The 143,306-nt window shown below is 36.8% G+C and overlaps 14 protein-coding genes, 1 long non-coding RNA gene and 3 pseudogenes across 20 annotated transcripts; 10 read left to right on the top strand and 8 right to left on the bottom strand.

The window, feature by feature from the left end:
• The first annotated feature begins 2,939 nt into the window (after positions 1-2,939).
• LOC103950934 (protein RICE SALT SENSITIVE 3-like) lies at positions 2,940-5,796 on the top strand. Its single transcript, XM_048585274.1, has 7 exons — positions 2,940-3,520; positions 3,649-3,699; positions 3,869-4,066; positions 4,245-4,350; positions 4,530-4,571; positions 4,680-4,736; positions 4,979-5,796. Exons 1-7 carry the CDS (start codon positions 3,384-3,386, stop codon positions 5,549-5,551), a joined length of 1,164 nt encoding a protein of 387 aa, XP_048441231.1. The 5' UTR covers positions 2,940-3,383; the 3' UTR covers positions 5,552-5,796.
• A 2,202-nt stretch (positions 5,797-7,998) lies between these two features.
• LOC125477757 (threonine--tRNA ligase, mitochondrial 1-like) lies at positions 7,999-14,049 on the bottom strand. Its single transcript, XM_048585190.1, is given in 21 exon segments — positions 7,999-8,344; positions 8,456-8,527; positions 8,750-8,821; positions 9,019-9,095; positions 9,098-9,242; positions 9,342-9,434; positions 9,788-9,880; positions 9,995-10,081; positions 10,176-10,208; positions 10,476-10,570; positions 10,859-10,943; positions 11,314-11,400; positions 11,478-11,574; positions 11,663-11,751; positions 12,030-12,119; positions 12,217-12,345; positions 12,477-12,551; positions 12,775-12,864; positions 13,342-13,401; positions 13,484-13,721; positions 13,825-14,049. Coding segments are annotated over 21 exon segments (2,028 nt in total). The 5' UTR covers positions 13,950-14,049; the 3' UTR covers positions 7,999-8,248.
• A 13,852-nt stretch (positions 14,050-27,901) lies between these two features.
• On the top strand, positions 27,902-28,605 carry LOC125477806 (transcription factor PAR1). The gene has a single exon (XM_048585281.1). The coding sequence runs from the start codon at positions 28,128-28,130 to the stop codon at positions 28,428-28,430; it is 303 nt and encodes a 100-aa protein (XP_048441238.1). The 5' UTR covers positions 27,902-28,127; the 3' UTR covers positions 28,431-28,605.
• A 4,826-nt stretch (positions 28,606-33,431) lies between these two features.
• Positions 33,432-35,253, top strand: LOC103953503 (RING-H2 finger protein ATL46). The gene has a single exon (XM_009365238.3). The coding sequence runs from the start codon at positions 34,123-34,125 to the stop codon at positions 35,161-35,163; it is 1,041 nt and encodes a 346-aa protein (XP_009363513.2). The 5' UTR covers positions 33,432-34,122; the 3' UTR covers positions 35,164-35,253.
• A 2,527-nt stretch (positions 35,254-37,780) lies between these two features.
• LOC125477629 (AP-1 complex subunit gamma-2-like) lies at positions 37,781-48,184 on the bottom strand. Its single transcript, XM_048584977.1, has 18 exons — positions 47,877-48,184; positions 45,885-46,187; positions 45,587-45,728; positions 44,483-44,656; positions 43,804-43,983; positions 43,198-43,352; positions 42,813-42,903; positions 42,501-42,664; positions 42,216-42,270; positions 41,884-42,006; positions 41,526-41,621; positions 40,870-40,997; positions 40,628-40,732; positions 40,246-40,505; positions 39,442-39,684; positions 39,174-39,349; positions 38,685-38,789; positions 37,781-38,313 (listed from the first exon to the last, which is right to left on the bottom strand). Exons 1-18 carry the CDS (start codon positions 47,906-47,908, stop codon positions 38,218-38,220), a joined length of 2,628 nt encoding a protein of 875 aa, XP_048440934.1. The 5' UTR covers positions 47,909-48,184; the 3' UTR covers positions 37,781-38,217.
• A 4,641-nt stretch (positions 48,185-52,825) lies between these two features.
• On the top strand, positions 52,826-54,830 carry LOC103953505. 3 transcript variants are annotated; one of them, XM_009365240.3, is made up of 6 exons: positions 52,826-52,986; positions 53,083-53,259; positions 53,342-53,503; positions 53,602-53,805; positions 53,892-53,989; positions 54,087-54,830. In XM_009365240.3, the coding sequence occupies exons 1-6, from the start codon at positions 52,917-52,919 to the stop codon at positions 54,606-54,608; spliced, it is 1,233 nt and encodes a 410-aa protein (XP_009363515.2). In that variant the 5' UTR covers positions 52,826-52,916; the 3' UTR covers positions 54,609-54,830. The 3 variants fall into 3 exon arrangements, with proteins under 3 accessions (XP_009363515.2, XP_048441345.1, XP_048441346.1); XM_048585388.1 differs by having other exon boundaries at positions 53,336-53,503; XM_048585389.1 differs by having other exon boundaries at positions 53,336-53,503; positions 54,083-54,325.
• Positions 54,831-55,186: 356 nt separating this feature from the next.
• On the bottom strand, positions 55,187-58,888 carry LOC125477796. 2 transcript variants are annotated; one of them, XM_048585266.1, is made up of 8 exons: positions 58,442-58,888; positions 58,120-58,200; positions 57,832-58,008; positions 57,112-57,282; positions 56,604-56,816; positions 56,427-56,515; positions 55,604-56,085; positions 55,187-55,529 (listed from the first exon to the last, which is right to left on the bottom strand). In XM_048585266.1, exons 1-8 carry the CDS (start codon positions 58,572-58,574, stop codon positions 55,505-55,507), a joined length of 1,371 nt encoding a protein of 456 aa, XP_048441223.1. In that variant the 5' UTR covers positions 58,575-58,888; the 3' UTR covers positions 55,187-55,504. The 2 variants fall into 2 exon arrangements, with proteins under 2 accessions (XP_048441223.1, XP_048441222.1); XM_048585265.1 differs by having other exon boundaries at positions 55,187-56,085.
• A 1,721-nt stretch (positions 58,889-60,609) lies between these two features.
• LOC103953507 (probable alpha,alpha-trehalose-phosphate synthase [UDP-forming] 9) lies at positions 60,610-65,463 on the bottom strand. Of its 2 annotated transcripts, XM_048584752.1 has the most exons (6): positions 65,300-65,436; positions 65,051-65,166; positions 64,894-64,967; positions 61,728-63,797; positions 61,359-61,632; positions 60,610-61,256 (listed from the first exon to the last, which is right to left on the bottom strand). In XM_048584752.1, exons 4-6 carry the CDS (start codon positions 63,710-63,712, stop codon positions 60,933-60,935), a joined length of 2,583 nt encoding a protein of 860 aa, XP_048440709.1. In that variant the 5' UTR covers positions 63,713-63,797; positions 64,894-64,967; positions 65,051-65,166; positions 65,300-65,436; the 3' UTR covers positions 60,610-60,932. The 2 variants fall into 2 exon arrangements, with proteins under 2 accessions (XP_048440709.1, XP_009363520.2); XM_009365245.3 differs by lacking the exon at positions 65,051-65,166 and having other exon boundaries at positions 65,300-65,463.
• Positions 65,464-69,473: 4,010 nt separating this feature from the next.
• On the top strand, positions 69,474-72,814 carry LOC125477792. Its single transcript, XR_007258713.1, has 2 exons — positions 69,474-71,273; positions 72,485-72,814. It is a non-coding gene; the product is annotated as an uncharacterized LOC125477792 (long non-coding RNA).
• Positions 72,815-83,270: 10,456 nt separating this feature from the next.
• Positions 83,271-88,395, bottom strand: LOC125477539 (annotated as a pseudogene).
• A 12,040-nt stretch (positions 88,396-100,435) lies between these two features.
• LOC125477538 (putative potassium transporter 12) lies at positions 100,436-105,115 on the bottom strand. The gene is made up of 9 exons (XM_048584717.1): positions 104,568-105,115; positions 103,869-104,097; positions 103,514-103,762; positions 103,159-103,209; positions 102,742-103,002; positions 102,568-102,620; positions 102,359-102,473; positions 101,976-102,230; positions 100,436-101,714 (listed from the first exon to the last, which is right to left on the bottom strand). The coding sequence occupies exons 1-9, from the start codon at positions 104,826-104,828 to the stop codon at positions 100,654-100,656; spliced, it is 2,535 nt and encodes an 844-aa protein (XP_048440674.1). The 5' UTR covers positions 104,829-105,115; the 3' UTR covers positions 100,436-100,653.
• A 663-nt stretch (positions 105,116-105,778) lies between these two features.
• Positions 105,779-106,912, top strand: LOC125477785 (annotated as a pseudogene).
• A 158-nt stretch (positions 106,913-107,070) lies between these two features.
• Positions 107,071-110,106, top strand: LOC125477784. Of its 2 annotated transcripts, none has more exons than XM_048585238.1 (2): positions 107,071-107,265; positions 107,445-110,106. In XM_048585238.1, exon 2 carries the CDS (start codon positions 108,913-108,915, stop codon positions 109,783-109,785), a length of 873 nt encoding a protein of 290 aa, XP_048441195.1. In that variant the 5' UTR covers positions 107,071-107,265; positions 107,445-108,912; the 3' UTR covers positions 109,786-110,106. The 2 variants fall into 2 exon arrangements, with proteins under 2 accessions (XP_048441195.1, XP_048441194.1); XM_048585237.1 differs by having other exon boundaries at positions 107,395-110,106.
• Positions 110,107-117,707: 7,601 nt separating this feature from the next.
• LOC103953514 lies at positions 117,708-118,886 on the top strand. The gene has a single exon (XM_009365256.2). The coding sequence runs from the start codon at positions 117,751-117,753 to the stop codon at positions 118,744-118,746; it is 996 nt and encodes a 331-aa protein (XP_009363531.2). The 5' UTR covers positions 117,708-117,750; the 3' UTR covers positions 118,747-118,886.
• A 792-nt stretch (positions 118,887-119,678) lies between these two features.
• On the top strand, positions 119,679-120,485 carry LOC125477710. The gene has a single exon (XM_048585124.1). It carries the CDS (start codon positions 119,679-119,681, stop codon positions 120,483-120,485), a length of 807 nt encoding a protein of 268 aa, XP_048441081.1.
• A 378-nt stretch (positions 120,486-120,863) lies between these two features.
• Positions 120,864-123,948, bottom strand: LOC125477567 (probable carotenoid cleavage dioxygenase 4, chloroplastic). The gene is made up of 2 exons (XM_048584799.1): positions 123,107-123,948; positions 120,864-122,053 (listed from the first exon to the last, which is right to left on the bottom strand). Exons 1-2 carry the CDS (start codon positions 123,801-123,803, stop codon positions 120,954-120,956), a joined length of 1,797 nt encoding a protein of 598 aa, XP_048440756.1. The 5' UTR covers positions 123,804-123,948; the 3' UTR covers positions 120,864-120,953.
• Positions 123,899-126,885, top strand: LOC125477568. Its single transcript, XM_048584800.1, has 2 exons — positions 123,899-124,031; positions 126,382-126,885. Exons 1-2 carry the CDS (start codon positions 123,914-123,916, stop codon positions 126,606-126,608), a joined length of 345 nt encoding a protein of 114 aa, XP_048440757.1. The 5' UTR covers positions 123,899-123,913; the 3' UTR covers positions 126,609-126,885.
• An 870-nt stretch (positions 126,886-127,755) lies between these two features.
• Positions 127,756-129,211, bottom strand: LOC125477709 (annotated as a pseudogene).
• Positions 129,212-143,306: the final 14,095 nt, after the last annotated feature.

Genomic DNA, 143,306 nt, shown 5'->3' with positions numbered 1-143,306 from the left:
TATTTTAAGACAAAATAGTCAATCTATCCAATGCAATAACCCATCATCTCTAACACAAAATACAATATCAAACATTCCAAACAATTTCAAATTACATTGACCACCCCCCGCCATGCATTCTCTGTTCCTATACCAACCTTTCACATAAAATAATCAATTTAATTATATACTAAAGTTGTGTTGTGGGAGAAGATCATATGCATGCTTTAGAGTTTGCATTACTAAGATACTGTGGATACTTTACAAATTAACAAATGCTACACATTTATATATAAATATATATATTTGTGTACAAACAACAGATTTTGTATCGATAATGTGGATATTTTCTTTGATAAGTTGTTGTCATATGCTTACTTGAGTTATCAACGTTTTATCAATATATATATATATATATATATATATATATATATCTTATATCGACAATCTATCTTTTAATAAACATATATCCTATCTAAGGAAGAAATATTTGTATGTAACAAAAATATTAAATATATCAAATGGGAGGTGTGGAAAGGATGGGAAGAGCAGAGATTCCCACTTCTTAAAATGGGAGAAAGGGATGGGGCAATTTATCTTTGACCATGAGGACTCTCACTCACTCTATCTTATTGTGCCATCCTTTGCTTCCATATCACCTCTTCTCCCCCAAATATCAATTTTTGGAAGAGAGCTATTCAAAAATTGAACAAAACAACAACATATTGTGTAGATCATAAACGAAAACTACCATCTACAAAATCCAAAGCTAATTCAATTGTTACCCCAAAACACACTTCTTTTGCTTGCATCACCACCATCAGACTTTGTCTCCAAAATTATTAATTTACTCGTAAATTCATGCATTATAAGATCCCAAAAATAACTACAATAACAGAACTCATTTATGAATTATAACACCTCTCTCTCTCATGGAGGACATTACATAGATGGGGGGTTGGCTTGGTGACAGGAATCCACAGAGAAAATTATATAGATGGCAATGTGTGTCACTATCATATGTTTGGCTGAGCAATGAAGGTGACAAATGTTTGGTTATATGCTGTAAGTAAGTAAATTACACGACATTTACTGCACGGTGTTAATGAGACGACGGTTTCTAGTAAAAAGAAAAGGACGGTCAAAGGGACAGTGTAATGTTTCTGTCAATTTTCCTTGGTGTCAGGGTGGGGAAATAAAACCACTGATAGCTCCTTTTGGTCATCATGTTCTTCACACAATACACAGTGAGAGAGATACAGAGACAGAGAGAGAGAGAGAGAGAGAGAGAGAGAGAGAGAGAGCCCAAAGCCTCAAACACTTGAACGTTGCATTGCACTTGTTCATTTAATCTAATTCTCTAACTAACTGGGGCTGTTCTGATCGAGCTACAAAGGAAAGTACACTCTACTGTTGCAATTATGCAGTGAGCACGGTGAATATAAGTCATGCAATATTTCAGTGTTATGTAGCGATTTTGATTTTATAATTTAATTAACATTGTTTACTAGAGTTTAAAAACTATAAAATTCTCAACTTGAAATGTTGAAAGCAGTAATTAAACTGAAAATGCGAAAATTGTTACCGTCAACATTTTTATGTAACATGGTTTGTCTCAACAACAGGCCAGTACTCTTCTTAAACTGGTTGCAACTTTTCCACCTTGTCTGTAAAGCTTAGTAATGGCCGGCCCTCTACTTAATTGGAAAAGTGCCATTATGAAGTAGCAGAAGGTAAGACTGTTACAAGCTGCAACTCTGTACGTGTATTATGGACTAAGGTTTCTCAAACCCTAATAGCTCTTGCACCCACACTGTTTTGACTGTGCAATATCTATACCGGGCTCTAGCAGCAATATATATGAATAGCAAACTAGCTACAAGCTAGCACGCATGTCTCAACACCATACGAAACCAAGTCACAAATTTATGTTTGTGGCAAAACTTGCTTCTAGTGAGTGTGCGAGTCTCATATCGGAAAATTAAAAGACATTGCATGTGCGTATTAAGAATTGGATCACTTCCCAACTATTGATTAATTGTAGAATCTCAACTTTTTTAATAGTAAAAAAAAGGTTAGCTCACTATTGAGCTCAACGACCTATGTGCTTTCACACCGCCTAATACATATATGTGTTGTTCATGTGTTTGATTTAAATGACTGCACACTTGAGGGCGTTGTTAAAAGTGTAAATCCCATATCGAAGAACTGAGAATCATTGCATATGCCTATAAGAAGCTGATTTACATACTAGTTATGTTACCAATTTATTCTACGATAAAACACAAACTTCCTTCAGCTTCACATTTCAAAAATAGAACCCTTTTTTTTCAGTGAAGAAGTTGAAAATGACAACTACATCTGAAAAAAAACTTTAAGGTAACTTTAATAGTAGGGATGATTAGGGTTTTGTTCTTTAAAGGACGAGGGCAATTAAGAGCACTTCCAGCGTGCCCCAATTTCCTTGGGGATTGGCTCCAATGCCCCAGCAATTGGCTCTAGCCCATTCAAATAACTTGGGCTCCACGCGAGCTCAAGCTCTCCACCAGGCATAAACCCACAGCCCAGCGCCTGAGGGATATGACACAAGGCTAACGTCATGGTGAAATCAGCCACTAATAAAAATTATAAAATACTAATATAAATTAATTAAAAATACTATAAATTATAGAAAATTAATTAGAAATACAATAAATTGTTTTATAATGAAAATAAAATTATTTTTTATTATTTTATAAAATAAAAATACTAATATTTTATTACGAATTGTCTTGGCTATTCAGTTTAGATGTGAAAATACACTTGAGCACTTACTGTTCATTAGAAATAATTACTGTTCATTTTAGGAGATTGGTTGCCTCTAACCCAGGGGAGCCTAGCAACACTGAAAGTGCTCTGAGAAAGCTTCATGCATCGTGGGACTGCAAATGATCGAGTGGTAATACGTAGTCAATAAGTGTGTCAGAAGTCAGATCGATGATAATGCATAGGGGGTTGTAGGAACTACTAAATACTACTACTCATGATGTAGTCTGATGAGAATAATAAGGTTTGGTCGTTTCTCTGATAATTCATCATAATTGGAACGAAGTAATAAGCAATACTACTCATAAGATGGGATAGTAGTTTTTGAATCAAGGGATTGAAATCAAGACTGTTGGGAACCGGGAAGACATACAAGGTGGGGCCTCAGGGAAACGTTTTGGTAAAAGTAATCAAAGAAAAATTTATTTCACTACTTCAGTCTTCCACACTAGTGAGAGAGAGAGGGAGAGAGAGACTATATTATAAAATGGGTGATAGGATGTGGGGGTTTTGCTTCTCTTGAGGATAGGTAAAGATTGGAAGGGGAGAGGAAAAGGAAGAAGAGAAGAAGGTAATTAAGGAAAACATTTGAGAGAAATATGGAAGAACATCTGAACCCCTTAGCTGTAACTCATCTGCTTCAACACACCCTGAGAAGCTTGTGCATTCATGAAAACTCTCAGTGGATTTATGCAGTCTTCTGGAGGATCCTTCCTAGAAACTACCCACCACCCAAGTAAGCAGAGGCAAAAATTGAAAAAGTTTCCAAAATAATTACAGAAAAAAGCTTTTTTTTAGTTCAGTTCCCACAAAGTTAGTCTATTGAAATTAATATTTTCATTAATAATTTTGGTTTTATAACAGATGGGAAGGTCATGGAACTTATGATAGGTCAAGAGGAAACAGAAGGAACTGGTATATATATTAATTTAATCAATGTTTTAGTTAGTTTAATCCAGTTTTCATAGTATAAAATAGATTCATAGCTAGGTTGTGTATGCATCCAATTATATATATAATACTTGTGTGTGAATAACTATATATATATATCTGTGTGTGTGTGTGTGTGTGTGTGTACATGCAGGATATTGGTTTGGGAAGATGGATTCTGCAACTTTGGTGCCTCCTCAGCAGCTCATGAGATCAACTCCAGTTCTGATCAGTGCCCTGCAGGACCTTCATCAATGTATGGCAACTCATGTGATCAATTTCAACAATACAATGGCCTGCAACCTGAGCTTTTCTTCAAGATGTCCCATGAGATCTACAACTATGGAGAAGGGTAATTAACCTAGTTATGATGAAACATATGTATCAAGTTTGATTAATTAGTTAATTAATTACCAAATTGAACTACTTTTAACTTTGTTTTTCTCTGAGTGTACTTGATCACGGAGCTCTAAAACCACTAATTAATCCGAAAGAACATTTATATGTAGTTATTGATTGTTGTTATGTAGGTTGATAGGGAAAGTGGCGGTAGATCATAGTCATAAGTGGATACACAAAGAACCAAATGATCAAGAAATCAACTTCTTATCAACATGGCACAACTCAGCAGACACGGTATATACACTAACCTTATTGGTGTAATTACTCCTGATCTATCAATGCTTCTATATATACTTAAGTTTGTTATTTCATGCAGCATAAACTAATTACAGGCACAATTATTATGTATGTACACCCTCGACCCTCGTTTTATTTCAATAATATAGTCTAAAATTTTACTTTTTTTGACTCAGCACCCTAGAACATGGGAAGCCCAGTTCCAGTCTGGCATAAAGGTACTTAATTAAGCATTATTAAACCCCAGACCACAAAAATTCCAAAAAAAAAAATCAGAAAATTTGGTTCTAATTTGATGATTTTCTTTTGTCAAATATATCTTGCAGACCATAGCCCTGATAGCAGTTAGAGAAGGTGTTATTCAGTTAGGAGCTGTTCACAAGGTGAGACTAGACTCTCTCTCTCTCTCTCTCTCTCTCTCTCTCTCTCTCAAGAACTATTGAATGTTTGCTTTTGATAGGGAACGATATTCCCTCTCTCAAAAACTAAAGTAATTGTACATCAGAGATGACGGCAAAATATACTAATGAATATTTGTCTTTTGATTCGAAACGACATCGGACAAACTTTAACTATACATCTTTGATGGCTGCAAGATACTAATGAATGTTTGTAAATCTTGCAGGTGATTGAAGACTTGAGCTATGTAGTTCTACTAAGAAAGAAGTTCGGCTACATCGAAAGCATCCCCGGAGTGCTTCTCCCACACCCATCATCTCCACCCTTCCCCTTCAAGCCTGATCCTCATCATCATCATGGCTATACATATGGTCTTACCCCAGATCACCATCATCATGCATGGCATCTTCAAGCAGGGATAAACCCTCTTGCACCACCTCCAACTCATGACTTCATGTATGATCATCACCAATATCTCAACCCTAATCAAGTGGTTCCATTGAAAAACATAACCCCCTCCATGAGCAGCCTTGAAGCCCTCCTCTCGAAGCTTCCGTCGGTCGTGCCGACGAATCACGATCATAATCCTCAGCCGCATGATCAATCCCAGTTTTTATTATCTCATGGTCATGGACATGTGGATTTTATGGCAATGACAGACCAGAAAGTGGCCAAGGAGGAGACTAGTGACAATGATGATCATGATCGTAACGAAGAATATAGGCCGTCCGATGATCAAAACAACGTCGGTGAAACCAACACTTCTATGTCTGCTTATGCCCATCAACATTATTTCTAACATTGTATAATTAGCGAGCTCTCTTATTTATAATCCTATATTAGTACCCATAATGTGAAGGGTGTTCTTGCTCTTATAAATAATGCACTTTTTTAATTACTTCGTTTGTGGACGAGTCAAGGGCTTGCAGAAAATAGGACAACTGCAAACGGCAAGAGGATGCATATTTATGATGAAAACAAAATTGGACAGTATAGCTGAGATAACTGTTTTGACTTATCTATTCTATTAAGAGGAGCCCTTGTCAACTTTTTTTCCCCATTTTTTTCAATTTTGCCCTCATTTTTGATTACATAATAAGGAAAACTAATGAAAATGGCTTGAAAACTTTGAGTTTTAACGATAAGGATAAAATAAAAGGTAAAGTGAATAGTACCAGGTTTGACTTTTTAGTGTAAAAATGTGGTTTTTCGTTAAAGTGAACAGTACCGTGGGCTTTTCGTTAAAACTCCCTACATAATATTGCCATAAGGAGGGCAAAATAGTAATTTTGTACTTATAACTCAGTTGATTAAGAATATTATGTAAGATTATGTCACGTGGGTTTGCCACATCATTTTATTTGTGTTATTAAATAAGAACTATAATTAGACATATATTAGGAAATTAAAAGAACTCTTGAAGAGTGATTTTAAATCACTCACATAGTGGATGACAGTTTCCTTAATAGGAGGAAACTGTCAACTATTGTATAAATGTATGTTTTGGTCTCTCCTCTCACTAGCTATCGTTTATACTGAAAAGTTCGTCCTATTGATAACTGAACACAAGATTGCAAAGAGTAGAAGATTGACTCTAACTTGGAATGATGAATTCCTCAAAACTGATTGTTTCCATAGAATAATTCTATATATGATTATGGTATTAATTGTAGTTACTTGTATTTAATTGGTTTAGATCCTTAATGGAGAATAGTTACACATTCACCATTGCACTCGAGGTTTAGATCCTTAATGGAGAACAATTACACATTCACCATTGCACTCGAGGTCCCATATTGTTGAACTCCCTCCATAGGTTAGATGACTTTCTTATTGTGTGTAAAAAAAAAAAAAAAAAAAATAACTAACTAGTAAAGGGCTTATATAATAGGAGGACTTATATGGAACAGATTGACCATCACTTGATATCCCTTATCCAATAATCAATTGTCATGTGCATGTTTTTGACTTATATGGAACAGATTGAGCATCACTTGATATCCCTTATCCAATAATCAATTGTCATGTGCATGTTTTTCTTCACATGACAATGTATTATTAAATCAAAACTTCAATACGGCAATGAGTCTGTTACATGTAAGTTGCTCATGTTCACATTGGGTTGAGGGCCTCCAGTGACTAATTAGACAAATTGCAACGAAGCATTTTAGAGATTGTCCCTTTGCTTCATTTCACACGAAAAATGATCATTCAGTGATCGTGATCGTTCATCGTACATCATGCGGTTAGAAATCATTTCAAAATTTAAATTTTAAAATTAAATATAAATAGTATCTAACGAAAACTGATCACACGATGTACGATAAACGGTAACGATCAGGGGATCCCTATGATCCCCAGGAAGACATTTCACACTGCTCTTATAGGTAAGGAACACGTGCTGTCGAGACAGTCAGCAACTACCTATCCCACCGTCCACGTGCAACCTGAAATGAAAATTAGAACCTTGCACAGAGCTTTTCGTATATGGGACTCCTAATTTAAAAAGAACGGATATGTAGTAAGATTGGGCGTCACGGGCTTGGCCCTTTTGGAATTGGAAGATACGTTTCTCCCAAACGGAGGATTTGGAAATGGAAAGGGAAGCGGCGCGGACATCAAGCATTCAAGCTATGCAACACCGTGTGTTTTGACCTTTTACCACTTTTTCCTTTTCCCCTTTTTCCGCCGTTTGGGAAAGTGGATTGGTTGTGTTGAACTGAATCCAGTCCAGTCCTGTCCGATCCCGATTCTATATAAGGGGTTAAAATGTTGCGCCACTTAAGTTGGGGTCTGTATGCTGGCCCATTTTCGACTTTGAGTGGTAATGAGTCGTTTTTAGGTTGTGTTATATTCGTGTCAAGTTACGGATTGATTAACATGTAAAGTGGTATTACGTAATAACTTAAAAGGTCGTTTTTTAACATTTCATCAGAAAAAATTATCATTTCTGGTAGTATAATATTGAGTAAATTACATTTTACACTCTCAAATTTAGATGCACTTGCTTCTTCATAATTAAAACTGTTAATTTGACCATTAAGTGATGATGTGACAATTTATTTGAGTGTACTTGCAATTTCATAATTAAACTGTCAATTTGACTGTTAAATGATAGTATGACAAATAGGATCTTATATTTTTGCTGACGTGACATTTGTGTATAACATGTAAGTAAATAAAATATATAAAACAAAGAATTAATTATTTAAATAAGCCAAAATGAGAGGCCACAACCCCGTTCAATTCACCAAATCCAAATGTAACTAATGATTTAATCACTTAAAATGTGTATTAATAAGTTCAAATATTTAATGAGACATTCAATGAAAATTGTACACATTAAAGTACACATCAAAGGACAGTCTAACACCAAAATTTAATTAAATTTCAATCTTTGACATCAAACGTGTGCAAGATATTATTTTTATCGAATTCATAAACACGTAAGAATGTATTCATCAGTAGAGACAGCTCCACCCTTGCCATTCCATCTCTAATGGAAAGCTTCAACTTCAGCCTTGAAGTGCTGGAGTAGATTTTCCATTGTCATTACCGTGACGTCTCCGTGGTCTCTAACTCGTAAGCTCACCTGGAACAATACGGATCAAACATTTAACTTCTCAACCAAATAATACATAAGACGGTTGAACTAGCGTGAAGTATAACATGAATGAATTAGAGAACAAGAAAAGAACAGAACCTGCCCAGTCTTGACTTCCTCCTCGCCAACAACTAAAATGTAGTTGTACTGCGCTATCTGGGCTTCTCGCACCTGCAGGACAAACACAATCAGGCAACAATGAACAATCTGTTGGACAAAAGGTATTATGGTTAAACAGAATACAAAAGAGCCTCGAATCCAATTCTGTTTTCACCAGAGTTGTCCCGGTTTATGAGATGGAACCACTAAACCCAATGGACATCTAATAATTCATAAAATAACAAACAAAATGAAACCAAAAATGTAATGCAGAGGACAACAGTGAATTCTTACCTTCTTTTGGATGGTTCTATCACTTGTGTCAACATCCACATAATAACCAGCTTCATGGATACGGTCCCGAACCTACAAAATTGCAACAACAATATCTTATACATGACTTAACAGTACAGAATAATTTAACCTATCTATCAAAGCCGGAAAGTGTGTATGCCATTAACTGCATTTATATGGATCTCATATCCAAAAAGGGGCATGACAAAAAGTTCATACAACCTCATAGTGGTCAACCAATAAAAACCAGAAAAGCACTATCATACTACCTCCTGAGCGTAAGGTTGGGATTTGTCTGAGACGGGGCAAACAATTGCTTGACGTGGACTAAGCCAGAAGGGCCATTTCCCTTGTAGTTCTCCAACAATATAGCAAACATACGCTCAACAGAACCTAAAACAGCTCTGTGTATCATAACGGGTCTCTCCAACTTGCCTTCTTCCCCCTCTGCCGAGTAATACAGCTCGAACTTCTGTGGAAGCTGAAAATCAAGCTGCAACCACAATATTTTCAATGACAGTCAGATAGTTACACAGCAACCAAAAACAAAATGAAAGAGGCATAAAACATAAAGGAACTGATCATCAGATACCTGTAGTGTTGCACACTGATATTTTCTGTTCAATGCATCAGAGACACTGATATCTATCTTTGGTCCATAAAAAGCACCATCCCCTTCATTTATCTGTGTAGCACAACTAACAAAGTAAGCATCCAGACACAAACAAGAAATTCAGGGGGCCCTAATGTACAGCTTAAGAAAACAAAGCACAGATAATGGACCAGATTGGCAACCGAACAATTACAGAAATTTGTCAGTTCAATCTATGTCAATGGTAAAACGGTGGAGTAGATAATGGTTTATGGGTCAAATCTATCCATTCAACTCAACGTGCTTTATTTAAAAAATGCTGCTCGGCTACAATGAGTTTTGAACCTATTTTGGACTGAGTTAAAAAATAAATATGACTACCCTGGCTCCACTACAATAAAAGTTGTACAAATTTTACTATCATACTGCATATAAAGTAAAAGTACCTGCCAGGGCTTGCCAAACTCATTTAATGCGTCTGCAAGGGCAGCCTCAGCTTTCTCCCATGTTGCCAAATCTCCCATGTGTTTTTCTGGCATCTGCAACGGAAATACCCATCAAATGCTGTGCAACACAACAAATATGAAATTTGCATCCTTGAGTAATGAAGTCAAGAGGTTTGAAGCTTTAACCATAGGTAGCAAGAATCTTACTGTTGATAGCTTCAGTTCAAAAGAAAAGCCAAAAATATTATAGGCATACTGGATAAAATCCAAGACACCCTTCACTTCATCTTTTACCTGACAATAGAAGCACAAAATACAAAAGGCTTAAGAACAAAACAAAACCAAAAAATTTAGACAGTTATGTACATTTCAATTAAGCTCAACTCACTTGGGACTCCCTGCAAAAGATATGGGCATCATCCTGTAGCATATTTTGGACTAAAACTTGTCAGAAGGGTATACGTGTAACCAGAAAATTAATAGAAGAACAGAATGACAAAAAATATAAATCTTCCAGTAATAAAGTGCATCATTAAGATCACTGACAAGCATATTAGAAATATGAGCTCCTAATGAACTAACAAACTGGAAGCCAGGATAATCATATGTGTTTAGTTGTTTACAAAGCAGGTTGATGACAAACATGAGACACCTAAATTAAAGCTAAACCAAGGCTGTGGAAGTATACCTGCTGGAATCTCCTTACACGTGTTAATCCAGTCAGTGCACCACTGGCCTCATTGCGATGCAAAACACCAAAATCAGCGAGTCTAAGTGGAAGTTCTGTCGTCAAGGTTTTAAAAAAATAAAAAATAAATAAATGAGTATGGCGCAAAAATGTCAAATAAAGTAACAATTCTAGTACTTTAATAGTCACGTTGCACTAAAAAAAACCCAGAAAAATGCAACACACAACTCATACCAAGAGACTGGCCTAAGAAGCCCACAAGGCCAATCCAAGAGATAAAAGACCAAGCGGACATCCATAAAATGACCTCCATATACAGAATGACTTTCCTTTCAGCAATATAAAAGAGTAAAAGGTCGAGAAAATTATGTTTAAAGGCATACCTCTATAAGAACGAACCCTGTGCTGAAACATCAAACAATGCCCTGGGCAATTCATTGGCTTCAATCCAAATTCTTGTTTCTCAATCTGCAAGAAAATGCAAAATCCAGCAGGTTAAATATATTCTTCATTTCCAAGCATAACAACTCTGTAATGGTCTCATTCTCATAGTTAAATATAGTCCTGCTCTTTTCACACAGAATAACCAAATGGAAATCTCAATCATCTGTAAGAGACCCCTTCACGGTAGCAGGTAAACAAAGTTCCTAAAAAGAATCACACACTTAGGTGGCACGGATTAGCTATCAACAGATTAATATATACATAGCCAACATTTGGTATTCACTATTCATTCATATCCAGAAAAATATAAATATGTCTTCATAAGTTTGGTTGCTATTAAGATTAGGCATAAAGATGATGTAGCTGATCCCCATAGTATCATGTCAAAACTCACCTCAAATACAAACATATTCTCTTTGTAATTTGCAGCATGACCAGATGTTTCCCAAAGTTGCATATTGTACATGTTTGGTGATATAACCTACCAAAGAAAAGCAAATTAGGTGAAAATTATTTAAGATTAGTAGAATGATGTAAAAACAGAACATTAAATGTCACCTCTTTATAGCCTCGTTCTCTGTATTGATTCTTTATGAACTCCATTAGTTTGTTATAAATCCGAGTCCCATTAGGGAGGAAGAACCAACTTCCTGGACTGAATTTGACAAGAAGAAATAATCAGATGGAAATCATGGGGAATCTTGATCGATTATACAATGAAGAAGTATTAGCTCCATACATACCTAAGTGGGTGACAAAAAAAGAGCTCCTGCTTTGTGCCCAACAGTCTGTGGTCATACTTTTTTGCTTCTTCCAGCTTCTGGATGTATATCTGCAGAAAAAGGTTGATGTGGTAAGTGAAATAATCCAAGACCAACGTCCAGTAGAAGATATTGGCATAGGTTGCAGGCTTGTTCCATCACAATTCATAACCTGAATGCTTGACAATTTTTATAAATATCATAAGCCACATTTTTTGATTATGGCATTTGTACTTCAATATAAGGTACTAGAGCCACCAAATACAATTTTAAAACATGACAGAGAAAAGATTTCAGATACTGCTAAGAAAAACCAAAACCCCATAAAAGGTAGAAAATAAAATATCACCTGCAAACTTTTCTTATCAGGATATGATATTCCATAAACTCTCTGTAAACTTTCACGATCTTTATTTCCCCTCCAGTAGGCTGAAGAAGCCTGATATTACATATTCATAAGTTAAATATACGCAGACAATACATGCATACAAGATGATATATAATCTACAGCTCTAAAATGCCAGGGGAACACATACCTTTAAACATGCAAATGCTTTGACAAAGGATGTATTTGGTATATGGGGTCCACGGCACAAGTCAACCAAGGGGCCACATCTATATACTGTGATAGTTTTGTCTGCCGGAAGATCATTTATGATTTCAACCTGATCAAAATTAGTGAAAAATAAACACATCTGAGATTGATTTTGACTCTTTGAGAGTATGGAATGCACATAAAATAAGTAGATAATAGTCATTTATTGATGAGAAAAAAAAAATGAACGTCTTCACTTACCTTGAATTGATTATCAGAAAATATCTCAAGTGCCTGTTCACGTGTTACTTCGATACGCTCAAAAGGCTGTTTAGCCTGGGGATAAAGATGCAACAAACCAGTTAAAGGAGTTTTAACAAGCAAGAGTAAAATACTGAAGCATCAATCTACAATCAGTCAAGGAATCTCAACAAGAAACACAAAAATGTTGAACCAACTTACAAATTTTGCAAACGGTGAAGGATCAAGAAATTCCTCCATACAAAAGGAATACATTTTAATATATATTTTAACTATTCTACAAGAGAATAAACCGTACCTTAACAGCCTTGTCTGCCGCTGATGCAATGTCCTTGAAGTGTTCATCATTCAATCCCAAATCGCTGTAGAAAGCATCGTAATAGAAACCCTGTCATTGAATTTCATAAGGGACCCAAATGAGTAATTGAGAAACTGAAATGAACTGTATACAAATTCATTTCAAAGACTAGCATTACAAAATTACAATATCCAAGTGATAAATTACACATGAAAAGAACAACAAAGAACTCCATCCCAACAACGCTGTCAACCAGAGAGTACATAAGAACAGACACATGTACAGACAACAGAAACCAGTTATTATATCATGGTAAGATACATTGCACATTAAAATTGAAAATAAAATGTTAATGAAATCATCTCCAAGACAATTACTTTTCACCAAAAAAGTTTACGCAGTATTTGAAGAAACTAGCATAATCCCGAACGATAACCAATTGAACAAAAGTCATACAATATCAGACAATGATCGAACAGACGTAGCAAAATTAAACGAAAACACATGACAACATAGCATAAACAAACCAATAACTGAAAAACTCAAACTCAAACGTAAATATTTGACCTCTCCTCTTGTAGTGCACGGACCAATGCAGAGCTTGCATCCATACTCAACCTCAAGTGCCTGCAACGAATCGAAAGTCAAATACACAACAAAACCCTCAAAATGTAATCCAACAAACTACAAATTCGCCAACTCCGGCTACCTGTCCAAGAATGTGAGCGCTGGAATGCCAGAAAGTATCACGTCCTTCATCGTCTTCAAATTTGAAGAGCTTGAGCTCACAGTCAAACTCCAGCGGCCTGGCCATGTCCCAAAGGTCCCCATTGACCTTCGCAATCACAGCGCTGGAAGCCAAGCTCTTGGAAATATCCTTGGCAATGTCAAATGGCGAAGTCACCCACCTCTTCCCTTCCTTCTCCTGTCCGCCCGGCAATGTAATCCTACAAAACCCCCCAGACAAGAAATGAAGATCCAAACACATGTGTACATTCCGCAGCGAAAAACACCTTAACGCGGAGTTTAGAGTTAGGGTTTAGGGCTTACTTGATGGGATCGGAGGGGAGGGACTGGCGATGGGCGAGCTGCTGCGCCTGGATGGCCTCGAAGAGCTTGATGCGCTTCGGGATTACGGCCTCGAGATACACGTCGTCTTTCGGGTGGGGCACCATGGCGGCGCTGGTTGTAGGAAGCTGAGGAGGAGGAGCGGATAGTGAGGAGAAGGGGGAGTAGGAGTTACAGAGGCACAGAAAAATCACGGCTTAACAACAGAGTGCAAACTCTATAACTAATCTCTCTCGGCTGTCTGTCTTTTCAACGATCGCCGCACCCTATCTATTTATATAGGATGGCTTTACATACCTAAAATCTGGTTACGCTTCCTAATTTCTCTCCTATTCCGGTTTTGCTTTTAGAATCGTCTTAGAGCATCTCCAAAATACATATCAAAATACTAAGTGAAATGTGTGCATGTTTGATATTAAAAATCTCTCTAATCGAAGTGTTATTTACTGACTGAATTTGAAGGCTTTGTGATTTGACGTCAAATTTGATATCAATGTCAAATTCATTTTTAGTGTAATGATCGGGAGACTAAATTTGTTGACTAAATTTTGTAAATTAAATGATATGAAAATTAATGATTTGATTAGTATTTAAGTGTTAATTAATGTCTTTATTTCTTATTGGTGACACATCATTTAGTTTGCAAATTCAATCTACAAATTAAGTTTTCCTAGCATTACTCTTACTTTTAAGTAGGGCTGGAAAAAAATCCCAAAAATCCCAAACCAAACCGAAAAAATCCCGATCCCAAACCAAAATTCCCTAAATTTTCGCTATGTCATCCCGAACCAAACCGAAATTTTCGGTACGGGATTCGGTATTGCATCTCTATTTTTTCGGTATTCCCATACCGAACCGAAATAAATATTATATATATATATTATTTTTTAATTATAAGAGAATTATTTCAACCGTTCATTGTTTTAGATTTAATCTGTGCCGTTCATTTGCTTTTAGGTCAGATCCCCCCATTTCAATTTTCACTTCCGTTCCATCAAGAGCTTGAAGCGCAGCCACTGTGCCACCAACCTTCCTTCACCAGAATCACCACCCAGCTTGGCTTATAACTATTATTTTTGCTTTTGAGTTTGTTACTTTATTTATTTTAAAACCTTGGCTTGTAACTATTATTTTTGCTTTTGGGTTTGGTACCTAATTTATTTTTATTGCATGCATGATGCATGTGTAGTGGGCAGATTGAAACTTTGTTATTATTGAAACTTTGTGCACAAATGGACAGTGGGTAGATTGAAACTTAATTTATGAAACTATGTCAAATTTGTGCAGTGAACAGTGGGCAAGTTAGTAGAAATAACAAATTGGCAGTTTGGGCCCAAAAGCATAATATGTAAAATTTTAGCCCAAAAGCATAATATGTCAAATTTTAGTCCAAAAGTCCAAAAGCATTTCGGGATTCCCGATTTGTCCCGAAATCCCGAAATTATTTCTGGATTCCCGAAAATTGGGATTCCCGAAAATTTGGTTTGGGATTGGTATTGAATTTGGGATTCCCGAAAATTTCGGTTTGGGAATCGGGACAAGGGTTTCGGTATGGGATCCTATACCGAACCACCCCTACTTTTAAGGGAGTTTTAACGAAAAGCTCACGGGACTGTTCACTTTAATGAAAAACCACATTTTTACACTAAAAAGTCAAACCTGATACTATTCACTTTACCCTTTATTTTTTCCTTATCGTTAAAACTCAAAGTTTTCAAACTATTTTCATTAGTTTTCCTTATTTTTAATTTATTGTAACGGTGGGTCCCTTATTCCACTAACATTTCAACCTATAAAAATTTTGTTTCAACATTTTTTTTATAATTACAACTATCTAAAACTTTATTTAAATAATAAAATAATATTTGACAATTCGGTTGGAGAATTATAAAATTTGACATAAGGCTTCAGATCGCTACATCAGCCATTAATTGTAATTTGAATCTTATAATTTGATATTTCCTCTGAAGATATTCTTGCACTCCTGTAATATAATGACATTTCCTATTTCTATTTGAGCCAATAAATGACGGAGTAAGATTTTCTTCCCTCCTATTACCATCATCTTCCATCACTACTCTGTAAATGACACTTTCTTGCCTATTTCAATTCTGCTTTTAGGATTCCTAATTTAATAGCACGATACTTGCTAATTCTGCGTTTAAAATTTCTAATTTAATCGTACTCTTTTCTAATTCTTTTAAAATTTCCCAAACCACGACGACGCTGATTTTAAAGCATTTCCAAACCGATATTCGGAGTCACGGCGGAGCTGCTGCTGGTGGCCAGTTGGGCTTCACGGGATTGGCCCTTTTGGAATTGGAATATATGTTTCTCCCAAACGGAGCGGAAAGGGCAGCGGCGTGGACATCAAGCAATGAGGCGTGCGTGGACATCAAGCTATGCAATGCCGCGTGTTTCGACCTTTTACCTCTTTTGTCTTTTTACTTTTTCCACTATTGGGAAAATGGATTGGATCTGTTGACCTGAGTCGGCTGAAAATGCGCGACTTAATTTGGGCTTTGTATGCTGGCCCATTTTGGATTTTGGGCCTCGTTTTTATATTGAGTTTCGTGTCACGTTACGGATTGATTAAAACGCAAAATAGTATTAAAATAAGGGTACCTATAAAATAATAATTTAATAGGTCCTTTTTATGGTATTCGTTAGAAAAATTATCATTCTAGTATAATATTAGCCACTTAATACTACGGTCTAATGACACTCCTTTTCATTTGTAAGTGAGAGATCTTAGGTTCAATTTACACCAAAGATGAATTTGAACCACATTATCGCTAGCTCATTATGAAACTAAATCCACTCATTCCCCCTCAGTATAGATAATATCGTTTATTCAAAAAAATAATTTTGTAGCTCGTTTTTAAGCTCACATAGCATTTCTTTTCCTTTCACCATTTACAATCTTTGAACTACAACAGTAACGATACATTTATAGTATGTCTTCCTGCTACTGAATCTTGGTTTATAACAAATATGACAAGTGTTTGTGTATATTGCAGTAATTAAAATGAGTGAGTATAATTTCTTCTCCGACTCCGGCATCAGGAGGTCCATGCCTACACCGAAGTTCCCCAAGCGGCACTAGTGTAGATTGTTGAAATCCTGCCAAAAGTTTCGTAGCTATATCGGCCTTTAATGAATGATGCTTTTTGCACGAGATAACTTCATTTATGGTTAGGGTTGTACTTCGTTGGCGAAACACTTGGTGGGATAACTGCGTATTATCAGGTATCTTGAAAAAGCAGGTGCTAGTACGAAAAAAGATAGAAGCAGCATTGGTGCACGATGTACATAACCTTGGATATTGAAAATGTGCTAAAAAAGATGCATCACAGAAGAAAACTAATTGTCTGTGAGGCAAACACTTTCATAAATATGTTGTAGCGATTTGAGTGCTTCTGGTCTTAACATATTTGTGTTGAAGTTGCTGAAGATGAATAATCTACTACAAAGTTTTGTAGTATAAGAGTTGACGACTCAAATAAGTAGATACTGTAGGAATGACCAATAGAAATTTGCAAATTACAACCTTTTTCTGCAAGACAAGCATATGTCAGCAGTGGCGAAGGTCTTTTAAATTCCGCCCCTTCCTCAATAATTATTGATTTCGCCACTAGCACCATGAGAAAGGTCCATTCACAATTCATGGTGATGATGACTTCCCACGTGAAAGAATTGGGAAGATTGGACTTGTGCAATCATAAGGCCAAAAGCTAAAGAACAAGGATTGTCTACCCTTCCGCTTCTGATGCATTTCCGTGTCCTTCTATTTGTATGGTTATAGTTAAACCATGTTAACATTTTATTTTACTATTTATTTTTATCTTATTATTTCTATAAAAAAAATAATATAAAATATTGACATGACTTAACTATGATCACATAAAATAAGAAGGGATGAAAGAACACCGAAAATAGAATGGCAGACAATCCTTGTCCAAACCTAAAAGGACTTGCGGAATTTGGGCAAACAAATGCGTGCTAAAATTTGAAGTGGGGCATCACACAAATTACCTGTTGGAACTCGGAACATTAATAGTAAGAAATAAAGTCATGTACTGGGATTTGACTGCACCAAATCAAAAGACCAAGTTGTCATGGCGTGGGTCTACGGGGTTTCGTCACAACGGAGTACATCAGTATAGACACATGTGCAACCATGTGCGTTCCGTTCCCACCACAAAGGCTACTCCAGCTAAGTACCAAATTGCTACGGCACCCACTATACTACCACTAGATAGCTAGCTACTTATAGCTTCACCTTTGCTGGACGAATGAGGTTCATCATTTTTGTGAGGATTTCAGGAATCCTCCAATCACATTAATTCATCGTATATCAAACGATTAATTTTCGTTAGGTATTGTTTATATTTAATTTTAAATAAAAAAATTTATAATAATTTATAACCGCACGATCTATAATTAACTAATGTGATTGAAGGATATTCGGAATCGTCACAATGAGGATCCGGAGAGGATACACATTCTTGCTGGACAGGATAAGCAGTACCCTAGTAGGGTTGGATAAGTTTAAGGACAAAAACTTCTCAGGCCTATGGCGTCAATCGTTCATTGTTTGGCAACCACGTATAAATATCATGATTGTATGAATTTTTTTTAGGAATAGTTTAGTTACTGTTCCTGATTTCTGATGGTTATAGATTCAAATCTTATGTATTTTAAGTTTCTTGTTGAAGTTCTTCTCTTTCCAAATAAATAACATAATAATAAAAAAGATGCAATAATACCAATAAAGACTCAAACCGTTATTTTGCTTTAATTTACCCTACCAATTTAATTATTGAAATTTGCTTATGGGTTTCAACAAAATAAATTGCTTATGGGTGCATTCTAGATTATAAAAAGAGTCCTTTTTTATTTTCATAAAATATGAGTACATTTGTATAATAAAATTTGCGTACATTTTACATACAAAAAATTGGTACATTCATATAAAAATGTGGGTACATTTCACATACAAAAAAAATGGGCATGTTTTATATAAATTAAGGGGGGTGGGGTTTTGATACAAATGCCTAGGTTTTAAAATTTTGAGATTAAACATCTATGCCTTTTAGAAATTTGATTAAACATTTTTCTACAATTTAGGTGCCACATGGATTAGAAGTAGCATTTTTTATAATTTAAATTACCCAACTTGCCATTATATAAATATACCTTTTAATTCCTAGATAATACATCAAAACTCCTAAAATCTTGTAGATAAATATTGTAGAATTCAATTCCAATAAAAAGTCTTTCAAAATACCCATGAATGCGACTTGCCATTATATTTAATATACTTTTAATTTTCTTAGATAATATCTCAAAACTCCTAAAATCTTGTAGTATTCAATTTTAATAAAAAGTCTTTCAAATTACACATGAAACATAGATTTCTTCTTGGTACATATTTGATGCGTTACTTAATATATCTTCTTGGTACATATTTGATATGTTTGTTTTCTTTTTTGTATGTATTTGGTACGTTTATATTTATTTAAAAAAAAACATATTTGGTACATATATTTCCTCTTGATTAAACATATATTTCTCCTTGGTACATATTTGGTACGTTACTTTATATATCTTCTTGGTACGTATATGTTACGTTTAAATATATTATCTGAACGTACCAGCCTCAAGCCTCTGAAAATAGAGAATACGTATAATTATCTCACATGATATCAATATAAAATAGTGAAAACAACCACTAATTGTGTGACAACCCGTCCCGAAATATAATATATTTTATCCTCGATAGCATGGAATGACTATTTTACCCTTGAGTGTTGGGTTGTGAATGTATTATTGGGCTAAGAAAATGGACTAATTATTTTCATTTCCTACTTCTTTGGACCCAATTGAAACTTGGGATTGTTTTGGTGGAATCTTAGCCTACAATTGGTAGCCCAATTAGGGCTTGAGGATTTTATATGGATACCCAATTCGGACACACACACGTATAAACTTCTCTCTCTCCCTCTCTCGAATCTTCCTCACCCGCACAATTCGTACGTCCAATCTCTCTACCAACTTCATCTTTCACAGATCAAGCTAATAAAGGTTGTTTTTGAACTCCTTGCAAGCCTTGGAGTCAAGCCATGTCTTTGGTTTGAGGAAAAGACTAGTAGAACTCGAGATGCCCGAGCTCTGGCAATGAGTGGAATTTTCTTCTGTGTGATCGAGAAGATATTAGCTAGATTTAAGACTTAAAAAGGTAAGAATTCGTCTTCTCTAGCATGTTAGGCTAGTTTTGGTTAAGTTTGGACGTCGAAATGAGCTTGGTTGTGGGATTGCAGGAATAGCCGATTTTCAAGGATTTTTCCAGCCATTGTCCGTTGGGTTTAGGACGTAAAAGTGGTAAGAACTAGTTCTACTCGTTTAGAGCTTCATTTTGGTACAAATTTCATGAAATTTGGTTGAGAAATGGCGAAGATATTCAAGTTTTAAATTTTTCCAGAAACCGGTGAGTGCAGCAATGGTTGGCGCCGGAATCCGACGAACCATTGGAGAAAAAGGAGAATATGCCGTCAATTTTGATGGAATATGCTAATGGCGTCAGGTAAAATTAACGGTATATGATGTTATTTAATGGAATATTCCTTAACGCCGTTAGGGAATCCATCAGTGTGCCAGGCACGTGCCTGCGTGTGGGCGGCGCGTAAGGGCGCGTGGGAACTTAGAAAATTATTCTAAAAATATGGGGATGCTCGTGGGGTTGAGTAGGCCACGATGGTATATTCAAATACCCCAATTGAGCAACGTATGATAAGTTATTACCTAATTTTGGTTATGTGCTTAAAATAACGTTAAAATAGTTGTTTCACATATAGGTGAGACGTTTTCAGAGGACAAGCACAGTCAGGTGAGGCTCGGGGGTTACGACCCTGCCACATATCAGTGAGTGGGTTTTTGGTTTTCAATATATATATATATATTCTTGGTATTTTTCCCAGAAACTCATTTAAATGAACTTATGTTTTGAAATGCTATGCCAAATATTTTATACTTAGAATATGCATTTAGTAGTTGCACATAGTTATGTTTGACACTGCAGAAGCTCAAGTAAGTGTTAGGTGAGTTTATAGATTGTGGATATGAGTTGCATGATTATGTTGAGATGTATTATAGCTCATAAACATGCACCCCGGTGTTAGTGCTCCCGCCCGTGGTCAGGGCACAGTCCTTCACGTGATGTTCACCTCCCTGCATCATACGCTTACCTTGGATCCAAGTTAGGTGCACAGTCCTGTCATACAGACCACTATAGGTGGTTCTGACTCATAGGTGAACTGCGATCATTTGCACAGTCTTCACGTGATCGTAGCACTTGAGCATATTTATTTACACCTAGTCCTGTCATACAAACCACTTTAGGTGGTTCCGACTCGTGTGCATGCATACTTGTTGAGCTATTGGCTGAGTCGTACATGTCATATTAGGTGACTCTGGCTAGATGGATGAATTATAGATTCAGCTGTACATGTCATATTAAGTGATTCCGGCTGACATATCATTTGCATTGATTTATATCACATGGCTTACATATTTTATGCTGAGATATTTGACATGGCATATATGTGGATTTTGCTATTCCAAGCATGGCTTTGATATACGTATGTATTCTATTTTATGGGAAATTATACAGGAAGATTTTACAATGAGGGGTTATTACCTTTGATAAGTGAAATGGTTTTGAAAAGCTTTGTTTTGCCCCACTCACACTTTCTGTTTTGCGCCCCTCCCTGTTTTAGGTAGGAGTGCTTGTTGGTGGCTTACGAGGAATTGATGACGATTCTGACAGATTATCACTAATGTAGGACCACCTCTAGTATTGTATAATTAGTACTTGTCTTGCTGGACTGCACTTTGGCTACTTATGCTCTGATTATTGTGTAACCACACTTAAATATCGGGATTGCACTTTTATTTGCTTAGTGTAAATTAGTTAGCTTGGTTCTTAGTTATTCACATTTCTTTATATCATTATCATTTCCGCACTGCGCACATGGCTACGTCACCCTCACGTGACGGCTAGCACGCCTTGATTTTGGTTGGGGTGTGTCAAATTCAAATGGATAAGTCCATTCAAAATTCAAAAATGAGGATCACAGAATTCTAACGTGGGAGAAGAAATCATACGTCTCAAACATGAGAGAAGAAACTGGCTTCCCAAAAAAAAGGCCACGTACAAAAATATATCAACCTAAAAGGATATATATGGAATTTAATAATTAACATTTTAAATTAAAAAAAAACACAATAATTACATGTAATCTAAATAAATATAAAAATGCTGGCATAGCTATTGTTTAGGCGTCCTAATCAAATTTTAACATAGAACAAATGTTTAATCTAAAGAGTATTAGAAAAGTGCAGGGGATTCTAATTTTTGGTACATTTTATATGAAAAATAATGGGTACATTTTATATAAAAAAAAAAAACAATAGGTACATTTTTAGATTAAAAAATAAATAGATTTTACATTAAAAAATGGGTACATTTTACATAAAAAGAATGGTACTTATAAAACAAAAAAATTGATATATTTTACATATAACAAACTGGTACAATTTTAAAGAAAAATGGGTACATTATAAATAAATTACAGGTACAAATCAAATGTTAAAAAAATTATGAGTACAAATAAAAGTTTAAATTAATATACGAGTACAAATTAAAACTGAAAAAAAAAATAAAAATTTGGTACAATTTAAAAAAGGGTTGCAAATTGAAAATGGGTACAAATAGAAATATATGATATAAAGTTTAGCTATAAATATAAATATACCAAATGTAATGTTTCTAACACTTCATGAATATATTTAGAAGTACAATTAATTGAAAAGAAATAAAATTTAATTATCTTGTCATGTAAATATTTTATTATTGAAATAATTAATGACGTGTATTAAAATTTAAGAACCTTAATTAAAAATTGAAAAGGAATAAGATTTGAATCAATGAAGTAGAAATAATTTCTCTTTTTTTTTTATAAATATAATTGTTATATAATGATAAAGACAATAAACAATATTGATTATGAAGTTTATACAATAAATGATGCCACGTTGTCAATAAAAAAGGAACGGCAAGTGTCAAGTTGTGTCTATTGATTAATACAATCTTACATATTTATACTCAAAAGCAAATATGGATTGGATAAAATATAATCTTGCACAAGTTTGATGACATACATTTTATGTAAGATAAATGGTAGTAGATTTAATCTCAATACTCCAACCTTGGAACCATAGACAGGAGACTCGATCTACCTTTCATGCAACTTTTCTTTTGGTCAAATCCTATCAACCAACTTAGAGGGACAAACTAAGCTTAGCTTAGCTATAGCTAGACCTACATGGATAGGTGGACAAAGAGACTCTTTTGAAGACCTCGACCACCACTCTATGTCTAAGCCTAGCTTGATCTGTCCACTACTACAACTACGTACCCTACTTGACTCAGTCTCATGTGGATTTGTAATTGATATTAGACGAGGTCCCCTACCCGGATCGCGCCTGTTCATGTGACTTTGTGTTTTTGGTTTTTATTCATGAGGATCAGCATCACGTGTACCTCGATCTCTCTATTTCCATAACGTTGTTTCAATGGAACGTGGTGTGTCTACAGTATGTAGTTCATTAAAGTAGGAGTCACGCGCTAGTCTTTATGTTATACCAAAGCAAGTTGAGATCGTCTCCGAATCACTATGTTCAGAGCTCAATGACTCAAAAATTCGGCCGTAGAAAAGAGAGAATGAGAGATTCGGATTTTTGATTTGTGTGAGGTGGGCTAATATAATAGACTAATGAGAACCACATGATTAAAATTCTAAAACATGAATTGATATATACATGTGAAATAATTAATTACCACAACTGCATTGGAGGAGATCAATTTGTCACCAATATTTGATGAAACACCTCATGTATTTGTATTTCTTAAAATGGGACAAGCTGATGGGCTTCGTCATGACAGTCCACCATTTTCGGGGACCAGGAAGACTCAGAAAGGCATTTCAACATCTTCCTGGTCACCATCGTGTAATTCATCAGCGTTAAGAACCAAACTCAGGACATGCCGTGTGGAATACGGGCCTGGAATTCATCTCCAGCTCCTGAGCCACCCCGTAGTAGTTGAAATACCTCATGTATTAAAAAAATCATAAAAATAAAGTTCATAAATAATTTAGCTACACAACAAACGTCTCTATTTATAAGGAGGTATTTCTATATATTATACTCATTTGGTTTTCATCTGATCAATTAATATTGACTCGATGGAATGTTTGCAACATACTCATTGCGAAAATTCTAAACCAAATATTATGATGTGAATGATCATAATTTTTAGGTTAATTTACTGTTGACAACATCTTTTTGTGGCCATACATATGGAATCAATAGTGACAACAGATCAATGAGTTGACATGCCACATGCATATATATCGAGTGCAGATTGTAAGTGGCCACCAAGTTGACCTCCAAAAAATCATGTCAAAGCTTTTGGTCGTGCGTTATATGTAAATAAAGTTGATTATATTCATTTTTTTAACTATATTGTAATAAGTGGTGCATTCCTCTAGTAAATATGACATATTTTTTTAACCTATTGCGCCAAATTAATAATATCACTTATGTAATAGATGATTATATAAATACGTAACTCTTGTATTACAAAGAGCTGATAATTTACATGATACTTTTGCATCTAAAATCTTGTGTTCAAATCTCAATGCATAAAAAGCACAAATTCTGGCTCAATTTCACTTTATTCATGCATGCAAGCATCATGCATAGTTGTCGCCTGCAGTATATTTGATCAACCGCCCTTCAAACTGACTCAGTTAATATGAATAGCCAACATCAAATGGCTATCGATAGAAAGCAACCACCACGTAGTTGACATGACGTGCCTACCCGATCCATTACTCAGTTGGTCGAGATTAAATGTCAAGTAATGTCAAAGCAATCGAAAACATCTATTTTCGAACGCTGTATTTGATATAAATCACGATTATTGCCAGCAAGCATGCACGTCAAATATTAATAGTTGGCTTCTCTCTGCGACAATGCATATGATTTCTTCAATATCCCCTCATTTTATTCATCCCCCGGCCGGCTTGTTTGCGTTAACTCAACCCACGAGCCACGTGTGTGCTTGTGTACATATATATATATATATATATATATATCTCAAAAATCTACATGTACGTGCATATATATGATCACAAATATGATACCATGAGCCACGTGTGTGCTTGTGTACATATATATATATATATATATATATATATATATATATATATATATCTCAAAAATCTACATGTACGTGCATATATATGATCACAAATATGATACCATGAGCCTGAATTTTTAATAATTAACTACATCTGCATGCATTAATGTAAGCTTAAGATTGCACATGATAGACGTTCCTCTTCAATTTCGCAAAGCGGATAGCCTTATTGGCTTGGGTCGTCCTTAATTAATTGCATCTGCATGCATTAATGTATGTGTAGAATACGGGTGTATTTACATGTGTGTGTGTGGGTGTGCTCATGTAGTGTGTGGGTGTGTATGCGTGTATATAAATATATATGTCGTCTTCATACCTTACATGCGTAGGTTCGATGTCGCTCTTAAACCCTGGAAATTTTTCCGATCGCCCTGTAGGGGACCGCTAGGTCATGCATGCTGAAATAGCTGGTGTGCTAGTTCATCTTTTCACGATATTTCTTTTTACGCAATCCATAGGCTAGCTAGAGGGGTTCACCAAAATCCGAACCTTTTTGCTAGGGTTGGCCTTGGTAGATTCTTATACACGGGGCGGCAGGCTCCCATAGCGTATTAGACCATCTGCCTTCGGGTGTAAGGATGGACGTTTCACATCTACATCGTCCTACTTTAAAAAGTTAAGATTAATCATGCATTTTGTTTTAGGGTTGTGCTATTTACATGCATGCCCCTTTTTACGCCTCACGCACCTCTCTCAAGTTATGTTATTTGAATCAAATGAATTGAAGAAGATCAATAGACAAAAATTAATAAAAGTGTGTGAATAGCACTACCCTTTGTTTTATAAAAAAAAAAGTTGTACTACAATCATCCTTATTGAGAAAACAACTTCAGAATAATGCGTCGCATCATATAATGTGATAAACGATATATGGAACTAGCTACTATGTAATGAGAGAAATTCATGAACCGACATTTATGTACACATAATGAGGTATTAAAATGTGATATACAATGGTAGTCTTTCTTCACATATTACAGGGTTAGGGTTTAGGTCATGTTGTGTATCCTACAAGCCGGCAGAGAAATTTTAATATACATAAATTCAACAAATTTTTTTCTTTCATAATTGAACATACTGCATTTTTGTATCACATTTTAATATCATGCAATTAGGCAAGTGATATATGCATATAAATAACATATATATACATACATTAAGATCTGATAAGATAATGTACAAACCACGACTTTTCAGACCATGCGATACTAAAATGTGACATGTCTTAAACATTAATTATTGTTTGCTAAAATTATTCATCATCAAGAACATTGGACAAGTTGGCAAAAATGGTGCCCATACTACCTTCCTTCCATTCATACATACAGCTGATTATAATCTTCATTTACCTGAATAAGAAAAATATGGTTGATCACATAACACATGTTCCCTCATCTACTATAATCTGTTTGGAAAAGAAGACGATGGATATATGAACTCACTGAGGAGGTAACATGCCCTATTGGGTCCAACCACGTTACAAAACCCACTTGATACAATTATCCATCCAAACTGGTTACATTTTAATTCAAATTTTGCCAGCCAACATAACACAATATGGCACAAATTAGTTAATTAATTTACTTTCCTTAAAGCAAATATTGTACAAGAATATAATTAATATATCACCAAATTAATCCAACGGTTGTAAATCTCCCAAGTTATGCGCCTATATCCTCCTAATATTTGATCACTCGTGCGTAGGTTGGATAACACACTAAGTAACAAACTCCTACAGTGGTGTCCTAGTGTGTGTGATCGATTATGAGCCGTGAGATATGAGTTTGAGGAAAGGGTGACGTGGAGAATCACATCTGCACACGTGTGAGGACGGCAACTGCCGGGATTCAGGGATTACGAGACAGATGTGGTAATACAAGTTTAATACCCTACTGGAGTGTGGTGGGAGAGAAATCCCTCGTATCACTAATTACATGCAATTATGTGACTCACGCTAACCTAAATCTTATATGTTACGGATAATGTTAAGGATATCAATTTTTTAAATTATATGACGTGGTTATTAGTGATTAAATTACTACTTAATTGTTGATTAACGTGTTTATTTCTTATTGATGACACATCACATAATTTACAAAATTTAATTTAAACTTTTGATGTACCTAACATTACTCATATGTTATATATTAACCTAACAAAAATTTTAATCTAGAGTATTAAAAACATCATACATTCTTCCTTGATGAGAACAAAAAAAGAAAGAAACACGCAAAATAATTTTTTGGAGTCTCAAGATTCACGATTCTCTTAATAAATCAATCCACTTGAGTCTTGAGTAGATAACTAATACTACATGATGTCAAAATTTTAAAAGACAAATCAACGACTCCCTACTAATCGCATTTATATTGTTCTTAACTTAACTACATTTGCAATATTGCACTAGGTTTGAGGCATCATTACAAAAAAAACCTCAGTGTATATATGTGTGAGGTTTTATAACAAACATTCTCGATGCAGTTAAAAGTAGAATATAAACCACTATAAAGATCCTTGTATATATAATTCACACGTAACGGTGTAACAATCATACTCAAAACCTAGAGAGCTGGCAAACACGTGCATGGGTCTTTTTGAAGGTGAAGGCTAAAGGGGTCCATAGGGGATGCCCCATATGGAAAGAGGACATCAAAATTGTGCTCGTGAGAGAAAATTCAAGGGTGTCCCCAGCCCATACAAGTCCAAAAAGCCAAATTACAAACACAAACATGAATGGCTCGGCTCACATGGCCCCGTCGTCCTGTTTAGTAGTTTTGCCTTCATTTATAGAGCACTGCATTAGCCTAGCCCTCCCATCATTCATCATCTCTCTCAATTTTAGAACCAAACTTTCAACAAATCATTCTTTCTCTGGTTTTTTTGGCAATTTTTGTTCTGCCTTTGCCTTTGTGTTACATTATTTGCACTAGCTAGCAAACCTTGGAAAACACCATACAATATGAATAATTATTCTTTGAATAATTTTCATGGCCTGAGAGGCTATTCTTCTTCTTCTTCTTTTTCATCTAAGATGAAGACGATGAAGATGAGGAGGAGGCAGAGGCGGAGGCAGGTGGCGAGGGGCCGCGGTGGAGGAGGCAGGTCGAGGGTGCAGGTGAAGGTGAAGAAGCTGCAAATGTTGATTCCGGGAGGGAAAGGGTTGAAGGCGGACCAGCTTTTTCTTCAAACCGCAGATTATATACTCCAGCTGAGGTTGCAGGTTAATGTTTTGCAAGCGCTTTCCAAGATTTACAAGCTATGAGATGGGTCTACTTGTGAATTGTGATGCCATGCATTTCGATCTTAATCAGTTTATTAAATTATGTATGATGGTAATTAAATGTATGTTCTTTCTCTTAATTATATTAATTTCCACCCGGCCCGCTATATATATATATATGTATGGCCTTAATCGATTGCCATTTGGTTCCATATAATTTCTTGGTTTTTTTTAAGTAGGATATTTTTCTATATAATCACCGAATTTTGTTTCTTCTCTTCCACTGCTGGCTGCAGCTCGTAATATTTCTAGGGTTTTCCTTTTTAAGAGCCTGAGACTTTATCCTAATCACCATGAACTGATCCACCTCTTCAAATTAAACATATATTTCCCTGCACGCAATGCTACTGGTTGTAAATTTAAGCCATTTCAATCAACATTTAGGACATATATAAGCTCCTAATCAAGGGAGGGACGATAATTATCTCATCTCAGCTTAATTACTATGTAATCTCTAGAAAAATCGACAAAAGCCACAGATTTCTACAGTTCACAGTACAATGCTGGCTTTTATCATCTCAACGCCATAGGTATCGTACATCTGATCCCTCGAAAGAGGAAGCCACAGATAATCTGCCGCAGTTTAATAAGTATTAGCTAATCTGCATCCACGGCGAATAAGGCTGACTGAATCCGAGTTGAATTCTTCAGTAGAATGAAACCCCACGTTAATGCGTGAAATGTGAACCTTAATCATACTGCACATTTTATAGATTTTTGACTGTTTATTTTTATCCTTTTGGTAGCATTCTGTCGTTGCAACTTTGAAGAGTTTGACCAAATTTTGAGTGGAATTCGATGGGCCTTTGAGTTTTAACTGCTTGGCCAAGTGAAAATTTAGTGCAATATATAAGATTTTATTTTATCTACTTACTGAGATTGGCTAACCTGGACAAAAAGATAGATTTTGAGGCTAATTTTTGTTCCCTAGTCAACAAGTCACTTAGAAGAGTAAACGTACCCAACATTATGTATTTATGAATCTTATGAAAGAAACTTCTAAAGCAGTTGGGAAGTTAATGTCTCTATTTTGGTTGTAATAACTGCCCCCACAATTCCTACGTTAATTCTAACTTGGTTTCTATAAAGTCAGTTACTTTTGGGGACATTAGTTGAAATGACCGAAAATTAAATCTCAATTGTTGAACTGATTAAAATTAAATATCAGCGACGTAACTATTGGACACCGACAAGGTAGTTATCAATAATTGACGATACAATGATCAAATATCCACGATATATACTAAACTCAAATCATTTCAGCAAGTGGCATGTGAAAAGTAATTGTGCTCAATTCCCATTATTTTCTATTAAAGCGCAATGTTCTAAATTAAAGAAATTTATTGGAATGGAAAATTCTAGCTTGAATACGAAGGGTCAAACACACTGCAGTACCCAGCTAGCGTGATCCGCATCTACTTTTAACTGAAGCAGATTAATTTAAAGTCTCTGAGTTTTGAAAATGCAACATTCCTAAAGTGGCCAAGATTGTCTGTAAGGAGCAATTTTCTTCTACCCAGTTTGGTGTGTATCTAATCTCTACATGTAAGAACACATGTTCTACATAAATTGTGTAACAAAAGTAACTTAACGTGATAAAAAATAAAAAAAATAAAAAAAAATAAAAAAACTAGTTACAGTTCATCACTTAAAGTACTCAGTTTCATGGTTTTTACTGGCTTAGCAAGTGTTTGGCCAAAAAGATACAAAATGCCAGACCAAAGAACGTGGTATTCCATGGCCTACCATCCTCACAAGTTTCATCATTAATTTCCAGCCATATGTGTCCTGAACTGATTCATTCATTTTCAGATATACACTAGCAAGTAGCAACGACTTCTTGTTTCAGTTAGGAACCAAAGACCATGCCACGCTCGAGCTTTACATGATTCTAATAATTGGCTGGGGTCCACATCGAGAAATTTTTCGGTGCAGTGGCCAAATCAGCACGTGATTTTACTAATGCATGAACATGTGATAATACGAGTGACTCGTTATAAGCAGAATAATACAAGTGAATTGTTAATAAGGAAAATTAATGAAAATGGTTTGAAAGTTTTAAGTTTTAACGATAAAAACAAGATAAATGGTAAAGTGAATAGTACCAGAATTGACTTTTTGTGTAAAAATATATTTTTTTATTAAAGTAAACAGTACCGATAACTTTTCGTTAAAATTCTCTTATTAATATCATATAGTGGTGTGAGTCATACTTAAAAGACTGTCATTTCATCCGTGAAGGTGCATGGAACTATTTGAGTCTCTCTATATCTCTCTACATTTAGATATGGGATATCATTAAGCACTCAAATGTATGGGTTAGGATCAAGAGACAAATGTTTTGACAAACATTTTTTACACTCCTAACTAACTCTTGGATATAATTATATCTAAAGTCCTAATTAAAAGTTAAAATAATTGTGCTCATACTATTAAATGACGTGGTAGTGACATGGAAAATAAAATAAACTCAACATAAATTATTTTAATAAATAAAATTTTCAAACTGAAAATAACCAAGACCTCTCCATCTTTCTTTTCCTTTGTCGAACACTTGATAAGCTTGTTGTCTTCAGATGAAATATGTTGCGCACATGACAACATATATCAACATTTGCTGAAGCAATCTAATGAGTGTTATCCAGAGCATTTATCGAGTGTTGTTGACGCAACCTACCGATATATACTTAGCAGAAATTACATCAAACATGTAGAGCATCTCCGCTAATTGGTGAAAAGCAAGGATAAAGGCAACAATGTTTCCCTCAAGCTCAAAAAACTTCTCAAGTAGTCCACAAAATCAAGGGCAAGTGGTGGAGAACCACTTGCTACAATTGTTTTATTTTCAAAGCATAAAAGATTAAAAAAAATATTTACTTGCCCTTGCCCTCTTCGAAAGGGTGGAGTTGCACAAAGATAAGTATTGTTTAGAGTGAATAGCAAGGACAACTTACATGCTTTTGCCCTTACCTTCTACTAATTGGCACTTAATAGGCACAAAAAAATACCCTATAAAACATTTAGAAGATTCCCAAAAGACCTTCACATGCTTATTTATAGGTCTCTGGGTGTTCCTGGAACACCTTGGTCCCAATGTGCCTAACAATATAGACGTGAATTGAAGAAGATGGAGCCTGTTGGAATATAAGAGAACCTTTGACTTACCATACCCATTTTAACAAGTGTCTGCAACAACTGGCTTCTCTGCTTGTTCTTATCCCTTCAGTTTTGGAGACATATTAATCAGCCACCATGTCCATCGCTATAGCCTCTGGTTTGATGATTCTTTTGGTTCATTTATTGTAATTGTTTTGTACAATAAGCACTGATTTGTTAGATGCATGATTTTACTTATTTGAAATTGATAAAAGTTATCAACTACTTATCTCTAGTTGATTTGATACTTGGTTGCTTAGTTACAAAATTTAATCAGTCGCCCACTGATGTCTTTTTTTTTTTACGTGTTTTAACATGCTAGGAAGTCGAAAATTAGTACGATACCAATTCTTGTATACCCGTCATAATTGAAGTATAAACTTAAATAGCAACAAATATAATTTTCGTTCTACTTTTGTGAATGACGAGCTTGACACAAATTTATTTAAATTAAATTATACATAAACCAACTTTAATGGTGTAAAAACCAAAAATATAAAAAAATTACAACAAAAAATAGAGTTTGAGTTTAGCCTTTTAGGCACGTGCATTTAATAATTGGGCTTTTGTGCCCCATTTCAACTTGCAAGATCCTCACATTGGACTACTGTCCATGGACCAAATATTTGCGGACCCACAAAGAAACGGGCACCATCCAATCACAATGGTTGGTAAAAGCCATCCCTTTCATTTTTGATAAAAGAGAAGAGCTTCACTCTTTAAAAAGAGTTCTTCAAAATACTTCGTAGTCCATTCACAAATTTTCGTATTTGTAATCAAAATTGTTTATATTATAAATTAATCTATAAAAATTATCTCTACAAAAAATCAATTAAACTTAAAATCGTTTGGTCAATCAATTATAGTAAATAGTTAGACGAATTATAATGCTTTTACTGAATCCGTCTTTTTGTTTTTATACAGTTCGGTGTCAAAATGATTCTTTTGTAGGTATTTTTTAGAAAATGTACGATATTCATTAATGATAGAAATACATACAATCAATGAGGATATGGTGCATACAGTGGGTCTCGATAATATCTTGCCAGGAATTTCAACCCGATTGAAAGGAAAAAGAGTGTCCTGCACGAAACAAATTAGGAATTACTATCCTCAAAGAGAAAATCCACAATTACATCAGGAGGTTCTTTAAACCAAGGAATATTATTATCACAACTCAGACTCATTCGTGTTAATCTGTGCGCCACTTTATTCGTCTCCATACCGCTAAAACCAACTTTTCATTAGGGCAATGCCTGAATCATCGAGCAAATATTATTTAGAATATTTCCGAACGGCGAGTAATCCTATTGACCATCCTTTTGAAGAGCTGCCATCACAAGTAACACATCCCCTTCGAAAAAGCCAACCGATCACAAGTATCATTTTGTAAGTGTTATCTTTACTTAATGATATACAACATGAACGATTTCGATTATAGTTACGATCTTTTATAAATAAGCCATGATGTGTTTTAAGGAAAGATTCCTCAATCCAGGAGTCTTGTCTTTCTCTTTCGTAAAAGCCAACCGAGAGTTGCCAAACTTGCACAGTAAAATTGCAACAAAGTCCAAATAATGTACCAGAAAACTGGCAAAAATCTAAAGATTGTGGCAAATTCACTAAAACTTGGGAAAAGGTTCCTCACTCGATTTTTTTTCTGGGGATCCAAAAGATTTTGTAATCGTGTCTAGTTTATCGTATAGTAAAGGATTTTTGTTAGGTACTATTTATATTTAATTTTAAATTTAAAATAATTTCTAACCGTATAATGTACAATAAATAGACACAATCACAGATCTTCCGGATCCCCAAGATCCTTTTCCCAAAACTTGGTCCTTCATGATGCACACGTCTGAGGTCTCCGTCCTTGCATTCCCAAATGACAAATTTACCCTCGGACTTGCTCTTTTTGTTGCAGCTAACCACACTACTTTCCAAGATAAATTAAAACCCCACCTCAAATCTCAATGAGTAACGCCAAATCATAATTATTTAGGGTTTTTTTATTTCACATCACCTGCAACACTGTCCAAGTCCAAGACAAGAAGCACATGTCGAATGGGCTCCATTAATGGCAGATTTTCCAGTTTTCAGGTAGGTTCACTGCAAACTGGACAGCTCCTGACTTCTTTTTATACATTCTTCAACTTCAACTCCAGTATTTAGTTGCATTTCTGAACTGAAAGTTGAGAAAACACCGAGGTGGTGGTGTTTCTAGAACCAGTGGCAGTTGGTAGGCTTCTGAAGTGGGTCAAAGTTTACATTTTTCTGCACATTGTTGACTAAATCTGCATTGGGTTTGTTGGGAGTACAAAAAATAATGAGCCTGTTGCTTGTTCTGTTGTTTACTGAAAAGTATGAGTTGGGTTTGATCTGAACGCAAGCAAGGAATCTGATTTTCTTGGTTTTAACAAAAAAAAAAAAAAAAGGGTTGGAACTTGAAAGTTGTAGGGTGTTTCGTTTCTGAGAAAATCCTACAATTTGATGGTGAATTTAGTTTGCCACTGCCCTTAAAATGTCTTGGAATCAAGCTCAATTCAGGCAAAGAAGTTTGCTTTCCTCTTCACCGTCATCATCCTCTGGGGGTAAAATTGCCCCATCAGTTGTATTTATCATAATTGTTCTAGCTGTTATATTTTTTGTATCCGGAATCCTCCACCTGCTTGTTAGATTTCTCACAAAGCATAGATCCTCATCCATATCTGGATCCAATAGATACCCAGAAATGTCTGGCTCTGAAGTTTTCCAGAGACAATTGCAGCAGCTCTTCCATCTCCACGATTCCGGCTTGGATCAAGCTTTCATTGATGCTCTCCCTGTGTTCCTTTACAAAGAGATTAAGGGTCTGAAAGAACCATTTGATTGTCCAGTTTGTCTGTGTGAGTTTTGTGAGAAGGATCGGCTGAGATTGCTCCCAATTTGTAGTCATGCTTTTCACATTGATTGCATTGACACATGGTTGTTGTCCAATTCGACTTGCCCTCTTTGTAGAGGGACCCTCCACACTCCAGGGATTGCTATCGAAAACCCGGTTTTCGATTTTGATGATCTGATGGAAGAAGGTGGTTCTTTGGGGAATGGAGGAAGTGGGGTTCTTGCCGGTCAAAAGTCCGCAGATAACGAGATTGCGGGTGAGAAGGTGTTTTCTGTGAGACTTGGGAAATTTAGAAGCACAAATGAGGAGGGAGTTGGTGGTGGCGGCGGCGGAGGAGAGAGAGTAGAGGGAGAAACCAGCAGAAGCAATTTGGATGCAAGGAGATGTTACTCAATGGGATCATACCAATATGTGGTGGCAGATTTAGAGTTGCAGGTGGCTTTGAGGCCCAAAAGGGCAGGTGATAGTGTGAGGCTTGTGAGAGGGAGAGTGGGACAAAGTGGGAATTCTAGTAATTACAGTGTTGGTGGCGGAGATGCTGAGGGGAAGAAAATTAACAGTGCAAGTAAAGGTGAAAGCTTTTCTGTATCCAAGATTTGGATGTGGCCTAAGAAGGGTAAATTTCCAAGTTCTGCAGAAACCCATGTGGTTAATACCTCTCTTACTGTGGATTTGCCATGAAGTGATAGATCTCAGGGTACATGATGAAATTTTACACTCTGATATGTGTTTTTCTTCTCAATATATCAATGATATCAATTTTTTTTTACATTTTTTTGTTTTTGTTTTTTCAAATAAGAAGTTTTGGCTTTTGCTTTTCTCCCAGAAATTTCCATCTCTTTCCTGCCGTGATGCTGCAGAAGCACTTTATCTTTTCAGTAAAATTCGATTCAGACGTGTGACTTTGAGAAATGCTTTTACTTTACCTTAAACTTTATGCTTGGAGAGCCAATGCTACGGTTCATTTCAGCATTTTCTGGAGATGCCTAGGAGTTCACATGTTAGGTTGGGGATTCTTGCATTCGAATGGGAATAAAATACCGTCTTCTTATAGCACACGTCACATGAGAACCAGGAATATATCCTCTCGTCATGCACATGACGAGAGGAATGCATATTCCGATGACAACCAAGTCTTTCTCGTTAGGTTGATAATGCGTTGTAAAAATGTGAAACCCTACCTTCCAACTTCCACAGCATTTGAAACAGTCCTTTCTTCGAAAGTATGAGTTCTCATCAAACCATTCGATGTCTGTATACACAGAAAAAGAAAAAGAGAAAAACATAAAAGAAACAGAAACCTTTTCACATGCATACTTGTGCGTAGGAAATAGAGGGGAGTCATGTCAAAGTGCTGCTTTTTGGCTGCTTTGGGAGTCTCTAGAATTTCTTCCTCTTTTTGGATGAAATTTCTTCCATCTTCTTTTGATCCTGCTATTGAATCCATTTCCTAGGAAGAACATGGACACAAGAGGGATTCAATATGTCGGAAATACGGTCCTGGTAAATCAAGTGTCATAATATAAGTTATTAGAATTTTTATTTCTTAATTATCAAATCACTTATATTATCATATTTGGTATACCAAACTGTGTTTTCAGCACACTGAAAAATCTTTCAGGAGAGGACTCGTGGTTTTGATGACTGATGAGGGTGTGCCTGCTGCTGGAATTGAAACGTTAACAAGAGCAAGTGGAGTGTGGGGTCATAAACTCATAATATATAAGAGCAGTCTTAGAATGAGTTCACGGTTGCTCGTGAGATAATTCTGACCGTTCTTGTTTTTTGTATTTTGTAACTATGAATACTTAGAAATGTGACTGATTTTAATAATTTTACGTGCGTTTCTATAAATGTAATAATGTGGCTGCTCTAGGAGAAGTATTGTAACACTTAAAATTTTAAAATGTACCTACGAATTAGATGAGATGAGTTTCGTTTCAAGTCTAACTTGTATTATGCAGTGTGTCTGTTCTTTCACATTTAAGTTTAGATCTATGATAAATTCGAATAATCTTGAATATATAACAGGTTGAATGCACGATATTGGATCACTTGATGTAAGAGGGACCACGAGATGTGAAGTTGGATTGGTTAGAGATGATTATTTTGTAGCCCCCGATGCCACCACCAAATGATGTACAAAGAAAAAGAATTTGAGCGATGGTCGGTGCAACTCGACAAGATAAAAATCAAAACAAAGTCAACAGAAATCAACAGTTGAACGTCGTTAGGAAAATTCTAGGAACATTAAATTTTTAGATGAGTGAGGATCATGGTCGGATTTTATTTGTGAGGATTTTGGGGATCTTCAAATCACATCCGTTCATTGTACATCATGAGGTCATAACTTATTATAATTTTTTTTATTTAAAATTGAATTTAAACATTACCTGATGAAAACTAACCGCACGATATACGATGAATGAATGTGATTGGAAGATCCCCGAGATTCTCACAAAGAGGATCTGATGAGGATCCTCTCTTTTTTTAAATCATTTTTTTTTGTAGACTATATGATGTGACAGATAATGATTGAACATTTTTTTATATAATTTAAAAGATTTCAACCATCAACTGTCACTTATGTTATCTACAACCATATCACATGATTAAACAATGGGAAAATAGTAGATAGACTAAATTTGTAAATTATGTGATACCTCACTAATAAAATATAAGCACGTTAATCAATACTTAAGTAATAATTATTTGTCAACAACCACATCACATGATTTAGCAAATTTAGTAGAAAATTTGATCTTCCTAACATTACCTTAACCAATGAAACGACTTGGGCAACTAATAATAACTAGTTGTCACAAACATAGAAGCATCTTTGAACCAAAAAGAGCTTTGGGCCTTGTTTGGAAGTGCTTACAAAATGATTGAAAACGGTTTTGATGAAATTGATTTTGGATTTCAAAAAAAATACCAGATATGTACTTTTTGCAAAAAGCGCTTAAAGCACTTTTTCATGATTCACTTGAATTTTAACTAAAGACTGTTTAAAAATCTTTCCAAAAACTCTTCTAATCATTTTGGAAACACTTTTCTTCAATGTCACCATCCCATGTAACCATGACTTCACTACCTACTTCGAAATACAACAACCAGCAATTGGGCATTTTCTTTGGGCCAACTATTGGACCCACAGGTTAGAGAGAAAAAGGGTGAGGAGAAAAATACGAAAACACAAAAACTAACCATTTCCCATGACAATTTAAATATAAATGACATAAAAGGATTAAATTAACAAATCGAGTACAACAGAAAAAGAAAAAAAAACACAACAACAACAAACAAAATAAGCCTTCATTTAATGAAAATCGTTACATTTAAATCGAATATATATAAACTGATTTTGTTGTTCAAAAACAACTATGATCTCAAACAATAACGTTACTCGAGAGCAAATCCAAGATAAAAAAAATGTAACAAGAGCACCTCAAGATCTCGACATTATATCCTCCCCTCGTGCATCGAAAGCAAAATTTAATTCCCACAATTTCGTACAGGAATAATTTGTAATAATGTACATAAAACCTCCTACAAGGGATGGGAACGGGGAAGGTACCGAGCCACTCGATAAAACCCCGCTCCGAAGAAAAATCGTTCTCGATAGCCACATAACATGCCACCCCAAATTGAGCAAATGAAAAATAGAAAAACACTGCACTGACATCACTGTCCGTTTGAATCTCTGTCTTTACCATCTATGCAAACTACTCAACCTCATAAACCGGGAGGAAATTTATTGATTTGTCCTTCCTCCAAGACATCTTTGTTGTTCATCTTGTAAGCTATCCGTATGCGCATGACAAGCGATTTCTGAAAAGGATGTGAATTTTCTTAACCATCCACAATATCCACCAAAAGTTGAAGGGGAGAAGGAAACGACAAAGCCGAAGATGTGGATCAAGCTTAAAAGAAATAAAACATTAGCTCTACCCATGCACCAGCTCCTACGGATGACTGGCTCTATCTGGTATATGCATCTCATAATGCAATACGAGGAACGGAAGGGGAATGGATGGAACAAAGTAAAAACAATAATTACTTGACAAGGAAATTTTGTTAGCCACTGCTAACTCTCAAAGGACGGGAATAATTAAAACGAAATGACATGCTTTGCTTTTTCGTGACATGCAGCAGTCAAGTTCAGAACATAAACTAAGCATTTATACAGCAGAGATTCATACCTTTCCATGTTGGCTGTTGGTAACTCTCAAAGTCTGTGTGATGGACCCATTATCACTTGTGGGCAGAGTATTGCCACTTGCTGGTTCTAAGTGCAATTGAAGAAACTGCAAATTGGAAGCACATAGAAAAAATCAGGCCAGCAAGTTGAAATTAACAACAAAGAAACTGAATCCACGAGAACATCCAAGTTTTCAACTAAAAATCGTGGGCAAATTTTCAGTGGTCACCATACCATTAGAGGAATACAGTAACAAAGCACTAAATAATTTTGTGAGTACGACGTGGGAATCTATACAGGACCACTCAGGCTTCACTCATGACTGAATCTACTAGCGCATGCAATTTTTCTCTTTTTTCATTAATCGGATACCAAGGAAAGGTTCAAGTTGTTGAGTTATGTGAATTCTAGAAGAGACATTCAACTTTGCACCTAAACTACCTGAGAGTGGGGAACAATAAACAGTGTAGATATAAGTAACCAAAATCACCTTTGGAACAGCTGCCTGAAAAATAAAATCTGTATAGACATTAGTGGACAAATTCGTGAATGTAGCCTCGATCACTGTTGTTTGTGGATTTCCAGGCTGCTTTGAGAAGTTGAAAACCATCTTCAAGTTGCTGCTCTCAAATGCCACAACAGATGGATAAGCTGTGCCATTGATTTCTGTTTATTTGAAAACAGAAAAAGAAAAAGATATGATGAAATAAACCCCATGATATCTGCAAAATAACTTCTCAAGGTTTATCAAACTTTACCATGTTTTGGGGTGCTGGCAGCAAAGCCGTCCAACAAATCAATCACAGGGGCAGCTCCCGCAGAAGAAGTGGCTTGTGTTGAATTTGAAGATGGAAATGTCAGTCCTAAAGGCGAAATAGGTGTTTTGTTTCCTTCACTGGAAGATAACATATCTGGTAGAGATGAGCTGCTTTGCGTTGGCGAACCAATAGACAAGAGATCCAGTAGAACATCGGTGCCATTTTTTGGAGAATGATTTACACCTAAGAGAATAATTTAAGCGGATTGAGACTAGAGCATAGTGACATAATGCAAATACTTATTTCTTCTTTCGCTTTTGTCTATAGGTATATGTATAATGCAACACCAAAACAATTTGAGACCCCATATAAATTCTTCCTGATATCACCACAGCAAGAAACAGATTCAATTTAAGACGAAGAATATTACAGTTAATTATGGGTTGCTGGGAAGCATTACCCTTCATAATTTTCTCTTACACCATTCATAGAACTAAACCAAAATTTCAGAGATAAGAACGGACCAGAGAGAGGTTTGGTAGAATTAAGTATTTCATTTCAATGCACTACAATGCCCAAAAATAAAGTAACTAGTTAGGGGATATTATGTCAGATTTAAATACAGTCTTTACTTATGCTTCAACTGTGTTAAATCCTTTTTATGTTTTTACCACTTGCTAACATTTTGGCTAAACATAATATAAGATGCACCACGTGTAATGACGATGAATCAGGATAGTGGTTCAGTTAAGTACTTCTGGCCATAGTTACATAATAAAGTGACATAATCTTTCCCAAACTAACCAGATTGTTTAGAAGCTGATGCCAAATCAACACCAAGAAGATCATGAAGCAAATCACCACCAGAGGAGCTAGGTGCTGGCACATCATCTGAACCTAGATCAAGTAGATCCACAAGAGGAGCTGCAGAAGGTTTGGCAACTCCATTTGGTAGATTGATTGAAGCACCAGAAGGAGAAGAAATTGTAGATTGCATTGAACCAGCCTTCTTTCCGATGAAAGTTGCCTCATCCAAAACTGGCATCCGTTCAACCAGTGTAGATCTGCACAAACTCGTTATCAGCTTTTATGTTTAATGAAAATGCTACTGGAGCATGGTGAGAAAATAGTTTTAACATGGATTACTCCGTTCAAAAGATAGTTTTAACTTCTTAAACCAGGATACCTAATGTTCTGATGCTTCGCAATAATAGAGTTCAATTCAAGGGATCTTTGCTGCAATTCGAGGACAAGGCTTCCTTTGTATTGAACAACTATATCCTTGATCCTCCTACATAAGTCATTCAGATAACAATCATGCTTTGTGTCATAAGAGAAAACTAAGATTAATACATTTAACGCCATGTCACATTATTTGGGAAAATTCAAACAATTGAACAGAATTTTTTTACAAGAAAAAAAACATACTCTGAACAAGATGGGAAACGTGAAGATAGCTTCAACAGAGCAATCAAACCCATTGCTTTGGTAGTCAGATCCGAGGTATGGTGCTTAATTGCAACCTCTATAACATCCACAGCGTCAGACTCTGTTACCTGTTAACAAATAAATTAATTTGTAAGGAAACTGTGGAAGAAAACATAAAATGATGCAAACTAACAAAGACACAATTCCCTACCACCAAATTTTGCTACCAGCTAAAAATTTGAGATCTTCAATCAAATATGAAGTGTTTAACTATGCCATCATTTCAAATCAGAAAATGGCTAATGTAGATAATTTAATCTTCTAGTCTTGAAAAGATAAACAAACACTTTGTAGAAAAGGCATTCATATAATCACAGATCTTGAATCACTGTTTCAACTTATTACAACAGTGCTGTCTTTTATTAATTTTATGCTACGCAAGAAAGATGACCTCAGAAAAGTTTTCAATAAATAAAAGACAGCCTGGCTACTAAAAGCTCATATATTGAGCATACGAGGGTATGCACAGATTCCTTATGCTTTTCATGTTAAAATAAATAACAATGCTAAATGCAGATGCTGCATGAACTTTATACAAATAAAAGATGAATGCAGAAAGGTGAGATGAATGAAAGACACGGAGAGGGCGCACTCACTGTCACTGGGTCCTCTATATCGAGCATGCCAACATTGTTAACCAACATGTCACCATATTCTCCAATGCACCAAATTGCTACTCGAACAAGACTTTCCTGTATAAAATATTATACTTAAAAACACCAATGACATGCATCTGGATACTCGAGATAATAGGGATTTCAAAAGGGTGGTGTTATCCACACCTCTTTTTACCTCCCACACACCCATGTTAATTTCTATCCTTTGAATCTCTTCAATTCATTTGATCTGGCGGCCAAAAGTTGAGAGGTGTGTGTGGAAGGTAAAAAAGGGTGTGTGGATAGCACCACCCTTTTACAATTGAGAATTAATCCTATCAAAGTAAGACAATGTCACCTGTTCAGCTGATAATTGGAATGCTCGGTATAACGCCCTAACCGTATACCCATGGAGATCAGAAGCATTGCTAATCACAACAATAAGTGCGTGCCATACTTCATCTTTTACAAAATTTCCAGCCTACTAAGCACAACATAAAGATCAGTACTTCTTTGAAACAAATTCCCAGTTTAGGATTTTAAAGAAATAAAAGTAGAAATAACCATCAAGTAAATGGAGAAATTCAACAAGTAAGCATTAGGTATAACATGCCAAAAACATGTGCAAGATCAAAGACCATCACAAATACAACTTAATTAACACTGACAACACTTCATTTAGATTTATACCTCAGAGAGAACCTTTAGCATCTGGTCAATGTACCAAATCTTCTCGGGGGAAAACCTAAATCGTGACAGGTGAATGTACATTAAACAATAATTGCTAAAACAAAAATCCAATGGAATGCTGAACCTTGTCGTTGTAAAATAATCTTACAATATGGGGCAGCATCACAACCCCACCCTTCCCCCCAATAGTCGATGAACTCTTTCGCTAAATTTAAAAAGAAAAAACCCATTCCAAACTTAAACTGCATAAGTTTTTCTTTTATATGAATAAAGTGCATATCTTACTTTGTAACAATGGAGCAAATTTTTGCAGTAAGATCTCCCTTGAATTCTTGATCACTTACTTCCAAATAGTCAATTAGCTCTTTTGTTAGAGGCTTCACATTGCTCTCATTCACAAGCACATAAACAAGCTCAAGGGCCCTTTTCCGAATTGAGGCATCTGAATCCTGAAAGAACATTCAAGTCACAAGATTTTCAAGTTGTACATTAGCACATGTAAGGCTAAAGAAGAGTTGAATAACAAGGCATTTGAGTCAACATTTAATGGAAAAAGAGGCCTTCTTAATTCTCGCAAAACATAAGCAAACAGTGTACCTTTACACATTCCAAGATAGTTGCCCGATGCCTCTGCACAGCTTGAGCATCAACTGTAATAGCCTTCATCAGCATATTTAATGCAACATATCTGAAAGGAATAAAAGACCAAAAAATTACAACGAAATAACAAAACAGGAAAACAGCCGAGCAAGAACATAATAAAGTCAAATGATCACAAAGCTTAAATAATGGTTTGTCAAATTTTATTCCAAACAGTAAGCAATTCAGAGTTAAGTGGACAAACCAAGTAGAGAACCACAATGCACTAAGATGTAATGTCTAAACAACTGCCAAAGTTCGAAAAATTCAACACAAGATATTGACTCTGAATGGCTTACTGTTTGGAATAAAATTTGCATGAGTTAAAGTATCATAAAAGGACCTGATATTGTTGTCACGATTTGATAAGAATCTTCCCAAGATATTGATGGCAAGCACACGTAAGCCACCACTATCTTCAATGCTCATGATAGTTTCAACACATTCATATAGAATTGCATTTCCTGCATTTTTGTTTGACTCGGTTTTTGTCGCCACCTAGGAAAAAATAACAATCGACTTTAGAAAGAAAATCAAAATGTAATTCAAATTACGAAACACAAAGGTAATGAAGCTAATAGTTTTGGGAATATTCTCATTGGAGTTTTTCTTTCGTAGGTAATGTTGAAGTTGAAATAATTTTACAACATTGATAACAAAAGAATAATGGTTGCAGAAACATGGACTAATATGTGATCGTTTTTCCACAGTTCTCACAGCCCGAACTCAATATTGGAAAAGTAGCTTATGACATGCAAATTGTGACCTATTTTTTTTCTTTCTTTCTTTCCTTTCATCCTTTGTTATCATGTACACAAGTGAGGTTGAAATTTTTCTTTTGTAGGTACCGTTGAAGTCGAAATATTTTTATAGCAGTAATACATAAAGATTAATAGTTTGCAATGGCTAATAGCAAAGATAGCATGAAATAAACTTGGTCGCAACTTACCTGGGCAAGTATGTCATTCATGCATTCACTAGCATCTGCATCTCCTTGGCCCAACACACGTAAAAGCTTTAGCAATCTAATGTGTAGGAAAGGATCCGTGATCCCAGCAATGTCATACTCAGGGGCATATGGACTATTCACTACATCCTTTAGTGTTTTGACCAATCCATCGGTGCATTTCTGCATTCACAATTAGGACAAGTTATTAGAAAACAACACAATTCACATTTTCAGTTAATTTTTCAAAAGTTCCTTAAAACAACACATTCAAATTAAAATAAAACACAACTCTCTATAGGAGCATCCATAACACATAACTGCTAAGTGCTAAAGTTCATATGTTCTAGATTAACCAGAGTTAACCACTCAAAATTTCGATCTGCTACAAAAATCATGAAAGTAGAATCAGTACTGTGGCGCAATAAGAACTGGTGAATGGTAAAGCTAAATTATCTTGCTCAAGGAATCAACATGATAAAGATCTTTCTAGTTGTATGAATAGTCTCCCATATGAACACTGTACAATTTACAAGAAGACATAAAAAACAGACTATTAATTAACATTGCAAAAGTAATCCCAATTACAACAATCGTATTGCATAAGAACTCCAATTCTGCAAGGAATTTTGCATCCTTTTAAGTTGTAAAGAAGACCAATTATAGGCCATAGTCAAGTTACCTTTCTGAAATATTCAAGGGCTTCTTCACTGACTTTACAAAGATCTGTACAAAGTTGAACCCCTGTTATTAAAACGCCATGATGCTTTTCTTTAAGTAAGGTAGCAGCAGGATTAATGAAATTTTCTGCCAACTCAGGGACTTTCCTTATAATCCTTATAGAGCACAATGCTGCCTACATTTGACGGGAGTGTAGTCAGCTCAAACTATTAAAAAAAAAAAAAAAAAAAAATTGATACAAGAAACATAAGGAATCCAGAAGAAAGAAACAAAAGATGAAAGTGAAATTATCACACAATTTGAGGGAGAAAAAAAACAAGTGTAAATTTTCCCCAACAAGATCCAAATGTCAAATTTCAACACTTCGACTAGTTTTTGTCCTTCAAAAAGAAGGGGAAGCCACCAGAAAAAGATGATATGTACAACAAATTTAGAATTGGCTAATTTGGGATCAACCTTCTGCTGCAAAAGAAATTCTAACTTGCATATATTTATTTAGTACAGCTACAGAAAGTTGCATTTTAGGTGCATAAGGGATGGACTAAAAATTTGTAAAAGCAAATTCCTAAAGCAGACCATCACAACAAAAAAGCTGGTTTGCACAGAAACTCAATGACCAGATATCTTAAGTGTTTGCGGACCATAAGAACTAATATAAGACATTAACTAAATATGTAGCAGATATCCATTAACAGGACATTTAGTTTCCTTCCTGAACAAAACAACATGTAAGAAATTCAGCCATGTGCATAATAAACGGTGCAGAATCTTGGCATCGTTCAAGGAGTGAACCTCGAAGATTGAATCATATGGTATAGTTCTTGCATCTAGTAATGAAATAATTTGATAAGGCGACCATGACATGGTATCCGGTTTACTGCCCATGAACTAAACAATTTTTATAAAAGAAAGTTTAAGAAAAAGGGAACTCAAAGAATGTCATTATCAACACTTTCCAGAATGGTAAAATTTCAAGGGTTAGAATAGTTGTGGCCCTTCCTTCTCCCTTCCATATTTCCAATCTTGTGAGATTAACATATGATGCCATACACAAGTTTCAAAAACAACAAAATCTTGGCCAGAATCCATGAAAGTATATTAGTACCTTTTTCCGGATATTTGGATCTCGAAATTGCAGCAACCTTTCCACTTCTGGTGCAAGATCACGAGCCATTTCAGCTGAACAAATATTTCCCAGAGCACAAAGAGCAAGTCCCACAATATACTGGTTTGTGTGATTGAGATCTCTGCATATAAGTTAAGGTTGCTACTAGGAAATACAAATTTACACTATCTTGTGTGCTTGTGAGAGTACTGTATTCATTGATATTAAAGCGGGGGGAAAAGCAGGTCAGAGTGAGAAAGGCTTTTTCTAATGAAATAGTCATCTAAGAGTTGGATACTGTTTCAATGAGTTTGTGACCAACATCAGAACTTCTTGTCTTTCATCAAGAAGCAGCATGAGGCCAAGATACCCTATTCTCTTCTCAGGAAAACCAGCAGATGCAATCAACTTCAGGCACTCCATTTGACCAAAATGTGTGGGATAACCCAACATGTGGATAAACATGAGCTTAGCAAGGTTACGATGCCTGTAGTCATGATCATTTTCGTTTATGGCTGCACGGATAGCAGCACATTCTTTTCTTACAACAGCACGTTCCTCTGCCGCAGTTTTGCAAGCACGTATAGCCCGAATCATGTCCCTGCATTCGGACAGTAAGTGCCTCATAACATATTACACGTGTGATCAGGTTAACATTATGCATGTCAATCATCTTGCATTAAGGAAAATATCCTAACAAGGTTATAACTATTTAGTTTGTACTGTTTTGGGTACATCATTCATAAACAATATGAAGTTCCTTTAACAAACTTCATGAAAATAGATTCAAAAGTAGAAAGAGAAATTCTATGTATGATTTGGAAACTATATAGGTTGTGAGATCCAGAAAGCAATTCCTTCTACAAGACTTGAATATTTGAAATCACCTCATTTTCCAGCCAATCCCAGTTTCTAAGAGGAATGAGAAGTTTTGACACATTGTAACTTAAATACTTCAACATTGTGCCTTCATGGACCTAAAGGCCATTAACTTCAGCTGACTATTAGTTTCCATTTCTTTCAAGCTTTCTACTGAACTATTCTGAATGAAAGTAATATCATAAGAGCTAGTTTTTAGTAGATAAGGTGGAATCTGAGATATGTTAGAACTCTGACATCGCAATTTCACTTAGCGTTCAATTTTTTTCTGGAATCAAAGATCACGTCAAAATTTCAACAGCTAATATGTGCCAACTTGCGTAGCTACTATTATTGACATTGCTTTAGGATCACAAACCTAATTCAGAACAGTAATTAGTTCCCTAGTGGCAGCTAATCACCCTTCAAGCACTTGACATGCCTTCAAAATTGCAAACCTGCTATGGCGACACTAAATTGAACCATCAGAGTACCAGGGAATCCTTCTATCAAGCTGCACCATGATTCATGAGTCTCTGACCATGTTAAGAGGTACCACATTGCTAATAATGTATTACTTCCAACATAAAAATAGGGTTCACGCTTCTAAGTGGTATAAATGAAAAAATGGTAAAAGTCTAGCACTTGATGAACTAGTCTAGCACTTGATGAACTCCGAAATTTAAAAGATTTTCTCAAAATACAAAAACCTTGACATCCCATGTATCATTTTACTCATGAGTCATATCTATGCACTAACAAGGCAGAAAGCCAAAATAGACCACTCCACAAGAAGAACCTACCCCCTTTGACAAGGCCGAACACCCTTTAATATACTATATCCCAATTGAACTGAAGAGTAGAACTATGCTTCCCTAACATAGAGTTTACACTAAACAAACTCGGCCAATCACCTTGTCAACACTTTTGCTCCTTCTAATAAGAATCTTCACAAGAACAAACCCGGCGCTTCCACACCTTCTGAGAAATTCCTAAGAACTAAAGATCAGGTATTCTCCTTCCAAAGAGGCAAACACCAGCCTATGATGCCGCAAAAGATTACACACCCAAAGAACAATGCAATTCGCTACGTTGTGCAAGTCCACACATTCCAACATTTACTTAGGTAATTTAAACTAACCGCCCCTGATGGAGAAATGAACCCCAACACGCATTTCGCAATAGAAGCAGCTCCAGCTAGTTGGACCAAACCTACTAAAATTGATAGATCACAGAACAGAATCGTAAGCCAGTAATTTCAGCTCCAATGGACTCCTAACTACACAATTACCCAGCGGCGATGCCGAATCTCGAAAAATAGCATCGAAAACGAACCGAATTTCACAGAATTGAAGAATGAATACATTCGTATTTGAAATTCAAGAAGTGATTTGACAATTGGGAAATAAGTAAGGGTTTGGTGGATTGTTACCTCAGGCGTGTTCCGGACGAGAAGGGATTCATGGTTGGGTCCGTGGTTGAAGCTCCGGGAAAGCTCTATCGGATCCGCAAAGGGGAGGCAAACCTAGCAGCAGCAGGCGATCAACCAACTGATTCGGACGGCAAATTGGACAGTCCGAATTCGGAATACGGGATCCGAATACGTTATCTGAGAGATCTGGGGAAGAAGTGTAGAGAGAGAGAGAGGAAGAGAGATTCGGATCTGAGAGAGAGAGAGAGAGTATTTTGTGATGAGTTTTTCTCTCTTGTTTCAGGGTCCCTTCCTTCCACTTACCATGAAAATGCTCCTTTTTTTTTTTAATTTCTTTGCAAAACAGAAAATAAAAAATAATAATAAAAATGTGCACCAAAAAAGAAAAAGAAAAATAACTTATATTATAAACCGCGCGGTGCACACATCAATTCTCTTCGAGTGGTGATAGAGTTACCCGCTGTTGTGAGTTGGATGGGTCGCCCTCGCCTTCGGCATTCAGTAGATGAACATTTCTCGCTAAAACAATTTAAGCTTCACATGGCCCCGAGGAAGCCCAAAGAAGCCAATACATGGCCAAAGTGTTGGGATTGGAGGACATCATTGTGGAGTCTGATTCTAAGGAGAATATCCTTAGTTTGGATCAGGGCTCTACGCGGGGCAGCTGGGAGGCTTTCCCCGTTATTTCTAAGGTATTACGGCTTAGGGGAGACTTTCAGGATTGCCACTGGTCTTGGGTTCCAAGATCGGCCAATTCGGCGGCGCACTCGTTGGCGTCGAGACATAAGAAGCCAATACAGTAACAACAACCACCAAATATTATTTGACTAAATAGGATTTGCTATATAAATCTTAAAACATTATTTCGCTCAGTTTTGCGTAAAGCATTTCGTTAACCTTAAGTATTTTCTTATAATCTCTTGTCTTTTTAATTCCGCATATGTAAAATTATTTTACGCTGTCGGTTTCAAACCCGAATAAAGAATGAGAAAAAAATACATCAGAAAGTCGACAGCCGACACTTTATTCTTCACGTCGACTACCTATAATATGAATCTTAAACAGAAAAGAAGCCAATATTGTAACAAATTGTAAATTTAAAGGGATAGATTTAAAATTTTGAAAACATGGATGAAATTGTTACCGGACGCAAAATCATGGTGGTGCAAAATATAATTTACCCCTTCCATTAAAAAATTAATATATATGCATATTATTGTAAATATTCCTAGTTTAAATTTGATTGTGTAAATCCTATATTAGATTTTATTCCAGTTATTCTTTCCTATTACAACTTGCATTACCTGGGGAATAAGGAATATCTTATCTCCTTTTACAACTATAAATAAAGGCACAATGTATGATGGATAATAACACACATTCCTTTACAATTCTACAAACACCTCTCTCAATCTCTCTTCTTTCCTTCCACACTTTGGTCACACGTGTGCTTGTTGTCCACAAGGAACGCTACATTTTCCAAATTGTTGGCTTAGGTTATGAAGCTCAGGGCTCACCACCTTGATTATCCAATCAAATTTATTTGATTAGATCATGCTGGAGAATTCACATCTAAAACTTTTGATGACTATTGCATGTCGGTTGAGGTTGAATATCTTGCACCCCATGTTCACACCTAGAACGGCCTGGCTAAGGCTTTCAATAAGCGCTTACAAATGATTGCTCAACGTTGTTTATACATACCAAGCTCCCGATCGCTGCTTGGGGCTATGCAATATTGCACACAGCAAAGTTTGTTTGCCTGAGGTCTGTTGTGACACAACCATTTAGTGTCATTCAGTTGGTTACTGGATACGAACCCGACATATCGCATCTGCACGTTTTTTGTTGTGCGGTATATGTGCCGATCTCGCCGCCCTTACATACAAAAATAGGGCATCAGCGAAGGATGAGAATCTATGTCGGATATGATTCTCCTTCGATTAGTCGTTACTTAGAACCTTTGACAGGCAATCTGTTTACTGCTCGCTTCGCGAATTGTCACTTTTATGAGACAGTCTTCCTGTTTTTAAGAGGAGATAAGAACGTCAACATTCCTGAAGAACGACGCGAATTATCGTGGACGACTCCCACTTTGTCTCATTTAGATCCCCGTACCGCTCAATCTGAAACTGAAGTGCAACGCATATTAGATCTTCAGAGTATATCTTAGAGCATGCCAGATGTTTTCACCGATCTAGCGCGCATGACAAAATCACATATTCTAGCTGCGAATACGCCTACAAAGATGGATGTACCAAATGTACGACAGACTTCCCTCCTGAAGGCCCGGGACACCAATACTGGTGATCCATATACATTAACGGCTAGCCAATCATCTGCCCCTACACAAAAACGTGGAAGACCCCTTGGTTCAAATGATTCACACCCCCAGAAGAGGAAACCCACGACACAAGGTCCTGAAGAGCCTACTGTGAACCCAATAATTGCTTTCTCATTCTATCCAACCCATAAGAAAATTCTAGATTACGGAAACGTCCTTGAAGAGACGAATCCTCCTCCCGAGAATTGTGAGATTTCGATCTATTATGCTAGCTTAGATGATGTGCGGCGTAGAAATGAGATGATTGTCGACGATGCATTAGCATATGCAGTGGCTATTGAGATCATGTTAAGCAATAACATTGAACCGCGTTTCGTTGATGACTGTCGACGTAGAACTGATTGGTCAATTAGAAACAAACAATCCAAGTCGAACTCGATTCATTTGCGAAACGTAAGTGTTTGAACCTGTAGCTCATACTTCTCCACATGTGAAGCCCGTTGGCTACAAGTGGGTTTTCATTCGGAAGCATAATGAGAAGAACAAAATTATGCGTTACAAAGCTTGTCTTGTTGCACAAGGCTTCTCACAACACCCTGGGATTGACTATGACGAAACTTATTTACCCGTTATGTATGTGATTACTTTTCGTTACCTTATCAGTTTGGTAGTTTCTGAAAAATTGGATATGTAGCTGATGGACATAGTAACCGCAAAAGTTTCCGAATAACTTACATTGACTGGTTCAAATATTTCCAAACCTTGGACTAGTCAGGGATATGTGAACAACGAACTATGCCCTTATGTGTTCATTAAGAAATGACATTCCGGATGTACGATTGTTGCAGTATATGTCGATGACATGAATTTTATCGGAACCCCTAAAGAGCTCGCGATAACTGTTACGCACCTGAAGTCAGAATTTGAGATGAAAGATCTATGTAAGACTCAATATTACCTTGGTCTTGAGATAGAGCACTGTTCGAATGAAATCTTAGTACATCAATTGAACTACACCCATAAGGTGTTGCGTCGCTTTAATAAGGATAAAGTGAAGCATTCGAGTACTCTTATGGTCGTTTAATCGCTAGATGCAAAATAAGATCCATTCCATCCGAATGAGGATGATGAAGAAATTTTAGAGCCTGAAGTTTCTTATCGAAGTGCGATAGACGCTTTATTGTACTTAGCTCAATACACTAGACTTGACATCTCATTCGCTGTTAATCTTTTGGCAAGATACAGTAATGCACCAACACGCAGATACTGGACTAGCGTGGAAGACATCTTCTATTATCTTAAGGGTACTACGAATTTGGGCTTGTTCTATCTCTACAGATCATTGAGTGATGTCGCACCCCCTGCTTCTCAAGTCGATTCTCGCTTTGTTAGTTATGCTAATGCAGGATACTTGTCTAATCCACACAAGGCACGTTTTCAAACGGGCTATGTCTTTACCGTTAGAGGCATCACAATCTCTTGAAGGTCAACTAAACAGACTTTAGTTGCCATTTTGTCTAACCATGCTGAAATTCTCGCCTTACATGAAGCAACTCAGGAATGCTTTTGGTTGAGAGGAGTTGTGGGCCATATTCGAAGCTCATGCGACCTTTATCCCGCCGTTAATGTCCCGATGATTATTTTTGAAGACAACGCAGTATGTATCGAACAGCTTAAGAAAAGTTACATCAAAGGAGACAACACTAAGCATATTACGCTGAAGTTATTCTTTTCACATCAACAATAAGAGTATCAAAAGATTGAAGTCACGCAAATCCGTTCATAAGACAATCTGGCCGACCTTGTCACCAAATCAATGTCGAAGACGACGTTTCAGAAGCTTGTTCATGGAATTGGTATGCGTAAACTGTATGAGTTGTAACTTTGTTATTTCTCTTTAGAATTGTGTCAAACTTAGTGGGAGTATCCTGAAGATACTTGCTTGATCTTAATGTACTTTTTTCTCTTATGATTATGAGCATTTTTTCCACTGGGTTTTTGCTACCTAACTAGGTTTTAACAAGGCACCCACCTTAGGCTGGTCATATCCCTAATGACGTCTGTAAACATTTCATTTGACTTTGTATTTCTCACGCATTTTCCTTAGACTATGGATTTTGTCCCTCATCGGGTTTTTGCCATAGCCTTAGGGTTTTTTAGTAAGACTTACTACTTATGCAAATTCCTACCTTATTGAGAATAAGTGTTGTTCTTTAGAATCAATGCCTACGAGTCGACTTCCTCATCTTCTGCATGATGCTAAATCTGCCTTGAGTATTTACACACTTAAGGGGGAGTGTTGTCAACATTCTTAGTTTAAGTGTGATTGTGTAAATCCTATATTAGATTTGATTCTAATTATCTTTTCTTATTACAACTTGTATTATTTGAGGAAGAAGAAATATCTTCTCTCCTTTTACAATTATAAATAAAGGCACAATGTAGAAGGGATAATAACACACATTCTCTTACAATTGTACAAACACATCTCTCTCAATCTCTCTTCTCCTTGCCGCCGGCCACCCTAATCTTGTTAGATAAAATAGGCTATAACACACATATTATAGTTCTCATTTTTCCAGTGGATTTGATTGGCGCGGTAACTATAGAACTTGGGGTGACGTGGCGCGAATCCGGGCCTAATCATCCGACGGTCTGGATGAGCAGTTGCCCTCTATATGTCCCATTCTACTTCACGGTGAAGTCTTTATCCACCTAGTTCGGCAAAGTTTCCGCTTCCACATCTGTCACGATCAATGGCGGTACACTGCCAGTCCTCCGCCGTTGCTCTCTTCGTCTTCCTCCTTAGCCTCACCTCACCTCAAGGTAAAACAATAATTTCTCAACTAAAAGCCCCGAAATTAAACGAACATATTTTTATTTGCGTTTCACTCCCTCAATTTCCATGTGTTTCCGTTTCAGTCTCCGCCGACATGGTGCTTGAAGACGGGTACACCGTCACGACGCTGATCGACGGCCACAAACTCGGCGTCAACCCGCACTCGGTGCTTGCTCGCCCTGGATCGTCCGATCTTCTCGTCCTTGACTCTTCCGGTAGTGCCGTCTACACCGTACCATTTCCCACGCCCGGATCCCAAGGTAAGTTCGAAACGGTAAAAGTCAAACTATCGTCTTCCAATTTCCATGTGTTTACGTTTAACGACGAGTCGTAAAGTTTCAGAGAGTGTGATTAAACGGTTATCCGGCAACGGCGACGGATATTCGGATGGGGAGTCGGGTTCGGCCCGGTTCAAGAAGCCCCGGAGCTTCGCTGTGAGTCCGAAAGGAATCGTCTTCGTCGCCGATAAGGGCAATAGCGTCATTCGAAAGATAAGCGCGTCAGGTGACCTGAGCATCTCTCTTTCTTCTAGGGTTTAACTAGCGTGGCATAATCGTAAATAGTCACTCAATTCTTTGTTTTTGGCTGCACTGCGTGTGTAGGTGTGAGCACGATTGCGGGAGGGTACTCGCCGAAGCCTGGGCGCGAGGACGGCCCTGCTCAAAACGCAACGTTTTCGCCGGATATTGAGCTGGCTTTTGCTGCTGATCAGTGCACGCTGCTCGTCTCTGATCGCGGGAATCAGTTGGTCCGGTTGATTAGTCTCAAGCCGGAGGATTGCTCTGGGACTTCTCCGTCAAGCCACAGTGAGTTTTTTCTCGCTGTTGCAGTAGTTCATTTGGGGATTTGGTTTTATTTTAACAATACAATCATTATGTTATGCAATTTGCAGAGCTTGGTGCAGTTTGGGTCTGGATTTTGGGTATCGGAATGTCGTGTGTTTTTGGAATTGTTGTTGGGATTGTGATTCGGCCTTATATTTTCCGCAATGTAAGGGTTTGATTGCTTGTTTGTGGTGATTTGAATGTCAAGATCGTAACTTTTATCGCAATGTGTCTAATGTTGTTAACTGGAACTTGTTAGACAGGACAAGCGGCTCGGCTCCAGCGCGACGTGGAAGCGCTGCCGAATCTATCCGGGGAAGCAAGTAGCACAGACACTTTGCTTCGCCGTCAGAAGCGCAACTGCTAGCTCAGCCCCTGTTTTGTCGCTGTTGAGGCGGCTGTATCTGTTGGGCATGTCCCATCTTTCTCTTATGTTTAGGATTAACTACGTAGAGGAGTCCTGGGTTTCACCTAAGGAGTGTGTGTCTTTGCTTGATTCCGATGTTGATAACAGTAGTAGTATTTGTTTTGAGATAACAGAGTCGTCCTCCTCCAAGTATGTGGATCAGCTTAAGGAATTGGTGGGTTTCGATGGAAGCCTGGAGCTGCGTAGCATGAAGGAAGGAGACGGTAATGATGGGAGGAGTGGTGTGGTATCTGGCTCCCATGGAAGAATAGAGGGTACGATAGACAGTAATATTATGGGATTTGTGGGGGGAGCTAAAGAAACTCTTCTGGTGGACGGGGCTTCGGGCGGTAATTCGGGTTTAGTTAAAAGGAGATGAAGAGAAAAAACTTGAAGAAAGACATGTTTCATGTGTATTTAGCATACCTCCTGTTTAGAGGCTTGTGTATATTTTGAATCTGTTTTTGTCAGTTATAAATCTGGCTTAAGGCATGTTAGTCATTATCTGCAACCAATCATTTAGGTCCTTTGCTTCTATTTTGAGACTCTGTTTGATCTCCATAAATTTTATGATGCTCTGGAGTATGGGATATTTCCGGTTTTTCTTGGTTCATTGAAAGCTGAGTGTTCTAATTAGAAATACGTTAAAAAATTTATTAAAATCCAAGTGTTTCATAAACATGAAAAGCACCTGGATCTGCGTCCTCTAAAAAAGCATTTCTACGACTTAAAAGCACTTTCAAGTTTTCTGGCAAACTAGTCGTAAACAATTTTGTTGTTCATCACATTTATGACCCTTTCAGAAATCACCTCAAACAAGCGCTTAGTAAAGTATAAAAGAATATCACATTTCTCAGCATAATCAAGTTTGCTAAAGCAATGTGCTACGCTTCTACACCCAAATTTGGATCTCTCTCCCGCTCGAACAAAAAATATTAAAAAAGAACACAACATTCCTTGAATAAGAAAAGGAATTATATTAGAGGGCAAATATTCTTGAACAGGTCATCAATATTTGACCAGAGTGAGATACCTCACATTGCAAAAAAACTGAAAACCTTCCACATAAAACTTACAAGGAATATGGTACTGCCTATAACCTAAATTTGAAGGATTTATATTAAGAATATAACAAGGTCAAAACTATGCTTCTCTCTTATGTATATGATCAATAATAGCCATGGGTGGGTATAGCCGTTCGGATTGATTCAGAAGCGGAAACTGTGGTGATTGAACATGAGAGCTCCATAATCAATAGGCTTTATGACCACAGCTTCACCATTCCCATCCTGCTCCTGAACTGCACCAAACACAACCTCAGTGGTACTCTCACTACTCTGCTCGTAGAAAGTATTTGGGGTTGATGATTGGTACCGATGATAGTGCTGTTGTGGTTGTTTTTGCTGCTGCTGCTGCTGCTGCTGTTGCTGAAGATTATCCCACCCATTATAGAAAACTCGACTTTGCCGCAACTGATGGATTGTTTCTGCATCCTTGGCCATGAATGGGTACGTTTTGCGAGGGGTGGGCGTTCGGGTTTCAAATGAAGGTGGCTCATCCTCATCTGGTATCACATAGCTATCTTGCACAGGCCAGGAATTTGGGTGCTTCTGTTGCTGCTCCTGCTGCTGACTTTGGTATTGATAGTTCAGATGCTTTTTCCTGAAACCTGGAAATATTGCCCCCAGAATTTCCATACCAGATGCCCCGGCATTGACCAAAAGCTTCCCAAGAGATCCTAAGAAGCCTTCTTCTTGCTTCTCCTGCTCATCTTCAGGAATCAAAGGTGGCCTGACTGATTTCAGAGGCTTGTGGTATGAACTTGGAGGAATGCTTGTCTTCATTGGTTCGTGATCCTTCAAAAATGCAATATAAAATGTATGAGAGAATGTTTCATGCTATCATATAACATACTACAAATCTTGATCTTTGGTGTTAAATGGCCGAAACCATGTGTGGAACTTTATAAAGGTATATCAGACTATTGCCGTATTGAAGTTGCAATGTCAGGAAGGTAGTGCACAAATAGTTTTCTCTCAAGTATCAATACTACTTCACAATTTTAAATCCCTAGTCCGCATACATTTCCAGGATCCACTTTTCCTACGAGAATGACGGGCGCAAACCACACAGAGCCAACATCTACCCCAGAAGTAGATGTCACAAAAGTAAATAGATAGAAAAACTGAGTACTCACATTTTGGGAAGAGACAATTGTACCAACTCTACATTGTAGCAATGCTAACATGTAACCAAAGAAGCCAGCCCCAACAAGCATTGCAATCCCTGCAATGATGGAAATCAGTACCCATGTATTTCTACATATTTATTATTTACAACGTTCAAGAGAAAAGATTAGGGTAAAATAAGTTACCAAGGGGGAAGCCACTTCCATATTGATAAGCACAGTCATCGAAATGCAGTTGGATCTCCCTGATTGCTCGATTTCCTCTGTCTATGACGAGCAAGGAGCAGCTGCTTCCAATGTAAACCACATCAAAGTCATCAGAAAACTTTGCATCTTCACTTGGTCCATCCACATGGCTTCCCCCACGGCCCGATTTCCCTCCTGCTATTGTTGTAACCCCTAACAGCGGAAATTTCAATGGCATCAAAATTAAACATCTTCCTCCTAACTTTATTGGAAAACAAATCTTATAATGTTGATGGTGGTGGGTACTAAAATAACAAACTATTGTAATGATTCTTGCGAGAACAAGCATATACGTGTATATTTATACATACAAATATAACTGGGATATACTATACTAGTATCTGTCAGAACAAAACAACGAAGAAAGAGGAAGCAAATCTGCTTTATAATGATATGCTGAATATAAATAAATAAACCAATTCTTAAAAAAATCTAATATAGAAATTACCGGCATTGCTTATCTTCCTGATTGCCATATTCATTGTGTCTGCAACATAAATGTTTCCACTGTCATCAACTGTAAGCCCCTTTGGGTGGTTCATTCTTGCCTCTCTGGTCCTCCCATCTACATGTCCCGGGTGTCCATCAGAGGAACCTGCAACCAGCTTTGGTCTGCTGTCTGCATTGTTCCGATGAAATAGAGTAAACATATTAGAGATATGCAAGCTCTAAACAGTTCAATGTATCAAAACAGGAATACAGGAGCCGATTTTCATAAGGAGAAGCTTGCCCTTCAAACTGTTTAAATTTAATAATGTTTGTAGCATGGAGTAGACTGAAGACATCAACACAATATAGCATGCTTCCAATAAAGATCAAGGCAATCTCCCGTTTAGGGAATACGACTATCAATATAAAAGCAGGATGTTCTGTACTTTTTGGATCCAGAACACATTTTAGTAATATTGCACCCAGGAAGCAAAACCATGAATCAAAGTAAACAGCAAAACATAATAAAAGACAAATTGCATTCGAACAAAACGCAAATACTTGCCAATTAAGACCACTGGCTTCAAAGATTCACTCAAGTACATAAAATTCGTAAAATGTGAGTCCGTCAGTAACTCGGCCTGACAGCAGATTGTTTGAAAATACTTCATAGATTGCAAGTTCAATTAAAACAACAAAGTAATTTTTCAAGGCATTGCACAAGACAAAACCAACTTACACAGAGACAGAGAGGAAGAGATCCTATAGAGGTTGCTATTAGCAGAATCCAAAATCAGAAGCTCCCCACTTGGCAAAACCTCCACAGTGTAAGGCTCAATACCAAGCTTGCTTCCATCAAACACCGTCTCCACATTAAACCCACTTTCAAACTTCATCACTGGACGGCCCGAAACCGCTGCACATAGAAAAATTTCATAAATCCCCAACATTCCAGATTACAACACAATAAACCCCCAAAAACTTAAAAAAACAACAATAAAGTGTGGGTAGCTTCAGAGATCTAGACCTGTTTTGGTAGTTGTTTTGAGTGACCACACCCGTTTCATGAAAGCAGACGCAGCATTTGAGAAAAACCCACCAACGATCTCTGAAAACATACAAACAAACAAAAAAAGAAGCCATTTTTTAATAAAAACAAACCAAAATTCCACAACCAAAGCAGATCGTACAGAAGCTGAGCAGAGTCACATATATACATATACACACACACACACTATTATTGGTACTGTAACAATCTAATTGTCCACTCGAGTATTTTCTTTCTAAATATAGAAAGTCTGGAGAGCACAATATATAAACAATTATACATAAATTCAGGAGTCGCTTACTAGCTGGGGCAGTAGGGGCAGCGGACGATACGCCGCCAAACAGAACCAAAACGATGAGAGTCACCGCCAAGCAACTCCGACCCATCACTCCTTTTCTTCCAGTGCAGCCCACAATACCAAAAAGCTGAAACATTCAAGCTGCCAGCATTGTGAGAAACCTAAATCCTATCTGGGTTTTTGCAAAATGTGGGCGGTAAGAGGCGAGAGATGCTTTTTCCTCAGATGGTTTCTGGGTATGGAGCAAAACCCAGTGTGCTCCTCGCGAGTGCAAAAGTGACTGTGTGAAAAGATAAAAGAGACAAGGATGAAAAAGGAGAAAGGAAAAAGACAAAGGGGGCGAGAAAGAAAGAAGGAAAGAATTGAAAAAGCAGAGATGCAGTGACGGACACTGAATCCGGATCGCTCAATGCCTCAGTGGGGAGGGGGGAGTGGGGACTAAAGAGTGAATGGTGAGAGTGAAAGAATCATGTTCTATCAAGGATGTGAGAGTGATTGTGTCATGAATTTATTATTTTACTATTTTTTTATTGAGATACTTTATTTTAATTTATTCGACCCTAAGATATGACATATTACGTTGTCTAGCTGGAAAGATTTTACCGTGATAACTCATCTAAAACGGAAGTGTCAAAAAATATTTTAAACATATCACGTGCCATTACTTTCTCATATGGTATGCCTATTTAACTGAAGAATTATAAAGAGAGATAGAGGGTGATGGTGCAGAGGCAAGAGAGGAGAGAGAATGTGAATTATTTCAGCCATTGTACCTTTGTTTATAATAATCCGGAATAAAGAATCTTGTCTTTTAAGTAATATATCTGAAACATGAAGCCATCTAACAAAATGTTATAAAATCCCAATAAAATTTACACAATAATATTTTTAACTAAATTAAGACTGTAAAATAAATAGTTTTTTTTTCTTTTCTCTTTTTCTTTTTATAAATACAACTAATCATGCAACATTTATTCGCCACCTAAATCCTCTCCACGTCCCTTTCTTACAAAATAATTTTTTATTAATCAGATCCGACATGTTATTATCGTTGTTTGTAGTTTACTTGTTATTATTAATGTTTGTTAAGCGTTGTGATTATAATTTAAACATTATTACTACAAAAGGATGTGTGACTGCAATTAATATTATTGACGGGCTGATGTCACCAACTCTTCTAAGGAAACATAGGCCCATTTTCGGGCCCAACAATGTTAGATTGCAAATGGAAATCTTCACCTACCCAGCCTTGTGCTTGTATCCAACAATCCTACAACCATAGGGCGGTCGAGGACTAGGCAGCCCACCAAACGCAGGGTTAAAAATTTAAAAGAAAATTAATGAAAATAGTTTAAAAAATTTGAGTTTTAACGATAAAGACAAAATAAATAGTAAGATGAATAGTACCATGATTGACTTTTTAGTGTAAAAATATGGTTTTTCGTTAAAATGAACAATACCGAAAGCTTTTCATTAAAATTCATTTTTAAAGATTTGTAGTTTAAGTGATTAATAACATTTATTTATGTATTCGAAGTTTAATGTTTCTATGAGAAAAGAAAAAATTGTGATGGACTGTTGACCAGACTTTGCGTTCGACTCCTAAAAAGTAAAAAGTGAAGGTTGGGTTGGATCATTCTTAAACGTTGGGTGGTACTATCCACATCCCGTATTTTACTTTTCAAATACATTTCCCTTAATTTTTGTTTGTCAGGTCAAATAAATTAAAAAATATCAAACGATAGAAATTAACAAAAAGTAATTGAAAGATAAAAATATGTGTGAAGATAACACCGTCTAAAAGTTTCTTCGACCACCTAACTTTCCCGCCATTAATTCTGAAGATTGGACTGGTGATTTTGGAAGGCAGCTACATTCATGATACAGGCTGGATTGTCCTCTTCCTGTCTTTAGAGTTTGTCGCTATTTGAGAACCTAACTTTTCAATTCCGTGTCACAAATATTATCCTCATATTTCACTTTCGACCGCGTCCAATGCGTATTCGATCATATACACGTATGGCACTTAGGTGGCTCCAATTAACCCGTTAATCTCCCGTACATTCAATCGGGTCAACAAATTCATAAATTCTTGAGCGTACATTCAACCGTTTTTACAATGTACGTACACCATTCGAAAAGGGAGACATTTTGATATAACTGAAACAGAATTTAACAATTAGGCATCGAGGATTGTATTATATCATTAGGATGGATCGAACCAGACATTACCTATTGCGACCGAAGCAATGTATCTATACAAGTTAAAAGGTGCCCACGAATGATGAAAAACAGTAAAAATCCGGTTACTCTATTTTACCGGGCACCGATAAATACCATAGTATGTCACCATGTACAAAACAAGATTGGTAAAGTCCGTGATCCCGACATATACTCAAAAGTTACCGTCTTCATACTCGTATCGAACCATTTCCGAGGTTAAAGAGAATCCCAAACTTCCTCCTGAACTTCCAGTATACAGTGACTGTTCAAATCAATAGACACTTTCGAAAGAGACCTGGATATGGGGGAGATGCTTCGGCTTCGGGGTCGAAGCAGTTGCAAGGCCTTGAAGTAACTTCACAACATCGCTGACATCATCGAGATAGTACTTGGCCTTGCTTTGCTTTCTTCCGACAGTGCAGGCAAATATCTCGGGTGGTGAAGGCAAAGATGGACTAGAGACCGTGCTTAATACGCTCTCGAACATGTCCTCGTCGGATCTGTCATCCCCAATGCACATCACAAAGTCGGGGGCCTTCCCGTCGTTGGCCATTCTCGAAAGAATTTTTTCAGCAACCAATCCTTTGCTTACTCCCTGCATGTAACAAGGCATTGGTGAAACAAATTACACCGGGATTGTGTTTGCGTAAGTGTACATGTGCATGTGAGGAGAGAGACCGTGTGAAAACAGTTTTACCTGTGGCTTAACTTCAACTATATGCTGGCCCCTCTTAACAACTGCTGGTTCGTTCGAAAGAACATTTTCCAGATGATCCAACAATTCCTTGGCTTGACAGGATCCAAAGTCGGGGTCTGCATCTTGGTGATGCCATACCAAAGCGCTTTCTTTACTTTCTATGTTGGAGCCATCCGTTGCCTCTGTATACAATCTCATCACAGGCTCCACAATTTCTTTCCAATCAAGATCGGCACCAACAGGACTGGTCTCCCACTCGGAACTTCTATTCCACCTACACCAAAGAACAGAGCAAAATTACATAGTTCAGTTTGAAAACCTATCAAAGGGCTAGCTGAATATTCAGAATATAGCATATTACAAACATACCTTAGAAAGTACCCATGTTCAGCAGCAATTCCAAGCGTCTCACACGAGGCAAACCAATCACTCAGAGAAGTCCTTCCCCTCCCACTAACAATGAAAACTGTGTTCTTTGGATCCTTGCACAGGGAATTCATAAGAGCAAGGACTTCTGGGCTTGGAGACTTAATAATGGAAGCTTCAGGAATAATGGTACCATCATAGTCCAGAAATATGGCCCTTCTATTTGTTCTTTGGTATGCTGAAACAATATGGTCTATAGACAACTTTCTAAAGTTTGGAGAGAGTGAAACAACTCTAAACCTCAAGCCCAATCCAATGCCCCAACACCGTTTACTATAATGATCTCGGCACGCTCTATCCAAGTCCTGTGCAAAGCTTCGTGCCCAATAAGCCACATCATGAGAACTAACATAACGATAGTGTTTTTCATGACGTAACTGCTGCTCTGATTTAGACATGGTGATCGCCAAGTTCAAGGCATCAGCCACGGCATCAGTGTCCCAAGGGTTAACCCTGATTGCTCCACTTAAAGAAGGTGAGCAGCCAATAAATTCAGACACGACAAGCATGCTTGTCTGAGGAGAATCTGCTGTCATGCCTAAAGCTGTATTCATGGGTGGAGTTCCCTGCCGGCAAACAATATATTTGTAAGGAACTAAGTTCATTCCATCCCTCACAGCATTCACTATACAGCATTCTGCTACAGCATAATACGCTGTCTTCTCGTATTGAGGAACATGTCGATCAATCAGAACCACTGGTTCATAATTAGGTGAACCATAAACCTCATTTATCCTTCTGGCAGTTAAGTATGTCTCACTCTTTGCTTCCTGTACATCTTTCCCCGATCCCCTTGCGGGATTTATAATTTGAACCAGGACTATGTTGCCCTGCAATTCTGGATTCTGCTGCAAGAGTTGTTCCAAAGCTATAAACTTTAAGCTGATTCCTTTAAATATATCCATGTCATCAATACCAAGAATCAATTTTTTCCCCTTATACTGCTCTTGAATCTCTTTAATTTTGGAAGTTGTATCGGCAAGATTCAACACAGATTCAAGCCGACCCATATGAACACCTACAGGCAGAATTTTAATGTACACTGTGCGGCCACAATAATCAAGCCCAATATGTCCTCGCTTTGATTCATAGTCCAGCCCCAGCATTCTACTGCAGCATGAGAGGAAGTGACGCGCATAATCAAATGTATGAAACCCAATGAGATCGCAGTTTAGCAAACCCCTCAAAATTTCATCACGGACCGGCAAAGTTCGATAAATTTCGGATGAGGGAAATGGGCTGTGAAGGAAGAATCCTAGCTTTACTCGATAGTACCGCTTCCTCAAAAACGTTGGGAGAACCATCAAGTGATAGTCATGAACCCAGATACAATCGTCCTCGGGATTAATAACTTCCATCACCTTGTCTGCAAATATTTTGTTTGCAGATACATAGGCCTGCCACAGTGAGCGATCAAATCGCTCGCCGTGGTCTGGACACATGGGCAGCATGTAATGGAAAAGAGGCCATAATTGCTGCTTGCAGAACCCCAAATAAAACTTCTTCTGGAGATCACTGGGCAAGAACGTTGGTACACAATTGAACTCCTCCAGCAGTTTCTGTGCGACTTCTTCTTGTTCACTGGTATCAATTTCAGCCTTGAGAGACCCCACATAAACAACCTCATTTTCAGATGAAAACCCATCCTTCAACTGTAACAAAATTGAATCCTCATCCAAACTGAAACACCATTTCTTCGTTTGTGGATCCCTTTTAGCATGTAATGGTAAGATATTTGCCACAACAATTTTCCTCTCACGACAGGCAGATGAACTAGCATCTGAATCGTCACCATTGCTATTACTATCCACATCAGATATAATACCAGGAACAGTCATCACCCTTGGAAGAGCCCTTGGAGTACAAGGAATATCCAAAAGGCCTCCAGATGCCAAATCAAAAAGGTTTGCGCAGGATCTTGACGCCATGACTGCTACAATTCCTTCTTACTTGAATCATACAGATTAACACAGCACTAGATGAGATTTTCAACTGTCAGAGTAGTCTACAAACCTACACAGAGCCAAAAAATATGAAAGAGTGATCATATCATTGAATTGCTGCCACCGAATAAATCCATTTCCACGCCTACGACAAATAAAGCATTAAAAATACCCCTTCCAGTTTTCATTGCTGGTCAACAGAATCAAAGTAATGATGATCCACTGAGCATGCTTTGGCTCACTAATCTCAAATTTTATGTTCGACAGAAGCAAGACAAAAAATTTATTCACTAGAAAACATACTGAATATGAAAGCAGATTAATTTAACAAGCCTGGTCAACTTACTTCCATGTTAGAATACCTTTCTCATCCAATGAAAATTGAATCCCATGTTTGCATACACCATTTTCGATTCTATATCTTAGAATTAAAAAGTACGGACACAAAAGGTAGAACGTAACTAGTAACCATACATCCATTGCACAAACGCCTTTAGTAGATAAATAAGCGAAAGAAAATTGCAACATCTGGCACATTAGCATCCGGGTAGAGTAAAAAAGATATTACGCCGCGAAGATAATTTTCTTCTAATCAACCAACGACAGTTATACGTGCATACGAAAAGTATAATTATACGTTTGTAGAATGCTGTTGTACCATTGGACATTGACAACTGTCCTATCCCGAATTCATTCTCCACGTACTATTTGAATCCGATGCCTAAATTTGACCAACGTTAAACAACACACACTAGCATACAAGAACTAATTTCTTTCTTTGTTCCTTTTCCGGATGGCAGCAACATCCAACCAAGTCAAAATATTCCATATTACAAAAGTAACCCAAAAGAAGATCAATGATCAATAATAGTTCACAAATCACTACAAATTCAACAGATAAAATCCCGGCCCGTCGAATTCGGCGACATTGTCTCCGGCACAGTAAATTACCTTTATTCTAAATTCCTAAAATTAGTTTTCAGACAAAAAAAAGCAGCAATGTTTCAAATTCTTATCTTTTTTGTTTTCGAAACGAAAAAATAATAATTTATATACCAAAAAATAGCACAAACAGTACGTTCTGAAAGCTATACGCTACGATTACAAGTAAACGGAGATCGCAGTGATAAAAAAAAATTATTAAAAAAAAAAGGCGTGAGCAATACCTGAATCAAATTAAATTTACATGTGAAATTAAGAGTCCCGTACGAAGCTTCAATCAACAACTTCCTTCCAAAACCTGTAAAAATCATTCAAAAAAATACAAAATTTCAATAAACCAAACGGCCGGAAGAAAAATCATTTCGGTTTAAACCTTTGTACCGTCTGTTTGGTTCCCCAGAAAATAAAACAGTTCGGGAAAATAAAAAGCTCGCGAGCAACGGGGCAAGGCCGCGAGTAGTGGTGCGAAGACGAGTGAAGAGCGTGAATTCAGGAAACTGAGATCAAGACTCGTAATTGTCATGGTTTTCTCACACAAATTCACGGGAACCAAACAGACCGCAAGGAAAATTCAAGGAGCCGACTCGCAACGAGTGAGCAGCGGATCAGACAGGGAAGACGAAAGCTTACCTCTCCGGTGAGGTCCGGCGATCGGAGTCAGTTGGATATCGGAGAACGGCGAAATGGTTATAAGCGTTGGAGTTGGGAGTTGAGAGAGAGAGAGAGAGAGGCTGCGTTGGGTGTTACAAGCAGTAAAGAATGAGAGAACGATCGGAATGTTAAAATATAACCAAAGTAAGAAAGTTTTAGAGAGAGAAAGAGAGAGGATAAGGGTCCAGTGAGCCTTTTTTTTTCTTTTTCTTTTTTCTCTTTTTTTACCGCGGTTGGATTATTTTATTTTGGATAGCGTTCAGAATTCCGAATCTTAAAATTACTATAATGCCCTTGGAACGTATTGTTACGGTTTTTTCAGTTTTGGTTTTCTTTGGAGCTTTTAATAATTATTTTGTTTGTTTTAAAAATTGAAAATTAAATCTTATTTTTTTCAGGTTTGGAGCCGTATAATAATTATTTTGTGTTTATTCTTAAAAATTCAAAATTTTTAAATTAATTTTTTAATAATTATTTTCAGTTTCCAATTTTTATTAATTGTTTTAGAAAAGGAAAATAAAACTTTTTTTTTTTTTTAAGTTTGGCATTTAGTTTCTACTTTTTTATTTTCAGTCTTTTTTTAATTAAAATAAAATAGTTCCAAAACAAAATTTTAGTTTAAATATAAAAATTAAAAACAAAATAGTTATCAAACGAGTCCCTTAATTTATTTTTCTAACTAGCATATAGGCACACACAAAGTGTGTGAGAAATTTTTTTTTATTTTTGTTTTTGAAATAGAAGGAGAGAGGAAGAGAGTGATAGAGAATGTGGAAGTGGAAAGTTTTTTATATTTTTTTATTATTATTTTTTATTAGAGATATGTTAGGATTACACGTAGGTAAGGCTTTAAAAAAAAAAAACAAAATTTGGTTGTCTGAAATTTCATTTCTGCCCCATATTTCTTATTCTTGTTATGTTTTAATTAGAGAATTAAACTAATAATTTTAAAGAATTTTGGTTGATAACGAATGTTTTATTAATTAGTAGAGATATGCTACTAGATATTCAGTAAGATTTCTTGTAAATAAAGCAACTATTATATTAAATAGAAAATACACGAAGTCGGTTGGATAGACAAAAAAATTTCACTTTATAAAGAAGCGTTTTATGGATATGTTTATCTACACAATTTTTTTTCCTAATGCGGTGCTCATCGGTCTTTATATTTTTTTCCGGGACGTTTTCTTCTGTATAATAAGGTCACATGTTTTGATGTTGTGGATAAGGATAACACTTTTTCAATTTTTTATTTCATTTCAAGAAATCACCGAACATTTAAAACCTCAACATCCACCGTACCTTAGTTTTGCTTTCGTTATGGGATCCCTATCTTGTTGAATATGACAGTGGAGCCACTCAACTCAACCCTATCCTGTTGAACTAAATAAGGAAAATATATAATTACAAGATAATCCGAATATCATTCATAATAATTAATTTCTTATCTTGGTATAATTGGATTATTAGTCCTGTAGTGATCGGATAATTGGAAGATAACTCATGTGATAAAAAAAATTAGGATTTAAGTCACTGTGGTGAAGTGTATTAGGATTTATGCCAAAAAATTGAAATTTTCGTCAACTCTCCATTAATTATTACCACGAGAGCCACACATATTAAGCTAGTTAGCATATGGGGCTACACGTGTGGCTAACTTTATCTTTTTAATCTCACATGTGAGCCTTCACTTAACGGAGAGTTAACAAAATTTTCAATTTTGGGCCTAAATCATAACAAATTTCACCAAAGAGGCTTAAATCCTAATTTTTTTTTATCACAAGGGTTATCATCCAACTACCCTATTACTACATGAACTAATAATCCTATTAAGCCTTCTTATATTTTACACTAGCATATGGGCACACACAAAGTGTGAGAAATTTTTTTATTTTTGTTTTTGAAATAGATGGAGAGAGGAAGGGAGTGATAGAGAACGTGGGAGTGGAAAGTTTTTTATTTATAATTAGAGATATGTTAGGATTACACGTAAATGAGGCTTTGAAAAAAAAAACAACAAAATTTGGTTGTGTAAAATTACATTTTTGCCCCATATTTATTTTCATGTTATGTTTTAATTCGAGGGTTAAATTAGTAATTTCATAGGGTTTTGGTTGACAATGAGTGTTTTATTAATTAGTAGAGATACTAGCAAATGGGCGCACACAAAGTGTGTGTAAAAAAAATTTATTTTTGTTTTTGAAGTAGAAGGAGAGAGGAAAAGACTGATAGAGAATGTGGGAGCGGGGAGAGGCTTTATTTTTTATTTTTAGTTTTTTTAGTTTTTAAATAAAGATATGTTAGAATTACATGTAGGTGAGGTTTTGAAAAAAAAAAAAAATTTGGTTGTGTGAAATTACATTTCTGCCTATATTTCTTATTCATGTTCAGTTTTAATTAAAGAGTTAAACGGGTAATTTCATAGGATTTTGGTTGACAATTAGTGTTTTATTAATATTTAGTTTAGATGTTATCTGAGTTCAAATCTTCTATGGCCAAAACGCTATGTGATTCTTTGTGACCTATTTATTTGAGTGACACGTATCCTTTTAACTTAACTTATCATTAGTTTTTAATCTGTTTATTGAGAAGATAAGTTGAATACTTAACACTGTTAAGTGAAGTTTAACTGAACGATCAGGTATCAACAAATGAGATAAGTCGCTGAGAGTCTTAGGTGCAGAAGATCATTTTGCACATTTTGTCAATTTCTGGGCCATGTTTAATTGTTAATAAATAAATGTTGGATAACTCTAATAAATATTTTACGACCAACTATTAAATATTTTATGACTAACCACACCTCATAAACTATTATTCAACTTAACTCGAAACTCAATTTAACAAGTCATATTTTGCTACAAGGTACTTGTAATTCAAGTGTTTAAGAGCATTACCTTTATACGTGAGATTTTGGGTTCGATTATATACATATAAAAAAAAATATCTAATTTGTTCGAGCCGTTATGCGACGAAGAATATACAACTACTAAAGCAACGACTTTAGTAAAAACAAAAGAAAAGTTGAAAAAAAAAAAAGTTGTGGAACAAATCAAGGAAATGAATTGATCAAAAGTTTTTAATTTTATCAAAATAGTGAATTGAAAGTCCATGTCACCAAAATTAAGCACTAGCACAAGCCAAGCCCATAACTCCAATGAACCAAACCCTAAGAAAACACACCTGCCTAATATAATATGCACTATCGCTGCCACTTGAAGCCGCGCCGCTATTAGACTTATCTCATTTAGTTCGTAACTATAAAGGTTAAATCTTGTCACATGTTGGTTTGTTGATTGCCCTTTTTCAAATTCAAGGCAACCTAAATTTAACCAGAGATACAATATTCGGTGAGTGTAGCCGCGTAGGTGAGGCAATTCCGTCACCAAAACGAAAAGGGTTAGCATGATTGGAACTGGATCCTCTCTTTAGTTTAAGATTGGGATTCTCCTGAGCAGCTCATCCGGACCGTTGAAATTTGATCAAACAGTTACAAATAAGGGGTCCTCTAAAAATTATAATAATTGCAGCCGTTTGATCAAATATGAACGATCCGAATGGGCTGCTTATGAAGATCCCCATCCTGAGCTCAGGAGAGGATCGAGTTCCAGCATGATTAACCTAAACACCTTTTGGTTAAGCATTTTTAGAGTGAAAAGCATTTCCACAAATTTTATTAATTAATATTATCCTCCAATACTGTAATTTAATATTTTCCCTAATCACGTACTAATTTTTTATGCTACTTGTTTAGATTTAATACAAAGTGTCCTTAGAGCATTTCTAATAGAGATGTCAAATATAGATTGACATATCGATTGGAGTTTGCTCTTGCTTTCGAATTTGATTAAATGACTTTTCATTTAGGATTTGATATTTCTTTTGAAGATGTTATAACTTGTTTATTAAATTGAACTCTACTTCATCCAATTGTATCGGCTTTCATTAAGACAATGAATTAGTAATTAAATTAACACAACAACCCACCACTTTTTAATTTTTAATTTTTATTTTTATGTGGACACCAGTAGTGACAGGGTTGTGATAATCTACACATGAAAAGGCTTTTTGCAATGTTCAGTTAACCTTGAGAGGTTCAACGTACTTCCCCCTAACAACAAGAAATAATATATGATTTCTAATCAACAAGAGATCTTCTCAAATGCCGAAATATGTCGTTGTACTTCATAAGTCATTATTTAAGTTCAGAATTCTTTTTTTTGAAATGTTATTCTACTTGTAGAACGACATATAGTGTATCTACTTGTGTTTTAGAGCACGTTGAAAAATTTGTCCAAATTAAAAAATTGACTAACATGTTCAGATAAAATAAGATTATCTGCAATTGAGATGTGAAATTATTAACAATTAAACTAAATTTTCTGCAAATGTAAACCCGAAAAACATATCAAAAAATGAGATCTCAATGATCAAATCATGCAAAATTGAAAAAAAAAAAAAAAACTAATTAAAATTGCAACATATTAAACTAATTAAGATTATAAACTCAAAGTCTCCTTATTTTGCTCATTTAATGATCGAAATATGGTTACTCACTATTTTGAACTTAATATTAATCGGCTGGCAAAAGATTAAAACACTAGAAACACGTTCATGTATTCTTCACTATAAATATTGATTTCAAGAGAGACACCAAAATAATATTTTTCTATAAATATTTTTATAGAAACTATACGTTAAAAAGTGGACCGAAGTGAGCTGTGCGTTAATAAATGACAGCTGGGCCGGTTCGCGGTTTCGCGTTGCGGTTCCCCGTGCGTTAATAAATGACAGCTGAACTGCATTTTTTATCATTACCATTTAGTGTGATGTATTTGAATTTTGATATTTATGTTTATTTATTACATGAATTTTGAAATTCAAACTTATCTAAAAATGATAAATAGAATAGTAAGTATACAACATGTTAAATGATGGTAAGGAAAAATACTCCCTTTTAATTTTGATTAACTTAATGCTTTTTGCGTGCGTGACCTGGCGGACACTACTACACCACTTTCATAGCTGGGATTTCGCTTGAGGATAAGGTTAAAATGGGACCATGACCCACGCTTTTACCAAATTACCGTTACCCTTTTCACTTTTAACGGGATTAGGTATTATTTTTAAGAAAAACTAAAAAACAAAAAAAAATTGAAAATTTTGAGTTTTAATAAAAAAAATGAAAAAATGTTGTAGGCAAATAGTATTAAGAATGACTTTTTAAAGTAAAAATATTTTTTCTTGTTAAAAATGAACAGTATCAGAAATATTCTGTTAAAACTTCCTTATTTTTAAGTCTAATCAAATAAATGATCATCGTGATGCTAAAGTAATTGGAACATAAGCCTTGTGATATGGTGTTACTATGTTAATAAATTTAGTTCAAAAGTAATTTACCATTAAATGTCCATTGAACACAGGATAAAAATGTAATTTGACCCGTACACCTTCCTCTTCCCTCTCTGTAATTTCACTTTCTTCCATTTCGAGATGCTGTATTTTGCATCTTGCACATGAGCAAGCACATGGATCCCTTCATCGGAGTGGCCAAGCTCCGTCCTCACCAATCAAAACCCACCTCTCCATTTCTCAGCAGAAAACTCAAAATCAAACCCTGAATCCCAGCTACCTAGTTCATCAAGAATCACAATTTCAAACTCCAAAACGCTGCTAGTGTTCGCATCCGGCGGCAGCGAGTTGATCCACGCCATCCACAACATATTTCTGGGTGTGGGATTGGGGCTGCTATGCACGGTGATGGAGTGCGGCGACATCATATATAGAAGCACTGGTCCCCAAATCCGATGACTTGATGCTCACGGCCCCCGGTGCTGTTTTGATTCTGAGCGCCCTGTCGTATTACTGGGCCACCCTCGGCGTGGCTCCATGGCTCTTTGACTTGTTTGTGGTTGCTTTTATTGAGAGGCTCTTCAGACCCACTTACAAAAAGGTGAAAACTTTAGTTGATTTTTGTTTTTTTTGAGACGGGATAAAAATCACTTCAGTAACAAAATCCACTACTACCAGTAAGAAAAGGTGTAACAATTCAAAATTTAAGTTATTACTCACCTTAATTACAATAAAAAATATAATTATTGCACATATTATTACCCCTAACACACACATATATACTTCAAATGTATATATTACTACCATAAGCTTAATATATATATATATATATGTACACATATATAGTTTACCTATATGAATGTATAGTATTAGTATTATATATATATATACACACACACGCACACACACATATACTTGCACAGTACTACATATATGATCAAACATATTAAACTAATTAATCTTCCTATATTTAAATTTATGATGAGCAAATAACATATATTTTGTAGGTAATTTATTTTTCATGTATTATTACATATATTTGGCACATTTTATTGTTATAAGATATATGTACAAATAATAGGTAAATTAATCTTGAATAAAATACAATTGCTTTATTTTGCAAGTAAATTAATTTTGAATCAAATAACATTTCTTCATTATGTAGGTATTTTATTTTGTATGTATCATCATATGTATTGAGCACATTTTATTATTATATGTACAAATAATAGGTAAACTAGTATTGAATAAAATAATAACATTCTTTTTTATGTAGGTATATTATTCTGCATATATTTGGGTTTGCTTTTATTATGTAGGTAAATTATTTTGCATGAATTTTTATGTATATCATGCACGTTTTTTGTTGTTGTTATATATATGTGTGTGTGCGAAATAATTTACTTACATTTATATGTAAAATATAATTTTTATTGACTTAACTAAGCATGTATTACTACATTTATTAGGCATTTTTATTGTTATTATTTATTATGCAATGAATTTATTATTTTTTTAGTTTTGTAAAATCATTAATTCTCCCTTACAATTTGTATGGAATTAATTGTGTAAATCAAACTTTCAAATAGGGGTGTTTTGGGCATTGAAAAATTTTAAATGTGTAAAGTCAAATATAATTAATGAATTTGATGATGTGGAATCTAGTTAATGGGTTTTATTCCAGTAGAAAACTTATGTCGGGTTTTATGTGGAGAAAAATAAGTTTCATGGACTAAAGTCAGACTAAAGTCATATTTTCAGTTTAAATTATGGGTTTTGATTGAAATTCTAAAGTGGGTTTTGTGTTGATAGTTGTGGGTTTGCAGGATATTTTGTTTTGGGGAAGGTGTTGATAATGAAAAGTACAGCATCCCGAAATGGAAGACTGAAAATGCAAATTACAAACGTAGCAGAGAGACGGGGAAGAAGACGGTGTACACATGTTAAAGTACATTTTTATCCTTGCATTTAACAGACATTTAACAGAAAAATAACTTTTATACTAAATTTGCTAACGGACTACAGCACGATGGTTTAAATCTTTGTTTTTTTTTTTTTTTTTTTTTGGGTAATATCATGGAAGTTATCTTCCAATTACTTTATGACCATGATGATTATTTATCCGATTAGGCTTTATTTTTATTGGTGATTTTTTTTCATTTTAAGTAAGCATTATGATACTGGAGAATTTGCATGCAATGAGATACCTTAAATGAGTGGGTTCGATTCCAACAGACGGCGAATTATTTTTAGTTTTATTTGTGGTTCAATATTCTAGTGGGTAGGGTGTTGAGTTTTTATCCATATGTCCCGAGTTTAAAACTCACTTTCTTCTAAATTATCTAATAGTCTCGAATTCTCTCATCTCCATTTATAATAGTAAAAAAAATTAGGAAAAAAAGATAGCGGTAAATGACCATATAATAAGTCAATCATGAATTATCGTGTAAGATACAAATCACGCACTGCCAATATATGAATTATTATCTCTCTAATGTAAGTTAGTTTTTTGTGCTATAAACACCAATAATTATATTTTAATGTTCCTTTTAGATCATAGAAAAGGAGTTTCATACGCATATATTTTTGTATAAGCAAAGAGCACAATTGTGGAAACTTGTTTAAAATGATATTTGTGGTGTTAGATTACTTTGATTTTAGTAACATTTTTGTCTCTTTGAACTCAAATTCGAGTCTCTTTTCTCATAAGTTAAAGAAAGTTTATATACTGCAGTCACCTTCTAAATACGAAATATTTTATCAAAAAAAATACGTCAATGTAATGAATAGTATAAAAACATAGATAAGGACACCCAATCTTAATTAGATCACATCATCATATTCTAGAGTCTTAAAAGGTTACCATATACTTCCCTTTCAAGGTAATTTTGGAAGAGGTGTGCCACACATCCTATTTTACTTCTTACACACCTTTTGATAATTTATGTTCGTTGATTTTCTTCAATTCATCCAATCTGACGGTCGAAAATTAAAAAAAATATGTGAGAAGTAAAATAGAGTGTGGATATCACATCCCTTTTGGAAAAGAAAAATGTCCCAATTATAGTATCGGACGTTCTTCTCACAATTTTAACTATTTTAGGTCAAATTTCCCCCCAAAAAAGAACAATGGCATGCACGTAATTATACTAAAGACGAGGTGTTGTTTTTTAATGGCCTAGCCTCAAAGTAGATAAAATCAAGCAGACAGGGATGTTCCCCAACATTTACCCCCACTTACAATTTTCCTCGTCCCAGTACGGACCCATCGACACGTGGAGCACTCAAAACTGTCCCCAGCGAGGGGCCACCACGACGACCTAACGCGGACGGGACCCACCGCCATCATCCCACCACCACCGTCCCGTGTCAGTCGTCCACGTCGCCCAACACCCGAAACCGACAGGGAGCACGCTCGAGAAATGCGTCCGTCACGTGAGATCTAAGTCAAACAAGTGGACCTCTCTGTGGGCTGGGGTTTATCTACACGCAGTGAGATTTTAAAGGCGGGTGCAATTTTTTTAGAGGGTTTTAACAAAAAAATTTGGTACTATTTATTTTTAATAAAAAAAGACATTTGATTTTTCTGGATACTATTTACTAACACACTTATTTATTATTTTTTATAAAACTAAATAGTACAGAGGATTTTTCATTAGTTTTTCTGTTTTTTTAAGATAATGTTAGACCATTGTATTTGTATATGTTCATTAATTGGATTTTAAAAATAAATTTATTTAACAATGATAAATAAGATGATGGGCGTGAGTTTCAGCTCTTGTGGAGTCCAGAGCACCCCATATGCTATAATGTTTTAGATGTGTTTTTCACGCTATCCAACTTCAAAAACATTATCCACACACTATTTCTTAATTTCTGTTATCGAATTCATTCAATTCGACGATTGAAAATTGATAGACGTTTATAAATGAGTGTGTGGATAACATCACACTAAATCAATAATTGAATTTTTCGTTTTTTTGAATACTTTTATTTATACTGGCATCTGCTTACACATTGTGTGTATGAACATTCTTAATTTTATTTTTAAGGAGAGAGGGAGGGCGAGAGAGAGGGTGGGGAGGGAAGAAGATTTGTTATTTATTTTTTAATATTAAATATATGTTAAAATACCTGTATGTGAGGTTTTAAATATTTAAAAATATATATTATCTATTTTTTATGGTGTCGGATAGTGCAACATTTTTATTTAATGAAAATAATAAATTGGGGTAGTTAAGAGTGAGAAAGGATTCTTGCTGGATTATCTTTGCGAGGATTCTGGGGATCTTCTAATCACATTTGTTTATCGTACATCATGTGGTTATAAATCATTGTAAATTTTTTATCTAAAATGAATATAAACAATACATGAACGAATGTAATTAGAGTATCCTGGTGATCCCCACAAAAAGGATCCAACAAGAATTCTCTATTGTTAAGAGTGAGCTATAAGTTGTGTGATTGGTTTATCCACAATATTTTTCTATTTTTTATTATTTAATGTGCGAAAGTATTTTATGCGTATTTGAAGTGTGGTAGTAATAAGATTTATCGCAACTGATCTATTGAATAAATACAGTTATTGGACAGCATAAATAGTAAAAAGGTTAGAAAAATCTATCCCAATTTTTCAAGAAAGGAAGATATTCATTAATACGAAAAACATCTACAAATAGAGAATAGATTGCTTATACGGGTTTCGATAAAACCTTGTTATAGATTTTAGCTAGTCTAAAGGAAAAAAAATGTTCCGGAGTAATAGCTATCATCACCATAACGTAAAGATTACATTTGATTATCTTTTAACAAAGTATCTAAAATCAAATCCGGGAGAAATTCAACCCACCTATTTTCACTTGAAACACTCAAGCCAACACGAGCTAGCCTATGAACTACATTGTTTGCTTCCCGACGCACGAAGTTCAACGATGTTCCATCCATGTTTTGTATAGCTTCTTTGATGTCGTTAATTACAGGTCCCAAGAATGAACAATCATTCTCTGAACGACACATTGCTGCAATCACAACACTCGTGTCTCCCTCCAAAACCAAATTTGAATTAGTATTTTGTAACTCCATTAGAAGCTCTGCTGCTCGTCTAGCCAGAAGCAATTCATCCATCCCAACTCTAAACGTGAATAAGAAGAACTAAAGCTGCGTTTTATTTAAAGACACATCGTTGATAAAACATTACGGGACATAACTTAAGAAATTTTATTTTCTCAAAAGAAAACACTCGTGATGCAGGCCTCGGTAAAAACCTTCTCAAAGCCTGTGATGGAAGTTAAGGGGATCCACAATGTTGAATGACATTATGAACAAACAAGTTAAAGAGTTGGGGCACATTCCGTTGGAAAAGTACATGTAAATAAGGGTTTGTTTGGTATCCTATTTGAAATTTTTTATAATTTCTCAAAACATTTCTTAAGAATTTTTCTTGAAAACAATTTTCTTTAAAACTCAAAAACTTGTTTGGTATGCGATTTAAAAATTTTAAATTTTACAACTTAAATTGGACAAAGAGATCTAAAAATAGAGAGTTGAGAGAGAAAGATGAGAGAGGAGGAAAGAAAGTAAAAGATGATTGGAGAAAAGAGAAAGAAGTGAGAGAATCGGAGGAGATAGAGAGGAAAAAGAAGAGGAGTGATAGAAATAAAATCGAGAAAATAATGAGTGTGGATTGGAAGAGAGACGAAAAAGGTGAAAAAAGAAGAAGGGAGAAGGGTAGAGAGAAAGAAGAAAAGAGAAAGATAGCTTTGGAGTGAGGGGAGGAGGGAGAGAAAAAAAAAGAGTGAGTTTAAGTTTAAAAACTCTAAAAACTCATTTTTTGTGTTTTTAAAGAATATACTATATTTTTGAGTTAGTCTTGAGTTCAGTTTTTAAAAACAGTTATACCAAACAAGTTTTTAAGGCCTAAAACTTAAAAATTGTTTTTAAGTTTAAAAAATTAAATTCAAATAGAATACTAAACATACTCTAAACTTTTTGCTATATTCATAAGTTCGATACGAACTAGCTACTAGTATAGTTTTTCGAGAGTATGAAATCAACATCAGAGAAAAAAGAGACCTTACTTATTTTCAATTTATTTTTGGCAAAATCTTAGAGCATACCTTATGTCTGCAAATCAGTGTAAGTAAAAATGTTATTTAGCCTTCAAATGACAAAATTCGATTTCTAATGGGACATAAATAGCCCATGGCTCTCCATAGCCCCAGTTCTTACCTAAGAGCATCCCCAGCGTGGGGTTTAGCTCGGGGGACGGGCTCCAAAACGGAGGCCCGAGTGAAGGTGGATCAACTCCAGCGTTGGGAAGCCGAGGGGAAGGGGAAGGCCCGAGGGCCAGGCCCGTGAGGAATTGACAGGCCTTGAGCCCGGGGTGGGAGTGACGCCATGCTGACGCCAGGGTGGCGTCAGCCTATTATTTAATTTTTTTTGTGTCAGGCGCGTGCACCCCACCCGCGCGTGGGGGCGCGTCCTGACACTTTAATCAGAAAAAAAAAAAGTTTTGTCTGTTACCGTTGGGAAGCCACGTGGCTTCCCACGGTACGTTAGATCCTAACGGTCACTTAATGTGGACCGTTAGATCTCAACGGTAAAAAATTTTAAAACTGTCAGATTTAATATCCACCGTTCGATCTGAGATCAACGGTGGATATTAAAATGCTTTATAAATTAAAAAATAAATGAAAAAATAGTTTAAAAAATCTGAAAAGTTACCGTTGTGACACGTGGCACAATCTGGAGCGTTGGAATTCAAATTTTTTTATATCCAACGGCAGAGATTAATTAATTGAATAAAAATTCAAAAAAAAATGTAAAAAATTCAAAAAAATTCAAAAAAAAATGTAAAAAATTCAAAAAAATTCAAAAAAAAATCTGAAAAAAATTGTAAAAAAAATTGTTTTTACTTTTCTATAAATACCTTCTCATTATCATCTACCTTCACAACAATTTCATATTTTCTCAACCACTTTCAATCACATTCCTTTCTTTGTCTCAAAGTTTGAATCCATTTTTTTTCAACAAAATGACTACTGGTGCAGGTACGAATTGGTCGCTTATTGAAGATGTTGCGTTGTGTACTAGCTGGGTTGAAGTTACTCATAGTTCGCTTACGGGTAATGAGATGCAGTTGCGAGAAATGTGGAGTCTTATTCATACCAATTATCTTGAGAAAATTGGTGGGAAAAGAACCAAAGAATCGATGTCCAGTCGTTGGAAATTACTTAGCCAATCGTTTAGTACGTGGAGAGACGCTTTGGCACAAGCTAGTAATAATATTCGAAGTGGGGAAAATTACTCGGATATGGTAACAAGATATTATTATTTATTGTTTGTATTCTTTATTTGTTACGTACAAAATTTATTATTTATTGTTACTTATTTGTTACATTATAATTATGTTGTTTGTTACATTATAATTATGTTATTGTTACTTATTTGTTACATTTATTTGTTACATTATAATTATGTTGTTTGTATTATTTATTTGTTACTTATTTTCATTAAAATTAATGTATATATATATATATATATATTTGTTAATTATTTTCATTATTTACTAAACTTGAAGCCTTCTTATTTGCTTTGTTACTTATTTTCATTATCTTTGTTACTTATATATATATATATATGTATATATTTGCTAGTTACTTATTTTCATTATAATTATTTATTTGTATTATTTATTTGTTACTTATTTTTATTGTGTAGGAACTTCAAGCACAAGCTTGGTATGCTGCCAAAACCAAAGGCAAAAATAAATCATTCAACCGGTGGGAATGTTGGAATATTGTCAAAGATTGTCCTAAATTTAGAGTTGTGCCAGTTGGTCCAGAAGTGCACATGAACAGCACCCCTCTAAACTCTACACCCGATCATGTTCATGAAGATGATGCAGAAGAAGTGCCCGAAACGCCCCTCCCTGAACAAGCGTCGGGTTTGACCCGTTTTCCAATTAGGCCTCAAGGTAAGAAGGCTACAAAGAGAAAAGGGAGTGCTTCCAAGAACGATTATGCAAAGTTCATGGAAGAACTTACTCGCCAAGGTGAATTGACTTTGGCGAGGGAACTGGCGAAAGATGAGGCTGATAAGGCTGATAAGGCATCAAAAGCAGCAGCTGTTGAGAGAGAATTTTATGCTAATGAGAGAGAAAGAGAGCTACTTAGGCAAGAAAGGGAACATGTTAGAGAAGAAAGACGAGCTCAACAAGATCGTGAGATTATGAACATGTCTTTAGAAGGGAAGTCTCCAAATTCTAAATTTTTTTGGAAGTCAGAGAAAGCGGACGTGGTGCGAAGGAGGCGTGCAAGAGAAACAATAGCAAGCCAAGGTGGTTCTAGCACCGCAAGAGAAGATCATCCTAGCAGCACAAATTGGTTAAGTGATGATGAATAGAGTACTTTTTGTAATCGGAGCCTATAATTTTCCAATCACTTTGGGTTGTAATTTATTATTTATTGTTTGTATTATTTATGTTGTTTCCATGTTCATGAATATTTATTCAAATTAATTTGGTAAGTTATTTATATTAAGAATTAATTTGGTAAGTTATTTAATTTGGTAAGTTATTTATGTTGTTAAAAGTCCATTAAACATAAACATAAACATAAACATAAACATACTAAGAATTACATAAACATAAACATAACAAAATTACATAAACATAAACATAAACATACTAAGAATTACATAAACATAAACATAAAAAAATTACATAAACATAAACATAAAAAAATTACATAAACATAAACATAAAAAAATTACATAAACATAAACATAAACATATACTAAGAATTACATAAACATAAACATAAAAAAATTACATAAACATACCAAATAATAAAACACACCAAATAAAATAACATAAACATACCAAATTCAAAATAACACACTAAAATGAACTTAATTATCCTCAGCTTGTTTCAATGCCCACTGGTGCTCTATCAAGTCAATTTGTCGGGCATTGTGCATGTCTGGCATTTGAAATGCAGTATATCGTTGAATGAGCCTTTCATTGTAACGTCCATCCCTTTGTAATGGCTCATGTTGCACGGGGTCATCGGTGGCGTCATGAGCACAATATATACGTGTTCTTGAATTGTTCATCGGGTTTGGCTCATATTCATCAACAGCTTCATAATCGTACTCATCTTCCACAATCATGTTGTGAAGAATGATGCACGTCATCATGATGGATCGAAGCGACTCTACATCAAACAATCTGGCCGCACCCTTGACGATCGCCCAGCGAGCTTGGAGGATACCAAAACAACGCTCCACATCCTTCCTGCACCCCTCTTGACAGCTTGCAAAGTGTTTTTCCTTCGCACTCCGCGGACGTGGCACTGTTTTGACAAATGTTGACCAGCGCGGGTAGATGCCGTCAGCTAGGTAGTATGGCCCGTCGTACATACGTCCGTTGACCTCATATGTAACTTTTGGTGCCTTTCCTTGCAGGACATCGTTGAACATTGGGGATTGGGCAAGGACGTTGATGTCATTTTGAGCTCCCGGGACCCCGAAAAAGGCGTGCCAAATCCATGTATCAAAAGATGCCACCGCCTCCAGAATGATACTTTTTGCCCCTTTTCTGTCCCCGTAAGCGCCTTGCCATGCACTTGGACAGTTTTTCCACGTCCAGTGCATACAATCAATGCTTCCAATCATCCCAGGAAAGCTACGCATCTCCGCCTTCTTCAACAGCCGCTCCAAGTCCATGTGTGTGGGTTTGCGGAGGTACTCAGCGGTGTAGATAGATTCGATTGCTCCGCAAAACCTCATCAGGGACTCAAGAATGGTTGATTGCCCCATCCTCGTTATCTCATCCACTTGGTCTGCAGATGCTCCATATGCAAGCATCCGCAAGGCAGCAGTAATTTTTTGCTCCGGCAGTAGACCCATAGCACCAAAAGCATCTTTTTTTTGCACAAAATAAGAATCATGGTTGCAAACAGCAATCATGATTTTGTTGAACAAATGTCGTTCCATTCTAAAACGACGTATAAAGTACGTATCAGGGAATGCACTATTAGAAACAAAATAATCATCCAAGAGTTCCATACCTCGTCGTTGCCTGCTTCTATCAATGTTTCCGGAACGCCTGGGCCTGCAGATCTGAGCCGCAGCTTGGATGACTCGACGGGAATGTGAGGCTCTGCCCCTTCTTACGTCGTCATCTCTCATTTGACGCTCCTCATCTTCTTCCCTCTCATTTCTTACCCCCTGCTGATTGAACATTGATTCTGATTGGTTAAACAAGTCTTCCTCTTCCTGATTCAATTCCCACATCATCCTTGAGGAAGAAGAAGAAGACATTGAAAGAAAGAAACAGAAACTATGAATATTGAAACTGATTTTTGTGAATAAGGAAGCAGAAATTTTGAGATCAATGATAGAGATCTTGAGAATTTTGGTGTGAGATTTGTGAAGATGGATGGTGGATTATATAGAGGATTCAGAAAGGATTAGGTTCTGCATAATGCCACGTGGCATGCCGTCATTCGTTAAAAATCTGATGGAAATCTATCATCCAAGATTGTTAACAGATTATGACACGTGGCATGCCGTCATTCGTTTAAAATCTGATGGAAATCTATCCTCAAAGATTGTGAACCGATTATGACACGTGGCGCGACGTGATTGGTTAATAATCTTATCAGAAATCCATATTATAATTATTTATTTTGTATTATTTAATAATACTTAGGATAATGACACGTGGCGCACCGACAACGATTGAAAATCTTATCCGATATTACATTTAAAATTATTTTGTATTAATTTTATAAATAAAAAAAATACTAATATTTTATTGCCTATTGCCAGGGCTATAGAAGTGTAACGGTGGAGATGCAAAATCTATTGCCAGGGCTACTTACTGTTCATTAAGGGCAATTACTGTTCATTAGGTGGATTGAATAGTGAATTGCCAGGGGGGAGGGCTCCAACGCTGGAGTTGCTCTAAAGGTTCTTGAAAGGTCAATTTAGGAAGAAATTGATAACTGATAAAAACTAGCCAACTAACAAAGTTTAGCCCTTGACCTCGCACACCATTCGAAATTGGTAACTTTCATGAATAATGGCATTGAGAGGCCAACTAAGGCCTAGTTTGGTACTGAGGTGATTCTGAAAAAAGCTGGTATAAAAAAAAGCTGAGAGCTATTTTTGTGTTTGGTAAACATTCAGTTTCAGTTTTTTTTTACAGTTTTGGGTGAAAAAAAGCCAAAAACAAGAAGCCGCAAAACCCAACTTTGAAAAATCGGTTTTTTTTCACATATGTTTTACATAAAAGTTTACCAAACACCATAATACTGCTTTTTTTTTTTTTTTTTCAAAAGCACTTTTACAAAAAAGTTTACCAAACACTCTGCTGCTTTATTTTATAGCTGCTTATTTTCACAACACAGCAGAAGCAACTTTTTTTCAAAGCAAAGCAATACCAAACCAGCTCTAAAGCCTCTAGCCTCTAGCCCTTGCCCTTTTCCACTAGATTTTGCTCTTAACTTCATTCAGTTCATTTGTAATATTAGAGCAAGTTGTTTCACATGTAATACCTAATGACCACATGTTCTTCACATCACTTAATATGTGTTGTCTGAGTGTTTAGCTTGAAAACTCGCCACAGAAGAGAGCACATGTTAAAAGTATGAATCATGCACTTAAGAAAGAAGAAAGCTTGCATGTGCATATATATGGTTGGATTAACTCTATTGGAGTCATAACCAATTTAGACTGATCAGTTCACTCCAGTTTGACCGGTTTTCTCGGTTCACTAGTTCAATTTTGTTAGATTGGTCTCGTATTTCTATTTTCCACAAAAACAAAATAAAAATGAATAACCAAGCGATTCCCCATTCCACTACCCACACCTATGTCAAGATTCAAGAGCAATGAGCCACACGGATACTGTCCTTGAACTTTTCATCTTATTACTTACACATAAAGATAATTCTTCAAAATTTATCACAAAATACCTCACTATAATTAAATGTTGAACCTCTTAATATAAGATATATTTTAATTTGATTGATTTTTCGGTATGAGATTCTTGTATTCTTCGAACAACTTTTGTTTAACTCTCCAAAAAGCATCCTCTACTGGAGCACAGGCCCACCTACAACTTCAAATGTTGTGGGTTTCCATTTTCCACTAGGCCTAAGCGAAAAGAGTTTGCAAGTGCTTCAAGACTCTACCCATTAAATGTGCAATACGAACAGGCCTGCTTATAAATGGCCCACAAATTGGCCCAACGTATTCATAACGAGGCATTCCTCTAAATATTTTCCTTCGGCGATCTTTATAGTTTATAGACAAGATGGAAGAGATTCTCGAGTGTCAACAATTGTATACAAGTACGTGTTTATTTCCGATTATGTGACTGGTCATGTGATAAGAGATTTAGATACAGTTCATACAACAGATCCTTAGAATTGAAATGTAACCACCTAAATTCAGCGTCCCGCATATATGCGGTTGTGGTAAAATTGACTATAGTATGCTCATCCTTTTGCATTCAAGTTCGAACCCCATTTTACTGGTTCAAAACATATTAGAATGTCGCTCGAACGAAGACAAACAAGAGAGATTATAGTGTAAGAAATTTGGGTATCTATTTTATCTGAGACCAAAAAAAATAACCAGTTCATCCTCCCACATCACAAAACCAAAATGGAGGATGACGAACAAGACCCTGCACCAAGAAAATGACTCAATTTCTGGATATCTTTTGCATCTACTGTCAGCTGTAGCTACTGCACAACGTTACAAGATGTTGAATTTACACTATCAATTCCTCGTATGAACCGAATCATACATGGTAGATCATCCCTACCTCCAGCGTAGACGCGTGCGGTACACTGAATGCGTGGCTGGATGTCCTGCTGTTCCTTCTCAAGAATTCATATCCATAGTCGATCGCAAACCTTCTCATCAAACTAGATCCTTTCTTTGCATTCATGTATGTGTTTCCAAGTATGTAAGCTATTCCAGCTTCCCTAGCTTCCATTAGCTCCCGCAGTTCCTCCCTTACGCCGGTGTTGATCTTTGGACTCTCCGGGACAATGAATCTTACCTTCTTCCTTCGTTGGGCAACTGGCGGTGATCTTTCTTCTCTCTGCACTGATGGGCTCATTTCTACGTTTGGACTGTCCTCGCTCATCTGAATTCCATCTGCATGAGTGGAACGTGTGCCAACTACCGTCATTTTATCATCTTCCTTCCCCGCGTCTTCAATTGAAAGATTGGATTCGGTGCTTCCCGAGCGTACGAACTCTGCGATGCTACACATAAGATCGTTCTCAAATTCCATGTCATCTTTGTGGATGTCGCGATATCCATATCTCACAACGCACCTGTAGAGCCGGTACTCTTTAGGGCCAATTTGGCCCACTAGAAACCGTTCCTCAGGTCTAACATGGGGGACTGGGACGGATTTGATACAGAGGAAAACTAGGACCTGGTGGAAGGCCGGAAGGTTGGTGACAAAGTGGGAGAAGATTGCCGGAATTCCAGATACAAGATCGGTGTGTATGAGGCCAATCCCACGGACACGTACAAAGCCAAGGCTGGGACCAAGGCTAAGCAGCCAGTTAACGGAGACCTTGTTTTGGACTTCAAAATCGTACTTTTTGATCGTGCCGTAATGCCAAACATACATGACCAAGAAAAAACAGAAAGCAAGAGCAACGGGAAACCAGGCTCCATCAGGAAACTTTACAAGAGAAGCCGAGAAGTAAAGAGCTTCAATTGTGCCGAAAAAGGCCACAAAGCCAATTGCAACAAACACACTCCGCTGCCAGCATAGGACGATAACTAGGGACATTAAGCACGTGGTGACCAGCATCACCGAGATAACTGCAAAACCTGTTCGAAATAAATCTTTAGTTTAATTAACTTTCACATGAAAGCGTCAACACATAAGGGATAACTAAATGTTAAAATCCAGCCAATGCATGCAGAAGCATTAGGGTTTTAGGGTTTACTAATTTCTAAAATGAAATATCGAACATTAATGGGTTTACAAATTTGTGAACAATGTCATACCTGAAGCATTACCCATGCGCTTTGTGTCTCTGAAACCAATAGTAACAGCCAAACACAACACCATCAAGATCCAATTGACTTCCGGGATATAAATTTGACCATGAATTTTGGATGATGTATGGACTATTTTGACTCTTGGGAAGCAATCCAGAGCAGAACATTGCTTGATGATTGAGAAAGTTCCAGTGATGATGGCCTGGCTTCCTACTACGGCAGCGAGTACAGCTATTACCAGGACGGGCCATCTCAATTTTTCTGAGGAGGGCGGGGTTGCTAGATTAGCCAAGAAGTTGCATATCTTTGAAACCTAGAAACTTCTTGCTAAACAAATCAAGCAATCTACCTGGTACAGATGGATAAAATCCAATCTGAGAATTTTTCCCAACATTGTGGTGTGAAGATATATACGCAGCCTGTCCCATATATGCTAGAACCAAAGCTGGATAAACCAAAGAGGTGAAAGCAATCTGCAAAAACGTGAATATTTATCAGGCAAAGCGATTGTTTTGAGACTGAATAAGGGCAGAATGTGTGCTAAAGTTTTACTACTGAAGTGCCGAATCAAATTTATACAATCATTATCAATACTGCCATATGAATGCTTTCCGGATACTATAACAAGCCATGCAAAAATAATATAATCAAACTGAATTGCAGTTTGTGATTTCTTAATATATACCTGAATTGACAATTGTGAAAAGTGTCCAAGATCAGCAAACATGGCTTCTGAACCTGAAAAAGTTTTGTGTATTAGAGAAACAAGTAAACCATTTTGCTTGCGACGTAAGTCAATCCTATATATGCATACTTACCTGTTATACACAATAAAATTCCGCCGAGGGACATCCAGCCCCCTTTCTGAGTTTTCCTTAAAAATTTGTACATATAGTATGGAGAAAGAGCTTTGTACACACTCGGATTGAAGTGAAATATATTATAAACACCGATTGCACTGATGCATAGAAGCCATGTCAGAACTATAGGAGCAAACAAGAACCCGACCCTGTGAGTTCCATAATGTTGAAGTGCAAACAGGCCTATCAAAATGAGGCATGCAATTGGAACTTCTACATCTGCAAAAAGATTATCACAATTTCAGGAGGAAGTATAAAGGCAAAGCATTGATAGAGTAAAATCATATTGTCCACTCAATTACACGATGAGAATTATGGAGGGCGGAAAATTTAAGAAAAAAACCTTATCAAGTTAAAGACCAACAATAGGACAATACATTTCTTCTGAAAAATAATATTCCAACACCTGTAATCCAAAAATTTCGCAGATATTTTAGTTGACCAAGAAGGCAAGAACGATGATGATTTGTTAACCTATACGAGTACTACTTGGATCTTTGAAAATTTACTGTACTGGAAGTGCCAATAACAGAACATCCAAGTCTAAAGGTGCCACTTCAGACTTGAGAAGCATCTGCAATGACTTAAGGAGAATAGCATTATAGGCAATCGAGGGATGACAACTAGAAAATTCCATACAACTAAAGTATGGATATGATCACGATTAGCTTGAAATACAAGGAAATTATGATTGGTAAGGATGAGATACACTGTGGAGTTCCTGAAAGAGGTAAATGGTTGGTGTCTTAAGGTGCAAAACTCGGTTATTCAATTTAACTCTTAGGAAATCCGAGTTGGAACAAACTGGATTGATTTATATACCTTCAATTCCAGAAATTCAAAGGAAAAAGTATACTAATAACAGATCTCTACTTAAATCCAAGCTCTTAACAACTGCTAAAGCTCGAAAACTGAATGGGAAAAGAAGTTAAGCATCTTACATTTATGATGCCTTTCGGACATGGAAAACTCCAGCCCTGAAACCGCAGAAAATACTACACCAATTAAAGCAAAATTCAAGTTAGTCTCTAAAAACACAAAATTCCAACTTTCCAATAAAAAATAAAAAACCCCAAAAGCACAAAATTAAAAGGGAAATTGGCAAATGGTCAGAAATCAAATTAGAACTGTAGAATTGATCAAGATTAAATATCCACGATTAACGATATAGCGATCAGATACCGATGACACACTGTAAAGCTGATCATTTTAGCAATTTGGATTTGAAAAAACGATCATTTTGGCCAATTTTCCAAATTAAAATCCAAAATTACCAGAAAGAGCTGGTGTGAGAACACCGTCACCAATCACCATGCAAGTTCCAATCAAAGCAAGAACAAGCAAAAATCTTTGCAGTACCCTGTGCCTCTCCAACGTCGATTTCAACCTCGCCCCGAAGCTCGACTGCAGCGCCGTGCCGGCGCGTTCCTTCTTGTAATCGGAGAGCTCCTCGTCGGCGGACTGGCAGTTGGGCAGCGAGCTGACTCGGGCGTGTCGACACAGCAGCGAGTACAAGGCGAATGTTCCTCCCTCGCCATTGTCGTCGGCTTTGAGCACAATAAACACGTATTTGAGAAGGGGGACGAGAGTGAGAGTCCAGAAGACGAAGGACAAGACGCCGAAGATTTCTTCGTTGGTCTCTGACTGCTTGATATCTTCAGCAAATGTGCTTTTGTAAACGTACAGAGGCGAAGTGCTTAAATCGCCATAGACGACGCCGAGGCTCTGGTAAGCCAGAGTCAGAACTGTCCTCCATGACGCTTTCTGCAACACAAAAAATAAAGCAATTTGGTCACAAAACTCAATTGGGTTTCCTTCAATGTAAAGACAGACAACAATTTGATCACAAAATTCAATTGGGTTTTACCGTTTTACTCAATGTGAAAATAAAGGTGTGAAAATACAGGAAAACACTGTACCTTTATATGGTTCTGATAAACCCCAGTTTCCAGATCCATGGCGGGTCGACTCAGTGATCGAGTAGAGCCAGTATTGCTTCAGATTGGAGAGAGAAAACGAAACCCATTTAGCAAAAACAGCCTCCCCGAGTTTATATGCAGAGAAAAGTCACTTTCTTTTGGTGTTCATTAAATTGCTAAAAGATGAAATGGACTGTTTAATTTGATTCCCAATCTCGGAAAAAGAAACCCACAGAAACAGAAGAAAAAACTCAGCAAAAACAAGCAGTTTCTGCAGAAAACGCCTCCCCAGAAAGGGGTTTGGAAAACACAGAGTAAAAAAAAGGAGCGTTAGAGGAACACGAAAATTGGTTTGTAATTAACGAGGGCGACAGAGAAAGATTGTCTTTTTAGATTTAATAAGAGTTGAAAGATAACAAAAAGTAAAGAGGGAAATGTAGACAGCAGGTGAACAACCAGAAAATGGAGAACAAAGACGGTGGTGCCTTCCTTCTATTCACCAGTCGGTTCTGTAAAAAAAAAATTAGAGTATTTGGCTTTAAGCTTATATCTGAGAGGAAATGGAGAACAAAGACGGTGGTGCCTTCCTTCTTTTCACCAGTCAGTTCTGTTAAAAAAATTAGAGTATTCGGCTTTAAGCTTATATCTGGGAGGAGGGGGAGAAAGATATAGAGAGCGAGAGAGAGAGGGAGCGAGACAGACTTGTTTTTGTATTATTTGTTGGTGAAGTTGGTGGATGTCTGCGTTTTCCTTGGGGAAGTAATTTAAAGACCGCTTGGTGGCTGTTGAGACGGAGAGAGTGTCGAAGTGGCAGTTCCTTCCGATTTCCAGCAGAAAAGTTAGGAGTTGTGATGGGGTTTTTTTACAAATCCAATGCTTTTTTCTCTAAATTTCAGGTGGTTTGACTCAGAAATTGCACTGTGGAAAGATATATAACTGACACTTCTCGGTCCGCGTCAGCTCAATAGCGCAGTAAAATGAATTTCGCAAAGTAATTATTTACGTGTTCCAATCTGATCTTCTATAAAGGGCAATCATAGCAACCATCACATATGGATATTTTCTCATTTTACTTTTCCAGCTCTCTTTTTTACTTTGTTGCATTGTTGCATGACGATTTTTTTGATTAAATTTTAAAGATTATTTATGTAAAAATTAATTAAATCTGAAAATATTTAATTATTTAACGGTTATTCATTATATAGATGAATCATGTTTTTCACTTAAAGACTGATATTATGAGAACATTAATCGAACCGTTAAAATTTATAATATATATATATTTTTTTTTTGCATAGTTAATCTTTAAATCATGACAAAGTTTTTACACAGTTCTAATTACCTAATAAATTGCATGTTAAAAAAGAGGTGCAAAAATGAAACGAGAAAGTTTGTGTGAGAATATCCCCGTTTCATAAATTAGACTTAGCAATGATGGTTATTGGTTAAGGTAAATAATCAAGATAATATGTTCGCTTCTTTGCAATTAAATTTGAATTTCCTTTCCTATAATAACGCATGAGAATGGATAAGAAATTCGTTTTTCTAAAAATGGAACTAAGTGAACCAAAATTTTTGGAAGCTTTATGATATAAAAAAAAAATGAAAAAGGAAGAACATATTATTATTTTCCATTTGTGGGGAGATCCAAATGTTTCAGCATCTGTTCATTGTTAATGTCTTGTGATCTTTGTGTGACTGCCAAGTACATAAGTTACTTTACGGAATACAATTTGTCTACTTCTTTTGGCAGCCACCGAATATGAATTTTGACTATCTTGATATTTTTAGTTGAAAAGTTTTTTAATTGGCTCATAATTTGGGGATTTTATCATCTCTCTAATTCTCTCACGATTTCAAATCTCGTACGCAATTTTTGTGGTGGGTTCAGAAAGTTGAAGCTCAATAATAAATGGAGTAGGTATTTTTTAGTTATTTTTATTTAAACGATAACGATTAAATTATGTAATATTTTGTTTTAGCATTTTCTTATAAAGAGAGACAAAAAGAAAAATAAGAGAGAAAGAAATGGGAGGAGATGGGATTTGGAGGAGAGGAGATGCGAGATTTTTCAGAATACCCGGAACACGACACATACATCATATATCATTATATAATAGAGGGACACTTAAATTTTTTTTATCTTTACTTGTATAATGACATATATTGTATTTCTCTGTGTTTTAGGCATATTAAAAAATCTGTCAGAAAGAGAAAAAACGCTACTCTATAATAAATTGATAAATAATGGAAAAAGCAGGCAGCTTTTGAGCCTTTGGTGTGTGATTATTTTAAAAGCCAACAAATTTGAAGTTGGATTTTGACTAGAACTCAACACGTACGTGTAGTGTTTGATAGGCTATCACTAATAAGCAAGGGCAAGGTGTGTTAATAAGGAACATTCCTAATTTCCTACCACTCGGAATCTTACACGGAATTATTCTGCCTCCATTTGGGAGGTGCTTTAATTGTCTTTCCCTCCTACCACAAAAATTAAAGTTGAAATTGATGATTGAGAGAAACAATTCTGCTACTAGCTCGATTGACTAATTCGCTGATAACTACCAAATTAAAAGGGATTGCTGTCACTGCAACAACTTTGTTGGAACTTTATTGGCTGGCTTATTTGCCCAAGTGGTTTTTAAGGGTAACTCTAAGCTTTTAACGATGAAAGAAATTTAGAAGGTTTGGTGACATGACATGGACAATTGTTGTTCATTGATCTATTGCCAAGTATTAGAACAAAATAATAATTACTCACCAGAAACACGTTGCTTTAGAACCAATGTCAATGTCACTGTGTTATATATTGCATTAATTTTACCTATTCACGATAATCTTAGTTTTTCATCATATTAATTTGTAAGCAATGAACTTATACATCCAGAAGGCAACTTAGGGTCAACTCTTTTTGAAAGTGATTAATATTCGTTTATGGTGGAAACAAAATCGTATACATAAGAATAGAGTGCACAAGCAAATGCCGTGTTAAAATTTTGTCGGAACTTCCAATTTGATAATAAGAGAGAGTACCATGCAAACAAGAGAAAACTTCAAATTAAGTAGGATTGTTTTTTTTTTGGAGGGGTGGGGCTTGTTAGAGTGTGGAGTTTTCCATGCAAGTAACTTAATTAATTAAACATTAGTTAGCTTGTGGAGTGTGGTTTCCTTTGTCTGTACTCTTTTTCTAGACAATTCTATGGACGTTGACAAGAATTAATGTGTGTTGTGTCAGTCGGCAAGCTTTTAACCAGGCACACACAATGGAAGCGTCTAGAAACCAAATTAGCCCAGGATAGGAAATAATGAAACACTTTGTCGAAGTAGGACTGCATCTACAACGGGGGATTAATAGTGTAATTAACTATAAACTACAATAATCCAGAGGGTTCCTTTGATAAAGTTAGGTCATCTCCAATTGAAGGCTGGTCAGATGGTTCGTTTTAGCCATTTGATCATTCAAGAAATTAATATTTTAATGAACAGTACAGAGCCATATTTCTTACCATCTCCAACCGAGGGCCAAAGGGCCATAGGGCTCGTTTTAGTCCTGTCACAAAAAATCATCTCCAACTAAGGGCCAAACATAATTTATTATTTAAATTTAAAAACTACAACAACTTAAATTTAATATCCATAATCAACATCATCTTCATCATCCGCTATTGTATGAGTATAGTAAGAGGTAAACAACTGCTGCCGGGTCATAATATATATTTTTTTTCTATCAAAATAAGCCTTACTGATTGGAGTGTAATTCGAAGTGTTCATTTCCATATTCCTATCATTCATCTCTTCTTGTATTTGTTTGGCCTGTTCTTTATGCCTACGATTCCTATCTTCCGCAATAATGGCATTTTGCTCCGCCATTAATCGCAATGAAGCCGCCACTTCCTGTTGAGCGGCGTAATCATCATTTGCCTTACTATTTTCCTTCAACATTCGAGCCTTGTTTCGTCCCATAGCCTTAGATATGGAATCTTCACCTGAAGACGGATTTTCTACCCTTATTTGTTGAATGGTAGAAGAGCCATCTTCATCCATATCTACAGCTGAGGATGCAATTCCGAACATTGGCGTATGACCTACTTTATGTTGAGGTGGATCTTCAAATAACACCCACCCTTTACAAATTTCCCAACAACTGTGAAACTGAAAGGGTTTCAAGCTGCCCTCCATATACAATTCATCCGCTTGGCCTACCTAGAAAATATAATTACAAAAATTAAAGGAAATTAATTTATGAAATTAAATGTAATATAATTAAATATTTAAAATAAATTGTGAAAACACTTACTTCGCCATAGTAATTAGCGCTGCTTTCATGTCTACTTGTGGTTGCTAACAATGCTTGATGTCATTTGTTCAAACTTGGCAGAAGATGTTTCTTCCATCTTGAAGAACAACTCTTGTGGTTTCGGGTATTTGGTGGAGTGGTGTCTTCGTAGAACTCTAAATATTTTTTGAACACACAAGTCCAAACACCTTCCCTTGTTTGAGAATTTCCCCTCACACTATCTTCCAACACCCATCTATAAGCCTTGTAAAGAGCTTTATCTTCATTTCGGGTCCAAGCCCTACCTTTCATTGTAGACGAGGCTATTTGAAAATTATAGAAAAAATTGAAGGAAATATTTTTGGAAAAGGTAAGAAAATATGAGAATTGATGACACACCCCGACCGGAGTCGAGACGTGCTGGTCATCACATGAGGGTGACGTAACCAAGTGCGCAACAGAAGTGATAATAATAAGAAAATGCGAATAAATAAAAACCAAAACTAAACTTATTTAACTAGAGACAATATGTAAGAGTGTGAAAGTGATCAAGTATAAGATATACGCATATCAGAGTATAGGTAAAACAAAAGTGCAGTCGAACTAACTAAGTACTAATTATACAAATAGGGAGAAGATCCCTACTTTTATTTATGGAAACGTTAGAACCGCCGTGTAGTCCTCGTGAGCCACCAAAGATGAACAACTACCTAGAACCTGGAAGGGCTCAAAACATAAGGGTGAGTGGGCAAAAAACAAAGCGTTTGAAAACGTATTTACCTTTATGAACATAATAACCCCTTTCCGTAAAACCCGTATAGTTTCTAGAAGATACTACTACGTAGGTATGAAAACCAATGAACAAGAGTGGCGAAAACTGAAGTATGTCATGTCATAATATCTTAGCAATAATAAATGTAAGTCAGGTGTGAAACCAATATAAAATAGTACGCCAGTCGGAGTCACCTAACGTGACCTGTACGACTGGACCTGTAGCTCATCAATCTAGGCTAGCACACGAGTCGGAGTCACCTAGTGTGACCTGTATGATAGGCTGGGTATAAATATGTACGCTCAAGTGTTACGATCACGTGAAGGCTGTGCGATAATTCGTCGGTCAACTACGAGTCGGAACCACATATTGTGGTTTGTACGACAGGCTGACACCAGACTTGTATTCAAGGTGAACGTACGGTGCGGGAGGTGAACAATCACGTGAAGGCTGGCCCTTGCCTCGGGTAAGAGCACTAATACTGGGGTGCAACCATGATGAGCTCTAAATAAATGTGTGCATACCAATGCAATACAACCCATTCAATCACATAATACTTACTTGAAACTTACCTGAGTTTCCGCAGCATCACACAATACAATGCACAAGTGTAACAATGCAATATTTAAAATGTAATTTATTTACGATATGGCAAGCAAATCATAGTTCTATATAAAAACGTTTCTAAAACTATATATATATAACAAATGCCCACTTATTGATAAGTAGCAGGATCGTAGCCTTCTAGCTTCGCTTGTCCACGCTCGTCCTAGGGGTACATCTCACCTATATGCGATACAACTATTTTTACGTTAATTAATTAGCACATAAACAAAGCCTAGGATTAATTCCTCATACGTTGCTCAAATGGGGTGTTTGAATATACCAACGTGATATACTCGACAACACGAACATCCTCATATTTTTAGAAATTTTTTTGGATGTCGGACGTGCCCTCACGCTTCGGCCAAGGCACGGCCACACGCGCTGGCCATGCGTAGGCACATAACTGGCACACTGGACGGAAACCCTAACGGCGTTAGGAATATTCCATTAAAATAGTAGAATATTCCATTAAATTCTAACGGTGTTACGTGACGCCGTTAGAATATTTCGTAACTTTGACGAAATATTCTTTTTCTTCACTGGTGGACCATGCCGGTCTCCACCGTCCACAGCCACCGGTCGCCTTCTGGTTTGCCGATTTCTAGAAAATTTTCAAAGGTTAATATCTACTTCATTTCTCAACCAAAATCCATGAAATTTATATGGATTTGAAGGTCTTAAAGAGTAGAACACATTCATACCTATTATGAGTTCAAAATCCTACGAAAAAAGGTCGGAAAATTCCTTGGAAAATCCGGCCAATTTTGCAACTTTCCAAACTCACCTATACCGACATCCACTTTACTCCAAAGTGTTAGGGAAGTTGCGTGGATACCTTTCCAAACCCTAAAACCTCGAAACCACGTCAGGATCGCATTGGAGCTCGTGAGTCGACGATCAAAACTCACCAAAACTGAAACCTAAGGGTATGGCTAGGTTCGTGAATTTGTGAGGAGTGTGATGGTAGTCTTTGTAGGTTCGATCTGTACTGTTTTGGTGTGGTTTGTGCGTGTGGGGTGTCTCAGGTGTAGAAGGAAGAAGAAAAGAGAAGAGTCAAGAATGAGGGAGAGAGTGTACGTGTATGTGTGTGTGTGTGTGTGTGTGTGATTGGCCAGAATAAGAAAATAATATTTTCTGATTGGGCTACTGTGAGAGAAAGATAGAGTTCCAATTGGCCCAAAGAAAGATAAAAGCCCAAAATCTGATTGGTTTAGAGGTAATATGAGCTAATATAATTGGTTTGTGATTTACTCGTTTATGTATTCAATTAATCGTAACTTTTCGTTACGAATCCAATTCGGCCCTAACTCGCGTCGATGTGCTCGTGACGTCGAGTACGATTTAATTACGATGGTAAGGAAATAATTTAAAACTACATATGTACATCCACGTCACTAAGCCAACGAGGATAATATCGTCACTTTAAAGACTAGGGGAGAAAATATATAATAATTTGGGACGGGTCATCACAATTGAAATGGCGTAGGAATGGTGAAAATTTTGTAAGAAGTGGTGGAGGAATGGTTTAGGTATTTATAGGAAAAAATGAGAATTTTTTAGAATTAAAAAAAAAAAAAAAATTGGCCCAAAAAAATAAAAAATAAAAAACCAACGGTAACTGACTTCAGCTAGCTGTTAGGGATTCAAAATGGAGCCCGGCCCGGGGCCGGTTGGCTGGCTAATTTGGGCCAGTTGGTTGACCCTTTTTTGTCCTATGGGGCCACGAGCCCTTTAGCTTGGCCCTCGGTTGGAGATCGTTTTCGGGCTATTTTCGTCCCTCTGACCCTCTAGGCCCTTCGGTTAGAGATGGCCTTAGAAGTGACAAATCAACCTGTGGAGTTATTAATGAGCACCCGTTAAGACCCATTTAGTTTGATTTTAACTTACACCATTATCATCATTATCAATCTAACCTCTATATCTCCAAATGTACAACTACCAAGAGGTTTGCTAGTCAATTACCGTTCTTCGTGCACATGAACACGACTATAAACTGTTGATAAACGAAAATGTATTTGCATTTTATACGATACATAGTCATTTACATGCGTACATCATCGGTGAATTGTAAATAGCATTTTCTTAAAAAGAATTTTTTTTTTTTTTTTTTTCTAAAATTGTGAACAAATAGGGTTCTTCTTTTGCCTTATCACCCTTTTTGGCCTTTTTTGAAGGATGGTCGTTAGATGAGTTGCTTTCTTGTGGTGAAGTTGGTAATTTCCACACTGTTCTTTTTCATTTTTTTTTTGCAGACTTTTGTTCCTTTAATTTTTATTTAAAGTGTTAAATTCAATGGTCACTTTTTGGTAAAGTTATATTCAATGGTTGAAAAAGAAAGAAATGCAAAATCTAAAAAGAAGAGTGCAAAATCACACTCATTTTTCAGAGCATGCAACACTGCAGCTTGGTTTACCTAATTTTTTGTTTTTTAGAAGGCTGATATTATCCATACATCTTTTTTATTTTTTATATATTGTTTTCAATTTTGGTTGTCAAATTAAATGAGTTGAAGAAGATCAAACGACAAAAAGTAACATGAGTGTGTAGGAACTAAAAAAGAGTGTGAATAGCACCACTTTGTAAAGAAAAGAGAGAAATTTTCAAGAGTAATGCTACATTTACCATCAAGTTGTACCATTATTTGTACAAATAGATGATAAGAGTAGTATTTTTGAATTTTCGAAGGGAAAGGGATCCTCCCCAGATCCCTTCCACCAAATTCATAAATCCGAACCCTTAAAATTTGATCCAACAGTTAAAAACATAAGATTTCTTTAAAAGTTATGATAATTTTAGTCGTTGGATTAAATTTTAAGAATTCGAATTGGTGGATTCGGTGGAAGAGATCCGGAAAGGATCCTTTCCTTTTCGAAGGGGCGTTCGGATGCATGAATTAGACACATCTCGTGCATGAATTACACTTGCCACTCATGCATGGTTGGAATTTGAGAACGCATGCATGGCTCACGTTTTTTTTATCATTTGTGTGAACATTTGGAAGCGTTGACAGGTCGTTTGTTTTCAGTTGAGTAAATACGACATCATGTCGTATGGATCTTCTTCGAATATTTTTCTACTGTTGTTGTTGGTGCAATTCTACAAAATATGATGAGGCAAGCCGCAAAGGTGGAAAGTTTTATTTGAAACTTGAACGTGAAAAATCATTTGATGTACTGAATTTCGTATTGTTCAAGCACGACCTCATTTGTGATTTTTCCTCGTTGACTAGGATTCAGAATTGTTGCCAAAATGACTGACTTGAATGAAGGAAGTTTTAACGAAATATTTTTAGTATTATTTATTTTTAACGAAAATGATATTTTTATTTCAAAAAGTCATTTTTGATGGTTGGAACTATTCACTTACAACACATTTTTGTTATTTTGATTAAAACTTAAAGTTTTCAAGTCATTTTTATTAGTTTTTCTTTGAATGAATGATGTTCCAATTTGCACATGCGTATGCCATAGACAAAATAATTGTTGACAGTAACAGAGCTAGCATGGATTTATTGATTTCCTTAATTATAGCAATTAAAAAAAATTCACATATATTTGTTTTTGTATTGTATTTGACCTTATAAACAGTTAAGACAAACTAAATTACAATCTCCTCTGCCTACTTCTTCTATTTATCATCTTTGTTTTCCTTCTCTCTTCTTGTGTGCGACTTTGTTGTGCATACTATGTGCTCGATGAAATATCTTAGTTGACAAACCTTAACAGTCTTTACTCCACAATATGTTACATCCACTCTATACAAGCCTCTACAAATAATGATATTTGTCGACATATGTTGGCATAAGTTTTTGACATATGTTGGCAGGAATGGGTAGGTGGATACTAGTGCTTGATGAAATAGACAAATGAAGTTTTTTTTATTGATATTATAACCCTGTCATTTGAAAATCTTAATTCAACCAATGATAAATACGTGTAAATTCTTGAGCTACAAATTCTTTAACATTAAGCTACTGAAAACTCATTTTTATATGCAAGTTACAGTATTTTATTTATTATCATACCTAAGTGGTTATCCAAATTACTTTATTAGGTGACAATCAATAACAGTACTATTATATATCAACGAATTTTGAAGTTAGGATTTTTAATTTGCATGGGAGGAACCCAAGGTATTAAGTAGGAGAGAGAGATTAACAAAAAATAAGAGTCGGTATCAAAACCAGAATTCAAGCTATAAATGCAGCAAATATGCATGAATCAAATTAATTAAATTAGTACAATTCAGCCTGGGTGATTAGATAGCTTGATTTAACCTTCACCATAGCATGCGTATAATAAATTAAGTAACCTAATTCTGTCTTAATCTCAACCATGTTAGGAAGCACCGGATCTCACTAATTAATAAATTAGTGGTAGTTTAATTAACTACTTCGAGCTCCAATAAACCCTAGGGTTTGTCGATGTTGTGGTCCATGGATGGCGATGGATACAGTAGCCTGTCGGTTCTCAAATGAACTAAAATGATTAGTCATTATTTAATAGGAAAATTTTAACGAAAAGTTTTCGGTACTATTCACTTTAATGAAAAATCACATTTTTACACTAAAAAGTCAATTACAATACTATTCACTTTACCCTTAATTTTGTCTTTATCGTTAAAACTCAAAAATTTCAATCCATTTTCATTAGTTTTCTTTATTTAATATCATTTAATTATATTATACCTAAGCATTCCAAACCAATCCAACCCCCATGATCTTTAGAATGATGCTCGCCTTGTTTGTTATGCTAACGCACTTATTAAACCCACACTAGGTACGTTCCCAAATAGTTATGTGTCACATCTCGGCCTGGAGGGGGGACCACTTCCCGGGACTGCTCCACCACCGTAACACGATATTGTCCGCTTTGGGACCCGACCACGCCTTCACGGTTTTGTTTTTGGGAACTCACACGAGAACTTCCCGATGGGTCACCCATTCTGGGAGTACTCTCGTGCGCTACTCGCTTAACTTCGGAATTCCAACGGAACCCGAAACCAGTGAGCTCCCAAAAGGCCTTGTGCTAGGTAGGGATGAAAATATACATATAAGGATCACTCCCCTGAGCGATGTGGGATCTAACAATCCACCCCCCCTAGGGGCCCGACGTCCTTGTTGGCACACCACTGCCAGGGTTAGGCTCTGATACCAAATTGTCACATCCCGGCCCGGGGGGACCACTTCCCGGGCTTGCTTCACCACCGTAGCACGATATTGTCTGCTTTGGGCCCCGACCACGCCCTCACGGTTTTGTTTTTGGGAATTCACATGAGAACTTCCTGATGGGTTACCCATCCTGGGAGTGCTCTCGTGCGCTACTCGCTTAACTTCGGAGTTCCCATGGAACCCGAAGCTAGTGAGCTCCCAAAAGGTCTCGTGCTAGGTAGGGATGAGAATATACATTTAAGGATCACTCCCCTGGGCGATGTGGGATGTCACATATGTCTTCACCGTTAGAGATACTGTATATCTTGGAGGTCCACAATATAGACTTTAGTTGCAAAATCTTTGAATTATTCCAAGACTCACCCCACCTTACTACACTACACGTGAGAGACATGGTTGAGAGCTCTTATTGAGATTATCCGAAGTACTTGTAGTTTTTCATCCATGGTTGAGTCCTAACGACGATCCATAAAAACTATGCCGTATGTATCAACCATACCAAAACATGGTACATCAACGAAGTCAATGCTAAGCATATTGCCTCTACATAACATCATTAGAGCGTTAGGAGATTGAAGTTAAGCAAACTGAACTCAGACAACTTTACCGATCTTTTCACAAAGTCATTGTCAAAGTCTACCTTCTAGAAGCTTGTCCGAAAAATTTGTATGCGTAACTATCTTATTTGCAATGCTTTACTTGTATCTCATTTGAAAATTTATTAAACTCACGAGTTTGATGTGTAACCAGCATCACATTAGTTTGTGCAGCCAATAATTCTTTACAGTTTTCAAGGATTTCAGTTCAGAAAATAGTTTTCAGGAATTTCTGATGAAAATTAAGCCAACAAGAAAACAATTTTAAGTATCTGAAGTCTCTCTAGTGTGCTTTCGTCACGTTTTAGGACATGCTCTCCAATCTAATTGACCGGGAACGAGTCCAATACTGGTCCCCAATCTAATTGATGATGTAAAGTGCAAACCCTACTCATCTTCGTCTATTGTCCATCTACGACATGCTCTTCACTTTCATTCTTTTTAAAGTACGCACAAACTCCACTAAAGACGATTCGTTTAAAATGCCTTTAAAATAACTGAAAGCGTTAAAAACAACATTTGATAGAGCAAATTGATATGATTGTAATTTTAAGGATACTTTTTACAGTTAGAAATGAGATTGCCTTTAGAAAAACTAAAAGTGTTTTCTAATATTAAAAAACGTTTCTAACTGCGTTTGGCAGAAAAATCTAAAAGTATTTATATATTTTAGAAGCATTTACGAGAAAAGCATATGGATGCTACTTTATGAAGCACCTTAAAAAACCTTGAAGCAATCCCAAACAAGTAGTCTTATGCCGAGTGTTTCTTTTGAGAAGTAGCTTTTCTAAAGCGTTTTTACGAATATAAATGAATGTTTACGACAAGAAACTTCAAGCAAGCCCTTGCATTGAGTTGGCCTTGTTAAAATCCATTTTTGATGTCGGACTTCTTATTAAATCCCTACTATGAGAAGAACAATATTTGGCTATCCAAAATTGTTCGTTGCCAATTAATAGAACTTCGTGTTTATAATAAGAACCGTTCATATTATAAATCACCCTATAAATATCGCATCTACAAAAAATTGATGAAAACTAATGTCGTTTAGTTATCAAATTGTTTAAAAACAAATGAACAGTATTGGTAAAAACATTACGAACCGTCTATGTATTTGTTACAATAGATTGACTGAACGAACTTAGTTTTAATTTATTTTTTGCAAATATGATCTTTACGGTGTGATTTATAATGTGAACGATTCTAATCATAAGCACAAAGCTCTGTGATTAAAATACTAAGAGTTTTGAGTAAGAGTTCATATTCATCTTTGAGTAGCCAAGTATTATTCATGTGGCTCTAATATATTTATTCAAATATGTTCTTTATTTTTTATACTAAAGGTCGATACTTTTCCACCAAGAAAATGAAGTTGCCACTTTTGCCTAAAGGCCGACAAGAAAAATTGACTCAACAGGGGGCTTCTTGTACGGCAAGAACTACTTTGGTTGGTGTTGAAAAATGAACTAAAACCAAGAGAAGGAAACACAAAGAGACCGACAGAAGGAATAAAAAAAAAAATTCACTTTCAACTGGCACGTTAAGGTGGCGGTATCGCAAACAAATCACGTGAAACCACATATGGTGTGATGAGTCAGTTTGAGATATCGTCACCTGAGCGTCGTAGTTACATGTTTATGATGTAATAATTCTGTTACAGTGTCTCGCATAGAGGTTGCAATATGCAGCAGATTAATCTGAATAAAATGAGATAAATTCTGCAAGTGAAAATAAATAAATCAGACCATGTAAGTCATTCCCACTCGCATGATGTTCATGTGAGGCACACTCATATTTGCAGGACTTGCTCTGCTGTTCCTCCTCAAGAATGCATAGAAGTAGTTTATGACTAGCTTCTTGAAGAAAAACGATTTCTTCTTTGCCCTCACATCTCCGTGCGCTAGCAAATACGTAAATCCTGAGTCCATTGCTTCTTGAAGTGCAGAGAGCTCATACTCCAGACTCGGGTCTTCATCCGATGACATCACACTGGACGGCAATGTTGCAGCGGCAGCAGTTTCTTCAAAGGTTGAACTTCCTCCTACCCCTTGTGATCTTCCGTTGCGCATCAATGGAATCCTGAGTTCCTCAATCTCATCGCTTCCTGGGACTCCCGAATCCCTTGAGCTGGAAGAATCATTGTCAAAGTCTGAGTCATTTAAATTGCTCTCCAAGGCAATCTCGTGAGCTTCCATCCTCAGAAACTTCTCCAGGCTTTCAACAAGAAGTTGTTCAAATGAATGGTGATCTTCCTTCCGGATATCCTTGTAACCGTATCGGGCTACACAGCGGAACATATGGTAGTCTTTTGGGCAAACTCTTCGAAACAGAAACCTTTGTTCCTGAGGAACCACTGGGACAGGGACATACTTAATGCAGACAAAAACTATAGTGGAGTGGATAGCTGGAAGGCTAAGAAGGAATTGCACAAAAATGGATGGGATGCCTTGGACAAGCTCACTATACAGCAATCCAATTCCCGGGACTCTCACAGTCCCTAGTGTGGAGCCAAGATCGGTCACGGAGTCCATGGATAACTTCTCCCTGACCTCGCTTCGGTACTTCAACACACTCCCATAGTTCCAAGTGTACATCACACAGAGGAAGCAAGAGGCGAAGGCAAGAGGCAGCCAGCCACCCTCTTTGATTTTTGATAAAACCGCACACAAGTAGATAAACTCTATTGATCCAAATACAAGCGGGAAACATAAAGCCAGAAACAAGTTGGTCTGCCAAATGAGAAGCATTACAAGTGTCACCAAGGTTGTGCTCACCATCATGACACCGACTTCAGCTATTCCTGCGTGAATAAATATAATTGTATTAGCAAAATTATCATTACACATTTATAGTTGATATATTGTTAGCTCAACTCCAGTCGGATTAATAAAACTCATATATATTGTTGTGAAGAATATAAGCGGAAGATTCCTGCCTCGCGGCATATAGAATTTCATGTGATAAAATCAGAATATGAATGTTAAACCAACGTCATTTCAAATATAAGAATATCTTTGCATATTGAAAATATTATAGGAAGGAGAGGAAAAGGATAGTTCACCATATGCATTGGCAATCTCTGTGGTGCTTTGAAAGATGGAAACTACAACTATGCACATGATCATTAAAAACCAATTGATAATAGGGATGTAAATTTGGCCCATTCGCCTCTTTGAGGTGTGAACTATCTTTAGCCTTGGGAAGCATCCGAGAGCCATTGATTGCTTAACACATGAAAATGTAGCAGATATCATCGCTTGGCTAGCAATCATTGCAGCAAGGGTAGCTACCACAAAGACTGGCCAGAAAAGACTATCTGTTTGTTCACAAGATTGAGGAACTGTAAGTTTCAAACTAAGGAACCAAATAAAGAGAGATGCCCCTTTACGGAACAATAAGAGTAAAGCTGAGAAGAATGGTAGCCAAGATGTTGGAAAGTGTCACCTGGCACAGAATCATAGAATATTCTAGCCGATGAATCTGTATGTTTCATCAGATAGGCAGCTTGGCCCATGTAAGCTAAGAGAAGGCAGGGGAACACCACAAAACTGAAGGCAACCTGCACAAGATGTATAGATTATACAATGCTTTCGGTAAAATAAAATGGATAAAGCTATTCTTCAAGGGAGAGATGAAGGTATGCATTGGCCAACCTGAATGGCTCGCACAGAGAAATGTCCTAGATCAGCAAACATAGCTTCGGCTCCTGAAATAGCATAACCACAGTTGGGAAGTTTTCTTTACTATAATCCATAGGAGAAGTTGAAAAAAGGAAAAACAAATGGCTCTCATTAGAAAACCTAACAGGCTTTAAAGGTGAGATATACCTGTTATGCACAGAACACAACCACCAAGAGCGTACCATGCTTCCTTATCGTTCTTCTTGAAGAAAAAATAAATATAAGCAGGATTGAATGCCCTCAGGACGGTAATGTCATACTTCACTAAATTGTAGATTCCAATTGATGCCAGGCTGAAAAACCACAAGGCAAGTATTGGAGAAAACATGACACCCACTTTACCAGTCCCAAACTGCTGTATGGTGAACAATAGTAGGAGAATTACAATCGAAAGAATAACCACAGCATCTGCAATAAAGATCAATCAGATAATGGGTCATATTGTCCACAACTCATAAGTTATTATTTTTGCTCTACCCTTTCGATTCCATCCCAGGTAAAAAAAATAGTTCAGTAAACAAATGAACCACAGATTCTCAATCAGACAAAGAAAAAGATACTCACTTGTACCAAAACCTGGCACTTCACCTTGCAGGCCACTCACAGCAGACATCACTATGACAACCAAAAAAAAGAAAGTACATCAATATACTCTCCTACACAGATACAACGGAAAACACTTGTATGTAATGTATGAAAATGATTGTGCACAATATCACAGTTTCAGCCAGGTTTAACGAAAAGTCCTACTTCCTCATTATGATTTCCTGTCTAAGGAAGAGGTACTTGAAAACGATGCCAGAAAAATCCATGGCTGTTAACAGGAATGTAATTTCATGTCAGTAACTACAGCTTAGACATATTTTCGTTGGCTAAGTATATCATGAATTTCCACCTCAAGCCCAATCAAGTAATGTACCTGATATTGCTGGGGTTAGAATACCATCTCCTATAACCATTGACGTTCCCATCAAAACGAACAACAAGAGGATAGTTTTCAAGAGTGATTTCTTTTCTAAAGTTTCTTTTATCTGCAAAGCCCTTTTCAACTGTGGAGTGGGCAATTTGAGCCTATAATTTGAGATGTGTTCATCAGCTGGCTGACGATTTGGCAGCATATTAACATTTGCATACCTGCATATCAGTGAGTACAATGCAAATGTTCCTCCTACAATTGGAAACATGAATAGTGTAAAGGTTAACAAGTACTCACGCGACCATATTACTACCAAGCAACTAAGGACAAAATAATTGTGAAACGAAAAAGTGCCTACCTTCTCCATTATCATTGGCTTTGAGAACTACGAAAACATATTTTGCTAAAGGTATAAGCGCAATTGTGTACATCACAAGTGACAAAGCTCCCAAGACATCAACATCTGATTCGACGGGCACCCTGCCGAACACATCAGCAAAGACATATAAAGGGCTCGTTCCCACGTTACCGTAGACCACACCAAGAGTCTGGAATCCTAACAGAAGAGTGCTCCAAACAGAATGATCCTGATTTATTAATTTAAGTTAGTCATACATAGGATAGTATTATAGTAGCATTTTCTAACTCTTTACATTACAGAATTGAGACAAGGTAATTTTGTCAGCAAATATGGAGTACCAAATCATGATTCTGCTGACATACAACTTCTTAAAGAAAGGGTTCACACGTTGTAACATAAATGCCATATTATAAAGATTATGTTTTTGATACAAACGATACTCTACTCCAAACTAATCTAAATTGCAAGGACGAGGATTCAAACTCGGGTGCATAGCGAAGCACCTCCGCTCTAGTGGATGCGGCTACACCCACGTCTGCAAAGTAACATACTTCATTCCAAATATACCAAATTACCAATCTTACACCTTTGATGAATATAGAAGTAATTAACACATAAAGAAAAACACTAAAAGCACATAAATTTCTCTAATTTCACAAAAAAAGGGAAGAAAAACGAAAGTAATTGTGGTATTACCTGGCCACCAGCACCAGCAATCTCCATGGCTTCCACATCAAGAGAATCAACTCTATCGGGCTTCTTCCCAAGCCTCCTCCTGAGAGATCCTCCATACCCTTCTCCACCTTCGCCTCCTCCATTCTCAGAAAGCAACGACCAGGCCGGCGACTCCGAGTCCACCTCGCTCCCATCCACCCACCGCCAGTCACTCCCGACCCCACTCCAACATCCTCCTGCCAATCTCTCACCCCTCTCCACAATCCCATCTTCTTCTGCCATTTTTGCACAAGTCCTTCAGAACCCACATGCAAAAATCCAATCTTTTTACTCTAGCTTCAGTAATTGGTCAGGAAATTGAATGATTTGTTGTGGGTTACTAGTCGTGCCTGCCGAGGTTTGAGCCTGGCGGAGGAGCGAGGAGTGAGCAGTGAGGAGTGATGAGTACAGCGACAGAGGGTTCGAGTACCGAAACGTACATTAGTGACATGATGACAACAAACCATTCTTTTATCTTGGTTCGGCTTTTCAGCCAAATGAGTAGATGGATTCTGGATAATCTCTATTGGGCCATAATCATAGGTTCACTCGCATTTTTCATATTTTATAGGTACTATCTTGCTTCTTTTGATAGGATTCTTTGGATATATCCTCACAGAGGATCTCAAGAATTTTCTAATTACATCCATTCATCGTATATCATGTATTCATCGTATATCGTGCAGTCGAAAGTCATGTAGATGTCCTAAACAACATGACGTTTAGACGACAATAGAAGACTGGGCCTCGATATCAGATAACTCTACACATAAGCCCAATAATGGGCCCGTTGGGCTTGTATTACTCGAAACTCGCAGACAAGGTTAAGAGAGGAAATTCACCACAAAGGTTAAAAGAGGAATGCACAAGCCGACGAAGAACACGCGGGGAAATAGGCTCTGGTTTCTAGGGTTTATTCGAGCTCTGCGATTCCACGCGCAGAGCACCCAGTTCGTTTCCCTGTCGCTCCGATCGATCAAATTTCACAAATTCTAGGGTTTTTCTCAAGGTAATATTCAACGATATTTCTGCCGCTTTTCGCTTCGCCTATATCATTAAACTTTCCATATGTTCAACTTTTTTTTCCTGGAAAGTTCGATTCTTTCTGGAATTTATATGAGAATCGTTTTTATTGGATTAATTTTTTTTGTTATATATGTATGTTTTATTAGGTTGAAGGTGGTATTGCGACGATGACTCGGGTTTATGTTGGAATTTGGATCCTCGAGTGAACGAGAGGGATCTAGAAGATGAATTTCGGCTGTTCGGTGTTCTTCGCAAGTATTTTCTGCTGCATTACTCTTGTTTTTCGTTGTCTTAACGACTCGCGATCGATTTTCTAAGGTTGGAAAAGATTTGTGTTGCTAAGGTTTATTTTTATGAAATTGATGACAGTGTATGGGTTGCACGAAGACCGCCGGGATACGCATTTATTGAATTCGACGATCGCAGGGATGCTCTAGACGCGGTTCAAGCTTTGGATGGTTTGCCCAATTATCCCTCTCTAACTGTATTTGTGTGTGTTAATTTGTTTTTATTTTAACTTTTGCAACTTTAAGTTATAAGCTTTTGTGTCTTATCATTTTTTTGTCTGCAGGTAAAAATGGGTGGCGTGTGGAGCTTTCCCACAATTCTAAGGGTAGTGGAGGCCGTGGGCGCGGTGGAGGAGATGACTTAAAGTGTTATGAGTGCGGTGAACCTGGCCATTTTGCTCGAGAATGTCGCATGCGTGTTGGTTCACGAGGAGGGAGTGGTGGAAGGCGCCGAAGTCCATCCCCTCGACGCCGCAGAAGTCCTAGTTATGATGGCCATGGGCGCAGGTGTCATCATCTTTCTTTTTTAACTTAACTGTGTTAAAATTGTGCCTCTGTATTCTGATGACCTGTTGCCTTTCCTCTTTATGCTTTTGTTGGTTTCAAATTCAATGGTTATGAGGATTGCTTGTACCCTGATTCACCGCATCATTCTTGGTATGCGTGTCTCAGCTGACTTAGAATAGAGTTATGGAAACTTCGATACATTATTCCTGTGTGTTTGTTGACCTGGGAATTCGATACATTGACTGCCTTGTGCTTGCCAAGTTTTTTGATCTGGAACAAAAGTTCCTACTGTTTGTCGACCTGGGAATTGAAAATGTTTTGTTTTGATACGAAGGATTGAAATTGTTACGCAAATGATTTCTTTTTTTTGGCAGGAGTTATAGTCCGCATAGGAGAAGATCACCTCCACGACGCCGTAGTGTCACACCTCCTCGACGTGGACGCAGCTACAGCAGGTCTCCTCCATATCGCCATGCTCGCCGTGCTTCACCTTATGTCAATGGGTAAGTCATGGCTGTACGATGTTTTTACAAAATGGTGAAAGATATAAGCTTGAACAAGTAGATTGTATCTGGATTGAAACTTGAAAGTGTTAGGGCTTTGTGTGACTTCTTTTCTTGTTGATACAGCTGAGTGCATCTGCTTATTTGTCTCTGCAGGGACTAAGCTGGAATTGGAGCAACTGCTGGATGATTTGAAAGGATGATATCGCTGCTATATTGTAGTTATAGTAGGATCGACAAGAATCATGATAGTTATGTTGATGTTGTGACACAATGGGTTTTATTAGGAACTTGGATTGGATGACTTGGACACCAGTTTGCGTCGATTTTCTTGCTTCAGCGTACTAAAAATGAGAGGTTGCCTTCCTACTTTGAAGTTGGCATATTATATATGTTTATATATGGTTTTGTGTGAACTCATTCTTTGTGGTTGGATTTTCACTGTTTGCAATAGATGTTCCTAAAGTTTATTTGTTTTGATTTGAGGTGTATTTTCGGCTAAAACGGCTTTGTTTCTCCGCTTACTGCAATCTTAGTGCTCACGGTTCCTATCTCTGCTCTGCATCCACCAAAGTCTTCTTCTTGTCGTTGCCCCTGCCTATTGTTCAGTGGAAGTGGAATATCCATAACCTTTGGTACTTTGGTTGCACACGACACTTTTTATTGCATTCTTCTACGACAAAGCTTCATGAACACACTTTTTTTATTAGCCGGTTCAAGAAGATGAAGTTGTTTATCGCCTTCCCCATCTCAGCACCTCTGCAGCACATCTACCTGCACGTTAGTCTCCTTCTTTTCATTGAGAAATTTGGCTGCATCTGACCATGTTAGAGTGTCATCATCATCATCATCTGCAGTGCTTCTATCATAGTAAGGCCTTATCTTGTTAGTTCTCCACTTGCTGATTGCTGATTGAAGAAGGTGAAGCTGTTGCCCTATTGGTGTTCCCTTCTCTCGAGTCTGATTATCGGTTGGTAATTGAAAGTTGAGAGCATCCATGGTAGTAATTTTAGAGTGCAGTTAGTGTGGTTGGTTAATCTACCGAGTTGCAGTGAATTGTGGAGTCCTTCACACCCATCATTCATCACCATCTTAGACTCGTCACTGAAATCGTCTGGTTGTGCTTCGACCTGCCCACACACGGCTAGGCTATATAGGATACCAAGTATTTTACCATAATATGTCTCATCAGGTAATGCTGCTTGCCTACTTTGTCAAGGTTGACATGATAAATCTGTGTCCTGCATCAAGTCATTGTTTTCCATTTTTTTTTTTTTTTTAACTTTTTTTTTCTCGTTGAAATTTCCTTTTTTTATTTTATGTCGGATGACTGTTGTAAATTGATGATCGGATTGAGATTGAGTGGATAAAATATCCTGAAAGTTTGAATTTTGAATCATAATCTGTTTAGATGGGAATTAGTGAAAGAAAACATTGAGATATTAGTGGATGTTGCAAATAATTACGAATTATATTTTTATTATTTTCATGGAATATCCCGTTGCAACAACAGCTATTTCTTGATCTCGTTCAAAAACTTCGGATGGATGCAAAGCAATGGATCCAAATATGCCTTAGGAAGAGGTCATCGTAAGTTCTATCGCAACGACTAGAAACACGTGAATAACTAACGCTAAGTAGTAGTGTAACTGTCACGCTAAAAATATTTCTCTTCCCAAAGGGTCTTTGGTTCCCTTGGATTTTGTGTTTGTTTTTCTGAGTTAGTTTCTTTGCCTTCTTACTTCTTATGTTTGTCTCCGTTCTCCCATTGTCCTCTACTTCTTTGGACATTTCAGTAAATTAAGAGTGCACTAGCAACTTTATTTACATGATCTGCTTTGGATCTTCATCCCAAATTAAGAAAATGAGAAGCAACAGCTAGACTTCTCCCGTTGCAATCGAGAATAAAACTCGATTTTTTATCCTACGTTTTGTATCACAGCACCACTCAATACTTCCATATATACTGAAGAGGAAGCAGTTCAGAGTATCGAAACGGAGGGAATGGAGATCCCAAGATTTTCCGAGATGAATCTGTGGTTTCGTGACACCATTGGCGTAATCGGATCGGCCGCGAAAATCCCACTTCGAAATCCCAGTTTCATAACATTCGTGCTGGTTACCTCCTTTCCACTATTTTGTACGACTTTAGTACCAAGATTGCCTTCTAACCAGCCTTCTTTGATCCTGGAGAAGGCAGCAATTCAGCTAAGAGTTCTTACTCACCACCCCAAAGGCCACATGATTCAATTTCTGCGAGTGTACCTTTTTGAACTTGTTAATTTCTTCACCGCACTCACAACTATATATGCTGCTTCAACAGTCTACATTAGTAGTGATAGGTGGAAGGTGAGTCTCCGAGATCTTCTTCGAAACTCAATAACCAAAACAAGGTGGCGCGAGCCCATGTTTACATTCTTGACTGTGTCCCTCTTGTCACACATTTGTTTAAGTTCGGTTTACTATTGGCATCATCACGCGAAGCCATTACTTTCGTCAAGCTGCTCAAACAGGTTACTGCAGGCTGTAAACATGGTAGTTCCTGTTGTGGCCTTTGATAAATGGGTAGAGTACGGCGCTTGGTGGAATCTGAGTGTTGTGGTTTCCATTTTAGAGAAAGATAACAGAGGTTTCGAAGCCTTTTCAGATGCAGCGGAGTTGAGCGAAGGAAATACAAGAAGAGGGTTCGTTTTGATGCTTTTGTATTCTGTTTGGAGCTTCCGTTTTCCAACCCTCATTGCAAAATGCACTTTTCCAAATGTAATGGCATATGATGTTCTTGACACAAGCTTCCTGTGCTTGGGGAAGGTTATGAATTGGGTGGTTCTCACGGTTTATTACTACGATTGTAAGAACCGTCACAAAGGGTTGCCATAAATTCCAAGGATTCAACACCAAGATCTCGTAGAGTAAAATCACTGTGTAGGGAAGATGATAACTGTAGCGAACGTGTACCATTGTCAACTGGAATATTACTAAAACCTATACCGGGCTACCCTATAACTTGAAGAGGAAGGAGTACCATAATTGCGAGAATTGCAGCAGAGATCGACGAAGGTTGCCCTAGCTAGAAGAAAATAGAGGATACGAAGTTGTCGATAGAAGAAGATTTATGTAAATTATGTATTTGTCAAAGCAGCTGCCCTTAAATTGTATAATTTACAGTTCTTATGTATTTCAACTTGTCCTGTACTTTGTGGAGACTCCAACATGCTTTGGTTCTTCATCCCAAATAAGAAAATGGGAGGCGCCAGCCGGCTAGACTTAAACAGTGTAATCGAAGTAAAACTTAGAACTCCGCATTCTGTTTGGAGCTTCGGTTGCCAACCCTCCTTGCCACTGTCCTGATCCAACCTTAGAATATAACCAAAATTTGCAGGCGTTTACAAGGGGCTAAGAAAATGGTGTCATTTCTTTGTCCTCTACTCTGTGGACATTTCAATACTCACGAATGCTTAAGTTTAATTTACTATATGACGTGCTTTGGCTTATCACCCCGAAAAAGAAGATGAGATGCACCAGCTAGACTCGTTTGATTTTGACGAAAAACTAGTATATATAGAGGATGAGGCAATACAAGATCCACAATCTTCAAACATTTTTAGTTGTGAAACTGAGGGGATGAAGATCCCGAGATTTTCTGAGGTGATGCAATGGATTCTCGGCACGTTTGGTATCATTGAATCTGCCGGAACAATCCCATTTCGAAATCCCAATTTCATAATCTTGACATTGATTACTTCCCTTCCACTATTTTTTCTGACCTTAATACACCAATTGCCTTATGACTTCCAGCCTAGTTTGATTGTGCACGCAATAAATCTGCGAACGAGTCTTTCTTACCACTCCAACCCCCTGATTTCTGATATGTCATGGGCTCTAGATGTAGCCATTCAAATTCTGTAAGTGTATTTTTTTACCCTTGGTAACTTCCTTATTGCACTCACAACCATCCATGCTGCCTCAACAATCTATGCTAGCAATGAGACGTCAATTATCGGTCTGCGAAATCTTCTTCGAAGTTCAGTAACGAAAAAAGGTGGCACGAGCGTATGATTACATTCTTCTCTATTTCCCTTCTGTGCAATCTTTCTTTGGCTGCTGTTGACTATTGGCATTACGCCAGGCCGTTATACCCTATAGGCTGCCCTACTAGGTTCTTCCGGAAGATACATTGGATAGTTTACGGCCTGGCCTTTGCGATATGGTTAGATTACAGCGCGCGGTGGAACTTAAGCGTTGTTGTTTCCATTTTAGAGGAGAAGGTAGGAGCATTTGAAGCCATTTCAGCCTCATCAGAGTTAACCAAAGGAAACAGACTAAGAGGCTTCTTTCTTATACTTCTGTTTTCTGTTGCAAAGTTCAATTTGCCAACCCTCGTTGCTCGGGAATTTACAACTATCTTTTCTTTTTATTTCCTTGACACAATCTTCATGTGCTTGGGGAATGTTATCACTTGGGTGGTTCTCACAGTGTATTACTACGATTGTAAGAACCGTCACCAAAAAGCCGTGGCCGTAACTTCTTTCGATACAGGCAATACTCTACGTTAAACTAAACTAAGATAAATTGTTGGGGGAATTTGAACTCCGCTCACCGTTGGTTTTTTACAGGAAATAAGATCACTGATCCCGAAGTTTGTAATTACTGCTTTTCTTCTAGCAATTTCTTCGTTGTGCTCACAACTATGAAAGTCTACTTTTTTTACCCTTGGTAACTTCCTCGTTGTGCTTACAACTATCCATGCTGCCTCAACAATTTATATTAGTAATGAGAGGTCAACGATCTGTCTGCAAAATCTTCTTCGAAATTCAGTAACAAAAAAAAGTTGGCACGAGCGTATGCTTACATTGATGTCTATTTCACTCTTGTGCTATCTTTCTCTAAGTGTTGGGGTTACACAAGGCCGTTAGTTCCATCAGGCAGACCAACTGCACTCTCCCAGCTTTCCCTGGCTATATATTGGATAGTTTACAGCTTGGCTATTGCGTGGTTGGAGTACATTGCGCGGTGGAACTTAAGCATTGTTGTTTCCATTTTAGAGGAGAAGAGAGGATTGTTTGAAGCCATTTCAGCCTCATCAGAGTTAAGCAAAGGATAAAGGCTAAAAGGGTTACTTTTGATGCTTGTGTTTTCTCCTTGGAGCTTCAATTTGTCAAGCCTCCTTGCCAGATGGACATATCTGTACTATCCAAATATACCTTCATACTATCTCCTTGACACAAGCTTCTTGTGTTTGGGGAAGGTTATTACTTGGGTGACTCTCACAGTTTATTACTGCGATTGCAAGAATTGTCACAACCATAAGGTCGCTATAAGTTCTTAAAAAAGCAATAAGAATCTCTCATCCCGAAGATTGTAATGTGTAAAACTACACGTGTAGTAGTTTCTATGTCAAAACTTTTCTTGTTCTTGAATGTATGTTTTTGTAGGTCCTTGTTGGCTATTGCGTCCAGGTTAATTTGAGGATATCAAGGTTAACCACCATGCGCTTAGGAACCATTCCTTGTAATTATTATTAATTTTATATCTTAATAATTCAATTGAACGCCATCAAGAAAGACATCATGTGAATTCATTGACAAAGTCTCTCCATTGTGTTTGGATCGAGCTATGAATCGAAAGCATGGAGATTGAAACCAGCCTTATGGTGAAGAAACAGAAGTCTCTGCCAGAAACATCGACTTCTTCATTTTCACGATTCTAACCTCCCTTCCTTTGTTCTGTTTCATGGTCTACCATGAAATTTGTTTCCAGAAATTCCTGTCAAAATCTTAGAAATTGCAAAGCAACCCCTAGTTTATCGCTACAGCATTTTTCCAGCAGGCCCAGCAAATACTAATATAACCAGCAGACTGAACAAAGAGCTTGTTCATCAGTTGATTCAGTTATGTCTTCTTTATCTGGTGCCTCTCCATCTCCTTGAGGCTAGTGCTTGGAAGCATTATTGCGATCTTTGACTTGGCATTGAAGATATACATGGAAGAGACACCAACGATGACTCTCAAGGACATGGTAAATAAACACTTTTCTAACATAACGCTCAAGGGCACTTCATTACATATCCCTATGTTCTCTTCTTGTCAACTTCTACTTTACTTGGACTAATATGTATACCAACAACCTACACTGTTATTTTGAGGAACTTTGTGTGCGATGTGTTGTTTACTGTGCTGTGTTTTCTGGCATTTGTGGCGCTGAGCGCGGAGTGGAATGTGAGTCTTGTGGCTTCGATATTGGATGGGGTTCATGGAACTAAAGCATTAGCTCTGGCTATTTCTTACCGCAGAGGTAACACGTGGCAGGGGCTTCGTTTGATGCTTGTTTTCTTTGCTTGGGGATTAAGTTTAAGGTTGCCATGTTTGTACTTTGGCATGCATGAAAAGGAGAATGGGATCATTGCATAGATTAGCTTGTTCTGCTTGGGGAATGTGTTGAAGTGTGGGTTGTCTGCATGGTATATTTCTACGATTGCAAGAATTTAGCGTTCAATGAGAACAATGAATGTGTCGAATGTGTTGGTGTAGGAAGAGAAGTGAAAACTCGCGAGCAATACGAGAAGCATGTCGAATCTGTTGGCAATGAAGTAGGAAGAGAGGTGGAAGCTGTTGAGGAATGAGCACTGCATGCAAGAACTAGAAACTGCGATCAAGACTTTATAGATGCTCCTTTTTCTGCATTTATTTATGTGAAAACTATGTATTACTTCCAGTAATATTTCTCATCTCACGAATTTGTGCATCTTTGTGTATACATGTTATCGTAAATCAACTATATTCTAACCCTAGGGAAGGGGCTTCGAACTTGGGTGCAGGGGCGAGCACACTTCACCCTAGCCTAAACTTAAAACAGAATTAGAATTTCAGGCGTTTAGAAAAGTTACAGGTGCTAAAAAAATGGTGTCATTTCTTTGTGCTCTACTCTTCGGACATTTCAAAACTTAAGAACGCTTAAACTTAATTTACCATATGATGTGCTTTGGATTATCATTCCGAAAAATAAGATGAGACGCACCAGCTAGAGTTCTACCGTTATTATCGAAATAAAACTGGAAACTTACTGTTTTTATTTTATTTAATACTCATATGTGTTGAAGAGGAGGCAATACAAGATCCACAAGCCTCAAACTTTGTACTGGTGCAGCTGAGGGAATGGAGAACCCAAGATTTTCTGAGATGAAGCGATGCTTTCTCGGCACCCTTGGTATCATTGAATCCGCCATGAAAATCCCATTTCGAAATCCCAATTTCATAATCTTAACATCGATCACTTCCCTTCCACTATTCAGCCTGACATTGTCACAAAAATTGCCTGTTGACTACCAGCCTACTTTGATCTATGAGGCAATAGATCTACTAGGAAGTCTTTCTGACCATGCAATGACCATTAAAATTATAGAAATCTACCTTTTTAACCTTGTTAACTTCCTCATTGTTCTCACAACCATCCATGCTGCCTCATCAATCTATACTGGCAATGTGAGGTCAGTGACCGGTCTGCGAAATCTTCTTCGAAATTCAGTAACAACAAAAAGGTGGCACGGGTGTGCTTACATGGTTCAATATTTCCCTATTGTGCTCTCATTCTTTAACTGCTATTCAGTATTGGCATTACGGAAGGCCGTTAGTTCCATCGCGTTGCCCACCTAGGCATTTCCGGCTAGTTCATTCGGGTTGCCCAACTCGGCACTCCCGGCTTTCCGGCCTGGCCATGCATTGGATAGTTTACTTTGTGGCCATTGCGAAATGGTTAGAGTGCAGCGTGCGGTGGAACTTAAGCGTTGTTGTTTCCGTCTTAGAGGAGAAGAGAGGATTGTTTGAAGCCATTACAGCCTCATCAGAGTTAAGCAAAGGAAAGATGCTAAGAGGGTGGTTGTTTTTTATGCTTCTGTTTTCTGTTGGAATGTTCAATTTACCAAGCTTCCTTGGCAGATGGACTTATCAGTATCATCGAAATATAATTGCATATTATTTCCTTGAAACAAGCTTCTCACAGTTTATTACTACGACTGCAAAAAGATCGTCCTACTAAATTCTGAAGATCAAGCAACAACATCTCCAGTTCGTGTTGAAAATATCACATTGCTGAATTGACAAAATAAATTACACTATACAAAAATTGGTCTGTTTCTTAATTACACCGTGTCCTTTTGCAGTGACATCCCCACATCTGCCGTGCTATGTAGATGGTGTGATGCAAGTTGAGAAACAATATCGGTCTGACTAGTAGCGGGGCGTTGATCCATTCCTCTGAGCTCTTTTAAGAGATTGTAACGATGTCTTTGTTAGATCTATGTCAAAATATTTCTTGTGCATTTTCGTATGTATGTATTATAGGCTTTCACAAAAGTACGAAGGGTGTCATTTCCTTGTTGACAATTTCAAGATTTATCTTTTTGCTCTTTTTTTGAAAAGAACATGAGAACTTTCCAGAATCAACCATTGATCCTAATATTTGCTCTTTTTATTAACACTAATCACCCTAAATCTCCATGCTATCTGGGATCATGATTTTATATGTATTAACTTTCATATCTTAATAATACAATTAAACGAAGAGTAAAAGTCTTAACAAAGTCCCCCCATTTCATGTGAATTAACTAACAAAGTCTCACCACTGGGTTTGGATCGACCTTGGAATCGAAAGCATGGAGATGGAAACCAGCCTTCTAGTGAAGAAGAATCAGAAGCTGGAAGCCTTCGATATTCTCCGAAAATCTCTTGCTATCTCTGCCAGAAACATCAACTTCTTCATCTCCCAATTATAACTTCCCTCCCTTCGTTCTGTTGCATGGTCTACTATGAAATCTATATCCGGTCGTGGAAATTGCAAAACAACACCCAGTTTACAGCTACAAGTACAATATATTTCCAAGATGCCCGATAAGTGTTGGTATAACGAATAGACTGAACAAAAAGCTTGCTGATGAGTTGATTCAACTGTCCTCTCTACCTGGTGCCTCACCATCTCCTAGAGGTGGGAAGCGTGATTGCGATCATTGACTTGGCATTGAAGATATACACCGAGGAAAGACCGATGATGACTCTCACGGAGATGGTAAATAAACCCTTTCCTAACAACTTCTCTGTGTCTTGAGAAACTTCGCATGGGACCTGTTGTTTGCCACATTGTGTTTGCCGGCATTTGTAGCGCTTCTAGCTCTTCATTTGGTGCTAAGCGCGATGTGGAATGTGAGTCTTGTGGTTTCGATATTAAATGTGGTTCATCGAACTGGGGCATTAACCCTGGCAATTTTTTACAGCGGAGGTAACGAGTGGCGGGGGCTTTGTTTGATGCTTGTTTTCTTTGCTTGTGGAGTAGGTTTGAGGCTGCCATGTTTGTATTTCGGCTGCTATGAAAAGGAGAATGGAATCATTGCACAGATTTGCTTGTCCTGCTTGAGGAATGTGTTGAGGTGGGTTGTCTGCATGGTGTATTTCTTCGATTGCAAGAATCTGGCGTTCAAGAAGAACAATGAATGCATCGAATTTGTGGTTGAAGAAGTAGGAAGAGAGGTGACAACTGATGAGCAATAAGCGCTTATATAAGCTGCAACAAGTTCACTCCATAAATTTATCCGTTATGTTGAATTTTTTTTCTTGCTTTTGATTATTTCTACGTTGTGTTGATTAAGTCTTTTGGCTCGATTTCCGAAGATTTTTGTTTTTTTTTTCGTTGATGATGTATGAATTTACTTGGAAATGTTCATATGAATTTGGTATAAGCTTCAATGTAGAACTCTTGTATCTGCAGTTTGAACCTGGAATGCCATTTGACAAAGTGACATTGTCGTTCTGTTAAGAATAGACATGTGTCATCAAACTAGACCGAGGACATGGGGATATAGGAAAAACGGGGATAGCAGATTAGGATCCCGGTTAGTGTCAATACTTGGTTATCATAATCAAGCTTAAGACACAAAATCAAGGTTACTTAGTAAAAAAAAAAAAAAAAAAAAAAAAAACAAAATCAAGGTTGACCAAACAATGGCTAAGAACCGAAAATTAGCACCTTGGGGGCAGGGAATAAGAAAAATTAGATTATAATCCCCTAATTTACTTAATTTCAAAAGAATCTTGACAGACTTGTGGCTCATTCACTAATTGCATTCATTGTTGTATATGAAGTCCTCGAATTTGATTCTCTCATTTCTTAGGGTAAATTACACTTCATCACTTCAGATTTGAGGTTTATTGCAATCTCATACAAAATCTTCCAAACATTTCATTTTCATATCTCAAGTACTATTTTATTTTAATATAATACATTTGTTATATTTTTCATCTATTGATTCGTTAAGAGCTAACGTGACTGCCACATTTGTGCCACATGGCAAAACAATAATTTTTTATGCATTAAAAATATTATAATAATTTATCCTATTTAAAAAAAAAAAAAAAAAAAAAAAACCCATCTTACTTCCTTGACCCCTTCCCTTGCAACCCAAAACCCCCCACCCCCTGCAACCCCTAAAAATGTGAGATTCCACATTGTCTAAGGGAGTAGATCCTATAAGCCTTATATGTATATTTTTATCTTTACTTAGCACGAAAACTTTTGAGAGCTTACTAGCTTCGAATTCCGTAGAAATTCTAAAATTAAACGAGTTCACGCGAGAGCAATTCATAAAGTTATAGCACCGTTTCACGCCATGCGATGCGCCCCTCGTTTGTCTAAAGTAAAAAGAAAAATGAAAAGTCGTCCAAGTCAAGTCCACCCTTTGACGAGTCATCATCCGCGTCATCTAGGAAGACTTCCTCCTCGCTCAGAAACTCTCTTTTTTTGGGGACAGCTCAATCAGAAACTTTAAATTGTGAGGGGATTGAGCTTGGAAGCGAAGCCATGGAGATGGAAAGCTACCTGGTTATGAAGAATCAGAAGCTGGGAGCATCGGACATTCTCAGGCAAGCTCTTATAATCCCTGCCAGAAACATCAAATTCTTTATTTTCGCAATCCTTGCCTCCCTTCCTCTCTTCTGTTTCTTGATTTACTATGAACCCCATTTCCAAAAAATAATGGTTGAGACCTCGAAAATCCTAAACCCGCTGCGAAAAGCCGACATCAACGGCTACTTGACCGACTTCGGCTTGAGGTGGTCAATACCAATTGACATATCAAGAAAATTGAACCATGATTTTTCCAATGAGTTATTTTATCTGGAATTTCTCTATCTGGTACCTCTCCATATCCTCTACCTCGTAACCGCGATTCCGATTGTTTACTTGGGATCCAAGATACACACAGAAGAGAGTCCAGTGATGACTCTCAAAGATATGGTGAAAAAACCCTTTGACAAAACAAGACTGAAGGGAACTTTTGTTACATGTTTTTATGTTCTTGTGTTGTCAATTTGTACTCTGCTAGGGCTGACATGGCTGGGAATAACCTACTATGCTGTCTTTCGAAACTTCCAGCATTTCGATGCTTTGTTCTATGCCGTACTGTGTTGGCCAGCATTTGTAGGGCTTCTGGCAATGTTTTCGGCATGGAGTGCGGTGTGGAACATGAGCATTGTGATTTCGATACTGGAGGGAGGGAGCGGAATCAAGGTCTTTGGGCAGGCGATATATTTGAGCAGCGGAAGCGAGTGGAGGGGGTTTGTTTTGATGCTCATTTTCTTTGCCTGGGAAGTAAGTTTGAGGTTGCCTTGCATCTATTTCGGCTGCTACGAAAGCAGGCATTATTTTGGTGGTATTCTTGCACAGGTTTGCTTGTTCTGCTTTGGGAATGTGCTGAAGTGGATTGTCTGCATCGTATATTTCTACGATTGCAAGAACCGGGCGTTGGAGAAGAAATTGAAGATGCAGGCCAAGAAGAGAGGTGAAAGCATTGGATGAATATCCTGATTATCCAAAGTCTTGTAGCTAAATTTGTAACTTCTTTTTGTTGGTACTAGTTAATGTGTGTTTCTTGGAATTGTGAAGATGTTGCAATCTTTCATAAATACTATTTCAACTGGATGCGTTCTTCCATCAAATGATGTATTTTTTAAACTCTCCAGCAAGTAGTACAAACTGCTCCTTTCTGATAGGAGATGCCAAACTAAGCCAGATAGTAATCTTTTAAGTAAAAAATAGCAAGAATTTAGCCATTCGCAGCCTCGTTGCAAAGGCGAATGTATTGTCTAATCAGATTTTCAAAGCACCCAGCAATCACTACAGCACTAGTAACTGCAAAACTGTCACACTGACTGAGTTATGAATTGCAGCATAAGGTCTCCACAGAAGTGCAAAGGGGTGAGAACTGGTGAAATGTGGCTCTTCCACAAAGTAGGTCATCAACCAATGGCTTCCTCTACATGTGAACATTAACAGCTCTGGGGCCATGATATTATTATTTTTATTAATCATGAAACAAATGGGGGTGTTTCAAGAAGAGCTAAAAGCGTACTCTGGTAATCAAAAGCGTAAAAATGCTTTTGGCTAGCAGAGGAGCCCTCTGTAGAAGTACTTCCAAGGGCTTGAATTTTAATAAAAATTTCAACGTGTTTCTATCAAAAGCATTTCTAGAGAAGTGCTTATGAACAAAACTGCTTTTTACAAAAGCAGACGCAAACGAAACTTTGAAGTCTATAAGTCAAGTCCACGATTGGCTCTCCTTCGAATATTCGATAGGCTGAAACCATCAAGAAAGACTTTCTGTGGATGGTTTGTGTGGACTTTGACTTGGACTTGTCCCCATTGCTAATTGCTTACAGAAAGACTTCATGTTCATTTAGAAACTCACAGTTGTATTTGAAACTCTCTGGATTGACCCTGGAAGTGAAAGTATGGAGATGGAAAGCAACCTTACGGTGAAGAATCCGAAGCTAGAAGCCTTCGGAATTCTCCGAAAAGCTCTTGCAATCTCTGCCAAAAACACCAATTTTTTTGTCTTCGCAATCCTCACCTCCCTTCCTCTTTTCTGTTTCATGATTTACTATGAATCTGTTCTCCAAAAATTCATGGTCGAAATCTCAGAAATTCTAAAACAAAACCCCGATGATCTTGACTTTTATTGGCTCGTACCTCTTGACACAGCCAGAAAAATGAAAGACTATTCTGCTGGGTTCATTCATCTCGGTCTTCTCTATCTTGTGCCTCTCCATCTCCTAGAGCTCAGCACCGTGCTTTTGATCGTTGATTTGGCATCGAAGATCTATGAAGAAGAGAGATCAACGAAGACTCTCAAGGAAATGCTACATATACCCTTTGACAAAACAAGATTGAAGGGCAGTTTTGTTACATCTGTCTATGTTCTTGTCTTGTCAACCTGTACGCTACTCGGATTGATATGGTTAGCCGCAACGTACTATGTTGTCTTCCAGCCAGTAATGTACGGACTGTACTTTGCTGTTTGGTGCTGGCCGGCATTTACAGCACTGCTTACGATTTACTTAGCATGGAGTGTTGTGTGGAATGTGAGTCTTGTGATTTCAGTGTTGGAGGGGACACATGGAATCAAGGCGTTTGCGCTAGCGATATATTTTAGCAGCGGTAGTGAGTGGAAAGGGATTCTTTTGATGCTTGTTTTCTTTGCTTGGGAAGCAATTTTAAGGTTGCCTTGCATATACATTGGCTGCTACGAAAAGGACTAATTATGTTGGTCTCGCTGCTCAGATTAGCTTGTTCTGCTTTGGGAATGTGGTGAAGTGGGTGGCCTGCACGATATATTTCTGCGATTGCAAGAACCGGGCTGTCGAGAGGAAGTTGGCGATGAAGGGTAAGACAAGTGAAAACTGTGGATGAATTTCAGGATCAGAAACTCCAGAGCTCAGTTAGGAACAGCAATCCATCAGTTTTCGCATTATGCAGATAAACTAGGTCTTCTGGCTCAATTTGTATCGCTTTATGTATCACTTTGATTGAAAAAGTTTCATATAATTAAGCTGCCCTTGTACTACCGTTGTGCAACATAGTCCCGCTCAGGTGTAGGGTTTTATCCAAAAGGTATCAGTGTTATTAGCACTGAACTGTTTGTATTTGGTAAACGATGTGCAATATATTCCATATTTATAATTGTTTGTGTAGCATTTTACTATGTTGCAATATGGGGACATATGAAACTACAACTTGTTGAGATCACTTTCCTTCACAAAGAGTCCATGGAAGCCATAAGGCACCCGCCGGGGCATCCTCACAGCAGCCACAATGTCAAGCTGAGGAGACTTGGCATCCATCACCAAGAACTTCGATTCCCCTGCCTTCTCATCGTGAACATAGGACACCACATACCCGTCGTCCTCGTCCGCATCAGGATTCTCGGGCTCTCTGGCCACGAAAAACGGCTCGCCCCCGTAGCACCCCGGGCCAAACATCCTGCTGGCCACAATGGACTCCTTGTGCTCCGAATTAGACACATCCAATTTCACCACTCCTGATATCTTAGGCATGGGATCACCCACAGCTGCATACACATACTGATTCTTCTTCCCCATGTAAGCCGGATTGATCACGGCGAAATCCAGATTTCTAGTTGAAATCGGCTGCCTCGTCACAATCCCCGTCTTCAGATCAATCCGAACCTTCTCAACCAAAGAATGAACAAGCTCCAATCTCTCCATTGTGTGTTCTGCTGACAAAACGTTTGGTGCCACCATCACAATAGCATCCTCCTCATCCCACGCATTGATGGCGTGTACGTTGTTGAAACCCGGCACCTCAAACCACCTCATCTCGGACTCGTCCTTCGCGTACCGCGGAATCACTCCAATCCTTGGCACTTTGGAAGGGTCCAAACCAACAGGGGAGGCTCCTTTAGTGATCATGTCAATAGGGTTCATCCCAATTTGTATGTCAGCAAATATGGCATATTTTTTGGTGATTGCAAAGTCATGGAGGAACGATGGAGTGACCATGGAGAATATCGGCACGTCCGGCTGCTTCACGCCATTCGAGTCGAAGCGGAAGTAGGTTAGAAACGGCGGTATAGGGCCATAGCGGAAGGCGAATGCCTCCCCCGTTTCTGGGTCTACCTTCGGATGAGCTGTCATACTCACGGAGAGCTTGCCGTCGAAATCATGGCGTCCCAGAGTCTCGATGTCTCCGTTGGACGTCAGGCGGAGGGAGTAAGGGAGATCGGACTCGCCGAGAGCGTAAAGTCGGTCGCCGAAGAAGGCCAAACTTGTGTTTGCAAGACCAATGCCATTTGCAGGATTGAATTGGCCTGTAGACAAAGTAACGTTTTAATATTTGCATCAAGAGAAATTACGTGTAAAATGTTGGAAGCTAATAAGAATTGACCAAAAACTTGTGTGACAGTAACAGCTTCAATCTATGCACTTGAACCATAGTAGGAGTTAGGTTCATAATTTAGTATGTCTTAATAAGTAACTTAGTAATGGAGTAATTAAAGTATGGCAAGTGATTTTCCCGCTTTCCTTTTCTGTTGGTGCACTAATTTCTTGTTTTGTGACATTTAAATCAAATAAATTCAATACGAATTAAAGATAAAGAAGGCTTTACAATCACTACCCTCAAAATCCAGCCTAAGAGCGAGCTTCCGCCCCTATGCTTGACGATGGGGGCGTTGTACGGTGTTTTTTGTTTTTCAGGAAAAAAACGATAAAAACAAGGCCAAAACGTCGTCCTTTTTTTTGACCTGGGATGAAAAGAAAAAACGTGGTTTCGTTTCAAGAAACATAGCAGGGACAACTTGTCAGGCCAAAAATGTTATTTTTGAGAAATCAAATTTGCAAATCAAATAATATGATTGTAGATGTTTGAATTATTAATTAAGTGTCGATTAATGTGCTTGTTTCTTATTAGATACACATCATTTCATCTGCAATTTGGTTTAGAACAACACTATATTTATTTTTTTACCCAATTTATTGTCTATTTAGTATTACTCCTTTTTACATTTTCACTCAAAATTTTATTTAGTTCTATTTATGCATATTTGGATAATGTTATAAAAACTAAATTCGTAGTCAAATTTTATTAATTAAATAACATAAAATAATAATTAAATTATTACATAAGTGTTGATTAACATTTTTACTTTTTAATAAGTAATATTAAATATTATATTTGTAAATCAAATGATGTATTACTAATATGAAATAAGCACGTCAATCAAAACTAAGTAATAATTTAATTATTAACTTTTGTGTCTTTTTGTTTATAAAATTTAATTCATCTAGAAAAATATTAGTGTTATTGGTGAAAGAAAGAACTATAAATTAAAAATTTTGTTATAAGGTATTGCGGACCCTGCCTGTAAGGACGCGGGCAGCGGAGAGAGCGCCACGTGTAGCGGAAGCGGTGAGGCCGTTGAAGCCGGAGAAGACGTTGGGAAGAATAGGGTGGCCGGCGTCGCGCTCAACGGTGTACTTGTATGTCTTGACATATCTGCTGCAGAGCACCGCCCGGCCTCCAGAGATCCTAACGGAGTGAAGCATTCCGTCGCCGTCGAACAGGTGGTAGGGCCCACGCGGAAGGTACTGCGGGTTCGGGCCATTGCGAATGTAGGCTCCGTCGAGGCACGGCGGCAGGGAGCCCTGTATGATCTCGCACTCCGTGGGCGGAAGTTCCTCAACCGGAGCAAAGTTGTAGGAGAGCACGTGCCTGGGGTCCACTGAGGGTTTCGCTGGAGGGTCTATGAAGTTGTTGATGAAGTCGTCCAGAGCGTTGAAGATCACTGCGGGTAGCGCAGAACTTTGTTGTTTTGCTGCAGTGAAAGTTGAAGCATTGTTTTGAAGTGCACGATCTGTCTTCGCCTCTAGCGGAGGCCGTGGAGTGATTTTCGGAGGCGGCGGCGGCGGCGGCGGCCTTGAAGCTGGTGGTTGGGAGGTGGGTCTTTCTTCAATTCTGACAGCGGAAATGCTGCTGAGCTTGGGGGATGTTATGGCAGGAGAGATTGATATCTTTTGAGTGGGAAATGTAGATAGAAAGGAGGAAGAGAAGGCATCCATATCTGGTTTCTTTGATCTTCACAACAAAACCCAACAGTTGGATTTTGCTGAGAAATGGTAGATCTGTTGGTCGGGATAAATAAAGGGCGTTGGGAGCTTGGGATATTTCCATGGGGTGTGAGGACCAAAGCATTTCTGGCCCAAGTACAGTAGAGGGACCACATTTCTGCTATATCTGTGCCACTTCCCAAATGGATGGTTCTCAGACTTCAAACCACACATCTGCAGGTAATAATTTCATATCCTTTGCCGTGCTTTGGAGAGAATCTACATTCCAATTTATGGTGTATTATTTTCGGAAGACTGGATGCCATGAATATTATTTGATTGAAATTTGTTGGTTTTTAATTTTTAATCAAGGTTCTTGAATTAATGTGATAATTTATTTTTATTTATGTTATTATATTTTTTAAATTAAAAATTAGAAATTTTAGGTTTTTATATAAATGAGATTTTAAATAAAAAAATCATAAGGCCTAAGTACCTTGACGAGAACTGTGAACACATGGAATATACATATGAGGCTAGTTAATTTCATCTTTCTTGTTACGTGATTAAGTAACCTGATAAGGGTAACAAAAACAAAAAATATACAACGAGGGATAACCAATGACTTGTTTGGTATCCTATTCCAAAAATTTCAACATTTATGAAAGCACTTTTTAAGAACATCTATTGAAACAACTTTAAAAACTTGTTTGGTATGAAATTTAAAATTATTTCAAATCTTAAAACTTAAACTATAAAAAAGATCCAAAGATAAGGGGTCGGAGGAGAGGAAGAAAGAGGAGACAGGAAGGGAAGAAAGAGGGGACAAGAAGGAAAGATAGAGAGGAACAGAGGAGAGAAGGAGAGATATAGATGTTTTGGGACCATTGGCTTTGGATCAAAGATAAATGAAGGGAAAATGAATGGTTGCCGGGTTGCGTGTGTAAACAAACCACATTGAATTTAGAGGGGCACCATTGGTCATTTTCTTATCAACAATTTTTGTATAATACTTGGACTAATATCTAAGTATCAATCTTCTACTTGGGAATAATGTGTTGTGATACCAATGAGTATAAATTCCAAGAAAACTTATTCAGGATTTTGTTTGTCAATGAATCTTTTTGAATGGCACTTTAATCTTTGCCACACTGTAAATCTTAAATATAATTTTTTTTTAATTATCTTTATATTTAAAACTTTCATAACTTTCTCCGCAAGGAAAATATAGAAAGTGAAAAGGGAATTTTAACGAAAAATTCATGGGACTGTTTACTTTAACGAAAAACCACATTTTTACACTAAAAAGTTAATCCTAGTACTATTCATTTTACCCTTTATTTTGTCCTTATCGTTAAAACTCAAAGTTTTCAAGCCTTTTTCATTAGTTTTCCTAAGTGAAAACGACATTAGAGGATATTATTGGTTGCAGATATAGAAAGCGAAAACAACAGTAAAGGATACAATTGGTTGTTGTGTCACAAGAGTGCATTTAATTTTGAATTTCGGTGCACTCGCATCACATTCATCTTGGTCTTTTCTTATCAACTTGTCTAGACTTTGAATTATGATTATTATATATATATATCTATATTTTTTTTTTTTTAAGAAACAAACAAATAGATACTTTTAATAAAAATAAATAAAATTGGGAGACACTAAAAATCATAAGAGAATGCCTTATGATCTTCTGTTATCGTACATTTGAATGAGAGGATGTAACAAGAAGTGACAACGAGTCATTGGTAAACCAATTGTTTATATATCTCTTTAATGATCATCTAGTGCATTTAAGACCCTATTGCCTAATGTTTTGCAGTTCATTATAAAAAAAGAACAATGAAATTGAATACATAATCTTTTTTATTTTTTTATTTTTAAACTCTCACTCAGAGAAGTTTAGAAATAACGACTATTTACATAGAATAAACTTGGAAATTTGAGGTTCCAAAATCCAAGTTTTTTTTTGCAAGAGAAAATTCTAAATTTCTATGTTTATGAACATGTCAAGTTATAAATTCTGACTTTTGTTAAAATTTCAAGTTTATTTCTTTCATCCAAACATATTACAAGCGGCAAGTGCTTATGTTTTCACTTTGTAAATCTCTCCTTACATGTAGAGTGAGAGACTGAAACTTCAATTTTAAAAAGAAGAAGACTTAATTTAAAAGAAAAAAATGGTCCCAAAAGGGAGGCAATGACTTTTTTTTAAAGAAAAACTAATGAAAATGACTTGAAAACTTTGAGTTTTAACGATAAGGACAAATAAAGGGTAAAGTGAATAGTACTAGGATTGACTTTTTATTGTAAAAGTGTGGTTTTTCGTTAAAGTGAATAGTACCAGAAACTTTTCGTTACAGTTCCCATTTTTTAAAGGGTTGTGTGTTTTTCGTGATCACATGGGTTGTCCACGTGATTTGGTAACGCAACTGCAAAATGTGTGGATTTGAAAAGCTGAAAAGGTACAACCTAGTGATATTTTTATTTACTTATAAATAAAAGGTCTTAAGTTTGAATATCATAAATGGCGAGATCACAACTAATTTATTCTCTCATATATTGTATTAACATTTTTGCTACAACTTTTTAGTTCATTTGGAAGTGGTGCTTCAAGATCTGTATTTTCATCACGAGTTGAAGAACGGGAAGGGACTGAACAGGAAGGCAACACATTTGAAGAACGGGAAGGGACTGAACATGGCACAGGAAGCGGCTAGAGATAAGGCGAAATCTTGTGTAAATTGTTGTAAACAGATAGTGACACGTGGCGCGTCAGGATTGGTTGAAAATCTTATCGAAAATCTATTCACAAAATAGTACTTTCGGATAATGACACGTGACATGAAAAAATAAGTTAAAAATCCTATCCGAAATTAAAACTAATTTTTATTATTTTATAAAAAAAATAATATTTTAAATGAGCTGGGTGCCAACGCATTTTTTAGGGGTAGAGTTGCATTTGCCCAATTATTGTTCGTTGATTTCAAGTGTTTAAATATGAATTATAATAGGTTTTGTACGGAAAAATATATTTTGAAGAATATGAAAATTATATTTTGTTGTTATGGTAAGAGAAATAAAAGAAAAAAAAAGCGGAAAAGAAAAAAAAATGAAAATGGGCTCATCGGTATGAAGTTAGCGACTTATTCTCTATAGTCGCTAACTTACAAGCAACTTCTTCCGACTAGAATCAGTATCCAAGTACCGATCGTATCCTTTTCTATTTTTTTCTCCTTTTTTCTTTTCCCATTGAATATTTTTTTCTTCCTACATTACTTTATTTAGATTGAAATTCCTTTAGATTAAGATTTATATCCTTGTTTTCAGATTTTTTGACATGGATTATAAAAAAAATTTCATCGATTCTAAAAAATTTGGTGTTGTGGTATGGGAAAAACAAAATTTTTTTAAAAAATTTAAAATTAAAATAAAATTAATGGCTTAGGTGCAGGGAGACGCAGCCCAAACTCATGCCCTCGGGAAGGCCTAAGGCGCAGCCAAAAGCAGTGAAGGCCCATAAGGTCTAGAGTTTAGCGACGTGTGGATAGTAACACCTTCAGTTCAAGTGTTTAGGGGCGTGTGAATCATAACACCCTGAGTTCAATGCATTTTAGTGCCCAGCGCACTTGAATTCTTTTCCCTGCAGCAACGTGGTGAAGAAATGTTTTTTTTTTTTTAAGAAGGGGTTACTGAATTAAAAGTTACGACTTTTGTGTGAATTCTATCATGGTTGATAGCAGCTTACAAATGCCCCAACCCCTGCAATCATACTTCATCCCGCCGACCACGGTTGACCCTTGAGATTAAAACTAAACCCTACTCCCTATTAATAACGACCTATAAATGCCCACCCTCGACACTGTTGAGCCATATATTTTCATAAAGAAAATAAATAGTAGTCCAAAACGTGGACCGACTAGAAATAAGGTTCACATTATATATATATATATATATATATATATATATATCTTGTATATATTATATATAAGAAGAGAAAAAAAAAATCTCACTTTCAGAAATTACATCACAGAAAAAGAAAAAAGCAAGGAAAAACCCGAAGGAAAGGTTGTATGACAGATTGCTAAAACCCGGTGACTCAGATTCATAGGTTATTTCTCCACAACTGGAATGGCCGTATTACAGATTGCTAAAACCCGAAGGAATTTCTGTATGATATCCGAATGAGGTTCATTGACCCACTGCCCATTCATGATGCGTTCGTCTCTAAAGTTGAAACCCTTTATTGACTTTCTAGAGTCAACATTATTACTAACATGATCTAATACATCACCAGTTTCAGGCAGTCCATCGACTCCGTCCTTTCTGTTTGCCAGCGCCCTCTCCAAAGATATTGGTATTAAATATCCATACAACATAAGCGCTGTCAAGAAAGGGAAAAAAGACGCGAGTGCTGGTCTTTTGGGGTCATAAAACACGGTTGAATGATCTGGATGAAGATACCACCTTCTTATATTTCCACCACTTAGATCCCGTCTAGTGTTGATTCCAAAAAAGAGAGATCCAGTAAAGGCTATCATGACCAGAGAACTGAAAAGAATGTAGATTATCTTATCCATTTTCCTCTCGATTTTACTTCTCTGTGAAGGAGGATCTGTTGCATTCTGCATCACTTTTGTGTTGTGTCCAGTAAAGACGACGACACCATAGACATATTCAGTATTTTTCAGCTTAGAATCTCTTAAGAGCATCTGTTGTAAGGAAAGCGAGTAAGGCTTTCCATCATATAACAATGTCCCAACAAATGAATACAGACTTTCATTTGGGTCCTCGCACTTGATCACCGCTTTAAATTTTTCCAAGGAATCTTCATCTTGAAGATGGGATGTCACCTCCAATGCATGCTTCAATTTTAAATTAGTTTCTCCATCAAGGTTCATAGTATCAACATAGCAAATCCCATCCTCATAGCTTGACGAAAGCAAAAGCAGATCCGCAGGAAATTACTCATCCTTGTGCACCTTCACAGCATCTCCAACCCGGAGTTTCTTCCATCTGGTCTTGTAGAATGTACAATTCCTACCATAAACTCTAACCTTTCGACTGTTTGCCTCAATATCTTGGAACAGTTTCGAATTTATAGCCAATTCAATTAGGAGAAGCAAATAAAAAGAACAATCAAAATATTAATTTCGAGCTACTTCCTAATAGCATTGATCCTACAACAACCAAAATGACTACATATTCTAAAACCTCCCTGCATATAGCACAATTCAAATGCAACTACACTTTATATTCTTTACAGATAATTTGTAAAAGCGCTTTCAGTCATTGAAAAGCAGTTCCTAAACGAGCCCTAATTCAAATATGACTATACAACTTCAAATAACTAGTAATACCAATACTGCAAAAATGTTTACCTGCTTTCTTTGCTTCCAATCTTCAACGGCTTCCTTAGCCATAGTAGCTCTAATCACCACTATCAACGGCACAGCTACACTAACAGCTCTAAAGGGGGCCAACAGACTGAACGAAGTTACGAAACACAAGCTACAACGAGAAAGTATATATTTGCAACCCTCCTAAACTGCTCAAACAATGACTTTGGAATGAAGTTCGTTGCCGTGTACTTGGTAGTCGAAACATAATTTCCCCTGTATCTCAACTCAAGTGCCTCTGGATATCACCTATGAAAGCGAAATTTTGCACCAATTTCTACGCCAACGGAGTGTCAAGACAATTAACGCAAATCTACTCAAAATCGACAAAACCCCATTGAAGGAGGAGCTCAAAGATCAAAACTTGAGCAACACATCAGAACATTGATTAAGTGCCTTGCTTACCCAGAGCAACAAAGTGGGTGCACAAGGTTTGCATCTTTAAGCTCCATATTTATCTCATTGATTATTTGTTTCATAAAGCTAGCCTTTTGAGTGTGGCAATTGGCTTTTTTCACTGTTTTACTGTTATTTTTTGTTTTTTAAAAGTTTGATTATTTCAAATATTATTGCTTTTATTAAAATATATATTGAATTTTGCCTATATGTATAATAAAAGTGAAAATAAAACAAGAAAAAGGTTGATATAAATTGGAGCAAAGATGACAAACTTTGTACACGGCGAAGAAAACCAGGTGGGTGGAATTTCAGGAAACCCTAGAAGTTGTGTTTCAGAGAATTCCTTACTTCCATTACAGGCTTTGCGGAGATCTCTTGCTTGCAGCAGCTTGTTTAGTTTTCAGCTCAAAATCTAGAGAAAGAAAGAGAGGGAGGAGGATTATCTACCCTCCTAATCTCTTTACCCTTCCATGCCCTCCTATTTGAACGGTCACGGTTAAGCCACATCAACATCTTATATTGATTTTTTTTATAAAGATAATAAGACAAAAAGTAATGTGTGAGAGGAGGAGATGGAATGGCATGAGAATAGGAGGATAGAGAATCCTCATCCGAAAGAGAGTGGAGAGAGAGAGAGTGAGAAAAAAAAAATAATAAGTGAACTTTGTATGAGCAATAGTTGTTAGCTTTGCCGTTTTAATAAGCAATGGGACATAGAGAGAGAGAGAGAGAGAGAGAGAGAATCTATTGTAGTAGATAAAATGGGACTCGAACCACGGGATCACCCCTACAATTTGATACAAATTGATTCTGTCTCAAATTTAAAATTCATTAGTAAATTGTAAAATATATAACTGTGTTCAAAAATTGAAATAGAACTGTAACGAAGCGTGACGGTATTTGTGGTCTTTGTGAATTTGGTAGAATAAGTTCGAAGAAGATTCCTTTTAATTCGGAAAAACTAGAATAACGGTGTACCAATATGATATAAATTGATGTCATTATTGGGTTTGTTTTCGATGTGGTTTGAGCCTGTAGGGAATGAAGGCAACATAAGGTTACATGAAGATTGGTCACAATCTTTGCCCGTACAAGTGGCTGACTGTGATTCTGCTTTCTTGAGTCCCTTCTTCCCTTGGTCAAACAAAAGTTAGAAAGTTAGAACCGTGCATAGTCATCACCTTTGTCTTGTAGCTTCTGGATAACTTTGAGGAAATATTTCGTTGGAATGTTCTAAATTAATTTTAGGAAATATGTGGTGCAAGTAGATAACTCTAACATTGGCTTACAACGAATGTTGTGAAAGTTCTCAAAATCGATTGGAAAATTGTTAAGGAAAAAATTGAAATTTTTAGCTTTAGCAAATATTTTGTCTTGGAGTTAAGGAAAATATTGCAAGATCTTTGGATGTGATCATACCGTTTATTAGGTATCAAAACTATTTTTTATTGATTCTTAAAGTGGAAAATTACAAAAATATCTTTAAATTTAGGTTTTAAATCGTTGATTTCAAGTGTTTAAATATGAATTATAATAGGTTTTGTACGGAAAATATATTTTGAAGAACATGAAAATTATAGTTTGTTGTTATGGTTAGAGAAATAAAAGAAAAATTAAAAAAAAAAAAAACTGAAAAAGAAAAAAAAATGAAAATGGGTGGATCGGTATGAAGCTAGCGACTTAATTTAAACATACTAGTGACTTTTAGTGAGGAGGATCAGTAGAAAAGTACCGATCGTATCTTTTTCTTCTTTTTTTTTCTCCTTTTTTCTTTTTCCATTGAAATTTTTTTTCTTCCTACATTACTTTATTTAGATTGAAATTACTTTAGATTAAGATTTATATCATTGTTTTCAGATTTTTTTGACATGGATTATAAGAAAATTTTCATCGCAAACACATTTTGTAGAACATGAAGATGATAGTTTGGTGTTGTGGTATGGGAAAAGCAAAAAAAAATTAAAAAAATAAAATAAAATTAATGGTTTAGGCGCAGGGAGACGTAGCCCAAACTCATACCCTCGGGAAGGACTAAGGCGCAACAAAAGCAGTGGAGGCCTATGAGGTCTGGGGTTTAGCAGCGTGTGAATAGTAACACCTTAAGTTTAATTGGTTAGGGGCATGTGAATAATAAAAGCCTGAGTTCACAACGCGTTTTAGTGCCCATCACACTTGAATTCTTTTCCCTTGCAGCAACGTGGCGGTGAAATGTTTTTTTTTTTAAAGAAGGGGTTATTGAATTAAAAGTTACGACTTTTGTGTGAATTCTATCATGGTTGATAGCAGCTTATAAATGTCCCAACCTCGACAATCATACTTCATCCCTCCAACCATGGTTGACCCTTGAGATTAAAACTAAACCCTACTCCCTATTAATAACGGCCTATAAATGCCCACCCTCGACACCAATACTTCATGTAGGTAACAACGGTCGAGCCATGGGATTAAAACTAAACCTATCCCCTATAAATGCCCTACCTCGACACCTATGGTTCGTACGACAAACCATGGCTTACTTGTGGGATTAAAACTAAACCATACCTCATTACCCCTATAAATGCCCTACCTCCAACACAATTGGTTCGTATGGGAAATAATGGTTGACTTATGAGATTGAAAAAAACCCTACCCTATATTGATAGCGACTTATATAAGCTCCACCTCTAACACCAATGCTTCGTGCGAGCAACAATGGTTGACCTATGCACCTGGGATCGCATTGTTTTGCATGCGTTAGGCTACCTCGTTTTGTGTGCCAAGTATTTTCATACGTTGATCTCACCTCGTTTGGCGTGCACGAAGCACGTATTGTTTTCCATGCGTTGATCTCACAATTGGTTCGTACAAGAAACAATGGTTGACCTATGCACCTGGGATCGCATTGTTTTAAATGTGTTAGGCCGCCTCGTTTTACGTGCGAAGTATTATCGTGCGTTGATCTCACCTCATTTTGCGTGCACGAAACACGTCTCATTTTTCATGCATCGAGTCTGCCTCATCTTACATGCCAAATTTTCATGCGCCCCATCTTTGCCCCCACAAAACACAATCTTTGCCCACACACGTGGTTGACTGTGACTCTGCTTTCTTGAGTCCCTTCTTCCCTTGGTCAAACAAAAGTTAGAACTATGCATATTCATCACCCTTGTCTTCTAGCTTATGGATAACTTTGAGGAAATATTTCATTGGAGTATTGTGGTCATTGATAAAAACTAAAAGTTATATCTATGTTTAGAAGAGAAAAACTACAGAAAAAAAAAAACAAAAAAACAGAAAAGATAAGCTATTGTATAGCATTCTCAAAAAGAGAAAAATTCCTAAAAGATAAGGCATTCTCATGTGGGTGGGGTTGTTTCTCACTTGAAATCAACAGTGGGCCTACTCTTTGAGTCTATACATACAGTCCTTGCATTTGAGGATTTCTTTAAGGTATCCATCGAGTCATATATTGAGATACTTTGAAGACTTCTATTATGACTCATTGGTAGCCTTTTGTCTCTAAATGTAAGGACTATACTGTTGTAGGAACTCCATTTAGGGTTCCCATTGGAGATGCTTTTATATTTTTGCCAACGTTGTTATTAGCAGTTTTGATAACATTACTCTTCAACGTTAGAATGTGAGCAACTCTTCCAGGTATACCCTAAAAACTAATTGGCAATGTTCCATAACATACTCAATCCATATACAAGTGTTATAACAATGGTACAAAATTACCGGTTAAAAATTTGGTCAGTTTGAGTATGCAACGAGCTATAAACTCTTGTCTTTTTATACTGATGAAATATAAAATGCATTTGATGGTTAATTAAAATTCAACTATTTATCTAACTCACTAACGTTACATATGTAATAAATAAATTCTAAACTTAAATTTCAAGTTTCTTGAAGCATTAATGACGGTTTAGGAGTCACCTTGGTGCAGTCGACCCTAGTGAGTCCTCGTTCGGCCGACAAAAAGAGTCACATGCTTAGGTGTTAGGACGCACAAATTCTGAAGGTAAAAATGGAACACACGAACTGTGTCATGTGCAATTACGATAGGTCTCCATTCCTGATATGGATCTCATACAGATTCAAATAGTAAGAATCCTCACATCTTAGTCATTTATTGTACATCGTTCGGTCAAAAATCATTTGAATTTTTTTATTTTAAATTAAACACGAATAGTACCTGACGAAAGTTGACAGCACGATGTATGATGAACGGTTAGGATGTGAGGATCGTAGAATCTCCATAAAGAGGATCCGGAGAGGATCCTTTTCTCTCCATTCCATGTCGATGTTGGGCCTACCTCCCACCTCTTAGTGAGGTTTTTCAATGTATTTATGGGTGGTACTCACTTTATAAATAATGAGATGAGTAATGCTATTCATACCATATTTTCATACCACATTTTTATATCATCTTAGGTGGCATTTAATGTGTACAACCACATCATTTGAAAAATTTGCAAAGCCCAAGGAAAGGAATAAAAAAGACTCATCGTATACCACAATCATCATTTAATTAACTATTTTTTCTTCATTATTAGTTTATTAAACAATGAACTAAATTTAAAAATCTGATTAATTCAAATGATGTGGTTGTCCACATAAAATGCCACCTAAGGTGGTATGAAAATGTGGTATAAAAACATGGTATGAATAGCATTACTCTAGTGAGATACTTGTGTCAAAAAGATTAACAACTTAAAAATAAAATTTTCCTCTATTTATGTAAAAAAACATTACATGCCGTATTTCGAGCACAATAAAAAAATTTATTCACTCTTGGTGGAATTGTTGATGATAATAAATCACGAGGCATGCAGAATTGATGCACATCATGCGGCCGTCGCCATTGCCACTTGTCACGCCTTAATTGTGCAAAATTCAATTCACATCGTATGTCCAATTTTTATGTTGGGCCATACTCATCAACAAACCTAAATTATTGTACATCTTTTCATCATTGCCAAAATACACAAGTCTCATACAAGTGGCAAAATACTGTTGGGTTCCCTAATTTATAAAAAAACAAATTTCATGACACGTGTGACACTCCCCGACCGAAATCAGGGCATGCTGGCTGTCACGAACACAAAGGTATAACTTTCCACCTCGATCTGCAACGTTTGCAAGGGTTTTGGTACTTGTCTGTACGAAGAAGAAGAAGAAGAAGAGAGAGAGAGAGAGACACGGGAAGGAGATGGGGATGAGAGTGTGTGTGTGGTCCAGATGCAGCCAACAAGCCCACAAAACAAACACCCCAAAATGAAACATAACCACTAGGGGCAAAATCGTCATTTCACACCTACAGTACAAATAATTCGGGACGGGTTGTCACACGTGTATGCTGATATTTTGATATGGCGACAAATGGCCAAGGATCTGCTGTCCCTAAAATGGTTTCTCCTTCTATGTCTCCTTTCTATTTATTTGACACGTGTCATCAACTTTAATTCAATCATCAACCGTCACTTTATACAGTTTATAAAATATGTTCTAAGCAGACGGTCTCTCAATAATTTTTCCTTCGTTCTTATGACAACGTTAAGTCAAATGTCAATGGGTGGAAGCTGAAACCTCATTCCCCAACAGGTATAGTATCATTGTCAAATACCAACCAAGCATACGACTTGATTCCCACTGTTTTGAAACCAAACCAAGTCTTCTCAATCCATTGTGATTGACTTGCTCAATAAATCTTTTTACATGAGAAGTGCTTTCCGCAAATCTACGCTTGTTTATTTCCGGCATTTGAATTGAAAACAAATGCGCTTGGATGGAAATCACTTCCTCTTCATATAAGTAATGAAGCATCCCCTCCCCTGCTTAATTTGTAGCTAGTGAAGGTTATTGATATGGAAAGCAACCATATCATGGTGAAGCAAAAGTCAGGGTTCTTTGACATACTGAGACAACCTCTTAACTTAACCTACAAGAATACCCACTTTATTCTGATCACCTTTCTCTCCTCTCTCCCTTTCTTCTGCTTCTTACTCTACTATGAACTATTGCTCCAGAAAACCCTGGTCCGAATCTCGGAATTCGTACGCCATCAACACCTCGATTCCTTCGGGTACGATTGGCAAACGCTGCTCCATACAGCCACAAGAACGATCGTTATATTTTCCAACAACTTGATCCAACTGGGAATTCTCTACCTTGTGCCTTTTCATCTCCTAGAGCTTTGCTCCGTTTATGCGACCGTTGATTCGGCATCAAAGAGCCATCGTCCAGAGCAAAAACCGGCAATCAGAGCCGGTTTGAGAGGCACCCTCGTCACGTCCATCTGGGTTCTTTTCTTCTCAACTTGTACTCTACTTGGCTCAACATGGTTAGCATCAATCTACTATGTAATACTGAGGAACTTAGGGGGTAACTATAATATGTATTTTGGAGTGTTTTATAGGGCAGCTTGTATGGCATTGCTAGCAAAATATTTAGAATGGAGCACTATATGGAACTTGGCAATTGTGATTTCAGTACTGGAGGACAAACATGGAGCCAATGCATTGATGCTCTCAGCTTCTCTAATCAGAAGTAGCGAGCGGCGACAGCATCAAGGACTTGTTATTTCACTCGTCTTCTCTGTTTTCGGACTCGGTTTAAGAGCGTCGTGCTTGTTTTTCGCATGCTGTGGAAGGAGGAACGGAGTTGTTGCTCATGCGGGAGTTTTCTGCATCGTGAATGTGATGAAGTGGGTTGTCTTCGTGGTTTACTTCCACAACTGCAAAAGGCAGAGCTTGGGGAGGAAAGAAGGCGATGAAGCTTTCGGAGACAATGGTTTGAGGAATGCCAAAATGGCGTATGAGGTTCGTGTTCCGCCAGACGACGGACTTGATGTCCGGACCTGTTGAAAAGTCACGCATTTGCAGGAAAATATGATCTAATTTAAGATTAAATGGAGGCAAAAACAAGATTTCATATATATATATATATATATAACCATCTCTGTAACTAGTCATTAGGAAAGACGATCTTCGAAAACACTGTTGATATCACTACTACAGCTCCAATAATCCCAACTGGGAACAGCAATTCAAATATCAAATTATTCCATGGTCCATTGCTCTGGATTAAACTATTTCAACTACGCTTAAGCAGGTGCTCGGCAACGACAAATCTGCTTGTTGGATGCTACAGAAAGTGTTCCTCACCTTGCTTTTGCGTCAATCACCTTCTTTGAAAAAGACGGTTTGTACCTTTCTATCATAATTCTCACTCCATTTTTTATTAGTATGCTCTGAACACAATATCTCTTTCTAATTACATATTTTATTGGTATGCATGTTTTTATTGGCTTTTAAGTTTAAAAACTCTAAAAATTTGCTTTTGGTGTTTAAAAAAAAAAAAAAAAAAGAAGAAACTATTTTCTTAAGTTAAACTTGAGTTCAGTTTTTAAAAATATTCCTAACCAACGAGTTTTTAAAGTCTAAAACTTGAAAATTGTTTTTGAATTTAAAAAATTGAATTCAAAATCTCATTCTGATTTTGGACCATTTACTTTGGATCAAAGATACATGAAGGGATAATGAATGGTAGCCAGGTTGAGTGTGTCAACAATCCACATTGAATTTAGAGGGGCACCCTTGTCGCATTCATCTTGGTCATTTTCTTATCAACAATTTTTGTATAATACTTGGACTAATATCTAAGTATCAATCTTCTACTTGGAAATAATGTGTTGTGATACCCATGGGTCTAAATTCCAAGAAAAACTTGTGCATGATTTTGTTTGACAATGAACCTTTTTAAGTGACACTACAATCTTTACCACACTGCAAATCTTGAATATAACCTTTTATTTATTATCTTTATATTTAACGATATTAGAGGATATTGGTTGCAGATATAGAAAGCGAAAATAACAGGAAAGGATACAATTAATTGTTGTGTCACGAGAGTGCATTTAATTTTGAATTTCGATGCACTCACGTCACATTCATCTTGGTCTTTTCTTATCAACTTGTCTAGACTTTGAATTATGATTTTTTTTTTTTTTTTTGAGAAACAAACAAATAGATACTTTTAATAAAAATAAATAGAATTGGGAGATACTAAAAATCATAAGGGAATGCCTTATGATCTTCTGTTATCGTACATTTGAATGAGAGGATGTAATAAGAATTGACAACTTAAGTGAGGCAGTTTAAATTTCTGTAATGGTCATCTAGTGCATTTAAGATCCTGCTGCCTAATGTTTTGCAGTTCATTCTAAAAATTGAATACATAATTTTTTTATTTTTTTATTTTTAAACTCTAACTCAGAGAAGTTTAGAAATAACTACTATTTACATAGAATAAACTTGGAAATTGGAGGTTCTAAATTTCAAGTTTTTTTTTCAAGTGAAAATTCTAAATTTCTATGTTTATAAACATGTCAAGTTATAAATTCTGACTTTTGTCAAAATTTTAAGTTTATTTCTCTCATCCAAACATATTATTAGCAGCAAGAGCTTATGTTTTCAGTTTCACTTTGTAAATCTATCCTCACGTGTAGAGTGAGGGACTGAAACTTCAATTTTAAAAAGAAGACTCAATTTAAAAGAAAAAAATGGTCCCAAACGGGAGGGAAGGACTTTTTTAAGAGAGTTTTAACAAAATACTTCCGGTACTGTTCACTTTTAACGAAAATAACAATTTTACTCTAAAAAGTCACTCATGATACTATTCATTTACAAAACTTTTTTTTCATTTTGATTAAAATTCAAAGTTTTCAACTTCTTTTTATTAGTTTTGCTCTTTTTTAAAGGGTTGTGTGTGTTCTCGTGATCACGTGGGTTGTCCACGTGATTTGGTAATGCAACTGCAAAATGTGGGATTTAAAGAGCTGAAAAGATATAGCCTAGTGATATTTCTCTTTACTTGTGAATAAGAAGTTTTAAATTTGAATATCGTGAGTTGCGAGATCACAATTAATTTATTATCCCATATATTGTATTAACATTTTGGCTGCAACTTTTTAGTTCATTTGGAAGTGGAGCTTCAAGATCTGTATTTTCATCAAGAGTTTCAGATTCACATTAGCACATTGGGCCTCCTTAGTTTGGGCTTATCATTAGACCTATTTCCTTTTGGGCTCAAATATGCAGAAGTCGGGCAACGAATGACCAAATAATAAAGCAATGTTAAAGATGTGATATACCAACCACTCAGTATTATGATTCAATAGTATTTATCTTCAATTGTAAATGAAATGTTTTAATATAAATATATCAATATATTAAAAAAAATGTGATGCACCATTCTGGTTAGTTTTTATTTTTATTTTTTTAACAAACGATATTATTTAAACTAGGTATGGGCTAAGTCTTACAATAGGTGAGCAATAATAATGTAGTTTAAATTCGCCTTTGACAAAAATCAAACCTAAGATCTCTCACTTACAAATGAAGAGAAATACCACTAAATCTTAGTACTAAGTGGAACCATTCTGGTTAGTTAAACCTAACAATTACTCCCCTAAGATAACTTTCAACGATCGAGGGCTCGTTCGGGGCTTTTTCTGTTGAAAAAAACTCTGCTCATAAGTTCACTAAAAGTGTTTTTTAAGAAGCATATTAAAACCCTTATTGGGCTTAGTCAAATTACGATTTGGAAGGATTTTAAGAGATTTAAGAATCATGGTGCAGTCAACTAGGATTATAAATGAGGATTTTAAAAGACTTTAAAATCATGCTGCAGTCAATGCATCAAAATCCAAGTGTAGCTGACTAGAATTCTAAAAGACTTTTAAGGAGTTAATACCAATCTATAGATATTCAAAAAGTCATATTTTGAAGGACTTCATTGAATAAGAGATTTTGTAGGATTTCAAAGTATTGATATGCATAAAAAAAGGCTCTAAAGAATCCCACCTCCACACGTAGGATTTCAAGATTTCCTTTCATTTAAGGGAACTTTAACGAAATACTTCTGGTACTGTTTACTTTGACGAAAAACCAAATTTTTACACTAAAAAACCAAAGTTCTTGTTGGCCCCTCTTCTCAAGAGATGATGCATCAGTAAAAGTCTCGTGACATCACCCTCATTCCTTTGCTTCTCATTTCTTATATACCAATCGTCATGCTGCTTCAAAAGAGCTTTGTAAGGTCCACGTTAAATTTCAAGAGCTTCCTAAGTAAACCTATGTATTTGCTTTCACTTATGAAATTCAATTATCAACTTGCCACTTTATATAGTTAATAAAATATGGTCTAAATAGACGATCTCCCAATAATTTTTCCTTCGTTTTTCTGACATTGTTAAGTCAAATGTCAATGGGTGGAAGCTGAAACCTCATTCCCCAACAGATATAGTATCATTGTCAAATACCAACCAAGCCAATGACTTGACGCCAACTGTGTTGAAACCAAACCAAGTCTTCTCAACCCATTGTGATTGACTTGCTCAATAAATCTTTTTACATGAGAAGTGCTTTCTGCAAATCCCATTTTTAATCATGCCCGCTTGTTTATTTCCGGCATTTGGATTGAAAACAAATGCGCTTGGACGGAAATCACTTCCTCTTCATATAAGTAATGAAGTATCCCCTGCTTAATTTGTAGCTAGTGAAGGTTGTTGATATGGAAAGCAACCATATCATGGTGAAGCAAAAGTTAGGGTTCTTTGACATACTGAAACAACCTCTTAACTTAACCTACAAGAATACCCACTTTATTCTGCTCACCTTTCTCTCCTGTCTCCCTCTTTTCTGCTTCTTACTCTTCTATGAACTATTGCTCCAGAGAACCCTGGTCCGAATCTCGGAGTTCGTACGCCATCAACACCCCGATTCCTTCGGGTACCATTGGCAAGCGCTGCTCCATACAGCCACAAGAACGATCATTATATTTTCCAACGACTTGACTCAACTGGGAATTCTCTACCTTGTGCCTTTTCATTTCCTAGAGCTTTGCTCCGTTTATGTGACCGTTGATTCGGCATCAAAGATCCATCGTCCAGAGCGAAAACCGGCAATCAGAGCCGGTTTGAGAGGCACCGTCGTCACGTCCATCTGGGTTCTTTTCTTCTCAACTTGTACTCTACTTGGATCAATATGGTTAGCATCAATCTACTATGTAATACTGAAGAACTTAGGGGGTAAATATAATATGTATTTTGGAGTGTTTTATAGGGCAGCTTGTATGGCATTGCTAGCAAAATATTTAGAATGGAGCTCTATATGGAACATGGCAATTGTGATTTCAGTACTGGAGGATAAAAATGGAGCCAATGCATTGATGCTCTCAGCTTCTCTAATCGGAGGTAGCGAGCGGCGACGGCATCAAGGACTCGTTATTTCACTCGTTTTCTCTGTTTTCGGACTCGGTTTAAGAGGGTCGTGCTGGTTTTTCGCATGCTGTGGAAGGAGGAACGGAGTTGTTGCTCATGCGGGAGTTTTCTGCATCGTGAATGTGATGAAGTGGGTTGTCTTCGTGGTTTACTTCAACAACTGCAGAAAGCAGAGCTTGGGGAGGAAAGGAGGCGATGAAGCTTTCGGAGACAATGGTTTGAGGAATGCCAAAACGGCGTATGAGGTTCGTGTTCCGCCAGACGACGGACTTGATGTCCGGACCTGTTGAAAAGTCACGCATTTGCAGGAAAATATGATCTAATTTAAGATTAAATGGAGGCAAAAACAAGATTTCATATATATAAGACGATCTTCGAAAACACTGTTGATATCACTACTACAGCTCCAATAATCCCAATTGGGAACAGCAATTCAAATATCAAATTATTCCATTGTCCATTGCTCTGGATTAAACTATTTCAACTACGCTTAAGCAGGTGCTCGGCAACTACAAATCTGCTTGTTGGATGCCACTGAAAGTGTTCCTCACTTTGCTTTTGCGTCAACCACCTTCTTCGCAAAAGACGGTTCGTACCTTTCTATCATAATTCTTTCACTTTATTTTTTGTTAGTTGTATGCTTTAAACACAATTCTACATTAATGTATCTCTTTCTAATTACATATTTTATCGGTATGCATGTTTTTAATGGCTTCGTCACCCTTGAGTGTTGGCTAGCACATGTCTGCCCTGATATTTGGGGATATCGATGTTGGGGTGTGTCAGAATATACATATGAGGATAGTTAATTTCATCTTTCTTGTTACGTGATTAAGCAACGTGATAAGGGGGACAAAAACAAAAAATATACAACTGGAGATAGCTAAGGACCTGTTTAGTATCCTATTCCAAAAATTTCATCATTTCTGAAAGCACTTTTTAAGAACATCTATTGAAACAACTTCAAAAACTTGTTTGGTATGAAATTTAAAATTATTTCAAATCTTAAAACTTAAACTGTAAAAAAGATCCAAAAATAAAGGGTCAGAGGAGAGGGAGAAAGAGGAGATAGGAAAGAAAGAAAAAAAAAAAAAAAGAGGATCAGAGGAGAGAAATAGGAGATAGAGAGGAGGAAAGAGAATGAAGAGAGAAGATCAAAGGAGGGAGAGACAAAGAAGAAAAAAAAGAGGAGAAGAAGAAAAAAGAGAGATGTAGATATCCAGAGTGAGAAGGAAGGAGAGAGAGAGAAAGAGAAAAATGTGAGCTTTAAGTTTAAAAACTCTAAAAATTCGTTTTTGATTTAAAAAAAAAAAAAACTATTTTCTTAAGTTAGACTTGAGTTCAATTTTTTAAAATATTCCTAACCAACAAGTTTTTAATGCCTAAAACTTGAAAGTTATTTTTGAATTTAAAAAACTGAATTCAAGTAGAGTACTAAATATACTTTTAAAATCTCATTCTAATTTGGGATCATTTACTTTGGATCAAAGATACATGAAGGGAAAATGAATGGTAGCCAGGTTGAGTGTGTCAACAAACCACATTGAATTTAGAGGGGCACCCTTGTCACATTCATCTTGGTCATTTTCTTATCAACAATTTTTGTATAATATATGGACTAATATCTAAGTATTAATCTTCTACTTGGGAATAATGTGTTGTGATACTGTTGACCCTAAAAAATTCGTCGGCCGAGCTCGATCGCGGAGTAAAATGTGTTCATGTTGCATTAAGTGCGTTGCTGACTTCCTGATCTCGCTATTACGGCTGAGAAAGGGACACGTCTCAGCCTTCGGGTTCAAGAGCCTGAATACAAGGCTGCTAGTTTTGCGAAGTTCAATATCAGATTTGGCTTTCAATGTGCCAAATGTAGTAACCTGGTAACACCTCACTTCGTCGAGAAGGCTGATGAGATGACCTCTACCAACAAAGACTCGAAAATCCTTGTCAACCAAGACTTGGATAGGTAATTAGTCGACCTAGAAACAGTGTTCTTTATCCAAACTGAAGGTGTTCCTTGATCGGCTGATTCTACGACTCCAGTACTGTTTATCCAAACTGAAGATGTCGCTGGTTGCCTTCACAGTGTTATTTATCCAAACTGAAGATGTGTCGGCGGGAAGAAGAAAATAAAAATCTTAAGATTGTTGAGAGGTTTCGCGTAGAGCGAGAGTTTGCGCAGGACAATTTGTGTGTCGAATTGGAGGGGTTTTCCCATTACCACTACCTTTGTATTTATAGGTTTCAGTTCTTGCTTAGCACGACATGGCAACTTTGTAGAGTTCAATCGGGATTATACCACCTTCTCCACATAATATGCGACATCAAAATCCTAAATCCCTAATGTAGACCACGTGTATTTGTGATAATGGCCTTAGGAAACAATTCTGATATTTGATGGTATTGTACCATGTATATGCTTCCCTCAATGCCACGTGCTTTATTGGAGGACTTATC

Source organism: the organism of the source record quoted next, unplaced genomic scaffold (assembly GCF_019419815.1).
Source record: "Pyrus x bretschneideri cultivar Hongxiangsu unplaced genomic scaffold, Pyrus_bretschneideri_v1 Contig22, whole genome shotgun sequence".
NCBI lineage: Eukaryota > Viridiplantae > Streptophyta > Magnoliopsida > Rosales > Rosaceae > Pyrus > Pyrus x bretschneideri.
This window is presented reverse-complemented; position numbering and strand designations above follow the sequence as displayed.

Coding starts and splice junctions, on each gene's coding strand:
- LOC125477796 (XM_048585265.1), bottom strand. CDS start 58,574: ATGTTTCAGCTTTTTGGTATTGTGGGCTGCACTGGAAGAAAAGGAGTG. Junction 58,009..58,119: donor CAAAACAACTACCAAAACAG/GTCTAGATCTCT, acceptor TTCTATGTGCAG/CGGTTTCGGGCCGTCCAGTG. Junction 56,086..56,426: donor CAATTGTCTCTTCCCAAAAT/GTGAGTACTCAG, acceptor GCATTTTTGAAG/GATCACGAACCAATGAAGAC.
- LOC125477784 (XM_048585238.1), top strand. CDS start 108,913: ATGGAGATCCCAAGATTTTCCGAGATGAATCTGTGGTTTCGTGACACC.
- LOC103953505 (XM_048585388.1), top strand. CDS start 52,917: ATGGCGGTACACTGCCAGTCCTCCGCCGTTGCTCTCTTCGTCTTCCTC. Junction 52,987..53,082: donor TAGCCTCACCTCACCTCAAG/GTAAAACAATAA, acceptor TTTCCGTTTCAG/TCTCCGCCGACATGGTGCTT. Junction 53,504..53,601: donor TCGAAAGATAAGCGCGTCAG/GTGACCTGAGCA, acceptor CTGCGTGTGTAG/GTGTGAGCACGATTGCGGGA.
- LOC103950934 (XM_048585274.1), top strand. CDS start 3,384: ATGGAAGAACATCTGAACCCCTTAGCTGTAACTCATCTGCTTCAACAC. Junction 3,700..3,868: donor AGAGGAAACAGAAGGAACTG/GTATATATATTA, acceptor GTGTACATGCAG/GATATTGGTTTGGGAAGATG. Junction 4,572..4,679: donor AGTTCCAGTCTGGCATAAAG/GTACTTAATTAA, acceptor TATATCTTGCAG/ACCATAGCCCTGATAGCAGT.
- LOC125477538 (XM_048584717.1), bottom strand. CDS start 104,828: ATGGCAGAAGAAGATGGGATTGTGGAGAGGGGTGAGAGATTGGCAGGA. Junction 103,003..103,158: donor AGTGCCAGGTTTTGGTACAA/GTGAGTATCTTT, acceptor TCTTTATTGCAG/ATGCTGTGGTTATTCTTTCG. Junction 102,621..102,741: donor TTGTGTTCTGTGCATAACAG/GTATATCTCACC, acceptor ATGCTATTTCAG/GAGCCGAAGCTATGTTTGCT.
- LOC125477710 (XM_048585124.1), top strand. CDS start 119,679: ATGGAGATGGAAAGCAACCTTACGGTGAAGAATCCGAAGCTAGAAGCC.
- LOC125477629 (XM_048584977.1), bottom strand. CDS start 47,908: ATGAATCCCTTCTCGTCCGGAACACGCCTGAG. Junction 44,657..45,586: donor ATCCAAATATCCGGAAAAAG/GTACTAATATAC, acceptor CGTCAAATGTAG/GCAGCATTGTGCTCTATAAG. Junction 43,353..43,803: donor TGAATGACATACTTGCCCAG/GTAAGTTGCGAC, acceptor ATTTTTTCCTAG/GTGGCGACAAAAACCGAGTC.
- LOC125477568 (XM_048584800.1), top strand. CDS start 123,914: ATGGGGTGTGAGGACCAAAGCATTTCTGGCCCAAGTACAGTAGAGGGA. Junction 124,032..126,381: donor TTCAAACCACACATCTGCAG/GTAATAATTTCA, acceptor ACAACTTTTTAG/TTCATTTGGAAGTGGTGCTT.
- LOC103953514 (XM_009365256.2), top strand. CDS start 117,751: ATGGAGATGGAAAGCTACCTGGTTATGAAGAATCAGAAGCTGGGAGCA.
- LOC103953503 (XM_009365238.3), top strand. CDS start 34,123: ATGTCTTGGAATCAAGCTCAATTCAGGCAAAGAAGTTTGCTTTCCTCT.
- LOC125477806 (XM_048585281.1), top strand. CDS start 28,128: ATGAATAATTATTCTTTGAATAATTTTCATGGCCTGAGAGGCTATTCT.
- LOC103953507 (XM_009365245.3), bottom strand. CDS start 63,712: ATGGCGTCAAGATCCTGCGCAAACCTTTTTGATTTGGCATCTGGAGGC. Junction 61,633..61,727: donor GAACATGGGTACTTTCTAAG/GTATGTTTGTAA, acceptor TCTTTGGTGTAG/GTGGAATAGAAGTTCCGAGT. Junction 61,257..61,358: donor TAGTTGAAGTTAAGCCACAG/GTAAAACTGTTT, acceptor TGTTACATGCAG/GGAGTAAGCAAAGGATTGGT.
- LOC125477567 (XM_048584799.1), bottom strand. CDS start 123,803: ATGGATGCCTTCTCTTCCTCCTTTCTATCTACATTTCCCACTCAAAAG. Junction 122,054..123,106: donor CGCTGCCCGCGTCCTTACAG/GCAGGGTCCGCA, acceptor CTTTGTCTACAG/GCCAATTCAATCCTGCAAAT.